This window comes from Papio anubis, chromosome 18 (genome assembly GCF_008728515.1).
Source record: "Papio anubis isolate 15944 chromosome 18, Panubis1.0, whole genome shotgun sequence".
NCBI classification, from domain to species: Eukaryota; Metazoa; Chordata; class Mammalia; order Primates; family Cercopithecidae; genus Papio; species Papio anubis.
In genome coordinates, this window is record NC_044993.1 from 9,274,749 (window position 1) to 9,418,927 (window position 144,179).

Sequence of the window (144,179 nt, forward strand, 5' to 3'; positions counted from 1 at the left end):
TAGTGATAAAGGCAAACATCATTCAGTTAAGTTTTCACTCTTCTTCATGTTTGATCATTTCCTACACTCATTATCTTAACTTGGCATTTAAAAAATCACATTATTATAGTTTTGCTATTTTCACATTATATATGCATGTAATCCTTTGAAAATCATTTAATATTTGCTTTCAATTTGTCGTAATTACAATGATTACTTAAGCCTCAACTTCAGATATTTATTTGGTATCATTGTATAACATTAATCCTAGTATGTATTCTTACTACACCTTCTCCAGTTTTACGTTAAAAGTTTAGGTTTAAAATTGTTCTCTGAAGTACCTGTTTGAGTCATGTTTTAAATGGACGATTCATATTTTGTCCCCTAAGACATGAGATATCTTCCTCCTTCTCATCTGAAGTACCACTTGGGCTATATAATTCTTGAGTTCAGAATATTTATTGCTTCAACAGGTGTTCTGGAACTTAACATTCTGAAGTTGGCCTGATTTTTGGATGGGGGACGGCTGGGGGATGAGGTGGATAATTCAATTTTTTGAAATGAAGAAACTTTGAGAAGGTAGAAATAAAGGTGATTTATTCTCAAACTCCCCTTCCCCCATCACTGAAATCTTCGTTTGACCTGCAGACTTAGGACATAGATTTCTTCTGTTATGCCTTGATTAGTATTTCTGTCCTGTTTTGATTTTTTTTCTCTTTGTTGGACTTAGATTGGGTGGATCTCTATTAACTCTCCTAGGTATCTATTCTCATTTTCCTTAGTGCTTTCTTTAAAATCTTCGTGTCCTTTTCTCCTGCTCTCTTGGACAGCTTTTCGAGTATGTTGTCTACATCGCTGGTATGGTTTCCTGCATGTTGGTTCTGTCCTTTCCTGGTTCCAGTGGGAATTTTATTCCCTTGCTTGCATTTTCTCTTTGATTCCTTTACATCCTTTCGTATATAAATGAATTGTTTTTTCATTTCAGCTTCCTTCTCAACCTGTTGGTTTCATTTCATCATGTGTCGCTTCTTCTCTCTTAAAAACAAAGGTCATATTTTCTGTAGTATTGGAAGACACACCACAAATACTATTCAAAAATATACAGCAGTACCCTTCACTGGTGTGACTGTACTGAGAACGTTTTAGTTATGATCATGTTCTTACGTTTTAAAAATTTTTATGACCATGTTGTGTGATGATGCTGCTATTACTAATTTTGTTTGTGTGAGGTCTCTGTAAGCGTAGTGTTTTCCAGCAGAGTGGACGTGAAAATTCCTGTTGGTCTCTCTCACCACATGGATGCCACAGAGTCCCCCAGTCAGACCCTTGCCCAAAATCTAGTTTGGTTTACATGGCTCTGAGCCAAACTTCTTGGTCTGACAGCCATTTCCCTTGTGTAGTTTTGCTGTGCTTGAGGGGAAAATCCTCCTGTTTTTACCGCCTTCTTTTGTGGCTCGATTATCTGAAGCAATCTAAGTCTTCTGGACTTTAAACAGCGCATGCCAAGTTGTTCCCAGAACTTGCCCTCTTTATCCTTCCCGAGGACTTCATACCCCAAGTTGTAACCATGGGGTGCCTGTGCCTTTGCGCCCCCAAGGGAGTTGTCCCAGCATGTTGAAAGGTTGCAGAAAGAAAGGTCCTCAGGGATGTGGGGTTTGAGGTACAGGGTTAGGGAATGAGCTGTTTCTGGCTGGGGATGGCTGGTCTGGTGTATGGATGGACAGGGGCTGTAGGCATGGATGTCTTCTTTCTCTGTTCTTCTTTCTTGGCCTTGCTTTTTGCTCCCAGAGACCAAGACATGTACTAGTAAACCCAAAATTTCTCAATCCAGTGCCATCGGTTGGAAAGATATCCCTTCAGCAGTCTGCAAAGTCTTTGATTGTAATCCTGGGTTCCAGAGCGATTGCAATTGTATATGTTGTGCTGGTTTGGTGGGAATGTGGGGTGGGGAATATGACTGGTGATGAGTCTGTTTCCATGTGGACCAATGAAGAATTGAAGCAGAGGGAGAAGAGGCCCTGTGGCTGGCATGGTAGGGGCTCTAGGAGAGGCCAGTGCAGGAGGCTAATCAGAAGTAATGGAAAGATGCTTCAGGACTTCAAGGAAATTGGCAGGAGTTGAGGGGAAGAGCCTGAAGCTGCAGATATGCTGCCAGCCTTGGTCAGGTTGGGCCCACTGCACACTGAGAGGTATATGTAATGTGGTCGCCAAGAGCATGGGATTTGGAGCCAAGATGTATTGGACGAAGTCTTAGCTCTCTTGTGCTTACCAAAGTCCATAACTTCTGGGTGCCTGTTTTGTCCTCTATATAAAAAATAAGAAAATAAAATTACCTACCTTGCTGGGTTATTTTGGAGAGTTAATGTATAGGGATCAAGTACAGCAGTGGCTGGCCCTTAGTCGTGCTGAATCAGTGTTAGGTGGTGGTGGTGGTATGTTATCAGCCTGCTAGTGGAAAGGCTGAGGAGGAGGGGGTGTTCTCCCTTGCTCGGAAGGCCCCTCACTGCTCCAGTCCTTCTCATCTCTACAGGCTGAGTTTGCCCTCAGTTTAAATTGTCCTTTCTTGGAGGCGCCTTCGTGACTGTTCTGTTTGAAATAGCTCCATTCCCGCTGCCATTGTTTCTCACAGCACCTTCCTCTCTGCCATCAGAGTACGAGTCATACGAGTCCTTTTTTTTTTTTTTTGAGACAGAGTCTCGCTCTGTTTCCTAGGCTGGAGTGCAGTGGTGCCATCTCGGCTCACTGTAACCTCTGCCTCCTGGGTTCAAGTGATTCTCCTGTCTCAGCTGCTGGAGTATCTGGGATTACAGGCATATGCCACCATGCCTCGCTAATTTTTGTATTATTAGTAGAGATGGGGTTTCACCATGTTGGCCAGGCTGGTCTCAAACTCCTGACCTCAGGTGATCCACCCACCTCAGTCTCCCGAAGTGCTGGGATTACGTGTGTGAGTCACCGAGCCCGGCCCAGAGTACTTTTTGTAATTTGTTACTACGTATTATGTTATGCTCCTTCTGTGTTTTCCACTATCCTGTGAGCCATGATGGCGGTCTGTGAGGTTTCTTGTTGCACACTGGTGCCTCGCGTATCAGTGATCCTTGAAGTGTTACTGCATGCATTACTTCTGTGAAGCCGTTTGCTTCCTCAGTATCCATTCCTCTTGTTGCTGTTCCAACGGTTGATGCTTTGCTTGGCCCTGCCCTGTTGTAATAGCTTCTTACTGGCAAGATGTGACTAGGAACTGAGGCTGTTGGAGTCAGATGAACTTGGGTTCAAATCTTGGTTAACCAGCTATAGACTGTGTGATCAAAGGAAACTTACCTGCCTTCTCTGAGCCTCAGTTTCCTCCCTGTCAAATGAGGAGAATGATATCCAGCTGGAAGGCTGGGCATAAGATGAAATCTAACACCTGAAAGTGATTTACACAGTTCCTGGAACTATGCATATACCAGTCAAGATGATTGTCATCATTATTAATCCTACTGAGACAGCCATCCAGGTGGCATCCTGGCACCGGTAATAATTGCATCAGCATTTCCCTGCGCCCCACCTGCAATAGAGCAGAGTCTCACATTAGCAGGGATCACGGAGAGTAAATGTTAATGAATTATTTGATTGAGCTCTGAGGAATAGTTCAGCATCTCAGATTGCTTATTTTTGAGAAAAGAAGTTGGTGGGGGTGTGTACACAGGATTTTCTAATATCATGCATTCATTCATTTGTTCATTCATTCATTCATTCATATGTGCAAATAAAGGGAAGAGAATTAATTATTGTTTCCATTTGGAAGGACTGAGCTTCAGGTGAAGCAAGTGGCCTGCCCAGGTAGAGTGGGGGTAGAGCATCAGGAGACAGAGCTGCCAGGACCAGGGGGGTGAGCTCTCTGGTTGTTTTTTTGTTTTGTTTTGTTTTTTGTTTTTTGTTTTTTTGGTGTGAGGAATTATGAGACAGTGGAGGAGGTTTTGGGGGAGCTTAAGAAGAAAGAATTTCCCAGAGAGAGAATGTTGCAATCATATGCAAGGTCAAGTCCTAAACGACTTGGGCTTTTCTTATCAACAAAACAAATTAGAATTCAGGTTCTGTTTGAGGTTCTCCTGAGAAGAGGAAAAGAGTCAGAAGCCTACACAGAGATGTATAGAAGATTAGGTCCCAAGAGATGCCAGAGATCAAAGTATGCTGGGCTATTTGGGAGCCAGCTTTCCCCTGAGTTTTTCATGGTTATTCCAGTGTTTCAGGAAAAGCAGTGTATTCTGAACCTGCAAAAACCTTGTGTTTGTTTGCTTTTTTAAATTGGGGGTGAAACAATATATATGAAAGCAGCTTTGTCAACTGAAGTTCATATGTATCAGAGTCATCCGTTCATCTTGTAGTGATCTTGTATCTTAATTCTTTCATTTTTTTCTTTATTATTATATATTTCACAGAGGGAGATACCAAGGCCAGAGAGGTTGGGTGACATGCCCAAGGTCATATGGATAGAAAGCGACAGAGCCAAATGTCTTCCTCCACATACCAGGCTATTAGAGATGGTCCTGTTAATACTGCTCATCATTGCTATTGGGTTAAGTAGAAATTGTTGACAAGCCACCCAGTAGCTTTGTGGATGGGACCAGAGGTAGAAGAACTAGCCTTGATGTCTGCCATAAAGCTACCTGTGACTCTGTGATTGAAACCTCCAGTGATTTGGAGGGAACAAACTAAGCTCCGCCTCCAGTGTGGCCCCAAATAGCCATCTAGACCCTGCACCCTTGCTAACCCTCAGCTTTTCATGCAGCCCAACTATGCATAGCCACCTTCCATACATGGAAGCACTTATCTAAGTAGGTCTACTCGCTCTTCTTCCCAGGGAGGAGTTGACTGTTTTAAGGGGTCATATTGTGAGAGGTGGAGGAACATTCTGTCTTTAGACACCACCAAGGTTTGTGGTCACAGGAAGCTATGCAAGATTACTGTGGAATGCAAACATACATAGTTGTGTATTTCCCACAACAACCCCAAGAGATAGGCACTGTTACTTCTGCCTTGCTCTATGAGTCATCTGAGGCCCAAAGAAGTTTAGTAACTTGCTCAAGAACACATGATAAGAGGCACAGCAGGGGATTTAAAACAGATTGTTTTGTTACAAAGCCCTGTTCTTAAATATTTTACTAATGCCATATTGATAAGTGTCATCTATTCATCTACCCATCCATTTATGAACCCACCTCTATCCCCACCTTTTCATCCATCCCACATCCATCCTCCATCCATCCATCCATCCATCCATCCTCCATCCATCCATCCATTCATTTATTTATACATCTAGTCACCCATACATCCCACCTTCCATCTATCCATTTATCCATTTATCAATCCATCCACCCACCCATCCATCTGTCCACCCACGCACTCATCCATTGTATTGACTATTTGTCTAACATGGTCCTCCACTTCATCCTGGGGAAGAAATTTCTCCATCCCGGGAAGTGAGCATATATTTTCTAGAGCTGGAGGCCTCCATGAGGATACACCACATCCCTTAGCTCCCAGGAAATATCTGGGTTCTGCTGCTGTTCCTAGGTTGGTGTCCTCACAAATGCTGCTGTTTCAGGCCGTGCCGGATTGCTTACTCTCTTTCCTCCCTCAGTAAACCTGTAGAGAGTTTCTTCCTACAGTGGTCACAAAATGAGCAAAGCTGCAGACTCTTCCAGAAATCCTTGGCATTCTGAAGCATTATTACAAAGGAATACTCAGTAACCCCATTCCTTAACCCGAAGGTTGGATATTGGATTAGTTAGGCATGATTTTACTTTTTAAAAAATGTTACAGAGTTTGTGTATTATATCTAAAAATTATCTAATAAATCTAAAAGACATGTTCACAGGCATTTAATAAGGAAACAAATGTTGATAGCAGATTTGGATGGAGATAAATCAATTAAGGAAGCAATTTAAATTGTCTATGAAGAGGCAGTATTATAAAGAGGCAGTATAGTCTAGTTATTTGCATATTTATTAAGTGCAAAGCAAAGAAAGTGGTTTAATTACTTTGCATAGTCTCTGTTGTACAAAAGCCATTGATGAGACGATCCCACTTTTCAAAGTTTTTTTCTTTTTAGGATTAAAATTCTAAACATACTAAAATTCAAACACGTAAACATAAACAGCCATATAAATTACCCCGTGTATTCATTACCCATCTTCAACAATTATCAACTATGACTGTACTCATCTTTGCTCACCTGTTTTATTTTTCTTTTTGTAAGTTTCAGAGGCTTATTCCTCACTTGACTTAATTTTATTGGGTCAAAATTCCATTCTAGAAAAGCATATTATATTGACATTGAAGTAGAATAAAGTTTTGAATATAACTGCCTACTTTTTTCATTGAAATTTAGCGTTTGGGGTGTATAACATTGGGAATTTTCCACCTTCTTTTAATTGAAAAAGTTTCAAATCTACAGCAAAGTTGAAAGAATACTAAATGAACCCTCACATAACCTTCACTTAAATCCAACAGTTATTAGCATCAGGACTGGCATTTTCCAAGTGTATTTTTCCATGGGATTACATAAAGACAGGGGAGGTTTTCTTGCCTTTGAAGACATGTAGACAGTAGCTTATGGCTTTGGAGCCTGACATATGAAGGTTCAAATCCCACCAGTATCGCCTCTGAGCTGTGCATGGTAGGCGAGTTGCCTTACACACAATATCTTCATCTATCAAATGGAAAAATGATAGTGGTGTACAGCCATGGGGACACATGAGGTGCATAGTAGGTACTCAACAAATGTTACCTATCTCTTTGCCTCCTAGCTGCGCCTCTGTGTTGCAGCTGGGGGAGCTGTGTGGGGAGAACTGGACGTTTTCAATTCAAGTCCTTTTTGGTCACTATGGAAGATTTTTGCAATTAAGGGAGTTAGTGTGGCCTAGTAAGAAGTGAGAGTGGTTCAAACCCCAGTTCTGCCCTTACTATTCTGGAACTTGGTTAAGTTACTTGGTCTCCCTGAGCCCTCATTCTTTGTAAATTGAGGATAGAAAAATACCTCATTGAGTTGTTGTCCAGGAGAAAATGAGATGGGAGAGTCTATGCCCAGCATTTAGTGTAGTGTCTGCCTCATAAGCACCCAATGAATGTTACTGATCATCGGTATTATTATAAGTGAGGATAAGTTGGCATAGTACCTCCCATATAATTGCTCAATAAATATTACTTCTTATAAATTAGGATGAAGAACTCACACCAAATTGGTCTTTAATAGCCTGCGTCTACTTTGGTGCAATGAAAAGAATAAAGATCTTTTGTGAAAACTTGCAATGCAATTTCAAATAAAAGTAAGCCTGGATGGACATGTGGCTACCACCAGCTGGGCGTGGCATCTAGAGTGGTCATGGGAAATGACTGCATGTGCCTTGGGTTCCATACAGTGATGTCATAAAATAAACCAGCCTTCTTGAACCCTCCTGCCAGTGTTGGCTTCTGGCATTGAACAGCTTGTGGCTCACCCCCTGGCTAGGGTAGATGCCTCTATCCCAAAGGCTTTATGCTGTTCTTGATGCCTGGAACTGACTTCATTCCTCCCCCTCTCTCTGTTTTCTGACCCTCTCGTCTTGTATCGCAGGTTGAAAGGATTGTAGACAAGAGGAAGAACAAGAAAGGAAAATGGGAGTATCTTATCCGATGGAAAGGCTACGGGAGCACAGAGGACACGTGGGAGCCGGAGCACCACCTCTTGCACTGTGAGGAGTTTATTGATGAATTCAATGGGCTGCACGTGTCCAAGGACAAGAGGATCAAGTCAGGGAAGCAGTCCAGCACCTCCAAGCTCCTGCGTGACGGTCGAGGCCCATCTGTTGAGAAACTCTCCCACAGACCTTCGGATCCTGGAAAGAGCAAGGGGACCTCCCATAAACGGAAGCGAATTAACCCTCCTCTGGCCAAGCCAAAAAAGGGGTATTCAGGCAAGCCCCCTGCAGGAGGCGACAGGGCTGCCAAGACGGTGTCTTACAGGACTACCCCCAGTGGTTTGCAAATAATGCCCCTGAAAAAGGCTCAGAACGGGATGGAAAACGGGGACGCCGGCTCTGAGAAGGATGAGAGGCACTTTGGAAACGGGTCCCATCAGCCTGGCTTGGATTTGAATGATCACGTTGGAGAGCAAGATGTGGGCGATTGCGACATGAACCACGCCACGCTGGTGGAGAACGGGCTCGGTTTGTAGCTTTTCTTTCTCTTGGGTTTGGCTCTGGCCATGGCGAAAGGGGAGCTCTGCCTGCAGCCTAGGGACATACATAAGACCCCCCCACCTCCATCCCCACCTCTTAGCTCACCAGTGATTCCCCCTTCATCTGTCTCACCTAGAGCTTTGTAGACTCGGTCATAGGCCCGTGTTGGTTACAGACAGACCCTCATGCATGTGGAGAGGCTAAGCCTCTGATGTTCCAGCCAAGGTCTGGAATGGGTCCAAAGTTCCAGACTGTACTTCAAGACACCCAAGGCCATGGTGACCCCTCTAGATCCACTTCTCTGAGGGCAGCTCAGGTCCTCACCCCCAGGACCCAAGACGTGTGTCCTCAGCGGGCCAGTGCCTCTCAGGTCACGGTGCAGAGCCCTTGCTTGCAGCCTCATCATGCCCCCAGCCGTGTAGCCCAGAGAGGTGGGGTCTGGGTTGGGGTCCACGCCGTCTTCTCACATGCAGTGTGGACTTGGAGTTCACCACGCCAGCGCCTATGCTGGAACCTCTTGCCCTTCTGCTGTCTCTAGGTTGGATGATTGGCCTATATTAGGTCCTGTCTTAGTCTGTTCCGGCTGCTGTCACAAAACACCTTAGAGTGGGTCATTTATGAAAGTTAGAAATCCAGTTTCTCACAATTCTGGAGGCTAGAAGTCCATGATGAAGGCACCAGCAGATGCTGCATCAGGCGAGGGCCTGTGCCTCTTACCTGGCACCTTCTGTGTCCTCACATGATAGAAGGGGCAAGGCAGCACCCTTCAGCCTCTTTTATAAGGGCACTAATCCCGTTCACAAGAACGGAGCTCTTATGAGTTAATTACCTCCTATAGGCCCCACCTCTTAATGTTGTGATTGCATTTTGTGTTAGGTTTCTTCATATGAAATTTGGGGGAACATAACCTTCAGACTATAGTGGGTCCTAAATGCTGTCTTGACCTCATCCTGCACTAATTCTTTCAGTTTGTACCCTCTTACTCTAACATAGCCTGCGTATGTTGTGTTAGGTTATGGAATTCCTCCTTTTTCCAAAGTCTCTATAGGCAAAATTAAGGAAACAGGAGGTAATGACCCATGTAGTTCATGCTCCCAAACCTGAGATTTCCTGTGTAGTCACATTGCTCCTTACCTAAGTCCTTCATGGCATCAGTCTTTCAGGTTAGCTGCTTGTGCCAGTTATCAGTTATGTGCAGTCCCTTACTTCTCAGACACCTGTGTGTCTACCTGGTGGCATTTGTCTCTTTGGCTGCTGGAGACCCAAGCCTTGGAATGTCCAGAAATCTTACAGGAGTGTGGGCAACCATTGCCAAACAGGGCAGGGCCATCAGATTCCCCAATGAAACCAGGGTGCATGTGGGGACAGGGATGCTGGGGTGCAGGGGGAATGGTTAGAAGGGCTCACAGAAGGTTGGGGTGATGAGGCCAACACACCTCAGTGTGACGATGGTAGATTTAGAGTCCAGAATGTGCAGAACGGGCTCCCCTGCGAGAGTTTGCTGTCTTTAGGGAGTCTTGCTGAGAAATCTGAGCAATCCGCGTTGAGGCGCCTGTTTCTCCAGAGAGAGGAATTTCACCCAAACAGGATTTACTTAGCATCTTTGCCCCAGACTGACTCATGTTTCCGTCTGGGGATCCCTGATGCTGACGTGACTGTGCCTGTGAACATATGTAAAAGCTGTTTGTTTTAGAAATTCATCTCTCGAGAAGAAGTGGGCTCGTGTAAATGGGGCTTGGCATAAACACCCGTGTTTGATGTTGCTGTGACGGCTGCTGGCGGTGGCGGAGTTCCCTGTCTCAGGAAGGGTGGCGAGGGGAGCTTTTGTGGCCCCTTGGGTGCAGGGGCAAGGCTCTGGCAGGGTTCCCTGCATTCCAGCTGTTAGCAGCCCCCTGCCCTGCTCATATGGGGCAACCCAAGAGTAAAGCATGAGGGAGGAAGATTTGCTGACTGTAGCTGACAGTGCAGTGTGGAGGAGAGAAGCCAGACTCGCAGAGGTCTACATGAGGGTGTGCCTCTTGTGCTGTGCAACCTTCTGCAGTGAGGCAGATCTGCCAGCTCTGTGCTCTTCACCCTTCGGCTTTGCTGATACCCCCTGGTCCATGATCTGGTGATAAGGCATGGTACCCCACAAGCAGGGGAAACGGGAGAGCCAACCTGTTGAGATCCATTGATAGTCCTATTAGCTCCAAAATGCTATTCTAGACCTTTCTTGTCTCTGATCTCTTATCTTCCTCATGTTTGCCTGACCTTGTATGTTCTCTACTCCTACTTGAACTATGCCGGCCTCTATTTTGTTCTGTTTTGTCTGTTTCAAAAGGACTCTTGCTTAATCACATCCCATAGCATTGGTGCCCGTGAGATCCTGCTGTAAAGTTAAGGCACTGGCTCTCAGATTCTGCATGTATTAGATTACCTGGCAACTGGTGAGAGATGCAGATCCCATGGAGTCTGATTTCCTTAGTCTGGGGTGGAGCCCAGGAGATGGACTTGTAACAAGCTTCCTGGGTGACTGTACTGCATTTTGAGACGACCTTTGTGGCCAAATTTGTGGGGGGGGGGCCTTGAAGTTTCACATCAGGTGTCAATTTAATTCAATTCAATACTGATTTTTTGATCACTTCCTAAGAGTTATTCACCATGCTGGGTGCTTGAAGTAGAGTAATAAAGAGATAGGTATGGACTTTTCCCTCTGAAACTTGCCAGGAAGTTGGAATGCTGGCCTCTGGCCTCATGCTGAGAAGGTGCCTGAGGCTGGCTCCATGCAAGGAGTAACACATGTTACGTACATGTGCATGGCTTCACCATACCCGCAATGACATCTTCTGTGGTCACTGGTGTGATAATTGTCCCAGCCATCAGCCTTTCACATTCTAATCAGAACTAACTTGTTAGCCAGGTTTGGGGGAACTGGGAAGACAAAAAGACTGAGAATCCTTGTCTGAGAGAGAAGGAGAATGTTGAAGAGAGTGGTTTGAGGTTCTTGGACAAGACTCAAGAGAGAGGGGATGCTGTGGTTCCAGAACTTTACAGCAACAGGCCAGAGGTGTAGTCCAGCAAAACGTGTTTCCATGTGTGTTTTCAGCCAGAGGGAAGCTTTGCTGAAGCCGGTGTTCATGCCCACGTGGCCCTGAATGTCCTCCTTCTACCCTCTTTCCTAACCTCACCTTCCCTGATCTGGACTGAAGGATCCAGTCTCCAGGGGCCCAAGGGTGAGCCCTGGGGGGTTGCAGCACAAAGGAGGGCTCATCTTAGCCCAGCAGAAGGGGATGGGGGATCCTGGCTACAGTTGCACAGCATTTGTTTTGGGGGTGGGCTGGTGCTTTTTATATGGTTTTAACTTCTCTTTGGTGAGTTAAGGTTCTGCATACAGAACAGCAACTTATGTAACATGTTACTCATTTACTGCTGACTTCCCTGATCTGCTGTGGAACAAATGCTAAATTGGGGCTCTGGCGGGTGGTGTTTTGGTTTCAGACTGCGTTTTTTCCCCAGCAGTGTTTGTGGGGCGTGTGCAGCCATTCTACACTGCTCTTGATTCTGAGTCTTCGGTAATGAGTACTGGCTTTGTGATCCGGGGCCCATCTGCCTCAGTATCCCTTGGGGAGCTTGTTAAAATGGGCTCTATCCCAGTTGAGTGAATCAGGATCTCGGGGGGTTGGGGGTGGATTTTGCACGTTCATGCTGAATTGTAGCAGTCACAGGTATATACGGGAGCTCCAGCAGATGTGTTTGGTTGTAAGAGATGGTTCATAGATCTGTTTGTTGGTAGATCCATCTTTCCTCCCTGGATGAGAAGCTTGTGAGAAGGAATGTGATCTGGTCCTTCAAAGTTTTATAACCTGACAGTTTCTCTGCCTTGCTTACACTTTCTACTAGACATCTCTCTCTCTCTCTCTCTCTCTCTCTCTTTTTTTCTAAAGCTGCACTGGTTTCATCAGTATGGAAAAGCTGGTGGGTTTGCTAACCCTTGCTGTGGTTCTGGCGTGGTGAACTGCTTAGCACTCTTGTCTAAACAGGCCAAAGCATCGGTGTTTTATGGATTCACATGGGCCTTTAACCTGTGAAACATCCCTAACTAGGAGCCATCGTTTCTCTTTGAGCCCTAGAATAGCATGAAGACTTGCAGCGTTCTCCAAATTACCAGGAAGGTGATGAGCATCACTGTTGATGCCAGGCTTGTGGCCCCACGTCCACATTTCTGAAAGGATGTTTGAGATCCTTTTCCTTGCGTCTTGATGACTGTTGTCTGCTGCACAGACGTTGCATCTCACACATTGCATGATTCAGTGTTTGCAGAATTATCTCTACCATTGAACGAGTCATCCCACACAACACACGCAACATTTGCCATTTTCTCTCCATTGATCTTTTAAAATGATCTCAGCTTTCACTTCTAGAACGTTTGTTTATCTCTTCCTACTCACTTTTTTAATATGATTATCATTTTTCCCTTTATTGAGCATAATAGAGAACCGTGTTTTAAAAGCACTTGGGAAATAAGTGCAAGCATAGGAAGTGCCCTATGGCTTTTGAGAATCTAGGGGCTCCCAAACTTGGATCCAGCATCAGAGTCCCCGGGAGGGCATGTTGAAACACAGACTGTTCAGTCTACCTTCAGCATTCTGATTTAGTAGGTGTAGCGTGAAGCCTGAGAATCTGCACCTCCAGCAGAAGTTCCTAGATGCTGCTGTTGGTCCAGTGAGCCCAGTTTCAGAACTCCTGCTCTAGACTAATAAGCCCTAAGATGGTGGGGATGAAAATGCAGATGGTGTTGTGCCTGCCAGGTGGTGGGATTGAGGAAACTTGAAGTGCTTATGCTCTGCACCTGGAGTTGGCATTCATAAGACTTTGTAAATGGAAAGTTTGTGAAATGAAAAGCCGTAAGGTTGAAAGTTTTAGAGTATAAGTACTTCCCTGAGATGAGGTCTTGGAGTTTCCGGAGTACCTTGTGTGATCCTCATGGCAGTCCTGAGAGGTGGTTGTTCTACCCATTTTACAGAGGTAGAGACCAAGGTTACAAGAGCCCAAACTGGTATTAGGAGAGAAACTCAGGCAATTTGACTACAAACTTAACTATAGAACTGGCCTCTATACCATGACCCAGCTGGATTCCAGGCAGTAAAATTTTCCTAAACCCTGATTGCTGACAAAAACATGTTGTGACTGGGGGAGGGTCAGGAGTGCTTGGTGGCACTGCTTGGTGGCACAGGATGTACTTCTTTGACACCCTCTTTGTTTGTTTGTTTGTTTATTGAGACGGAGTCTTGCTCTGTCACCCAGGCTGGAGTGCAGTGGTGTGATCTCGGCTCACTGCAAGCTCTGCCTCCTGGGTTCATGCCATTCTCCTGCCTCAGTCTCCTGAGTAGCTGGGATTACAGGCACCTGCCACCATGCCCAGCTAATTTTTTTGTATTTTTAGTAGAGATGGGGTTTCACCGTGTTGGCCAGGATGGTGTCGATCTCCTGACCTCGTGATCTGCCCGCCTCGGCCTCCCAAAGTGCTGGGATTACAGGTGTGAGCCACTGCGCGTGGCCGACACCCTCCGTATTTACTGATAGATGGGTATGGTCTTTCTGAGCCGGAAATGCTGTAAATAACTCCATGCCACTCAATTTGAAAACCTAGATAAAATAATCACTTCCATAGAGAAATACAACTGAACAAAACAGCCTAAAGGAGGGCTAGAAAGCCTGAAGAGAGAAATAACTATTAAAGAAATTGGGCCAGGAGCGGTGGTTCACGCCTGTAATCCCAGCACTTTGGGAGGCTGAGCGGGTGGATAGCTTGAGCTCAGGAGTTCAAGACCAGCCTGGGCAACATGACGAAATGGCGAAACCCTGTCTCTCCAAAAAAATACAAAACTTAGCCAGGTGTGATGGTGCATGCCTGTAGTCCCAGCTACCTAGGGAGCTGAGGTGGGAGGATCACTTGAGCCCAGGAGTTCGAGGCTGCAGTGAGCTGTGATTGCGCCACTGTACTCCGGCCTGGGCAACAGAGCGAGACTCTGTCTCAAAAAAAAAAAAAAGAGAAAAAAAGAAATTGAATTGATTGTTAAAAAGTCCTCAGAAGAAGCAAGAAAGGAGGAACACAAGGCCCAGAGGGTTTTGCAGGCAAATCTAAACATTCTAGAATAGTTCATCTGACCACACATTCTGGAGCAGATAACCCCTCCCTTATCCAAATGGTTACGGAGAACAGGAAAAAGAGAAAATACTCCCAGCTCCTGTGATGAGGTCAGTATGACCTGGATTTCCAAACCAGACAAAGAGAGTAGGAGAAAGGCAAATTATAAGTCAATCTCACTTCAGAATGTAGTAGCGAAAGTCCTGAATAACCTTCTGGGTTTATTACAGTTCCCTTGATACTTCCTCAAAATTATGACTGTTTGAGAAACACCTCACTCCTTGCCTTGAGCTAAAGGTAATGACCCCAGTTCATTACCTTTAGAATCACCACTGCTTCTCTAGGTGCCGAGCTTGTCTCAGAAGAGGCCCAGGGAAACTGGCTCAGGAAGGCTCTGAGTGTCATGGACATTGGCCCCACACTATCTGGTGAATCACTGAGAGGTCAGGAAGGGTGCCCCTGGGGCAGCCTCTTGTCAGCTCGGGTATCCCTGTATCCACTTCGCTGAGCCCAGCTGTTCTTCCTGACACACTTCAAGTACCCACCCCAAGGCCAATACACTTTCACTAACCTTTTTGATTTTTACAAGCAGATGATTTTTCCAAATCAGGAACAACAAAAACTTGAGGGTTTTTTAATCTTTTGTCTTTCGAAGTGTGGCAAGTAAGGAACTTGTGCTAATGAACTAACTTAAGACCCTTTGACGTGGTGGTGTTAAGACCTTGTCCAACTTGGCCACTGCCCTGTGCGCGCAGAAAGTGCCAGACTGTGATGGGAAATCTGGCTCTTTAACCAGGAGCAGCTTGACCTGTGGCAGATCCAAGGGGAGAATCGATTCTCCCCACTTGGTTCCTGAATTCTGGATTTGATTTTGGTGCCCAGAAGAGGATGATGGAGTCTTGACCACTGTCAAGTTTTAGAAATCAACTAATTGCTTTTCCTATCTGCTCAGCTGTCATTTTCCTCCCTCAATGTCCTTAGGAAGGTCTTAGGCACTGTTTGCTCATGGCTATCCATCAGGGGACTTCCAAGAAGGGTGCAGTGGGGGAGTAGAAGCAATCCCCCATCAGGAGCAAGCAGTAAACGGGTACAGTGTCTGTAGAGGGTTCCAAAACAGTAATAAAAATTCAACTACTAATGTCGGCGAAAAGCCAGTCTCCCCGCATTTAGGTGGACCCCAGGGCCCTCCTCCACCCTGACTACTCACACAAAGCAGCCAGTCTTCATGAATGATGATGGTAATGGTGGCAGCGGTGGTGCTGGTGGTGATGGTAGCAATGGTAGCTAACATTTCTTGAGTTCCTACTGAAGGCAAAGCCTAGCTCTTTGTATTTGATCTACTAAATGTGATTTAATTTCCTCAGTGGTTCTCTGATATAGCAGTTTAACAACATAGCAACATAACAAGGTTACCTGGGATTAACCTTGTTTATAGATGGGGAAACTGAGGCTCAGCAAGTGTAAGACACAGCACTGAGGGAAGGAATTAGGGTGTGATGCTGGGTCTGGTGATGCTGAAGCTGTTGCAGGTCTGTGACCAGTTTTGTAAATGAAGAAAGGTACTTTAAGGGTTCAGGTGGAAGCCAACAGACCTTTCCCAGGTGGCAAGGGCATTGTTCTGGCCAACAGCCCTGGGCCTGCCTTCGAGGCATCTTCAGTAGTATCAGAGATGCTGACTTGGCATTCCAGGGAGGTGGAACCTCTGGTCCTGGTGATTTTCCTTAGTACCTTCGATTAAAAGACACACACGCATGCATGTACACATACATGCACATATTCACATCACACACTCATGCACACATCATATATATGCACACACCTGCACATCTATTTATTGTAAAGGGAACTCCCTCAGTTGTCAAAGTTTACTTCAATGCTAGAAGAAATTGCAAAAAAAGGACAAAGATCTTCACCAACTGATGAGTGGATAAACAAAATATAGTCTTTCCATATGATGGATGTTATTCAGTCATAAAGAGCAATCAAGAGTGGACACACACGGCAACGTGGATGAACCTCAAAACCACATATGATGTGATTCCATTTATATCAAACGTCCAGAGTAGGTGAATCTGTAGAGACAGAAAGTAGCTGAGTGGTTGCCAGGAGCTGAGGGGAAGAGGGAGTGGGGGGTGACCACTAATGGGTACGGCATTTCATTTGGGGCAATGAAACTGTTCTGGAATTAGATTATGGGGACAGTTGCACAACTCTGCAAGTCACACTAAAAGTCACTGAATTGTGCACTTTATATGGGTGAATTTTATAGTATGTAAAATAAATCTCAGTAAAGCTGTTTTTGTTTAAAAAAAAAAAAAGGAGAAGAAAAAGAAGCTAGCTAAGTAGGATGCAAAATAATAGCTACCGTTTCCCTACTGCTTGCCATGTGCAAGGGAGCCTTCTAAATGCTCTCCAAGAACGTGTGCGTTGAATTTCCTCGACAGCCCCCTTTTCTACACTGGAAAATTGATACTTAAAGAAGACACGTGCATTGCTTGAGGTGGTCCAAGTGTCACAGAAGGTGGAGCTGGAATGGAACCACAGTGCCCACTCGTGAGCCCAGGCTCCCATCTGGGAAATGGAAGTGCTCTTAGTGAACCAAGGGACACTGTATTAGTTCCCTATGGCTGCTGTAACAAATTCCTACCAACTTGGTGGCTTAAAGCAACACCACCTCTTCTTCCCTTACAGTTCTGGAGTCAGAAATCTAAAATGCATTGGCAGGACTGTGCTCCTTCTCGAGGCCCTGCGGGAGAATCCGTTTCCTTGCCTTTTCCAGCTTCCAGAGGCTGCACATACTCCTTGGCTCATGGTCCCTCATCTCTCTAACCTTTGCATCCATCCTCACATCTCCTTTTCTTGACTCCAAGCGCCCTGCCTCCCTCTTCCAAGGAGTGTGATTACACTAAACCAACCAAGACAATCCAGGATAATCTCCCATCTCAAAATCCATAACTTTATCACATTCACAAAGTCCATTTTGCCATGTCAGGCACCACATTCCCAGGTCCCAGGGATTAGGATATGATATCTTTAAGAATTTGCTATTCATCCCACCACAGGCATTTAGGAGAATGTGAGGGGAAGAAAGGGTATGCATATTGGTTTGTATTCTTGAATGGGCAAGAAATGAGCTGGTAACGAGGAAATGTTAATTTTGTCATCTAGATTATTAAAATTATTTCATTTAAGCCCACATGCACATCTATGAATTATAAAGGAAACTACCTTAGTTGTCAAAGTTTATTTCAATGCTAGAAGAAATAGCAAAAGCTACATCAAGTAGATTATTTCATTCAAGCGAAATAATTATTTTGTTTAAACAAAATAATCTACTTGGTGTGGACTTCGATATAACTGGCAAGTGTTGAAGTTGACTTAAATTCCCTTGTTTATTTTTTTAAGATTATTTATTTTTGAGACAGAGTCTTGCTCTGTCACCTAGGCTGGAGTGCAATGGCATGATCTCGGCTCACTGCAACCTCCACCTCCCGGGTCCAAACGATTCTCCTGGCTCAGCCTCCTGAATAGCTGGGATTACAGGTGCATGCCACCATGCCCAGCTAATTTTTTTGTACTTTTAGTAGAAACGGGGTTTCACCATGTTGGTCAGGCTGATCTTGAACTCCTGACCTCAAGTGACCCACCCACCTCAGCCTCCCAAAGTGCTGGGATTACAGGCATGAGCCACCATGCCCAGCCTCCCTTGTTGATTTTAGAGATGGGAGGCAAGTGCTCCTACAAGACACAAAACATTTATCTAATCCTAGGATACATTTCTATACACTTACTGCATGACAGTGTTTTATTCAAGCTAACGTGAGTCTTCCTAGTGCCCAATGAGCTGCTGTTAATAATGACAATAGCAGCAATGGCACCAACAACAGATATTTATTAAGCCCTTGCTATGAGTCAGGTGTTGGTGGGCTAAGGATGTTACATTTAGCAGCTCTGTTAATCCTGACAATTCTATGAAGTAGGTTGTCTTTTTATCCCTGGTTTACACATAAAGATATGGAGGCTTTATGAAGTTAGTTAGGCAACTGGCCTGCAGCCTCCAGATAGTAACAAGGTAGAGCCAGAATTGTGATCCTCTTTCTTCCTTTCCTTTTCCTTTTCCTTTCCCTTTCTTTCCCTTTCTTTTCCTTTCCTTTTCCTTATCCTTATCCTTTCCTTTTTCCTTTTCCTTTCCTTTGCTTCTTTCCTTCTTTCTTTTCTTTCTTACTTACTTACTTTCTTTTCCTGGGCATTTTAAAATGGCTTTCTTACATCACCTTATCCTGTGATATCTGACTTTATCATTAGATCTTAATCACACAGAGGGAAAAGCCTGTTCTGCTCATCTCTGTGTATGTGTGTGTCTCTCTGTGTGTGTAGAACATTTTGTATGAACCCACTTGCATTTTGATTTTTCTTCTCAATGTAACATATGTCTGTTACCATCTATTTCCATATTGGGCAACTCTTCATATTGGAATTTTAGTAGTGCCATTTATATGTTTTCAGAAGGATATACAGGTTGAATACCCCCAAGTGCAAAATCTGAAATGCTCCAAAATCCAGAACTTTCTGAACATCAAAATTATGCTTAAAGGAGGTGCTCATTGGAGCATTCAGTGATCAGATTAGGGATGCTTAACTGGTAAGTATAATACAAATATTCCAAAATCTGAAAAAATCAGAAATCCAAAACACTTCTGATCCCACACGTTTTGGATAAGGGATACCTAACCTGTGCAATATTTGACTTACGTAGCCAGTCTCTTGTTGTTGGACATTTAGGTTAGGTCTAAACTTCTTTGGTTTTCTTTCATTTTTTTCCGGATTATTTTTCTAGACTAGATTCCCAGAGGCAGGATTATACTGCGAATTTTGCCGTATCCTCCTAACCCCATCAAAAAAAGAATAACGATGACCAGTAAGGTATAATTTTCTAGTTTTGTGATTGCCTTGCCAGACGTGTGTGTTTAAGGGGAACAAGAGGAGCCTCAATATCGTTTATTTGCATTTCTTTAGTTTCCACTGAAGCTGAGCTTTTTCTCTGCATGCTCAAGTACTCTTTGTAACTTCCTCTTTGTGGTTGGTTCACTCCTGTCTTTTGAGGTTGGAGAGAATTCAGATACACAGGGAAGAGGTCTGGTATGGCAAAGGAGGAGAGCCCAGAACATGTTTGCTGGTTGGTAAGGAGATGCATTTAGGGCGGGGGCTGGTGTGCTTAGGGAAAGACTTGGTCGACAGCTGAGAGGCAGGCTGGGGCCAGGTGCAGGAGGGGCCTGGGTGCCAAGGAACCCCCTGTTGTACTTGTGGCAGCCACTGTAATGCAGGTCATCCGTGGAAGAACTGGTCCTAAATTTTTGATGAATTGGCAGAAATATCAAAATCTGGTTCTGACCTCTACGTCAGTCACTCTGGCCTTCCTCTGGCTTGTCCCTAACTCTGTCCCACCCCCTTTAAACCCACTGGGCAGCTCAGCTGATAGACATTCTCCATTAAGGGCTGCCCCAGACAGCCTCTACTACCTATACCCACCTGTCCGCTCCCTGGAGAGCTATTAATAAGGAGCCCAGGATGTGGGTGACTCCAGGGAAACATCAAAGAAAAGAGATTTGGTAGGGGCTGGGGCAGGAGAGAGAAGCCTCCACTGGGGTCAGGGATTCCATAGAGAAAAGTCAGAACCCTGGACTGGTTAGAAGAGGAGAACCTAGGAGACGAAACCCTGAGGCAGCCTTCTTTAGATATTCATGTTATTCCAAGGGGTGGAATAACAGCTGGTGAGGCAAGCCCCTGTGTATAAAGCTCCTTTTATCTTCCTCGTGTGCAACCTGACTAGGGTGCAGTGTTCCTGGGAGCGCCAGCCTCGAGGCCTCGATTTGCACCTTTTATATTGCAACATGGCTTCTCCTTGACTTCTTTCATCCTGTCCCAGAAAGAAAATCGAGACCCTGGGGCAAAATGAGCCTGGAAATAGGTTCGTGTGCCTCATGTCAGTAAGACGTTGCCATCCACGGAGCCCTGGGGTTCCCTGAAGGCCTCCTGGTGAGAAGCCGGGTGGGTGGACTCCAGCACTCCCTTCTCCATGTCAGCCACAGTAGCTGCTTGTATTGGTCCATTCTCACACTGCTAATAAAGACACACCCGAGACTGGGAAATTTATAAAGGAAAGAGGTTTAATTGACTCACGGTTCCACAGGGCTGTGGAGGCCTCAGGAAACTTACAGTCATGGCGGAAAGGGAAGCAAACACATACTTCCTGTGGTGGCAGCAAGAAGTGCTGAGCAAACGGGGGAAAGCCCCTTCTAAAACCATCAGCTCTCATGAGAACTGACTTCAGTATCACAAGAACAGCATGAGAGTAACCACCACCATGAGCTAGTCGCCTCCTGCTGCATCCCTCCCACCACACATGAGGCTTACGGGAGCTACGATTCAAGATGAGATTTGGGTGGGGACACAGGCGAACTGTATTACTCCTGTTTTGTTTGTTTCATGTGAAGGTTTGTCATAGGCTTTTGTTGAGGGAAAAGGAGGCAAGAAATGAGAAGACTAAAAACATATTTCTGAATACTCCAGTTTAATAAATCTGCCCCCCAGTGGCTGGAGCTGCTTGATGAGGTTGTTGTGTTCCGTGTCACGGGTTGTTGGGGTGGGCTTAGGCAGACTTAGGCAGAGGGATTCCTGCATGGAGATGGATGAGATCAGGTGGTCTCCCAGGACCAAGTTAGCTCCTCAGAGCGTGTGTCTGGCTGGGCAGGGTCGTGGCCAGTCTGCAGTCACGCCCCTCATGGTGTGCACTCACCCTCATGGCTGAGCCATGCGTCACCACAGTCCATGTGTGCAGAAATATTCAGCTCATTTCTGGAGGCTCCTTGTCCAAATTCAGACAGGTGCACAGGGAGCTTTTGCAGCGACTATTCAGGGAGGGAGAACGCAGGCTCTGTTTTCGGCGGGGGCACCTGCCCGAGGCCTCAAACCATGCCAGAGGATAAGACTTAGCTGTCTTGCCCACCGACCGTTCTGCTTGGCCTCTCCCGATGTCCTAGCTCCCAATTCTGGCATCCCCCGACTGAGTGAGACCCGGGTACTGACCTCTGATTGGCTTTGATGGCTCCACCCATGCACCTGTCTGTTCTCTGCTGCCCCAGATCTGTGCCACCACCTCCCACCATCTGCTTGACCCAGCTCCTTGTCCCCACAAGACAGCAGTGAGGTGGAGGGGGGACGTCTAAAGGGCCACTTCCGACTTGGTTCTGGGGACCATTGTCCTGAGTCTTACAGTGAGGGCAGAAGCACTTTCCATGATCCATGGGGCCTCTGCATCCTGGGCTGTGGGTCCCTGGGGGTCGGTGTATCATCGTATCTGCTTCCTCTTCTTGGCACTTTGCTGGATGCTTCCTCTACCCAGCCAGGCTGGTCACCTTGGCCTGTCCCCTGCCCATTATCTTCCAATGTGCAGAAATGTGGCACCCACTGTTGACTCTTCTCCTTTATTTTTGCTTGTGTTAATACTTAAAAATAATCTTTTATTGCCATTTTAGAGTGGTTTCGAGAAAGAGGAGACAAATTTGTCAGTGTGGTATATCTAGGTCCTTAAAATGTTCTTCTTTTTTTCATTTTCTTCTCCTTTCCTCTCTTTTCTTTATTTTCTAAAGTTACAAATACACGAGTTGTAAAAAATTCAAACAATATGGAAAATATAAGCATTTTATTTTTATTTTTAAATTATTATTATTATTTGAGATGGCATCTCACTCTGTCGCCCAGGTTGGAGTGCAGCGGGGCGATCTCGGCTCACTGAAGCCTCTGCTCCATGGGTTCAAGTGATTCTCCCGCCTCAGCCTCCTGAGTAGCTGAGATTACAGGCACCCACCACTGTGCCTGGCTAATTTTTGTATTTTTAGTAGAGATGGAGTTTTGCCATATTGGCCAGGCTGGTCTCAAACTCCTGACCTCAAGTGAAATGCCTGCCTTGGCCTCCTGAAGTGCTGAGGAAAATATAAGCATTTTAAAAGTTAAAGTCTCCATATTCTCCCTTGTCAAATCCTATTTAGAGGTGACTTCTGTTAATGTTTGGTTATGGGTCTTTTGGGACTATTCTCTAAGTTTATATGTTTGTATATGTATTTATATAGTTAAATCTATGTTATTTATTACATACCATGTATTATATATGTGATATATATTACATATTTACTTAAATACTTGTTTGTTGAGTGATGAACAGGAATTATCCGATTTATTTCTCTCTCCATGTATATATGTATTGATATGTATATATCTGTCTATCATCTGCCGTCTATTCATTTATCCATTATTTATCTGTTAGCCAAGGCCTCACCAAGTTGACATCTGAGTAAAGACTGAAGGTGGTGAGAACACCTTGTCCTGCAGTTTCTTTTTCGACTTAAAACTTGTCTTGGAACTCTTTCTGAGTCAGGACGTGTGGAACGGCCTCCCTGTTTTTGGCTGCTGGATTTATGGCGTGCAGGGACTTAACTGTTCCCCTGAGATGGCCATCTGGGCTGCCTACAAAGGGACCTGCTCCTGCCAAACCTGGCTAGGGCCAGTCTTTGTAATGCGTTTCCAGGCCCTGTTGTTTTAATTTTAGTTTCTAAATGAGGGTGAGCGTCTTCTCATGTTCCTGCCACTCGTGTCTCTCCCTGAGCATTGCCCGGGTGCCGTCCTGCTGCGGAAACAGTGGTGGCGAGTCAGGGGCATTCAGCCACGTGACCTCGAACAAATGACCCAGCCTCTCTGGGCCAGATTCTTCATTTATAAGATGCAGTTATTCATACCTCATGGGTTGGGGGTAAAGAATAAGTGAATTCGTTTATAGGAAGTGCTTAACATTATTAGCTGGCTTGTGGTGGACATTTGATAAATATTAACTGTTATTTCAATTTTTTCCCCCTTTTTCCAACGAAGTCTTTATATTTCCCGATTTGTTTTTTAAATCACTTTACATACGTACACATATATGAATCCTTTCCTATGTATGCTAACCAGTACTCAGTAATGGCTGCCATATACCAGGAACTGTTTAGACAGATAACTGCAATACCTCATGCTGTGATGGAGACATGGAGAAGATATTGTGGGGCCATAGGTGAGGGCACCAAAGCCTACTTAGGGGAAGGAATTATTGAGGGCTTCTTGGAGGAGGCGATGCATAAGCGGAATCTGATAAAATGAGCCGGAATGACTGAGGAAAAAGACAGGGATGCCAGGAGGTGGTGACAGCATGTACAAGGGCATAGAGCTGAGGGACAGCCTCTGGGTACCTGTTGACACATCACAAAGAATACAGCAGTCCAGCCAATTCTAGAGCAGCCTGCACAGGAGGCTGAACTCCAGGGAATTCCTCGGGTGGTCAGGCTTGTCTTAAGAACCAGATAGATGAAAGCCTTCCCCATCTCTCTGTGTTCTGCATGTGTGTCTCCCTCTGCCTGAATGCCTGCCGCCGTGAACCCTCATGTGAATAGTAACCTCTGCCCATCCTGCAGGTCTGGCTCAAGCAGCAGTTCCCCCATGGAAACCTTTGCTGGCTGCCAGCGTAGCTCAGTTTCCGGTTTTATTTGCACACATGGAGTGGTGTTTCTTGGTTGACAGCACTGACCTCGGTTTGTAGTGGTCACGCTGATTCTTCGCATAATCTTTGCCTCTTTCACTAGATCAGAAGTTCCACGAGGGAAGGGATGGTCTCTGTTTTTGCTCACAGCTGTATCTCCAACACGTAACAATGCTGGGCACTTAGCAGGTGCTTAAGAAATGAATGAGTGGGTGAATGAATAGGTGAAAGAGAGGACTGCAAACCCTTCTGACATCTGTCACAGCTGCTCATCCCCTGGCCCAGTCTCTCCCTCTCTCCTTGAGTTGTCCTGGGTGCTGGCTTCACAGCCCCTGCTCGTGGTAACATGTGCTGGAGAGCTCATATTTTGTCAGGGCTCTTCACAGCAACAACAGGATTCCCTTCCCATTGGCTCGTCTGGTGATTGTTGTTGACATCTGCCACGATGGCCCTACTTGCTATGCTCCCCTTCCCTTCATATTCATGAAGTCACAGTGGACTCTTAATAAAGCGTCAGGCACCTTCCCCCATCAAGGGCATTGTGAGTTCTTTTCAGCAGGGTGCATCTCATTTGGGCTGCAGCCTCCGTATTTTGCGCAGTTCTTCGCTTTGCCTTGATGGTAACATAGAACATGAAGTTGGTGGACTTGTTAATAGAAGCCCCAGTTATGGAAGGATTGTAAGATTTCACCTTTAAAATTGCTCTCACTTTGCAGGTAGCATAGAGGGGAAGAAACTGGTAAGAGCAGGCACAGGCTTTGGAGATAGAAGCTCCATGTGTTCAAATACAAACACTGCCTCTTAACATCTCCAAGCAGGTCTTACCAGCTTTTGAGCCTCACTTTTCACCTCTGTAGTACGGGAATAGCAAGCCTGCCGGAAAGGATGAAGCGGTAGGTCCTGGCACCTCATGAGTCTACATTTCTCTTCTTTGTCTGACTCCGCTTTGGGTGGAGCTTCCTACTTTGCTCAAGAATGTGCTTTTCTACCCCATCCTCAGCCTGCCCTGTCACTTTTGCATTGATCCCAGGATATTATATTTTATTCTGTTGCGTAAGCCTGCAAGGCGAATTCAAGAGGGACAGCCTCTGGGTGCCTGTTGCCACATCACCAAGAATGGGTTGCAGGACAAGGGACTCTGTTACTTTTGTGACTTCTCCATGGAAGTTAGAGTCTTGAGTTTTCCACTTGCCATCTTTGCGACAGTGCCACTGAGTTGGAGGTTCTGCCTCCCAGTTTGTTCTTTCTTCTTCTGTTCCACTGAAGCCGAAGCTTCTCCCACCTCAGCTCCTTTCCCGATTCCCTCCCACTTCACCACCCTGGCAGAAAGAGGGTCTGTCCTGAGTTTCTGGAGGTTTAACAAGACATCTCCATGTCTGGCCTGGCATCCACCGGCGACTCTGCGTATTATCATGTTGGTGCAAAAGTAACTGCGGTCTTTGCTTTTTTTTTTTTTTTTTTCTTAATGGCAGAAACCTCAGTTACTTTTTCACCAACCTAATACTTGGTGGCGGTGAGTGACAAACAACTGGCCACAAGACCTGTGGAGCCCTCATGTGTGCCAGGCATGGCATTGGGTGCTGAGGATACAGCCCAGCTCATAGTCCTGTGGGAAGAACTGAGGAAAGAGCCGAATATCCCAGTGAACTGTGAGCAGATATGGGAGAGCCCTGCATGAACGTGGATACCACCGCAACAAGGAGATTATAGACACAGCTTCCACCTGAGGGACACATAGAGGTTGGTCAGGCAAAGAGGAGCGGGGAGAATGTTCTGGACAGTAGGAACTATATTTTAATTAAGAAGATGTGTAGAAAATACGTAACATCTATTTCGAGCATCATTAATGCCATTTATGATTTCTTCATGAAATATTTATTAAATGACTGCTGTGAGCTAGCATTGTATACCTAGAAGCAGGTCTCAGCGTGCCTCATTCTGGGGATATGATGAATAAGACAAGACACAGTTTAGGGAAGAAAACAAATATATGGGGAAATGACAAATACAGTGAGAATCTCCATACCACGTCAAAATAGCCAACATTTACTGAGCCCTTGCTAAGTAAGCCAAGCCCTCTTGCTAGCACTGGCAGTAGCTCAGTTAATCCTAGCAGGGAGGGTCCTCACCCTTCCCATTTCACAGATATGGAAACTGAGGCATATGCAGGTGAAATAGCTTGCCTACAGTCTATTAGTCGCTAGGTGACTGTTCCAGGATTCAGATCTCGTTGACCTGGCTTGAGACCTAGATTCCTAAATGCTACTTTTCTGCTTCTTGAGGGACAGGGCTATCTGGGAGGCCAGAAGAGAGCTTCGTCATATTTGGAAAACTGTTTAGAATTTTTAGCCTTTTGAGATCATTTTCTCCCCCCTACAATTCAGTTAAAGAGGCATTTGCTTTCCACTCGCTATATGGTGGGGACTAAGGCTGTAGAGATGACCACAGCCGTGTCTTCCAAAGAACTCAAAGCTTATTAAGCTGATTAAGCGATCAGCTGGTCCCCAGTGACCTGCTGCAAAGCTGAGCCTGTGAACTCAGGAAGGCCCAGGACACCGGAGCCCTGGGGATGGGCTGTTCCCGGCGCTTGGGGAGGAAGAGACAGCTGTCTGGAAGAGAAGCATTTCAAGTGGCCCTGGAGGATTAGATGTGTGAAGGTGGACGGAAATGACATTCCTGGCCAAGGGAACAGCGGAAGTAATGGCTCAGAGGGTGGAAAAGTCAGTTTCAGAGAACCTCAGACTGTCCTGGAAGTTAAGGTGTTTAAGGGGGAAGAGTGGGAGTTAAGGCCAGAAAACAGGATGAGGCCAGACAGTGGAGGCGTGTGAGCTTTTGAGCGGAGAGTTGTAAGAAAAGGTGATAAAAATGAATTTGAAAGGAAATCACTTTATACTTTGATACCCTACAGAATAGTTTGCCACATACCAGGATCCTGGTATAATAGAGCTTTTGGAGTCAGCATGGCCTTGGAGGGTTTTAATTCAGGAGACATGATTTGATCTGTAGAAAAAGTTCCTTTTAATCAGGTTAGTTTTGCATTTTGAATTCATGCTTTACACTGCCGTTTAAAACGTTTAGGCAGGGCGCGGTGGCTCATGCCTGTAATCCCAGCACTTTGGGAGGCTGAGGCAGGCGGATCACAAGGTCAGGAGATCGAGACCATCCTGGCTAAAACAGTGAAACCCTGTCTCTACTAAAAATACAAAAAAAATTAGCCGGGCATGGTGGCATGCACCTGTAGTCCCAGCTGCTGGAGAGGCTGAGGCAGGAGAATGGCGTGAACCCGGGAGGCGGAGCTTGCAGTGAGCCGAGATTGCGCCACTGCACTCCAGCCTGGGCGACAGAGTGAGACTCCATCTCAAAAAAAAAAAAAAAAAAAAATTAGACATTTGACAATGAACATCATAAGATCATCTAATCACTACATCGAGCACCTCTGAGTAATCTGAGAACCCAAGCTTTCTTAAAATTCAAAGTGTATGGATTTTGTCGGGCATAATTTTAACATGCCAGATGGCAGCTAACTGTGGCTAAGTTTTTTTTTTTTCTTGAATGCACCTGTGAATTTGAGCTCCGCTATTGCATTCAGGTCCTGAGAGCAAGGATTCTGTACATGGGACTAGGAGCTGAGACAGTGACTGGCCATGAGATTACAATGTACCTGCAGAATTCAGGGTGCACATTGGGCCCTCTGGCCTCACATCTCTAAGCACAAGTGGGAGGAGTGATCGGCGGGGTTTTCCAACTCCAGCCCTTCTCCTCCCCCTCTTTAAAGATTCTAACCTCCCTGCCTCACTGTTTGTTTTTTTTTTTTCTTTTTTGAGGTGGAGTCTTACTCTGACACCCAGGCTGGAGTGCAGTGGCGTGATCTCAGCTCACTACAACCTCTGCCTCCCGGGTTCAAGTGATTCTCCTGCCTTAGCCTCCCAAGTAGCTGGGATTACAGGCATGCACCACCCATCTGGCTAATTTTTGTGTTTTTAGTGGAGACTGGGTTTCACCATGTTGGTCAGGCTGGTCTGGAACTCCTGACCTCAAGTGATCTGCCTGCCTCAACCTCCCAAAGTGCTGGGATTACAGGCATGAGCCACCACACTCGGCCCCCACCCCCGCCCCACTCTTACTGAACCTAAGTGCTGTCCCGAACTGCTGCCTCTGATGGCAACGCATTATTTCTTTCTGATGTGTTGCCACACAACCAGATCTCGACACTTTAACTTTGTGCCATTGTCCTGCTCTCCTCACACACCCAGAACACTCCCCAACATTTGACAGATCTTTTGCGAGTCAACCACAGCCCAGGAAACAGGGCTTGTGCATTAGAACTATCACTTTCTCTTCTTAGAACTGCAGCTGGAAAACCCTCACCCTGCAGTCCGCCTTTGGTTCCACTCAAGTGTGGAAGTGATGAGTCTTCTCTTTTATTTAACTCTTCCCTCCACCCCACCTGCCGACACCATTGACGATGGGAAGTGCTCAAGCTTGAACTGCCCCTGGGTTGGTCTGTTCTCTCTGTTAATTGTGTCTGCTTCCCAGGATGCTAAGAGTGATTGGAACACTGGGGAGATTGGACTGGAAGGAAAGTGCTTTGCACTTGTGTCTTTTAGGGGACTAGAAGGAGACCCAACACCGCAATTTTTTTTATCCTACTTTCCAACCTCTTACTTTTTTTTCCCCTATGTCTTTTGATCAAGAGGTAAGAACTTCTGTAGGCCCTCCCTTGTAAGTCTAGTGTTTATTCATTTATTCACTCATTCATTTATTCAACAAAGAATGACTTGTGTCCTTCTTTGTGCTGGGCCTCCACTGGTTCTGAAGGTGTACAAATAACTAAAATAGCCCTGCTTTTAAGAATCTGTCTGGGGGTGAGGAGGGATGGGGGTGAGGAGGGAGCCAGACATTTAAGAAAAGCCTTGTCAGGATATGGAAGGTATCCATGATGATTTTCCTACAGTGTGATTCCCTTCACTGTCCGTACGGTAGCCACCAACCACAGGTGGTTAGAGTTATATTTCAATTAGTTAAAATTAAACAAAAAATTAAAATTTCAATAGCCATATGTGGATTCCACCTATTGTATTAGACAATGCAGATATTGAACATTTTCATCATTGCAGGATGTTCTGAATCAGACTGTAAGCTCCTTGAAGGCAGGACCATGTCTGGTTCTGCCCATCAGTATACCCCAGGTGCTAAGCATCTGGTGAACACTCACTAAGTATGTACTGAGTGAACATGGGAGAGGATAATAAGGAGTGCAAAAGAAAGATGTACAAACAACCAGAAGAGAGATGCACTGCTCTGGAAGAATGTGCAGAAGAGATATCCCTGGAGCTGCATCAAAAAGTAGGAGACTTTTAGCAGGTGGGGAAGGGAGGAAGGGTGCTTGCTCCGGGAGGGAGAATGACTCTGGTCTCACTAACTTCCTTCTGTATTCTGATGTCTCAAGCCACACAAGGTGTTACTATTTTCTTTGCAATGGAAGGAAAATTCATAGCACTCACGCTGTGTTCTCTCCTTGGGCATCTTTGAGAGGTGAGATCTCACTCAGAGCGCCAGATGTGATATAAATACGAGTTAGTCATCTACGTGTGAGATCAACTGGATTGCAGAAAACAAGTGTTTTCATGCATGAGGCCAATACAAACCTTTGTAAGCAGGTTTGAAACAGAGGCTTCAGGATCTGTGAGTGAGGTGAATATGGAAGGCACCATTAGGAACATTATTAAGAATTCGGCGTGGGGTATGTTGTGATTGCTGCAGTGAGTTCCCCCGCCTGATTGCTCATCCAGTCATTGGATGAACACTGGGTAAAGCATGTGCTGTCTTCTAGGCACTGCACTCTGTGCTGCAGACACCAAGGTGAATACATCTCAGGCTTATCCCTTAAGAGGCCACAGTCTGGTAGGGTCTTCAGGCAGGTGTATGGATGATGATAACATAGAGCATCACATGACACAGGAATCAGGTGTAGCATCCACATTTCCTTTCCTCCTTTGTTCAGCAAAGACTAGGCTCTGAAAAAGAAAAACAGAACATCCATCAGAGCCAACACCATGAGGAGGGCCTGAGACCAGGACTAGTTTCAGTGTCTTGATGCTCAAATCCAGCATCAAGCTTGATCAAGATGCTGGAGTTTGACCCTCATGCTGGCACTTCCCAGTGGCATGGCCTTGGGCTTTGGTTTTCTCATCCATAAAATGGGGATGGGGATACAAACACTGTCCTACAGGGTAGTGATGAGGATGGAATGAGACAACCTAAGTGAATCCCATAGTAGGCACTCAGCAACTTGTGAGTATTGCATGGTTGAGAGAAAGGACTCTGGGGAAGATGCCAAAGTGATACTTGGAGTCTCCATTTCAGACTGTTCTGGGGGCAGGTGTAGATCACTTCTACTCCAGCTGCCCATAATAATCAAGGAACCGCCCTGTTTTCTAAAGACGGCTGTGGTAAGTGAGGAACCAGAATGGATAATGCATCCCTCAACTGGGGATAGCATCCTTTGGTGATCTGTCTAAACTTTTCCTCCCTTCCTCCCTGCCTGAAGGGAATGTGGTGCTCTTCTGTACCTGGGGTTTGAGATGTTCTTGGTGGAGAACTTGGACATGGTTCCTGTGCCCTGCCAGGAGTGGCTGTGTTTTGTGAAAGCTGATTTGCATGGTGGAAGTGCCCTGCAGTCTGTCCCTGTCTGTCTTATGCTCTGTGACCTTATCCCAACCCCAGCTCTCCACTTCTGCCCTCTCAGACAAGCTTACCCCTAGGCCAGGGGCAGCTGCCCCTGTATCTGTCGATGACAAGTTTCTATCTTTCCTTCTGTATTTTGCAAACTGCAGTGAATTCCCTGACACCTTTTGTTGCTGCATGTAGACCACTGTGCACCATTTCTTGATGCCCCTGGGATCCTTCTGGCATTTCTCTATTGATTGGGCAGTTTTTCTTCCCCTCTTAGCTGAGTTGAGATCCCTCTTTCTGTCTCAGAGTTTCTCCTCAGGAAATCTTACATACACCTTCATTATTTTATCCAGTGTGATTATCTCTAGCTTTTAATATGAGTTTACTGTGTTCACAGAATAATGTAATTATTGAGATATTTGGATTATTTCTCCTATTTTAGGTAGCATTTTCTTTTTACCCATTCTTTTTCTCCATTCCCTCTCTCATTCCTGTTTTCTAACATTTTAATGCCTTTCACTGGATTAATACATTTTATACATTCCTTCTCCTTGGGCTGACTCAGAAGCTAGCTGTAGATTGTATTTTCAAACTGTAGTGTACATACTAAAGTATGATCTTTTTCTAACAAATATGATGTCCTCTTACTGAATATAGCAAGATGCCTCCCTATGCTTGGCTTTCAGTTGTCATTGAACGTGTCTTTTCCACATCTTACTATTATTTTATACACCCAACATTATTAAACACAATTGATTATTATTTTCACAGGCAGTAATTACATTTACTAAACTTTAAAAAATCTACTTTTTTTTTTTTAACCCATGTCTTCCTCTGAATTAAATTTTTGATTTGCTAAGTTTCTCTTAATTTTTTTTTAGAGTCTGTGGTAGATAAATTTTCTTAATGTTAGAGTACCTGAAAATGCCTATTTATGTGGTCGTTTAAATGCTGCTTTAGCTGGGTATAAAATTGGTTGACAGTTATTTTCTCTCAGCATTTTGATGAGTAGTAGCTCATTTTTTTCAAGCCTCTGTTATTGCTGTTTTCAGTCTGCCATTCCTTTTTGACAGTATGATTTTTCTGTCTATGCTGTATTTTAAGAACTCTTTACCCATGGAATTCTGCAGTTTATCATTAATATTATTTGTCTGTGTATCCTGCTTGGTACTTAGAGCACTCTTTCAAACTGAGAACTTTTTCTTTTTGAATTCAAAAAATGTTCAACTATTCAGCTATTATATCTTTGAGCCTTCTTTTCTTAGAGTTATCCCTTATATAGAACTTTGATTCTTATTTGCAGGATATTTATGTTTAAAATATATTAACTTTTTATTTTGAAATAATTTTAAACTTACAGAAAACTATGCAGGACCCGTTTTCTGATTAACCAGTTTTTAAACTTTTTTCTCTCTTTTATTCTGTGTGTGTCTGTATATGTACATGTATATGTATATAGACACACGTATTTATAACATAGACACATTATTATATAAACTGTATACAAATTATACTTTTTCTGAACCATCTGAGTGTAGACTATACATTATGCCTTTTTACCCCTTAATATCTAGTGTGGATATTTTATAAAATGATTTTCTTATAAGTAAACACAATGTAGTTAAGAAATTCAAGAAATTTTGCTTTGATGCAATACTTTTATCTAATTTTAGTCCATATTCAGTTTTTTTTTTTTGCTATTAGTGCAACAATGTCTTTTAGATATTTATTTCTTCTAACATAGAATCCAGTCCAGAATCCCATGATGCCTTTAGTGGCCATGTCTCTGTAGTCTCCTTTAATCTGGAACAGTTATTCAGTCTGCCATTGTTTTTAATGACACTGGCATTTTGAAGAATTCAAGCCAGTTATTTAACTGAGTTTGTCTAATGTTTCTTCAAGATTAGATTTAAATTATGCACTGAACTACTTGATATGATGCTCTTCCTTCTTTCTTACCCATCTCATCTATCTGTTCATCCATCCAGCCATCCCTCTGTCCATGCATCCATCCATCCATCCATCCATCCATCCCCTCTATCATGAGTACAAATTCAAGGATTCTTATTTTATATGACAGTTTGTAATCCATTACTGCCATTATTTATTTTACTATTGAAAACATCCAAGATTTGGCCAGTGGGAGCCCCTTCAAGCTGCCTTATATGCCCTTTTGTAATGCCTGGCTATTCTTTTGATCACTTCCTACTTCTAGGTACAGTAAGATTTTCTAGCCCAACATACACCTTACCTGCCCAAGCCCTAGAAGCAGCCATTTCTCTGGGAGTCCTGGTTTATTTTAGTGGAATTGTTATTGAGAAACTAACATGTGAGATCCATATAGCTCATTGCTGTTTGGGTTTCATTTCTTCTAAGCCTTTTCAGCTGACAGAGCTAGGAAATATATATGTAATTTTTTAAATTATGAATTCTTACCAATACCTGTGATCCGTTTTAACCTCACTGGATTCTTCCTTGCCTCTCTGCATCCCATATTTGTATGTCTTCTTCCATAGAGAGAATCCCTTTTCTCCACAATATCATGTATTTCCTCATTTTCTAAATCCTGCACTACTCATAAAATAACCCTAGAATTGCTCCATTCTTACCCCAGTGAAAAGCAAACCCGCTAAGAAGAGTTCCAGATTTATCTGTTATATATTCATAATATTATATCCAAAAGTTATGTGTATTTGTTCTTCCCCTCTCCCCTTTTAATGTGGTTATGTTATTCCTTTGAAAGATGATTAGGTTTATTTCTTTCTCTTTTCATTTAGTTTATTTCCACCCCCCATCTTTGCTGATTTTATTTTATATCTTAACATGTTTTAACATGCTCCCAAAAATTAAAACAAAAAGATATCCTCAAAGAAGGGTCACCTCTTCCCCATCCCTTTTACCCAGTTTTCCTTGCCAGCCACTTGTGATAATCAATTTCATTGTTTTCTGGTTTATTCTTCTTGTGATTTTTTGTTTGTTTGTTTGTTTCTTTTTTTGGAAAAACAAACAAATTTATGTTATTTTCCCATCTTTTTTTACATTAAAGGTAAAGTACTTTTGTACCTTTCTTCTCTTTATTGGAATGTATATTGTGGAAATCACTCCATATTCATAGAGATAGCTCTTTCTTTTTTAGAGCAGCATAGTATTCTATTGTGTGGGTGCAGCATAGTTTATTTCACCAGTCTATGCCTGCACATTTAGGCAGTTTCCAATATTTTGCAGTTCTAAATAAGGCTACAGTAATCTTATGCATATATATTTTTGTACCATTGGAGGTACAGTTTTCCTACTAAATTTCTAGAAGTGGGATTACTGGGTTTTGTGAGAGTAAGTGCATAAACAGTGTTGTCAGATACTGCCAAATTCCCTTCTGTCACAGTTGTACCTTTCTTTATCTCACCTACAATGAAGAGAATGCCTGACTCCTCACATTCTCTGTGGCAGAGTATATTGTCGAGGTCTTGAATTTTTGCTGAGCATAAGATGCATAAGAAATGGTATTTCAGTGTAGTTTTAATTTTCTTTGTTATGAGTTTTAATGTGCACTATTCTCTTGGGTGGATTTGGAGCCATTTCTTCTATTTAAGGTCCATTTTTATGTAATGCTTGTAGATTGTTTGTTCTGTCTTTTGTTCATTTTCTTCTTGAAGGAATTTTTGGTCTTCTTATCTTCAGTGTTTAAAAGTTCTTTACAATTGGGGATATTAACCTTTTATCTGTGATACACAACTGTTTTTCCCAATTTGTCATTTGCTGTTTAATTAGTTCTTTATCCTATTCCCTGTCTTTGTTTCCTTTCTGTCTGCTTTTGTTTCAACATTTCTTGTTTATTTAAAATGAATGTTTTTCTGGCATCTGAGCATTTGAAGTGTTCTATTTTAAAGTCCTTGTCAGATTGTTTCATGGTATTTATTTAATTTTATTTGGAGTAATTCAGGTTTTGAGTATTGATTTTGCCGGCTTGTTTTCTAAGTGTGAGCTGTCTGTAAGTTTTGGAATTTTGGTGTGCAGGCTCATTTCAAGAGGGAAGTTTCTGTTTTGTTTTGTTTTCCTTTCTTGCTCCTTCTCTCTCTATAATAGTTTTGTGTTCACCTCCACCTGGTCCTGAGATCCTAATAAAGCCTTAGCCGTGGATATCACATCCCTTGGTTACTGTTTTACTGCCTTCATGGGGGGACAGCTCACTCCATCCCCTGGCTTCCAGCTCAGAGCCTGGGCTCCCGCTCCCATCTTGCAGGGAAGACTTAGTCCTTGTTGCCTTTGAAGAGCCCACATCTTCCCTCCCATCGCCTGCCCCACTGACTGCTTTGTGTCAATGTTCTGCGTCTCATACATAGAGATGATTATCTTGTTTGTGAGCCCAGCTTCATCTTATTGACTTTCTCCTTTTGTATTTTATCTGTCGCTTCTGTGTGTTTGGAACAGGGGCACAGTGTCAGCGCGTGAGTTTATGGAGCTTCTTAATGGGAAATACTGCTTTGTACTCTAAAGGAGGGAATGTTAGAAGTCTTGAGGGGAACAGAAGGAAGGAAACTAGCATGATGGGGGTTTTCCTATTTTCCAGAAATGTAGTATGCACCATTTCCTTTACTTCTCAGCTACCCTCCCATTTCACATGCAGGACAGTGGGGGCACAGAACAGGTGAGCAAGTTGCCCAGCCCTGCATCCTGTGAGGGGGGTATGGGATCTGAATGCAGGCAGTGCCCCCAACTGGGCGTCACCCTGGCTTTTGGGCTCAGCAGGGCGGTTATTCCCTTCTGTGCCTGGAATGCCTAATCTTTGGCCTAGGCCTGGGTGTGGGGTTGGGAGTAGGAGAGGCATGCTTAGGAACACTCACTGATTAGTTCCTCCTTTTTGAATGCTTTGGTGTCCTCCAGCTGACATTGGAGAAGTGCCTGGAGTATGCTGGGCACTTTGTTGACCCAGGTCCATTCTTTAATTGACTGAGTTCAAAACAGCCCTGAAAAGTAGGTACTTTTAGCTCCTACCTTTTAAAATACTAAGTAAGATTGAATCTCATTTCTCATATTTTGTGGGAACAAGGAGACCAGTACTCGAAAGCTCATGTGGCTTCCTTGCTTCTCCCGTTAGCAGATGTAGGGGTTTCTACGTCCTCTGGCTGCAGAGCCCTAAGCTTCCACAGTTACAGCATGTTCTGTTTCTCACAGTGTCCTGCCTGCCGGCTTGTTGCAGTCACTCGGGAGGCATGATGCCCCTGAAGAAGAGGGGTCTCGAGGACTGCTTGGTGAGAGGGCAGAGTCTGAGAGGCTCTAGAGGCACCATTCCCTTGAATCTCCTGCAGGGAGGGCCCGTTTCAGCCACCCACATCCAGAACTGCACACAGTATGAATCCAGTACTCAAGGAGGCTCTGATCCCTGCTTGGCTTGGAGGTGTTGTGTCTTTCTCAGTTTATCGGAGAGGCGAGCCCAGTGTCCTGGCAGACGGTAGGAGGGTGTCTTTGCCTCTGATAGTTTCATGGCTTATTTGGTGAGATGGTCCCAGGACCCTTGTCTCTTCGGGTGCTGCTCCACCCTGTGTGCTAATGGAAAGGCCATGAGATGTGAATTCACGAACACCTCCCCTCCCTGCATCACTCTTGATCACATCACCCTATTGTTTTCTAATCTGTCATTTTTTTTCGGTATTAGTACTTGTCAGCTTTTCATCTCCCCCACCCAAAGCAAGCTCCATGAGGGCATAGACCCTATTTCTCTACTTTCTTTTGGATCCCCATCACCTGGTAGATACCTAGCCTGTAGGAGGTGGCACGCAACTAGATTCTGAATGAATGAATAAAATGAGGAGATGGCTGGCTCCAATCCTGGCTCTTCCATTTAAAATCTCTGTGACTTCCAGCAAGGTACTCACTTTTCCTTATCTGTAAAATGGACTAACTGGAATGGTAAATTTATAAGACTGTTCAGTAATTGACACCCAGCCTTAGAGCTGCTCGGAAAAGATAACCCTTGAATCCTTCTTGTGACAGCTGTTCATAAGGACTTTGACTCGGTTAGGAGGCAGGAGGGTTTTAGTCCACCCTGGCCTGGCCCCCTTAGGGATGGATGTCCCCAGGCTCTGGCCATCTGGTGGGAGCCTGCGCCTGCCGAGAGCCTCCACCAACGGGACCGTGGCCTGGATCTGCCTGGGCCGCTGCAGAAACCGCAGCCAGCTCTGTCTGATTGGGAAGGCCTTCTGAGTGCCTGAGGGTTTGAGATTAACCCTGAAGAAACAACTCCCTCTACACAAGCCTCTTAATTGACACTCGTGTTTACTTCCCGAAGTTCACTGAATCATTTTACCTGGTGTCAGGAGCTGCATCTTGATGTCTGACAAAGCCTGATTACTTTGGGTAAGGGAGTAATACAAAACTAGGGCTTCACAGAAGCCGTGGGTGGCACAGGCCCACCTCCGTGCAGGGCAGCTCTGATGTCTGGAACGTTGCCTTGCATGTAGGAGGGTTCGGTGGAGCGTTTTCTGGCCCCTGCCTTAGGCCTGGTCCTTGAGATTCCAAGACTCCCAATGCCAGTTATGAGCCTGAGCCCAACAGAGGTGGACCCAGGGCCCTGTATGCGGAGGGGCAATTCCTGTGGGCTTCTAGGTGCCACGGGTGTTATGCAGCGCCGGGCTATGAGTGTGCCAGTGGCCTTGCCTTCAGACAGTATGTTATTAGAGAGACAGGACACACACAGCAAATATTACCAGAATGATGTCGTGCTAAGCTGGGCATGATGATTATAAAGCAAATAAGAGCCACCATTTATTCCTAGTTTACTGTGTGCTGGTTCTTTAAATGTTATCTTACTTGATCCTCATATCCTGCTCGCCGAGGATTAGAACACGGAGCCTGTCCAGGCTGTGTACACACAGTAATCTTCCTTAGGAGGGGCATGGGGCAGGTTGGCCTCCGGGGCCTGGCTCCTGGTTGGGTTCTGGAGTCTCAGTCTCTGCCGTGACTTTTTCCCATTGCAGCCCAGCAGAGCGCTGAACACATAGGTGCCTGTCCTGTCTGTGTCTCCCTGCACCCTTCTTCCCCAAATCACCGCGGCTGAGCAGAGTCATTGTGAGATGCGGCTCCATCCTGCACAGGGTGGTCACTCACCCCATTGGCAGAAACGGTGAGAGTCCAGGAGGTTTTCCGACTTCCATCGGCATGCAAGCATGGGGCAGCCCCGTGCATGAGGAAGACGGCTCACACTCGACACCACAGTGGTGCCTGGGGATCGAGGAATTCCTGGGTTGTCTGGATCCTGTCTCTCAAAGCCTGGACGCTGGAGCAGGCTGATTTTTCACAGTCCTCCTGTGATCCCGACGTACACGCAGGTGTAAGAACCATGGGTCGAAGTTCTCAAGACTGCCTGCGTGTCTGAATCACCTCGGAAGCGTTATCGTTGTTTTTAATGAACTCAATTTCTAAAACATATTCTTTAAAATAATAGCTTGAAGAGTGTAATTGGATTGTTTGTAACTCAAAGAGTACGTGCTTGAGGAGTTGTAGACCCCACTCTCCATGATGTGCTTATTTCATGTTGCATGCCCATTATCAGGATGTCTCAGGTACTCCATAAATATATACACCTACTATGTACTCACAAAAATTAAAAAAATAAAAGGAAGTCAAATAAGAAATTATAATACTCTTTAAAATAAATTTCACTTTTTTTTTTGTTTGCATTTTGAGACGGAGTTTCGCTCTTGTTGCCCAGGCTGGAGTGCAATGGCACAATCTCAGCACACTGCAACCTCCACCTCCTGGGTTCAAGCGATTCTCCTGCCTCAGACTTCCAAGTTTCTGGGATTGCAGGCATGCACCACCACGCCTGGCTAATTTTGTATTTTTAGTAGAGACGGAATTTCTCCATATTGGTCAGGCTGGTCTCAAACTCCAGACCTCAGGTGATCCACCCACCTTGACCTCCCAAAGTGCCAGGATTACAGGTGTGAGCCACCACAGCCAGCCAAATTTCATGTTTTGAACAGTTTTAGGTTCACAGAAAAATTGGAACACGAATATAGCAAGTTTCTATATAGCCCACACCTAGTTTCTCCTATTAATATTAACATCTTACATTAGTATGATTTTTTTTTTTTTTGTTAAAACTGGTGAACAGGTATTCAAGTATTATTATGAACTAAAGTTCATACTTTATTTAGGTTTTCCTAGTTTTTACCTAGTGTCTGTTCCAGCATCCCATTCAGGGAATATTCAGGGAATGTTACGTTTAATCACCACATCTCCTTAGCCCCTCTGGGCTGACCTTTTCTCAGGCTTTTCTTTTTTTTGATGGTCATAAAAATAGTTTTGAGGAGAGCTGCTCAGTATTTTGTAGACTGTCCCTCAGTTGGGATTTGTTTGATGTTTTTGTCATGATTAGAGTGGGGTTGTGAGTTTTTGGGAGGAGGGACCCCAGAAGGTAAGTGCCATTCTCATCGCATCCTATCAGGTCCATAGTTCATAAAGACTATGAATGTGACCTATCACTGTTGATGTTGACTGTGATCACCTGGCTGAGGTATGCATGTCAGGTTTCTCCACTGTCCTTCGCCTCCCCCTCTACACACTATGCTCTTGGGATGGCAGTCACTGTGTATGGCCCTCACTCAGGAATGGGAAGTTACACTCCATTGCCTTGAGGTTGGAATATTTACACAAACAGTCAGGAATTCTTCTGCATGGAAGATTTGTCTCTTCTGCATTTATTTATTCAATCATTTATTTAAAGAAGTACGGACTCATGGATAGTGATTTTATTCATATTTTCAGATATAATCCAGTACTACTATATTTTGTTGCTCAAATTATCCATCTTTGGCCATTAACAGCTCTTTTAGGTGGCTCATGTGCCCTTTTGACATACTCCCATCAGTGTGGCGGAATTTTTGTTGTTGTTGCTTTGCTTTGTTTGAGCGCTGCCTTCTGTTCTGGCATTTACAGAGTCAGCCATTGCTCCAGAGTTTCCTGGGGCCTTTTATTGAGAATCGTATTAGAAACTAGTATCTGTGCCCCAGGTATGTTCTTTGTTATTGGGATGCCATTGATTCTGGGCCCTGAGAGAGCATGGGAATATACATGGGTATACTAACCTGTGTGCATACCCTTATCTATAGATATTTCTGTATGCAACCATCTTTATCTGCATCAAACTAAAAATGAGTTCATACTGGTGTTTGCAACTCTAACCAGTGGTCACATGGATTGTTCTAGCCTTCTCCCTTTGCTTATCTGTAAACTCCAACTCCCACAGTAAAAACCTAAGTCCCACCATCTGCAATCCATTTACTTAATCATTCAATTCCAGTATACAAGTATAACAGTATCAGAATTGTTAGCCCCCACCACCATGGGAATCAACTTTATCAGCTGGAGTACAGTGCCGTGTAGAGTTTATTTTGCCTTTAGTTTCACGAACTCCCCTCATTTCTAAAGTTGTTTATGTGAGCACCGTGTTCCCCTAACCCCTTCAGTAAGGTTGCTTTATACATATGTAATTCAGATGGATTCTTCTGTCACATTCTGCATTCTACCTTGGGATCCCCTGCTCTCCTACATGATGTTTTAAAATTGGTATGCTTTAAAATTTGCTCTCTGTGCTGTAATTTCTTTGGTATTTGACAAGCGTTTAATGTCTAGTATTCTCCATTGTGGTATCATACAGAGCAGTTTTAACTGCCCTAAAAAATCTCCTATGCTTCACCTATTTGACCCTCTCCTTATTCCACTGGAACCTCTAGCAGCCACTGATCTTTTTACCTTTTCATACTTTTGCTTTTACTAAACTGTTTTATAGTTGGAATCATATATAGATTTTGATTTTATAGTTGGAATCATATATAGATTTTTCAGACTGGCTTCCTTAACTTAGTAATACACATTTACTATTCATTCTTTCTTTGTGACTTGATAGCTAACTTTAAAAAAATATTTTAGTTTTTGTGGCTACATAGTAGGTATATAAATATATGGGGTACATGGGATGTTTTGATACAGGGATGCAATGCGTAATAATCACATCATGGAAAATGGGGTATCCACCCTCTCAACTGTTTATTCTTTGTGTTACAAAGAACCCAGTTACACTCTTTTAGTTATTTTAAAGTGTAAGTTAATTATTGACCAGAGTCACCCTGTTGTGCTATCGTATACTAGGTCTTATTCATTCTTTCTATTTTTTTGTCTCCTTAACCATTTCACCTCCCCCACCTCCCACCCTAACTGTCCTATTCTGTATGAGCTCAATTGTTTTGGTTTTTAGATCCCACAAATAAGTGAGAACAGGTAATGTCTGTCTTTTTGTGCCTGGCTTCTTTCAGTTAGCATAATGACCTCCAGTTCCATCCATGTTGTTGCAGATGACAGGATCTCGTTTTTTTATGGCTGAATAGTACTCCATTGTGTATAAGTACTACATTTTCTTTATCAATTTGTCTGTCGACAGATGCTTAGGTTGCTTCCAAATCTTGGCCATTATGAACAGAGCTACAACAAACATTGAGAGTGCAGATACCTCTTCAATATACTGATTTCCTTTCTTTTGGGCACATACTCAGCAGTGGGATTGCTGGATCACATGGTTATTCTATTTTTAGTTTTTTGGGGAACCATCCAACTGTTCTGCATAGTGGTTGTACTAATTTACGTTCCCACCAACAGTGTGTGAGAGTTCCCTTTTCTCCACATCCTCTCCTGCATTTGTTACTGCCTGTCTTGTGGGTATAAACCATGTTACGTAAAATGTGGTGAGATGATATCTCATTGTAGTTTTGATTTGCATTTCTCTCATGATCAGTGATGTTGAGCACCTTTTCGTATCCCTGTTTGCCATTTGTATGTCCTCTTTTGAGAAATGTCTAAATCTTTTGCCTATTTATTAATTGGATTAGATTTTTTTCCTATAGAGTTGTTTGAGCTCCTTATATATTCTGGTTATTAATCCCTTGTCAGATGGATAGTTTGTACATGTTTTCTCCCATTCTGTGGGTTATCTCTTCCTTTGTTGATTGTTTCCTTTGCTGTGTAGAAGCTTTTTAACTTACTTTGATCCCATTTGTCCTTTTTTGCTTTGGTTACCTGTGCTTGTAGGGTATTGCCCGGGAAATTTTTGCCCAGACCAATGTCCTGGGGATTGTCCCCAATGTTTTCTTTTAGTAGATTCATAATTTGAAGTCTTAGATTTAAATCTTTTCAATTTTGATTTGATATTTGTGTATGGCAGGAGATAGGATAGGGGCCTAGTTTCATTCTTCTGAATATGGATTTTCAGTTTTCCTAGCACCATTTATTGAAGAAACTGTCTTTTCCCCAGTGTATGTTCTTGACACTTTTGTCTAAAATTGGTTCACTGTAGGTGTGTGGATTTGTTTCTGGGTTCTCTATTCTGTTCCTTTGATTTCTGTGACTGTTTTTATGCCAGTACCATGCTGTTTTGGTTACTGTAGCTCTGTAGTGTAATTTGAAGTCAGGTAATGTGACTCCTGCAGTTTTGTTCTTTTTGCTTAGGATAGCTTTGGCTATCCTGGGTCTTTCACAGTTCCATATAAATTTTGTTTTTTTCTGTTTCTGTGAAGAATATTGTTGGTATTTTGAGAGGGATCACATTGAATCTGTAGGTTACTTTCGGTAGTATGACCATTTTAGTGATATTGATTCTTTAAATCCATGAACATGGAATATCTTTCCAGTTTTTGGTGTCCTCTTCAATTTCCTTCGTCAGTGTTTTATAGTTTTTATTGTAGAGATGTTTGACTTCTTTGGTTAACTTAATTCCTAGTTTTTTAATTTTATTTGTGGCTATTGTAAATGGGATAACTTTTTTTTTTTTTCTTTTTGAGATAGAGTTTTGCTCTTGTTGCCCAGGCTAGAGTGCAATGGCACCATCTCTGCTCATTACAACCTCCGCATCCAGGTTCAAGCAATTCTCCTGCCTCAGCCTCCCAAGTAGCTGGGATTACAGGCATGCACCACCATGTCTGGCTAATTTTTTTGTATTTTTAGTAGAGATGAGGTTTTACCATGGCCAGGCTGGTCTTGAATTCCTGGCCTCAGGTGATCCACCCACCTTGGACTCCCAGAGTGCTGGGATTACAGGCGCGAACCACCGTGCCTGGCCTGGGATAACTTTTTTTATTTCTTTTTCAGATTGTTTACTGTTGGCATATAGAAATGCTGTTGATTTTTGTATGTTAGTCTTGCATCCTGCAACTTTATTGAATTTATTGGTTCTAATAGTTTTTTGGTGTGGAGTCCTTAGTTTTCCCAATATAAGATTATATCATCTGCAACCAAGAATAATTTGCCTTCTTCCTTTCCACTTTGGAAGTCCTTTGTTTCTTTCACTTGTCTAATTACTCCAGCTAGAACTTTCAGTACTATGTTGAATAACGGTGGTAAAAGTGGATATCCTTGCGCTCTGGATCTTAGATGAAAGGCTTTCAGTTTTTCGCCATTCAGCAGGATACTAGCTGTGGGTCTGTCATATGTAGCTTTTGTTATGTTGAGGTATATTCCTTCTATGCCAGTTTTTGAGGGTTTTATCATGAAGCGGTGTTGAATTATATCAAATGTGTTCTCAGCATCAATTGAAATAATCATACGGTTTTTGTCCATCATTCTGTTTATATGATGTATCACATTGATTGATTTGTGTATGTTGAACTGTGCTTGTATCCCAGGGATAAATCCCACTTGGTCATGATCTTTCTGATGTAATGTCGAATTCAGTTTGCTAGTATTTTGTTGAGGATTTTTGCATCAATATTCATAAGAGATACTGGCCAGTAGTTTTCTTTTTTTGATTTTTTTTTTCTTTCTGATTTTGGTATCAGAGTAATACTGGCCTTGTAGAATGAGTTTGGAAGTATTTCCTCCTTCTCTACTTTTAAGAATAGTTTGGTATCAGTTCATTAAATGTTTGGTAGAATTCAGCAGTGAAGACGTTGGGTCCCAGACTTTTCTGTACTGGGAGACTTTTTATTATGGCTGTGATATCACTACTTGTTTATTCATCTGTTCAGGTTTTGGATTTCTTCCTGGTTCAGTCTTAGTAGGTTGTATGTGTCTAGGAATTTGTCTCTGTCCTGTAGATTTTCCACTTTATTGCATGTAATTGCTCATGGTAGCCACTGATGATCCTTTGAATTTCTGCAGTATCAGTTAAAAGGTCTCCATTTTCATCTCTGATTTTATTAATTTGAATCTTCTCTCTTTTTTTCTTAGTCTTGCTAAATGTGTATCAATTTTGTTTAGCTTATAGAAAAAACAACTTTTTGATTCATTCATCTTTTGTATTGTTTTCTTCTTTTCAATTTTATTAATTTCTGCTCTGATCTTTATTATTTTTTTCTTCTAATTTTGGTTTGATTTGCTCTTGCTTTTCTAGTTCTTTAAGATGCATTGTTAGGTTGTTTATTTGAAGTTTTTCTTCTTTTTTGATGTAAGTACTTAAAGCGGTAAAATTCCCTCTTAGTACTGCTTTAGCTGTATCCTATAGGTTTTGGTATGTTTTCTTTCCACTATCATTTGTTTCAAGAAATTTTTCAATTTCCTTCTTAATTCCTTCATTTAGGAGCAGAAGAGAATTCTGCAGCCATTGGATGAAATGTTTTATAAATATTAGGGCCATTTGGCCTATAGTGCAGATGAAGTCCAATATTTCTTTGTTGATTTTTTTGTCTGGAAGATCTGTCCAATACTGAAAATGGAGTCTTCAGGTCTTCAGCTCTTACTGTATTGGGGTCTGTTTCTTTAGCTTTAATAATATTTACTTTACATATCTGGGTGATCCAGTGTTGGGTGCATATATATATATACACACACATTTAAAATTGTTATATCTTCTTGCTGAATTGACACCTTTATCAGTATATAAGACCCTCTTTATCTTTTCTTATAGTTTTTGTCATGAAGTATATTTTGTCTGACATCAGTATAGCTACTGATGCCCTTTGTTGGTATATCCATTGGCAAGGAATATGTTTTTCCATCCTTTTTTTTTTTTTTTTTTTTTAAAGTCTATTTGCCTTTAAAGGTGAAATATGTTTCTTATAGGCAGCAGATCATTGGGTCTTTTTGGAGGGGGGTGGTGTTTTGTTTTGTTTGTTTGTTTGTTTGTTTTGAGACAGAGTCTTGCTCTGTCACCAGGCTGGAGTGCCATGGCGTAATCTCGGCTCGCTGCAACCTCCGACTCCCTGTTTCAAGCAATTCTCCTGCCTCAGCCTCCCAAGTAGCTGGGATTACAGGCACACGCCACTGTGCCCAGCTAATTTTTGTATTTTTAGTAGAGACAGGGTTTCACCATGTTGGCCAAGATGGTCTTGGTCACCTGACCTCGTGATCCCCCTGCCTTGGCCTCCCAAAGTGCTGGGATTACAGGTGTGAGCCACCACACCCAGCCTGGGTCTTGTTTTTTAATTCAGCCACTCTGTCTTTTGATTGAAGAGTTTAGTACATTCACATTCAATGTTATTATTGATAAGTAAATACTTACTCCTGCCATTTTGTTTTTTGTTTTCTGGGTATTTTGTACCCTTCTTTTCCTTTTTTCTTTTGTTCCTGTCTTCCTTATAGTGAAGGTGATTTTTGTCTGGTTATGTGATTTAGTTTGTTATTTTTTGTGTACTTATTATATATTTTTTGGCTTGAGTGATATAGTTTGGCTCTGTGTCCCCACCCAAATCTCATCTTGAATTGCACTCCCATAATTCCCTTGTATTGTGGGAGGGACCTGGTGGAAGATAATTTGAATCATGGGGGTGGTTTCCCCCATACTGTTCTCATGGTAGTGAATAAGTATCATGAGATTTGATGGTTTTATCAGGGGTTTCTGCCTTTTCATCTTCCTCATTTTCTCTTGCTACTGCCACGTAAGACGTGCCTTTCACCTCCCACCATGATTCTGAGGCCTCCTCAGTCACGTGGAACTGTTAAATCCAATTAAACCTCTTTTGTTCCCCAGTCTATCCAGTGTCTTTATCAGCAGCGTGAAATTGGTACAAGTAGAGTGGGACATTGCCGAAAAGATACCCAAAAATGTGAAAGTGATTTCGGAACTGGCAGAAGTTGGAACAGTTTGGAGGGCTCAGAAGAAGACAGGAAAATGTGGGAAAGTTTGGAACTTCCTGGAGAGTTGTTGAATGTCTTTGACCAAAAGCCTGATAGTGATATGGACAATAAGGTCCAGGCTTAGGTAGTCTCAGATGGAGATGAGGAACTTGTTGGGAACTGGAGCAAAGGTGACCCTTGTTATGTTTTAACAAAGCGACTGGTGGCATTTTGCTCCTGTGTTAGAAATTTGTGGAACTTTGAACTTGAGAGAGATGATTTAGGGTGTCCGGTGGAAGAAATTTCTAAGCAGCAAAGCATTCTAGAGGTGACGTTGGTGCTGCTAAAAGCATTCAGTTTTAAAAGGGAAACAGAGCATGAAACTTTGGAAAATTTGTGGCCTGACAATGTGATAGACAAGAAAACCCATTTTTTTTTTTTAGGAGAAAGTCAAGCCAAGTGCAGAAATTTGCATAAGTAATGAGGAGCTGAATGTTAATCCCCAAGACAGTGGGGAAGATGTCTCCAGGGTATGCCAGAGGTCTTCACAGCAGCCCCTCCCATCACAGGCCCGGAGGCCTAGGGGAAAATGGTTTTGTGAGCTGGGCCCAGGGTCTTATTGCTGTGTGCAGCCTTGGGACTGACTTGGTGCCCTGTGTCCCAGCTGCTCCAGCCATGGCTGAAAGGGGCCAACATACAGCTTGGGCCATGGCTTCAGAGGGTGCAAGCCCCAAGCCTTGGCAGCTTCCATGTGGTGTTGAGCCTGTAAGTGCACAGAAGTCAAGAACTGGAGTTTGGGAACCTCCACCTAGATTTCAGAAGATGTATGGAAATCCGTGGATGCCCACACAGAAGTTTGCTGCAGAGGCAGGGCTCTTGTGGAGAACCTCTGCTGGGGTGTGTAGAAGGGAAATATGGGCTCAGAGCCCCCACACAAGTCCCTGTGGGGGCACCGCCTAAGGAGTTGTGAGAAAAGGGCCACCATCCTCCAGACCCCAGAATGGTAGATCCACTGACAGCTTGTGCTGGGCACCTGGAAAAGTCGCAGACACTCAATGCCAACCCAGAAAGTAGCCAGGAGGGAGGCTGAAAGCCACAGGGATGGAGCTGCCCAAGGCTATGGGAACCCACCTTTTGAATCAACATGACCTGGACGTGAGACCTGGGGTCAAAGGAGATCATTTTAGAGCTTTAAAATTTGACTGCCCCGCTGGATTTTGGACTTGTACGGGCCCTGTAACCCCTTTGTTTTGGCCAATTTCTCCCATTTGGAATAGCCGTATTTACCCAATACCTGTACCCCCATTGTATCTAGGAAGTAACTAGCTTGCTTTTGATTTTACAGGCTCATAGGTAGAAGGGATTTGCCTTGTCTCAGATGAGATTTTGCACTGTGGACTTTTGGGTTAATGCTGAAATGAGTTAAGACTTTGGGGGACTGCTCGGAAGGCATGGTTGGTTTTGAAATATGAGGACATGAGATCTGGAGGGGCCGGGGGTAGAATAATATGGTTTGGCTCCGTGTCCTGACTTAAATCTCATCTTGAATTATACTCCCATAATTCCCATAATTGTGGGAGGAACTCGGTGGGAGATAATTGACTCATGGGGGCAGTTTCCCCCATACTGTTCTCATGGTAGTGAATAAGTCTCATGAGATCTGATGGTTTTATCAGGGGTTTCCACTTTTGCATCTTCCTCATTTTCTCTTGCCACTGCCATGTAAGAAGTGCCTTTCACCTCCTGCCATGATTCTGAGGCTTCCCCAGCCATGTGGAACTGTAAGTCCAATTAAACCTCTTTTTCTTCCTAGTCCACCCAATGTCTTTATCAGCAGCATGAAAATGGAGTAATACAATGAGGTTTGCAAATAATACCTTTTATCTCATTATTTTAAGCTTATAACAACACTATTCGCATAAAGAAACAAACAAATAATAAGAAACTGATAAATATATAATTTTTTTTAGATGGGGTCTCGCTCTGTTGCCCAGGCTAGAATGCAGTGGTGAGATCTTGGCTCACTGCAACTTCCGCTTCCTGGGTCAAGCCATTTTCCCACCTCAGCCTCCCAAGTAGCTGGGATTACAGGGGCATGCCACCACGCCCAGCTAATTTTTGCATTTTTAGTAGAGACTGGGTTTCACCATATTGGCCAGTCTGGTCACGAACTCCTGACTTCAAGTGATCCACCCACCTCGACCTCCCAAAGTGCTGGGATTATAAGCATGAGCCACTGCACCTAGCCACTAATAAATATTTTATACCTTAACTTCATCCCCCTGCTTTTTAACTTGCATTTCTATTTATATCTTATTGTACTATGTCTTGAAAAGTTGTCGTAGTTATTATTTGGACTAGTTCATTGTTTAGTCTTTCTATTTGATAAGAGTAGTTTACATCCCACAGTTACAGTGTCACAGTATTCTATTTTATCTGGGAACTTACTATTGCCAGTGGGTTTGATACCTTCAGATGATTTCTTATTGCTCATTAACATCCTTTTCTTTCTGATTGAAGTGCTTCCTTTAGGCATTTCTTGTAGGAGAGATCTGGTGTTGAGAAAATTTCTCAGCTTTTGTTTGTCTGGGAAAGTCTTTATTCCCTCTTCATGTTTGAAGGATATTTTTACCAAGTATACTATCCTAGGGTAAAAGGTTTTTGTTTGTTTGTTTGTTTGTTGTTTCCTTTCAGCACTTTAAATATGTCATGCCACTCTCTCCTGGCCTGTAAGGTTTCCACTGAAAAGTTTGCCGCCAGATGTATTAAAACGCAATTGTATGTTATTTGTTTCTTTTTTTCTTGCTGCTTTCAGAATCTTTCTTTATCCTCGAGCTTTTGGAGGAGTTTGATTATTAAATGCCTTGAGATAGCCTTATTTGGGTTAAATCTGCTTGGTCTTCTGTAACCTTCTTGTACTTGAATATTGATATCTTTCTCTAGGCTTGGGAAGTTCTCTGTTATTACCCCTTTGAATAAACTTGCCACCCCCATCTTTTTCCCTACCTCCTCTTTAAGGCCAGTAACTCTTTAGATTTGCCCTTTTGAGGCCATTTTCTAGATCCTGTAGGCATGCTTCACTGTTTTTTATTCGTTTTTCTTTTGTCTCCTCTGACTGTATACTTTCAAATAGCCTGTCTTCAAACTCACTAATTCTTTCTTACGCTTGTTCAATTCTGCTGTTCAGAGTCTGGTGCATTTTTCAGTATGCCAGTTACATTTTTTAGCTACACAATTTCTGCCTGATTCTTTTTAATTATTTCAATCTCTTTGTTAAATTTATCTGATAGAAGTCTGAATTGCTTCTCTGTGTTATTGTGAATTTCTTTGCGTTTCCTGCAAACAGCTACTTTGAATTCTCTGCCTCAAAGGTCACATATCTCCTTTGCTCCAGGATCAGTCCCTGGTGCCTTATTTAGTTCATTTGGTGAGGTTGTGTTTTCCTGGATGGTCTTGATTCTTGTAGATGCTTGTGTCTGGGAATTGAAGAGTTAGGTATTTATGTCTCCCCATAGCTGCCACAGATGGGAATGTGCTGAGTCTCACCTGAAGCCACCAAGTCTCAGAGTCTTACCCAAGGCCCTCTACGTGGTACCTGTATATTGCTGCTGGTTATTCAGGGCTCTTCAGTTAGCAGGTGATGAATCCTTCTAAGATGGGGTCCCTTCCCTTAAAGGCAGCAGGTTCCCTCTGGCCCAGACTGTGTTCAGAAATATCATCTGGGAACTAGGCCTAGAAAGAGGGCCTCATGACTCTGACTAGTGCCCTATCCTGCTGTGACTGAGCTGTTAACCAAAATGCAAGACAAGGTCCTCCCCACTCTTCTCTCTCCTCTCCTCAAGTGGAAAGGAGGGGATCTCTTTTGGACACTTGAAGTGTGCAGTCTGGTGTTAGGAGAGCAGTGATACCAGCACTCCCTTAGCCACCCCAGCTGGTATCTCAGTGAGTTGTGTGCCCCCTGAGTCTCCTGGCTCTGGGTCCAGTTCAGGACTAGGATTGGCCTTGGAGTTCTAGCCCTTGTGGCCTAGACTGCCTTTCAAGTTTATTTAGAGCCCCAGAGCACTTTGTCCCGTGGTGGCAAGGCTTGCAGGAACTCAAGTTCTGACCACTGGGATATCAGTGATTCTCCTCTGGCTAGGACTGGTCTAAATGCTCCCTCCATGAGTAGACATCAGCTGAGTTTGGTATGGTTTTGCTTTCTGCTGTAACAGGATAACGGTGAGTTCAGTGCCTCACAATTGCTACACTCTCCCTTTCCACAGTGCACAAACATGCTTTCCATACCACACTACTGCTGCAAGAGAAAGGGAGAGGGGTGGCGTTTGTGATTCAAGGCTGCTTTTCTGACCTCTTCGGTGCTTCTTTCAGCAATATAAAGTTAAAACCAGGTACTGTCTGTGAGTGCCCACCTGATTTTTTGTTCTTACGAAGGTCGTGTTTGTTGTGTAGATAGTTGTTAACTTGATGTTCTTGTAGAGGAGAGGGGACGATCCATGGAGCCTTGTATTCTGCCATCTTGCTCCATTCCCTCATAACTCATTTTTTGTTGCCGAATAATATTCCATATTATGGATGTGCCACAGTTTATTTATCCCTTCACTTATTAAAAGACATAATGGTTGCTTCCAGCTTTTGGTGCTTTGAATGAAGCTGCAGTTTTTTTGTGTTTTGGTTTTGTTTTGTGACTCTAAGATTTCAAATCATTAGGGTGAATACCTAGGAATGGTGGTTGCTGGTTGATACAGTAAGACTATGTTTAGCTTTTTAAGAAAAGACAAAACTGTCTTACAAAGTAGCTGTGCCGTCTTATATGCCCACCAGCAGTGAATGAGCATTCCTGTCACTCAGCATCCTCTCCAGCTATTGGTGGTGTCAGGTGTTTGGATGTTAGCTAATCTAATGTGTATATAGTGGTACCTCCTGGCTTTAATTTCCTTGCTCTAGTTCCCTAATGAAAAATGATGGTGAATGTCATTTCCTAATGCTTATTTGTCGTCTGTATAACTTCTTTGCTGAGGTGTCTCTTCAGATCTTTTGCCCATTTTAAAATTATTGAAATTATTTTGTTTAAATTATGTTCTTTGTAATGTCCAAGTTAACAATTTTTTATTTCATGGATCATGTTTTTAGTGTCGTATCGAAAAACTCATTGCAAACCCAAGTTCCCTAGGGTTTCTCCTATATTATCCTCTAGGAGCTTTATAATTTTGCATTTTACATTTAAGTCTATGATTCCTATTGAGTTAATTTTTTTTTTTTTGAAAAGTAAAAGGTTTGTGTCTAGGTTCTTTTTTCCCTTTTTTCAAATGGATATCCATTTGTTCCAGTACCATTTGTTGAGAAAGACTATCCTCTCTCCATTGAATTGTCTTTATTTCTTTGCCAAAGATCACCTCAGTATATTGCTGTGAATCTATTTCTGGGTCGTCTGTTATATACCCCTGATGCATGTATCTATTCTTTCACCAACACCACGCTGTCTTGATTACTTTAGCTTTGTAGTAAGTTTTGGAATTGGGTAGTGTGAGTCCTCTAACTGGATTCTTACTCATCAGTATTACCTAGGTCTTTTGCCTTCCCAAATAAAGTTTAGAATCAGTTTGCCAATATCTACAAAATAGCTTGCTGGGATTTGAATTGGGATTACATTTAGTCTATAGATCAAGTTGGGAAGAACTGACATATGAAAAATATTGAGTCTTGGCCAAGTGTGGTGGCGCACACCTGTGATCCCAGCACTTTGGGAGCCTGAGGCGGGAGGATTTCTTGGGGTTGGGAATTTGAGACCAGCCTAGGCAACATAGTGAGACCCTGTCTCTGCGAAAAATAATAAAATAGCTGGGTGTATTACCGCATGCCTGTAGTCCCAGCTACCTGGGAGGCTGAGGAGGGAATATAGTTTGAGGCTGGGAGGTTGATGCTGCAGTGAACTCTGGTAGCACCACTGCACTCCAGCCTGGGTGACAGAGCGAGACCTTGTCTCAAGAAAAAAAAAAAAAAATTGAGTCTTTCAATTCATGAACACAGACTATTTCTCCATTTACTTAGATTTTCTTTGTTTCATCAGAATTTTACAATTTTTCACTTATGGATCCTATACATATTTTGTTAGATTTATATCTAAGTATTTCATGTTTTGGATGCTGTCATAAACTATTTTTTAAAGTTTCTAAATTTACGTATAATAGTTTTACATGTTTTTGGAATACATATGATACTTAGATACCTGCATACGATGTGTAATGATCACATCAGGGTAATTGAGATATCCGTCACTTCAAACATTTGTCTTGCCTTTGTTTTGGGAACATTCCAGTTCTTCTAGCTACTTTGAAATATACAATAAATTATTGTTAAGTATAATCTCTCTATTTCACTAAATACTAGAACTTAATATATTTTTAAAAAAACATCAAGTTCCAGTTGCTCATTGCTGGTATATGAAAAAGTAACTGTCTTTTGTCTGTTAACCTTGTATTCTGTGACCTTACTGTATTTGCTTATTAGTTCAGGATTAATTGTTTTTCTTTTTATCTTTTTTCCTTAATCCAGTTCTTTCGTAGTTTCTATGTAGACAGTCTTGTCATCTGTGGACAAAAATCGTTTTATTTATTTCTTCCCAAACTCTATACACTTGTATTTCCCTTAAAATTTTTTTCTGCAATAGCTAGGACTCTCAGTGTGATACTGAAGAAGAGAGAGAACATCTTTTTCTTATTTCAGATCTTAAGGGCAAAGCATCCAGTTTTTCACCACTAAGTATGACATTATCTGTAGGTATTTTGTAGATGTTCTTTGCCAAGTTGAAGAAGTCCCTTTCTTTTTCTTTTCTTTCTTTTTTTTAAGTTTGTGCTTTTTAGTAACTAAAGGGTTTTTTAAATATACTTTAAGTTCTGGGATACATGTGCAGAATGTGCAGGTTTGTTACATAAGTACACACGTGCCATGGTGGTTTACTGCATCCATCAACCCGTCATCGACATTAGGTATTTCTTCTAATGCTATTCCTCCCCTAGCCCTCCACCCCCAGACAGGCCCCAGTGTGTGATGTTCCTCTCCCTGTATCCATGTGTTCTCACTGTTCACCTCCCTCTTATGAGTGACAATATGCAGTGTTTGGTTTTTCTGTTCATGTGTTAATTTGCCGCGAATGATGGTTTTCAGGTTCATCCATGTCTCTGCAAAGGACATGAACTCATCCTTTTTTATGACTGCATAGTATTCCATGGTGTATATGTGCCACATTTTCTTAACCCAGTCTGTCATTGATGGGCATTGGGGTTGGTTCCAAGTTTTTGCTGTTGTGAACAATGCTGCAGTAAACATATGTGTGCATGCATTTGTCTTTATAGTAGAATGATTTATAATCCTTTGGGTATATACCCAGTAATGGGATTGCTGGGTCAAACGGTATTTCTGATTCTAGATCCTTGAGGAATCGCCACACTGTCTTCCACAATGGTTGAAGTAATTTACACTCCCATCAAAAGTGTAAAAGCTTCCTATTTCTCCACATCCTCTCCAGCCCTGACTTACTAATGATCGCCATTCTAACTGGCGTGAGATGGTATCTCATTGTGGTTTTGATTTGCTTTTCTGTAATGACCAGTGATGATGAGCTTTTATTCATACAATTGTTGGCTGCATAAATTTCTCCTTTTGAGAAATGTCTGTTCATATCCTTTGCCCACTTTTTGATGGGGTTGTTTGGGTTTTTTCTTGTAAATTTGTTGAAGTTCCTTGTAGATTCTGGATATTAGCCCTGTGTCAGATGAATAGATTGCAAAAATTTTCTCCCATTCTGTAGGTTGCCTGTTCACTCTGATGATAGTTTCTTTTGCTATACAGATACTCTTTAGTTTAATTAGATCCCATTTGTCAATTTTGGCTTTTCTTACCATTGCTTTTAGTGTTTTAATTGTGAAGTCTTTGCCCATGCCTATGTTCTGAATGGTATTGCCTAGGTTTTCTTCTAGGGTTTTTATGGCTTTAGGTCTTACATTTAAGTCTAATCCATCTTGAGTTAATTTTTGTATAGGCATAAAGAAGAGGTCCAGTTTCAGTTTTCGGCATATGGGTAGCCAGTTTTCCCAACACCGTTTATTAAATAGGGAATCCTTTCCCCATTGCTTGTTTTTGTCAGATTTGTCAAAGATCAGATGGTTGTAGATGTGTGGTGTTATTTCTGAGGCCTCTGTTCTGTTGCATTGGTCTATAAGTCTGTTTTGGTACCAGTACCATGCTGTTTTGATTACTGTAGCTTTGTAGTATAGTTTGAAGTCAGGTAGCATGATGCCTCCAGCTTTGTTCTTTTTGCTTTGGGTTGTCTTGGCTATAAAGGCTTCTTTGTGGCTCCATATGAAATTTAAAGTAGTTTTTTCTAATTCTGTGAAGAAAGTCAGTGGTAGCTTGATAGGGATAGCATGGAATCTTTAAATTACTTTGGGCAGTATGGCCATTTTCACAATATTGATTCTTCCTATCCATGAGCATAGAATGTGTTTCCATTTGTTTGTGTCCTCTCTTATTTCCTTGAGCAGTGGTGTGTGGTTCTCCTTGAAGAGGTCCTTCACATCCCTTTTAAGTTGTATTCCTAGGTATTTTATTCTCTTTGTACCAGTTGTGAATGGGAGTTCACTCATGATTTGGCTCCCTATTATTGGTGTAAAGGAATGCTTGTGATTTTTGCACATTGATTTTGTATCCTGAGAGTTTGCTGAAGTTGTTTATCAGCTTGAGGAGATTTGGGACGGAGATGATAGGGTTTTCTAAATATACAATCATGTCATCTGCTAACAGAGACAATTGGATGAGGAAGTCCCTTTCTGTTGGATTTTGTGAGATGCTTTCTCTACATCAATTGATATGATCATATGGTTTTTCTTCTTTTAGCCTATTGATATGGTGGATCACATTGATTGATTTCCAAATATTGAACCAGCTTCTTATACCTGATTGTGGCATATACTTCTCTTTATACAATGATGTGCTAATACTTTGCTGAAGATTATTTTTCCATCTGTGTTCATGAGAGATATCAGTCTACTACTTTGTGTTCTTGTAATGTCTTTATCTGGCTTTGGTATTAGGGTAACGCAAGCTTCATGGAATGAATTAGGAAGTGTTCCTCTGAACCTGTTTTCTGGAACAGCTTGTGGAGAATTGGTATTATTTCCTCCAGAAATGTTTGGTATAATTCTTTGTGCTTGATGCTGTCTTTGTTAGATTATTAATTATTGATTCAATTTCTTTAGTAGAAATTCCTTCAATTTCTTTTTTTATAGGCCTATTCAGATGAGATGATGTATTTCTCCTTGTGTATATTTTGGAAGTTTGTGTCTTTAAAGAAATTTCATCTAAGTTATCAAATACATGAGCAGAGCAGTTTTTCTTAGTATTCCTTTATTATCCTTTTATTTTTATTTACTTTTTAATTATTTTTATTATACTTTAAGTCCTAGGGTACATGTGCACGACGTGCAGGTTTTTTACATATGTATACATGTGCCATTTTGGTTTGCTGCACCCATTAACTCGTCATTTACATTAGGTAGTTCTCCTAATGCTATCCCTCCCCCTTCCCCCCACCTCACGACAGGCCCCAGTGTGTGATGTTCCCTGCCCTGTGTCCAAGTGATCTCATTGTTCAATTCCCACCTATGAGTGAGAACATGCAGTGTTTGATTTTTCTGTCCTTGCAATAGTTTGCTCAGAATGATGGTTTCCAACTTCATCCATGTCACTACAAAGGACATGAACTCATACTTTTTTACGGCTGCATAGTATTCCATGGTGTGTATGTGCCACATTTTCTTAATGCAGTCTATCATCGATGGACATTTGGGTTGGTTCCAAGTCTTTTCTTCTGTGAATAGTGCCACAGTAAACATACGTGTGCATGTGTCTTTATGGTAGCATGATTTATAACATCAATAGTGATGCCCCCTCTTTCATTTCTGATATTGGTAATTTGTGTCTTCCTTCCCTCTCTCTCTCTCTCTCTCTCTCTCTCTCTCTCTCTCTCTCTCTCTCTCTTTGGATGGAGGTATTTGGGAAATGTTTTCAAAATACACATTTGAGCCTCTTCCTGTACCTGCTTCCAATGGAGGTTTGGAGGTATTGGCTTGGCCTTGCTTTCTTTAGAACACCCCAGAGCTCCTGATGTATCCTGTGTGAGGCCGGAGACTGGGAACCGTTATATATCTGGATCGTTCTGTTTTTAGTTTTCAAACTTTTTCAGCAGGGCGCTTTCAGGCCATTTGTGAATGTTAATATGTGAAAGAGAAAAATGCAAAGCCATTGTAATTGATTTGCGAGAGGAGGAGAGAGACCTAAGGACCCTGCCTGCTTGGTACTCACCCCTGTCATCTCAAGGCAGCCCCCAAGGAAGTACTGGGGGGTCCCAGAGCCCCATCTCTGATTCTCATATTAAATAAGATCATGCCCGTGATGTGTTTGAGGATGGTGCTTGGCACATAATACAGGTTGGATAAAGGTTAGCTGCTGGTCTTGCCCTTATTGATAATTTCCTGTCATTCATGGGCATCCACCAGTGGAGAGGGCTGCCTCTCATGGTGGTCAGTGGATTCCCTGTGGCCAAGGAATCTGAGCAGAAGCTGATGTATGGGAGAAGAGAATAGAGGACTGCACAGGGCCATCACAAAGAGCCCTCTAGGTCCTCTTCTGAATTTGGAGATGCAGGAATTCAGCCTGTCTCTTCATCTTCCCTCTTCCTAGAACAGAGGGTGGCACAGGGGAGGAGGTGGTGTGTCCCAGCCACATCCAAGCCTTTCCATTGGAAATCCCAACGTCCTCTGATCACGTCCTTCTAGGATTGTGGCCCATTTCGGTTTCTTACATTGTTTATCTGGTTTTGGAAGGCTCTGCTCTGACCAACGGGGGATTGAACCTGCATAGTCCAGTGAAGAGGAAGCTGGAAGCGGAGAAGGACTACGTCTTTGACAAGAGGCTCAGGTACAGTGTCCGCCAGAATGAAAGCAACTGTCGGTTTCGAGACATCGTCGTGCGGAAGGAAGAAGGGTTCACGCACATCCTGCTGTCCAGTCAGACCTCGGATAACAATGCCCTGACACCTGAGGTAAGGGGTGGCAGCCAGAGGGACGGGCAGGCTGGGCTGTGGCTCCTTCTCACTCAGAATGGGACATTGGCCTTTTGCTTCCTTCCACCAGGATGCTGAGGATGGTAACCAGCATGCATAAAAATTTGACTGCAAGGCACAATTTGCTGATCATTTTCCATACATTATCCCATTTGATTTTTATGACCATGTAATAATACCATCTCATCTTAATAGATGAAGACCATGGGGAGAGGGACTCACTGAACTGATGGTGGACATAGACTTAGCCAAGGGGCAGACTCAGAATCCAAATGTCACATCTTGGGCTTTTGCAGCTAAACTTTGTTGTCATCAGCATGTCATATTTGTTTGCTGCAGGCATCATTCACTCAGTTCATGTATCTCACTCAGTTTATAATACATATAATATATGTTACTACATATTATATATGTAGTTGAGACAGATCGATTTCACATACCGTAAATTTCACCCTTTTAAAATGTACGATTCAGTGATTTTTCGTATTTTCACAAGGTTGTGCCAGCATCACCACTATTGAATTCCACAACGTCTTCATCACCCCAAGGAGAAACCTCGCCCACATGGAATAGTAATTTCCGTCCATTCTCCTTTCCCCACACCCTGGAAACCACTCATTTACTTTCTGTCTCTATAGATTTGCCTTTTCCGGACAGTTTGTATCAATGGAAACGTGCAGTATGTAGCCTTTTGTGTCTGGCTTCTTTCACTTAGCATGTTTTCATGTTTTATCCGTGTTGTAGTGTGTATCCACACTTCATTCCTTTCTATGGCTAAATAATATTCCATTGTGTGAATAGACTGTATTTTATCTATCAACTTTTCTATTTGTGGGACATTTGTGTTGTTTCTACTTTTGACTTTTATGGATGATATTTCCACAAATGTTATATACAGGTTTTTATGTGAACCTATATTTATGTATTTTCAGGTTTCTTGGATATGTTTCTAATTTCTAATAGAATTTTCTTGGATCTTTTCCAGCTGTTAGAATTGCTGGGTCATATTGCTTACTGTATTTTTCGAGGACCTGCAAAAATTGTTTTCCACAGTGGCTCCCCCATTTTACAGTCTGACCAGTAGTATGTGAGGGTTCTGGTTTCTCTGTATCCTCGCTAACACTTGTTATGTCTGTCTTTTTTATTATAGCAATGCTAGTGCGTGTGAGGTGGTGTCTCATTGTGGCTTTGGTTTGCATTTCACTGATGGCTAGTCATGTTGAGCATCTTTTCATGGGTGCATTGGCCATTTATCTCTCTTTCTTCTTTCTCTTCACATCCTTTGGCTATTTTTAAAATTAGGTCACTTTTCTTTCTATTGTTGACTTTTAAGCATTCTTCATATACTCTAGATAGTAAGCCCTTATCAGATATATGAATTGAAAATATATTCTACCATTCTGAGAGTTGATTTTTTACTCTTTTGATAGTGCCCTATGACAAACAAATTTTTAAATTTTGATGAAGTCTATTTTACTGCTTTTTTACATTACTTTTTAAATATTAATCATACTTATGTCTTAGGTGAATAAAATAGGGAACCAATGAATACTTAATGCAGCGAGGCTGACAACATCATTCAAAATACAGGGTACATGGCGGGAGAAGGGAAGAGATTCTTGACGGCACAAAGGTGGGAAGATACTCCACTGAGCAGCCTTTTCCTACAAGGTGCCTGGGGTAGGGCAGTACAGTGGTAAATGGCGATAACAGTGACGACGGCCAGTGAGCAGGGGCTCTTTGTTCCTTGTATTTGCTGTTTATCTTGTGTCATCTCATCACCTCCCTTCTGATGTAGGATTGTTATGATCCACATTGTACAGAGGAGAAAATTTAGGCTTAAACAACCCAACTGAGCTAGGGTCTCACAGCTTAACCAAGTAGGTGCCAGGAGGGCAGGGGTTCTGTTCTTGCCCACCCTTTTGTCTCTTCGTTCATCCCAGTGCCAGGCCCACTGAAGACATTTAACTCCGAGACCCCTTTTCTGTCCTTGAAATATCCCGGACTCTGTTTTTCATACTAGCAATGGGAGGTTAATGAGAAGGGTGTGTTTTGGGGGACGCAGTCAAGGGATGACCACTCACTCACATTGGGATACTAGAATGGCCTGGCGTTGCCCAGTGTACCCCGTACCTTGAGGGAGGCACAGGAAGTGGGGTGGGTGGAAGGGAGCTGCTGTGCTCTTCAGCTTCTGATTGTGTTATTATTATGGTTGAAATAGACCCTGGTTCTTTTACAGGGTTGTGTGCGTGGCCATCTGGAATGATTGACACATGGTGAGGGAAGCACTGTGGCTAAAGCCTTGGGGTTGTGGGGTGCTAGTCGTGTGCTGCCCCTTCTCTGAGCTGGTGTTTTGGGGGCTTCTCCTTCCTCCACCTGTAACAGAAGCATCCCTCGGGTTCTCTGCTGTGTAGACCTCTGTGTAGAATTCAAAGAAGCCCAGAGCGTGCAGTCCACCCCAAAAGCAGCTCTTCATATGTTTATGCACCTGGAAACCTCCTTATTTTAAGCTCATCATGACATCTGCACAGACCAATTTTTCCCAGATTCTTTCTACTTCACTACTTTCTAAAAGCATGTTGGAAAAAGGCACAGCGTTTTCTTTCAACAAACTGAACACATGTGAAGTCTCCAGCTCCTTCCCTCTGTGGAGCAGCCCTGGGTGGTGGTAACTGTTGCTCACTCATCGTGGAAAACATGTTGTGCTCGACTGATTTGAGGTGCACAGGTTCTCACCTCCTGAGCTGCGGGCTTGGTTAATTGAGGTTCCTTTCCTAATCAGCGTCGGTCGGTTACAGAACAGGAGGAAAACAGTCCAAGTTAATGATCTGGTGTTTTCAGCTGTCTCAGCAACGGAAGGGGATTGAGTATGTGGGTGAGCCAGCTGACTGGGTAAAGCAGCCCCTAATGAAGGTCCTACTGAAATGAAGAGGCTGCGTGAGAGGAGGAATACAGGTTTTAGTCTAGCAGACCTGGGTTCCAATCCTGCCTTCAACTTACCATGCTGTTGCCTCGAGAATTTACTTTGCTGCTCTGAGCTTCCTCCTTTATAGAAATTTTACAGTATTTTGCTGGCGAGATTAGAGATAATGTATGCACAGGGGCCCACAAAGTACCTGGCATACAGGAGGTATCTAATAAATGCTCCTATCACTGATAACATGAAGCAGAGGCCATTTAAAGTCCAGCAGCAGACCTTGCCTTGCTTGTGAATGGAGGAACCAGAAGGCGACCACTTTCGTGGTTATAATTAAACTACTTTTTCTAGTTGTATAGGTGACATTGGTTGGATTGGCCTCAAGGCCAGAAATTCATACATTACCGTGTGCATTAAATAGATTCTGAAGCCAGTGGATTTATTGTCATATTTCTCCTGTCTGGGATACAGCAGAGAACCAGGAGATGAACAGAAATGCCCCTTATGGAGAGAGTCAGTGAAACAGGTTACACAAAGTTCTCCTTGATTGAAAGCTTATCCACTTCCCCACTGGGAGAAGACTCCAGGTCTTCCTTCAGTGCCCTCGGCCTCAGCCCACAATCCTACCACCACTCCCAGGAACACGGCAGACAGGCAGGAGCCCCTTCACACCCCTCCTGTCATGGCCCCATGTCCAAACCTGTCTCCAGGCCGGTTCACCTTTATTCTCGTATAGCTCTTTCATATGTTTACTTCTATTTCCACCGTGACCATTACGGTCCACTACTAGGCTATTTTGTCTGGACACTGTAATTAGCCTTCTCATAAGTCTGCCTGCTTTCACGCTTCCTGCCGTGTAATACATTCTGCATAAGGCAGGCAGAATGATCTTCCAGAAATGCAGCTGTGGCCAAGTCAACCCTTTATACGCACACCCCTCCCCAACCAAATGTGTCGATGGCTCCTGATGACCCTGGCTGACAGTCAGCACCCTCAGTGTGGTGCAGTCCCGCCTCATCATGCAGCCTGCCTCACATACTTCTTCTCCTATACCCCAGTCACCTGGCTGGCTTTCGTGCCCACACCTGCCCCAGGGCCTTTATATGTGTCCCTCTGACTGGAATAGGCCTTTCTTCCTCCTTGCTTCCCTCACTCTTGCTGTTCCTTCAGGTCTCAGCTCGGCCATCACTTCGGCAAGTCTTATCACAGTTGTTAGTCTACATATATTTGTGGGGTAACTTGTTAAATGTCTGATATCCTCCCCCTCCTCCATTAGACTGTAAACTTCTTGGGAGGTAAAGACTGGCATTCTCTTAATTCAATAAACATTTGTTGAATTCTTTTATATGAAAGGGTCTGGACTAGGTGCTACAAGGGATACAAAGAGTGTAAGTATACTATTTTAGCTCTTAAAGCATTGTATTAGTTATCTATAACTGTGTAGCCGATTGTTCTCAACTTAGCATTTTAAAACAGCATACACTTGTTGTCTCATGATTGCTGTGGGTCAGGAATCTGGGCATGGCTCAGCCGGATGCTTCCAGCTCAAGATCTCTTACAAGGCTGCTGTCAAGTGGAGGCTGGGGCTGCAGTCTCACACGAAGGCTCGACTGGAGGAGAATTCACTTCCAAGCTCACCCATGTGGTTGTTGGGTGCATCTGTTTCCTGCCATGTGGGCCTCTTGTGAGGGCTACTCATGACAAAGCAGCTTTCTTCCCTCAGAGCAAGAAGTCCCAGAAAGATAGCAAGAGAGGATGGTCCTTTTGTCACCTAATCTCCTCCTGAAGGTGACATGCCATCATTTTGGCATCTTCTGTTGAAGCCAGTCACTAGGTCCAATCTTCTCTTGAGGGTGGGGGTTACAGAAGGGTGTGAATACCAGGGGTTTAAATCACATAGAAGGCAAGATACAGTAAGGAAGTGCACATTCTACAAGGGAGTTTGTCAGAAGAATCACAACAGGGATTTAAAGTATTCAGGGTTTTGGGAGAAAGGAGAGTGCGCATCTAGTCTTGGGTATGGGGAAATCTCCTTTGAAGGTGGTTGCATTTAAGATGGGCCTGGTGTGACTGGATTTCAGCAGGTTCTGATGAAGCATACAGAGAGGAACCCTGGTTGATTCCTCTTTTACATCCTATTCTAATGAATTTGGTTGTCTGGCTGTAAACACATGCCGAATCCAAAGCTAGAAGTCATAGAGGGGGAGTCTGTTCTCTCCAGCAGACAACTAATAGCAGGCGCAAGTGGCAGCTAGGAAGTGCATAATGAGAGCAATGAATTTACAGGACATATTTAGGACTTCAAAATGCATAGCAGTTCAGGACTATTTGTTATAGAATCACATCCCAGAAGCCTCTAAGAGGAATGTTCTGTTATAGGCCAGCAGGTGACCATTGAGAAGTAGTTGTATGCATACAGTATATTCTGTTTAAGAAGGCAAGAGAATGTGGACTAATTTTAGAACATTTTACTTTAAATGAACCAGTTACATTATAAAATTTGGGGTCTTTCAAGAAGGTAGAATCTTAGCCATCTGTCCAAATTGAATTACCAACACCAAAAAGGAAAGAAAAGAGATATAAACTAGATATAACTTTTTTAAAAATGAAAAACAGTATAGTATGTACTTCTTTTGTATCAATAAAATGCAAATTTATTTTCAAATTAATTCATAAATGAGATGGCTGTTTTGTTTGGTCTCTTATTTTTTTCTTAACAAATTGACAAGTAGGTAAGTATGGCCTTAGCCAGAGAGGCTACTCTCTGAGTCATCTATAGAATTTCAGTTCACCTCTTTACAGCAGGGTTTCTTTTTTTTATTTGCCTCTCAGAGAAATAGAGTTCATGTATAGGTAAGAGTGTATCTATTTCTGGAGGCAGATGGATGAAAGGACCCACAAGATAGTGGCCTGTGTTTTTGATGTTCAAAATGAATATCTGTTGCTTATACCCAAATGGGCTGGAATGTGCTTATTCTATCCTTCCAGCAGGGCACAGGCCTGGAGATTCTCAATTCAGATTGACATCTAGTGCTGTTTTTTCTACTAAAATCCTATCCATTTAAAAAATCACCCAGCAATATGAAGTAGGAGAAAGTAAAGAGTTGTTAGCATGAGATTTAAATCACGGTCCTGCCTCTTACTGCTGGTATGACCTTGGACATCTTACTGTACCTCTCTGAGTCTTCATGGTGTCACTTGCAAGGTTGAAATACCATCTGCTACCTTACCAGATTTTTGTTTGGAATAAAATATTACGTGGAAATTACCTGGTGCAGTTCCTGGCACTACTAGGTGCTTAAGAAATGGGAATTCTTTAAAAAATTTAACCTTAAAAAACAATATTTTTCCAGTATTCCCCCTAACTTCCATATGCTGTGGTGATGCCTCTGGAGTGTTTAATAATGATCCTTTGGAAGTTTACTCACTTACTGTCTTCTCTGTTAGACTCTAAGCTTCACCCAGGCACTCGCCATGCCTTGTTTTCTATCACTGTATACTTTCTGCTCTTGTTTCAACGATTCAGTGATTGGGTGTTCTTTATTTTATCCTCCCCCCCATTCGTTGTAATTCATGTATTTTTAAGAAGTTATCCCTAAATTATATACACATAGCAAAGGCTAAGTGTAATTACCTCCACCACTTCTGAATATAACCTTGACATGCTCTAACTCTACTCATTCCTCCTTTTATCCTCTACAATATTATTGCCTGCTACTACAGTTCTACGCCATACCAACCTCTGCCCTCAAATTAATATCAGTATTATGATTTTTATAGTCAGTTCTTATATTAACAACACATTCACCAATTTCTTTCCTTTTTTTTTTTTTTTTTGAGACGGGATATCATTCTGTCACCGAAGTTGGAGTACAGTGGCACGATCTCGGTTCACTGCAACCTCTGCCTCCCATCCTCCTACTGAATAGCTGGTACCACTGGCATGCACCACCATGCCTGGCTAATTTTTTCTTTTTCTTTTCTTTGTATTTTTAGGAGAGTTGGGGTTTCATCATGTTGCCCAGGCTGGCCTCGAACTTCTGAGCTCAGGCAATCTGCCTGCCTCAGCCTCCCAAAGTGCCAGAATTACAGGCTTGAGCCACCAGTTTCTTTGCTGGTTATTATTCCTTGCATGTCAATTTTTCTTTCTGAATATAGTTTCTTTTTCTTGCAGTACATTCCTTTTTAGTTCTTTTAGTGAAGGTCTAAAAATGGTAAACATTCTCTTACTGAAAATGCCTAATTTTTACCCTTCCTTTTAAGTGAATTTAGCTGAGTGAAGAATTTGTTGACAGTTGTTTTCCTCAGCACCTTGACAATTGTATTCTACTACCTTCTGGAATTTATTTCTGCTATGTAGAATTTGCCTCCAGTCAAATATTTGCCCTCTGTAGGTAAGCTTTCTTTTTCCTCTGGATGTATTTAAGATTTTGCTTTGTCTTTGATGTTCTGAAGTTTAAATATGATATGTCTGTGCATGCATGTACTGTTATTTCTATTGCTTAGCTTTTTGTTTCAGTTCTTAAATTTTAGGATTCAAGTCTGTGGTAGATAGAAGCCCTCTCCCCAAGATATTCATGTCCAAATCCCCAGAATCTATGACTATGCTAGGTTCCATGGCTAGGGGGAATTAAGGTTTCAGATATGCATTTAAGGCTGCCAGTTAACTGACCTTAAAATCAAGAGTATTCTAGACTACCTGGATGGGCTCAATGTAATCACAAGGGTCTTTAAATGTAGTTGAGAGAAGCAGAAGAATCTGTCAGAGTGACACAAACTGAGAAAGTTAGGAAGACCCAGCTGGGCATTATTGCCTTTGATGATGGAGGAAGGGGCCATGAACCAAAGAATGTGGGTGGCCTCTATAAGCTGGAAAAGGCAAGAAAATGATTCTCCCTTAGAGCCTCCACAAAGGAATGCAGCCTTGCTGACAACTTGATTTCAGCCCAGTAAACCTGCATCAGACATCTGACCTACAGGACTATAAGATAATAAGTTTATGTTATTTTAAGCTACCAAATGTATAGTAATTTTTTATAGCAGCCTTAGGAAACTAGTGGATCTTTCATCAATTCTGTTAAATTCTCATCCTTTATCTCTTTCGATATTGACTTTCTCCTCTTCTCTGTGATCTCCTGATAGAATCCGTACAGCACCTATTTTAAATCTTAGCATTCTTGTCTTTAATCTCTCCGTTATATTTTCTATCTCTGTTTTTCTGTGCTACATTTTGGTCAATTACTTCAGGTCTTTCAGTTAATTTATGCTCCCTTTAGCACCACCTAATCTGCTGTTGATCTCAGCAGACGTCCATGACTTGTTTTTCATTTTCAGAAGTTTCTTTCTCCTCAAATCTATTTTTTCCCCATATTCTCCTGTTCTTTTCTTATTGTTCATGTCTCTCTTCCTCTCTGTGATTATTTTAAACACCCCTATTTTACAGTCTCTTTTGGATTCTTCTATTACTTGAAGTCATGTTAGGTAATCCTCTCATTTGCTGAGTGTGCCAGCTTGTATTTTCTCAAGTGTTTTGTGATTTTTGATTGTGAGCTCATCTTCAGCTAGGATTTTTTTTCCTGTATAATTCCCATGCAGTCTGGGTTGCAGTTTCTCCCCAGAGTACTTTTACATTCATTTCCATCAGACACCTCAGGGATATTACTAGCCTGTGTCCAATTTCTGTGTCAAATTTTATCTGTGGATTATTCCCCATGTGGATGTGGTAACTCAGAACTTCAAATCCACATACAAGGCAGGCTTGGAGTTTTAGCTTCTCATGGGAGAGTTTTCCTGCAGCAAAAATAAATTATTTGCTGGAGTGGCTTGTCCTGACTATGGTATGGCAAACAGGTAGCAGAAGGACTAGAAGGGCCGAGCCTGTTTCTGGTAAAGCCAATTCCATCGTAGGCTTCTTGTCTCCAAAGCCTGCACATTTTCAGCCTGGCCAGACTGCCATGAGTCCTTTTGAATACCAGGCACCCAAGAGCCATTGTATAGTCAAGATGTGCAGTGTTGCTGCAAGGTTATGATTGGAAGGAGTTGGGGAGTGTGCAGGGCTGTAACGGGGTTGATTCAGCTAGTACATAGACTTGGAGGGTCTGAATGATGCTTGGGCCTCAGAACGCAGCATGTGGCAGGAGATCAGCTTCAGACCCTGGCTCCATCCTAAAATCCACAGTCTGGGAGGGGAGAAGGGTCTGCTTTCCCCTGAGCACCACAGAGCTCATTCCCTGCTGCTCCCATAGCCAGACTGCCATCATGTGGACGTCTTCAGATGAAAAGCCCTGGTACTTTGAGAGGCAGCCTAGCCTGCAGTGAAGGACATGGGCCCCAAAGCCTACTTCCCAAGTCCTACTCTAGCTCCACCCCATACTTGTAAACTTCTCAGAGTCACTTACTTTGGTTTTGTCATTCATAAAATGGGGCTTGAACAAGTGACTCCCTCATAAGGCTAAGTGAGTTCACATCGTAAAGCAGCGCTTCTCAAACAGTAACATGCACATGAATTCCCTGCAGGTCCCATGAACATGCAGAGACTCATCCTGTTGGTCTGGGCTGGGGCCCAAGACTGCATTTCTGGCCAGCTCTTGGGAATGTGAAGCTGCTGGTCTAAGGACCATACTTTGAATAGTGAGGTTTGAAAGCGCTTGGAGCAGAGCCCGACCTGTTCTGTAGGGTCAGTATATAAAAGGGGACATCTTGCAGGATATGCGCCATGCACCGCACTAAGCAGTCTACTTGCATCTTCTTTGTTGGTTAATCTGAGGTAGCTCTGAATTTTACAGGTAGAGAGACCAGGAGAGGCTAATGATTTCACTCCAGATTACCCAAGATGTTGTGGGGTAGAAGTGGAGCTTGTGCCCAGCCATAGACCCAGAGGCCCATGTTGACCTTCTGGAACCCCTTGTAAGTCTGGGCTGGGGCCTTAGGCTCTGCATTTCTGGCCACCTCCTGCGGGGTGTGATGCTGCTGTTCTAAGGACCACACTTTGAGCAGTGAAGTTGGAAAGTGCTTGGGGCAGAAAGAGCCTGAACCATCTCAGCAGGAAACTTTGAGCCGGCCAGTCCGTTAGCGCGGGCTCTGCCACTTCCTGACACGTTGCCTTGAGAAAGTCATGTTTCTGTCTGAGCCTCAGTTTCCTTTTCTGTAAAATGGAGCTAATAATAATGCCCACCTCACAAGGGGTTGGGGGTGTAAGTACTCATGGGCAAGTGATCTGTAACCTTCAGGCTCATCCAAAATAGTTCCTCGTGGGATGAGGAGCTGAACAGCCTGGCTGCATGCCTTTGAAGAGCAGAAACACAGTTAGCCTTCATGGGGTGCACACTGTTTGGTGGCAAAGTCTTCAGTCTTTTAAATGATTTTCGCAGGCCTTGAGTTGGCCTTGTAAAAGCTTCTAGGTGGGTAAGCAAGCAGCCTGCCTAGTTTCCTTCTGAAGTTGAGGAAAGGAGCTAATGAGGGTGATTAAACAAGCAGATCTCGAGTGTCCACCATACCGCAGGCACTGTGCTAGGCTCTGAGTATACAGTGGGGAATAAGAGAGATGCCATTCCTTTCTTTATTAAAATAACAGTTGAGCAAGTGTGGACACATAAAAGGCAGGAAACAAATAAGTAGTAGGTAAGACAGGTAAATGTATGATAAAGGAAGGAAACAAATGGGGGTGCTGGGCAAGGGAGAATAGGGGGAGGAGAATAGGGTGGGTCATAGAAGGACTTTCAGAATCAAGGAGCCTGGGCAATCCCACAAGGAGTGGGGAGATTGGCACGTGCAAAGGTGATTAGGTGAATATGCGCTTGGCCCAGGCAAGACGTTCAAAGAAGGCTGCAGGGTGGTAACTGGGAGCTCTGGGCTCTCCTAGCTGCCCCACCCCTGCCTGTCCCTCCCTGGGCTGGCTGCTTGCTCTGGGGCTGACTGCCCTCCTTCTCCATGAATGAAAGGCGATGGCCAGACAGTGGGAATCTGCAGTGTCAACGTGCATAGACTAGGCATTGTGTGAGCCAGGCCAGGGCTCAAATCCACCTCTAACACTTACCAACTGTGTGGCCGTGGACTAGTGTCACGACCTCTCTAGCATCTGTTCCCTGGTCTGGAAGTAAGAATAGTGCCTACTCACTGGTGCTGGGGAGGCTGGAGCCCATGTAGCAGGGTACCTGGCCTGCAGTACATGTTCACTGCTAAGGTAGCACTTGTTGGTCTGACCACTTACCGAGGGCACCTGTGTCTATCTCCCAAATTCTGTCCTGCCCTCCACCTGCCCAAGACAAGGTCATAGAGTCCTAAAAATCCTAGGGCATACATGCAGGAGACACATGCAGGAGATAAGGGGAACTTGTCCGATGATGGCAGGGTGGCCGGCACAGTTCTTCCATGTCAGATGGCACCTTAACTGGCATGCAGAGGAGGAACAAAATGCCTTTTATCCAGAGTTCATCATTACCTCCCAGGAATGTGAATCTGCAGGTGGCCATAGCATAACCGTTCCTTTCACTTATTCTTCGCTGGAGACCTTGAGAGTGGGTCCACCCACTTACAGATGGGGACACTGAGGATGAATAACCAGCATGGCTCAGGTCCCACGGCTAGTAAGTTGCAGAGCCAGAATTTGGACCAGGGGCTTGGAACTCCTGTGGGACATTAAACCCAGGTCTGGATCTGATGCCAAAGCCCAGTTGCCATGTGGCACCTGCAAACCATGTGGGGTATTAGCTGGATGAAAGATGAGCAAGGGTGTATAATAATCAAATTGAGTCATCTAGAGATGGCTTACATCCCTTACTTGGGCTGTGCACGGATTTTTTCCACGTCTTGTAAAGGGCTAAATAAGCAAATGCCAGAACAAGATTTGCAGAGATTTACCAGGGATTGAGCAACTCCAGGCCAGGCTTCCAGATCCGCAGCCGGTGACCACACTGCCTCCTTATTAGCACTCTTCTGCCTGCTCTGGGGATGGTGCTGGAGGGCTTTGGCTGTGATAAGTGTTTTTCTCCTTGCTCTGGACTCATGCTTGCACTCAGGGGAGGCTCCCTGCACAGGCAGAAGCAGATTCCCTGGCCTCTCCCCTCAGGGGGTCAGGCCTCTGGCTGTCTTGCTGTCTGAAAGCCTCAGGCTTACAGGACAGTCACTTATCCCTGCAAATTCATCTCTGCCGGCAGATCATGAAAGAAGTCCGGCGAGCGCTCTGCAACGCAGCCACAGACGACAGCAAACTGCTGCTCCTCAGCGCAGTGGGTAGCGTGTTCTGCAGCGGCCTGGATTATTCCTACCTAATTGGCCGGTTGTCCAGCGACCGGCGAAAGGAGAGCACTCGGATTGCAGAAGCCATCAGGTGAGCTGTGCTCCTGTTCCCACACCTTGGGATCCTGCCTAGGATTGCCAAGCGAAAATACAGGCTGCTCAGTTACATTTGAATTTCAAACAACCGGGAATTTTAATTTTAGCATAAGTACATGCTGTGCAATATTTGAGACCTGCTTACATTTTAGAAATGTTGGTTGTTTATCTGAAATTCAAATTTTAATTGGGCATCCTATATTTTTATCTATAACCATAGTCCTGCCAAAATTAGGGCTGCTTTGCCCTCTAGGTTAGATCCCACTTTCATTCTTTTGATCAGAAAGATTTTTTATTTGCTATCGAGGCCTGAGTCTGGTCATGGCCATGTGTTATCCACACTACTCCCGCCCCTTGCCTGATGGGGAGAGTGTCTGGTTGTCTGGTTGTTTGTGTGTCCCAGCACTGTCGTAACGCAGCAGTGGGGAGGTTGATGGAGGGGTTCCCTGGGCACCTGTGTGTTTGCAGACCCAACGGGATACAGGGTATTCCCCCCTTTCTAATTGCCCCTGGGCGAAAGTCCTGGGGGTGACTCAACAACGAGAACCTTTTTGGGACACTGAAGGGTAGTTATTTCTCCATTCTTTATTAGTATATCAAAAGCAAGTGAGTGTCATTTCTAGACACTACGGCTGTTTAGCTGGTTTACAGCTGTCAACCAGTGTTCACCTGGGAGGGACTGCTGTATCTTGCTTAGGAATCAGACAAGTCACATTTCAGGAATGCCCCTGGTCACATGAGAAGGAACATTTATTCCACATGGTGTCACAGAGCCTCAGGCCGTAAGTCAGGGATTTTCTGGGGCCTCCAGTCTCCATAGTTCTGTGGAAGAGCCACACACAGGGAGGCCGATTCCCACGTGGCTATAGGGGGCTTTGAGGGGTTGTGTTGTCTCCAAGAGGTGATGCTGGGATGCACTCGTGTGTGGAATTCTGAGTCCCTCTTCAGGGTGAAGCAGCCATTGGAGCCCCTACTCCAAAATACCCATGTCTGCTGTTGCAGAATTCTTGCCAGAAGAGACATAATGAGCCTGGGCACTGTTATGTGAAAGGTGTTGTGGTTATGGAGGCACAGGCTTCCTGGCTGTGCCCAAGTGGTTTGCGCTTTGCCTGGTCCCAGCTATGCCCTCTCGCTACTGCCTTTCCATGTGTCGAAGGGGGACCGCAGCATTTCCAGCGTGCTTCTCTCATGCATGAGACCACCACAGCCCACCCAGAGAACCGAGTGCCCGTTTTTGTGACCTGTGGAGCCTCAGTCATGGTCTTTATCTGGTTTACAAATTTCAGTGGAGGCCTTAGCTGGATTTCCAGAAGCCCCGGGAAACCTGACTGACACAGCCCCTGGTTTTCACTCCATGCATGCGCAGCTCATTAGCATCCAGACCCCTTGTAGTGAGTTGAAGCGTGGCCCCCAAAAGATATGTCCATGTACCAATCCTTGGAACCTGTGGAGGTGACCATATTTGGAAAAAGGCTCTTTGCAGATGTAATTAAGTTCAGAGTCCCGAGATGAGATCATCCTGGGTTGGAGTGGGCGCCAGACGCAGAGAGAACTTACTTCGTAAGAGGGGACAGAGACAGAGGAGAAGGTGATATGACAGAAAAGGGAGAGCTTAGAGTCATGCAGCCTCAAGCCAAGGAATTCCAAGGATGACCAGCAGCCACTGGAAACTGGGAGCGAGGCCTGACACAGCTTCTCCCTTAGAACCTCCAGAAGGAACCAGCCCTGCCGACACCTTGAGTTTGGAGTTCTGGTCTCCAGAACTATGAGAGAATACCTTTTGATTGTTTTAGGCCCCCAGGTTTGTGGTGACTATTCCCTGGGAAACTAATAGAGCCTGGAAGGAAATCATTAGCAGCTCAAAGAGCCTCATCTTTTCAGGCTCTCCTCTCAGGCAAGGGCCCATCCTGACCTCGCCCAGCATCCTCAATGGCTGCTCCTTCTGGTGGGCAGCTGTTCACCTTTGATGATGGGTCTATTTACAGATTCTCCCAGACAGCTGCAGGCAAGGTGGGACTCCCAGGCCAGCCCTGAGTTGACAGTGATGAGGCTTGTCCCAGCGTAGGGTGGGCGAGGGGGTCATTCCTGCATGCAGGAATAAGGTGTTGCAGCTGGGTCACTGAAGGGATGGAAGCTGAACAGAAACAGGGTATCGAGGGGGTCAGGTCTCAGATGGATTTCCCCAGAACCCCCACCGAATGGTTCCTTCCTCTGGCTTTGCACGCCCAGTCTCTCTGGTGAGGGTGGCATCTCTCTGGCCTGTCCCTGCATTTGTGTCTTGGATGTATCAAAGCTGAGGGGCAAAACCTTCCCTCCTGTCCCCATAGCCTCTACCCATTGGGGTCTGCAGCGTGATATCTACGCATCTCTGGACTCTTGAGAACCAAATTCATGGAGAAAGAGATGTCAGAGGCAGATGGGGTTGAAAACATCAACTGTAGGAGAACGTGGCTGGGGCCGCGGCCCAAACTGGCTCCTGACTTTCCCAGCTGAGTAGTTCTGGGGAAACACGGCCAGTGGAATTCAGACATTTGCCATCTCAGCGGGCAAGTGAGCTCCCCTTAGGCAGCGTACAGGGCAGGATGGCGGAGGCAGGAGGAATTCTTCTTGATGCTTCAAAGGGAGCAGAAGTTGGTAGTTCGTAAGCTAGCAAGGATGAGGGCATGGGAAAGGAGATGTCCCCTGGACCACTGGTCCCCAGCCCTGACAGCACAGGGAGACCCAAGGGAGCATTCCCAAGACCTAGATGCTTGGCAACACCCGCAGGGGACTCTGGGTTATTTAGGCTGAGGTGGGGCCAGCACATCTTTTGATGTGAATCGTCCTTGGTGGTTCTCAGCGGCAGCCAGGGTTGAGAGCACCTGCCCTGTGCTAACCAGATTTCTGCACCACTGATTGAAAGCACTCAGAGAAACCTAAGATTCTTATTTTTATGCAAGAGAGAAAAGGTGATTATTAAGGGGATGAGGGTGAAGAAGGAGGTGATACAGGCATGAGAACGGTGAGAGCCACAAGCAAAGATGGATGGAGGTGCAGAAGATGTGGCCGTGTAGAGACAGATGCTCCTGGGGTTAAAAAGAGACCGTGGCTCGCCCATCAGCACCAAACTCTTTCAGGGCATCTCCAGCTCTCCCAGCTTGGGAGTGCTGCCTCGGAGGCCACACTCTGGAGTTGGGGACACAAGGTGGCCGCGAAGCATTCTGCAGATAATGTTTTGTGGATTTCCAGAGGGGTGTCCTGAAGGAAGTGCACTGTCTTTGAAACGAGCTTGATTCATGCTGCAAGTTCTGCGCCCGCTCCTGTCAATTTTCTAGGTGATACTTACAAGAAATCTCTTGTGAAAGAACTTCCTTCAAAATCTAGCAGGGCCAAAATGTTTTTTTGGACATCGAACTGCCCCCATCTCTTCTCTTGGGACACGCTCCTAATAGGGCTGACCAGGCATGCCGCATGGCCTTGGCACCCCGTGAGTGGTACTCTCACCCCCTCCTCATCCTTGCCTAAAGAAAACTTGCATACGCGTGACCAGGACTGGTGACTGGGACTCATCACTCTGCAAATGTTTGATGAATGAACTAGCAGATTTGGGGAGAGCTCAGGTGGTTTGTTCAGAAGCCTCTTTCCCGGATCCATCCCCAAAAAGAGGCTGCCTCCTCTGAACTTGTGGGGGAAGACTCTGGGGTCCTGCAGAGGAAAGCTCTGGTGACGAGGTGGCTTGTTCAAACAAGGTATTCAGGAAAGCAGTGTTGGCTAGCAGCTGCCCATGTGGCACCTGGAAGCAGGCTGCCTGAGCTCAAAGCTACCTCTGCATTTGCTGGTGGTGGAGCCTTGGGTGTGTCACAGATCTCTCTGAGCCTATTAGCTCATCCAGAAAATGGGAACAATCAAAATGATGGTACTGGCCTCACCGGTGGGTTGCTAGGATGGAGAATAAAAAGATACTCTATGAGAAACACTTGGGCTATTCCTGGCACTAATACGTACTTGGACTTATTATTACAGTTGTTGTCACTACTGCTGGTACTTCCAGCCATGACTTCTAGCTAAGCTGAGTCTAAGACCAGGGAGTGGGCCCCTGGACTAAGGGGTGGGTTGTAGACTAAGGAGTGGCCTGCTGGGGACCTCTCTGGGGGCCCCAGGATGGTGGTCACTGTTTGGTTCTGTACTGGCTGACTTGGCTCTGAGCCTTGGCTGGGGGAGGGTTCTCCTCCATGGCCCTGGTTAAAGGGAGTGGGTAACTGGGTCACAAGAGAAATGCCGATTGCTCCAGGGGAAATTGAGACACTCCTGTGAGCAGAGTTTTGCTTCTGGGTCACCTGTAGCCTAAGAGAATGGATCACAGACCAATCTGAGAATTGAATGAGGACTCTGTCCACCCTCCCCAGCAGATGCGTTCCCCATAATAATAGCAGCAGGGATGGCGTGCTCCCCGCATGTCCGCACTGGGCTGACACCCTGCATGGAACGTCTCCTTTGATTCTTATTCAACTCCCCATCTGGGGCAACATCGTTGATTTTCCCATTTTGCAGAGGGAGAAAATGAGGCTCCAGAGACCAGGCACCCTGTCCAAGGTCTCACCATTAGTTAGGGGCAGAACTGAGACTTCACTCTGAGTCTTTCAGATGCTGAAGTTCTTGCTCCTTCTGCCACATCAGTGCAGCCCAGCAGCTTTGTCAGGCAGAAGCCACAGGGCTCCGGTAGAGCAAAGGAAGCTGTGCGGGTCACGTCAGCCTGATGGCCTTGGATGTAGGGGAAGGCGGGGTACAATCTTCCCCACGCAGCCCCGCCATCACAGCAGGATCAGATATCTGAGCTGCAGGGCCCGTAATGCAATATCCTGTTTGCTGCTTGGCTCCCAGTGATAGAGATCTACTGCCCGAGGTGAGAGAAAGAGGATGGGGGGTGGCCTTCATTAAACATCAGGTGACATTTTCATATCAAGGAAATGAAGTGTGGGGCGGGTTGGATGACACAGGAGGGGCTGGGATAGAGGGTCAGAGCTCTGCATGCCTGCTCCCCTTTCCCTTGCTTCCCTGATTCCCTTGCTTTGATCTCAGGTTGGAAACCACAGAGTGAGAGGCTCTGGGGTCCTGCAGAAGAAAGCTCTGGAAAGTCACAAGGGCTGCAGTCCATTCCTGAAGGATGTCATGTGGTTGATGGAGCTAAGGTGGCAACAGTATCAGAGAGACCCACGGCAGGGAGGCCGTCCTGACAGGCGTGGACCCTCTTTTATTAAAAACATCCAACAGAGGCGGAGTGATGCATCCTTGGGATGTTATGGAGGGAATTCTGCCCCAAGTGGAAGATATGGCTCCATGAGTCCTAAAGTCCTTCCCACCTCTGAGATCTAAGACTCTGGAATTGTATGAGGTCACTCAGGAATGGGATGTTTGACAAAAATCATCCAAACCCCCAGGGATTCTACAAAAATGTCCATATCCCCTGCAGACCCCAAATTGCTTTCAGTGAAACGCACTTGCAAAAACCAGTGACCTAACCTAAAACCTCACCACAGGTTAGGAAGTAAATGATGCCGGGAATTGGGCCACTGGGACACCGAGCATCAGAAGTCGTGGAACCAGGACTCCCTCTCTGAAGTACTACCTTTTGGGGACCAGCAGGGACTGAGGGCTAACTCCACTATCGCAGGCAGTGTGATGCCTCAAGCCTGAGTCAGAGGCGCATACTTTCGTGACGACTTACATAGATTGTAAGATACCTCCTACCCCGGCAGAACATTAAGTAGGCTTTCTCGCAGTTGAATCTGATCCCAGTATGTCATTATGATATCCACAACTTTCTATAAGAGTTGGGGAAAGGAACATTATTGATTGAGAAGAGATAAATCAGCTCGACTTTTTTTTTGTTTTTGAGACAGAGTGTCACTTTATTTCCCAGGCTGGAGTGCAATGGCCTGATCTTGACTCACTACAACCTCCGCCTTCTGGGTTCAAGCGATTCTCCTGCCTCAGCCTCCCAAGTAGCTGGGACTACAGGCATCCTCCACCGTGCCCGGCTAATTTTTGTATTTTTAGTATAGACGGGGTTTCACCATATTGGCCAGGCTGGTCTCGAACTCCTGACCTTGTGATCCTCCCACCTCGGCCTCCCAAAGTGCTGGGATTACAGGCATGAGCCACCGTGCCCGGCCTCAACTTTTGTATTAGTTAAGTATTAGCTGATGTAACAAGTAAACCTCATATATAGAAATGTACTTCTCAGATACATAAGCCTAAAATACATGTCACCATCAGCCTATGACTCAAGAACCTAGACTTCTTCCATCCTGCTCAGCAAATGTCTTCCAGGACTGTTGTGCTCACCAAGATGAGTGGGCTTGGAGGACGCCATGGTGGGAGGTTTGATGTGTACCTGGAAGTGGTATGGGTGGGTTTTTGCTCACATCCTGTTTGGCCAGCACTTGGTGACTTGGTCATAGCCACATGCAGTCGGAGATGGGAAATGTGGCCGGCCAGTAGCCCCGGGAAGAAGAGGGAAAACAGGTTTGGTGAAGAGCTGGTTCACCATTGCCACACCTCTGCAGTCTTTGCTCTTGTTCTGGGAGACTCATATATTTGCTCAACAGCTATTTACTGAGTGGTAATTCCAATATTGATGGAAGCTGAGCAGTGCCCCAGGCAGACGTCTGGGTGTCCTTAAGGAGCTAAAGGGGAGGAAGAATCCCAAAACAAGCAAATAATTAGTTAGGGTGATTGCAAATTTTGATAATGGTGTTTTCTAAGAACTCTCAGAGGCCTGTGAGGCTCATGCATAGTGAGCGGGGGCAAGAGTGACGTGAAGGAAACCTGGAGAGGTAAGCTGAGGCAGGCCAAGGTCAGATCAAGGTCATGGGCATTTGGATTTTATTCTTGTGAATTCTTATGGTTTCTAATATCTCTGAGAGTAATGAAGGATGCACACTTTACTACACATCTCGTGTCTTTCCTCCATGTCCAGATGAATATTAAAATTTTATAGATCATACATAGCAACCAGGAAAAAGCAAAAAGCCTTCTGAGGCAAAGGAAATAGAGGTCACTGCTGATGGCTCTGTGTAATTGGTAAAGGTACATGCATTGCTCAGTGCAGAAGGGCAGGGAGAAAAAATATTGCCCCGTCTTGTAGCCGTGATTGTAGCTCCTGCCTACAGATTTTAGTCAGAGCCATCCTAACATATAGACTGTATTCAGCATTTTAGAACCACCCTTGATGACTCTGGCATCCCTGCAGGTAATTCAGAATCTGACCATCCTAGGTCTGATTTTTTAAAGAAATCTTAAATGTCATCATTCCCAACATGTACCCACCATCGGAAGCTTGAAGTCCCCCTACAACATCACCCAGCATAATCATTGAGCTAAAATGCAAATACCTCCAGGAATCCCACAAAGCCACTCCATTCACCTTTGGCCAGAGATGTTAGAACATTCTTTCTCTCTTTGAGTTGAAATATGCCTCCCTATTACACCTTCCCTTTGGTTCTGGTTCTGCACCTTAACATTGGGGTTGACTTCCTTAGGATATATACAAATTCTGTCAATATCTAGGGTGCCCATATAACTTACTGTCTGAGCCATGGCTTTTGAGAATGGAAGGAGATGGTAACTGGGTTCTGTGCTAGGACACGGGGCATGAACCGGGGCAATCTGAGCACACCAGGACATGCAGTGACCCCATCAGTATACCTCAGAAAATCTGACAGCTGGTGGTTCCATGTCCAGGCAATGAGGCCCTTGCCTGGTACCTCACCCCTGACGACGTGAGGGTGCGTCACAGCACCTGGGAGAGTCAAGGGTTCCAGTGGGGCTTGGCAAGCTGTAGTCACCTGTTCAAGAGCGTCTTCTCTCTCTCCCAGGGACTTTGTGAAGGCCTTTATCCAGTTTAAGAAGCCTATTGTGGTGGCCATCAATGGGCCAGCCCTGGGCCTGGGCGCCTCCATCCTGCCCCTCTGTGACATCGTGTGGGCCAGTGAGAAGGCCTGGTTCCAGACGCCCTACGCCACCATCCGCCTCACGCCTGCTGGCTGCTCCTCCTACACCTTCCCCCAGATCCTGGGCGTCGCACTGGTAAGCCTCCTGTGATACCTGGATTCGGATCCCAGCAGGATCCTTCCTCTCCCTTGGGTTTAGGGGTTCTTCATGGGGCTAGAAACCTGAGGGTGTTGTCAGCCTGAGGACTGGCTGGGCTGCCTCGGATCTTCCACGCCATCAGTGCCGGATGGAGTAGCCTGGCCTGAGAAGATGGCGATGATGTCAGTGTATGGCCCATGCACTCTGCAGGGTGTCTCAATTACTCCTCACTCCAGCCCCCTGAGGGCATGTCTTAGGATTGGCTGGGTGCTGTAACAAGCAGCCCATGGTCTCGGTGGCTTGAACAACAAAACTTTCCTTCTTATTCTTGTGTGGTCCAGCATAGATGTAGGAGTCACCCACACTATTTGGGGACCCAGGTGTCTCCCATCCAGTAGATGTGCTCTCACTTCCAGCCAATGGGAGAGAAGAGAGAGCCAGAAGCATCGCCCTGTAGGGCTTCACGGGCCAGGCCTGCAGGGGCATCTTCACCTCCACTCATGTGCCATCGACCATGACTCAGCCTCCGGCCACATGCGCCTGCAAGGGAGGCTGGGAGATGTAGCCCAGTGCATGTCCAGCAAGAAGAGGGAAAGGATTCAGTGAACACAAAGCGGTCTCCACCCCGTGTGGAAATGGTTGCGATTTCCATCTTACAGATGGAACGTTAAGCTCAGAGAAGTTAGCTGTGTCACCAGGTGGCGCAGACAGCCACTGTCCAATGGAGGTGGCAGAGTCCACTGTAAGCTGTGGTCAGATTCTACACCAACATCCAGAAGCAAGTCTGGACAGGGGAGAGCAGTGATGACAGCTGGCACGTAGGAAGCACTTGCTGTGTGCTGGGCTGGGCTGTCAATGCAGTCCACACCCCTGGCAGGACAGCTGTGATCCCCATTTTGCAGATGTGGAGACTGAGGCTAGAGAGGTTTAGTGCGTTGTCTAAAGGCATGCAGTGGTAATGCCAGTTGTGGGATTTGAGCACGGACTGGCTGGTTCCACTGTATGTGCTCCAAACCCAGCCTGTTATTAAATAGGTCCCTCAATTCATCCCTCAGATGAGGGGTGAATCTGAATTGGCTGTCAGGACCAGGGAGGGGTTCCGAACGCGTAGCTTGTCCGAGTAAGCGTTGGAGGTGCCATGCCCCTGCATCTGGGCTTCCTTTGACGGCTCCTCCCCTGTGGACTCTCAGGCAGCCTCTGCTATTCAGAGCAGCCACGAACTCTGAACTCAGCTCCGATGGGCTAATACTTATTTCATAAGCACAGGTCCCAGCTGGATCTCACAAGGTTCTCAGGGAGTCCCCTCCTTCCAGCCCCCTCTAGCCAGTCCGCTCCCTTTTTCTCTCCCTTTCTTCAAATGCTACAAATCCACTGAGTGCCCAGCTCGCCATACCCACCAGGAGTCCAGGAGTGAACAAAAACCCTGTTCTTCAGACCTTCTATTCCCCAGCTCAGTGTCTTGAAAGGAGGTCCCACCTTGTTCAGAGAGGACCCCTTTGAGCAGGTGACATTTGAACAGAGGCAAGAATTCCAGGCAGAGGATGCATGAAGGGAAGGACGGAGAAGGGAGTGGGCCTGGCGGGCCCTGGGTTGAGTGTGGTCAGGTCAGTGTGGCTGGGTCCTGGTGAGGATGGTGGGGAGAGGGGAGGGACGAGGCCATGGCAGTGGCGTGGGGTGGCCCCTGCGAGCCTGGCACGCCAGGGAGGGTGCTGGGCCTTCTGTGTTGTGCCTGCCTCAGCAAGGTCTGCCCGGGGTCCACTGGGGGCATCTGCCAGCAGATGCCATAGGTCACAGGAGACCGCACAAAACTGCCAGAGAAGCACCCCTTAGGTGACAGGGCCCAGCCCTGAAACCCCAGAGAAAAGGCCGAGTGTTGCCTCCCCAGCCCTGCAAAGTGTGCTGGGAGCTTGGTGCTGTCATGATGCCTCTTGGACAGCAGAGAAGATTGTGGCTTTGCGACGTTGTGACTTGCCCAGAGTCACGCATCAGTAACTAAACTGTTTATGTTCTTGTTTTCTTAGCTGTAGAGTGGATTGTTTGTAAATGTTATGGGTCTTCACCAGGGACACCCTACTTCCACTCAAGAATCCCCTTTCTCTCTCAATCCTTAGGCTTGTGGATGATACCCTTAAGTTCTCTCTTCAGAGAGGGCACTGCAGGGTGTGGTGTCTGAGGGGTGGCCAGGAGCCCTTCCCTATGAATGGAGGCCTCGCCTTGTACCTCGCACCTGCCAGGGAGTAGCTTCCGGTGGATCTGAATCCAGGTTCATGGGAGCAGATATGGCCATTTGCAAACTTCTACTGAGTTCATTGGACTGAGGTGTTTTTCAGAAAGCATCAAGGCCTCCATTTGTGTTCAGATCTTGAACCAAGCAAGCATATGCTAAGACTTATTATCGACATAAAAGATTGCCCTCTACTCTGGCGTGAAAGATTGTCCTCTGGGTCATCGTGAACCATCGGTGACAACCAGAACCAAGTAGGGGAACTTACGCTTAGCTCTGGAGGCCTGAGAGTGCCTGGCATTTTAACACCAGCCCAAGAGGAGCTAGCACATAGAGGCAGGAGAGAAGAGCAGGTGGGGAAGGCGTTGCCGGCCGTGCGGACTCTATCACATGGATTTGACCATTACGCCCTAATTATCAGTCACTGTCTGTAAGTTGCAGCTTATTACTATCACGTTCTCTGTCTGTGCCTGGGACCTTATCTGTGTAACTTCTCCCAGACCTTGTATGACAGCTGCAAATTTCAAAGCAAAAGGAAATTCTGTGGGGAGTGTGGTACAGAGATATCCCAGGTCACCAGAGCCCAGGGAAGGTTGCTCTCTGCCCTTCATGACTGGGCAGTGCCCTTGCCCAGCCCTGAGCCACTAGGAGAGATGCATATCTCTGCCTTGGTATTGTGGTGTTATTCAGGACCTTTTTGGTGGCCAGTGATGGAAGCGCTTTAACCAGTTCAATTTTTTAAAAAGGAGCTTAATGGTTCTCCCAGCTGGAAAGTCCAGAAGTGGCAGTTCCCTTGGGGAGACAGGGCTTGGGAATTCAAGTAACAACAGGTCTCTCTCTCTTTCCCTTAATCTTTCTCTCTCTCACTCTCTTCTCCTGTTTCTCCTTTCCTTGTGGCCCCAGCTCTCCACAGGCAGGGACACAGCCATGGATGGTCCTTGGGGCTCACTGATGTTGGCCTGCAGTCAGAGAGGAAGAAAGACTCTTCCACCACACCTGCAGCTACAAACCCTACTTGAGCTTTATTATCTAGAAGGGAGCGTCTCTTTATCCCTGGGCTGTTGTGAGCTGAGTACATTTCAGTGCCAATGACGTCATCACGGCTGGGTCATCGGCTCTGAAATGTACCCAACCCACAATCCATGCCCATGTGTGTGCCGCCAGAAATGGGGACGGGCATGGGGCATACAGAGACACAGCAAATACTCAGCTCCTTTGGGGAATTTCATGAAAGATGTGAACCTTCTGCTCGTGGACACAAACATTCCCATGCAATTCCCAAAGCTTATCTGACCCCAAAAGAAGATAAGGATCTGGAAGGTGAGATGCCTTCCAGAACTGGGATGGTTGCAGGTGGCAAGCCCTGGACCAGCTGAGGGAGATGGGTGGACCTCCAGGCCCTCAGTCTTCGCCTGCTTTTGCTTTTTCAGGCCAATGAGATGCTGTTCTGTGGGCGGAAGCTCACCGCCCAGGAGGCCTGCAGCAGGGGGCTGGTGTCGCAGGTCTTCTGGCCCACCACGTTCAGCCAGGAGGTCATGCTGCGGGTCAAGGAGATGGCATCCTGCAGTGCTGTGGTGAGTTCCTGCGCCTCCTGCGTGCTTGTCCTTATGATAGACCCATTTTACAGATGAGGACAGCAAGGCTCAGAGGGCTTCGTTGACTTGCCAGAGGTCACACAGGGAATAAGCAAAAGACCCAACTTAACAAATGCCTCTTCTCAGTATTGACAGCTTCAATCAGAGGGAGACAGTCAGCATTGTTACAAATTCTCCATCATCTCCAGGCAGAGAAACCTCACAGGAGAAATGGATACTCTAGGGTAGCGTCACTGCTTTCAAAGAAAGTCCTAAACACATGCAGAAGCACAAAACATCTATAGCTTTCAAAGAAACGAGAAGCAAAGGCAAATAAGGACAAAAAGTACTGAACCCGTCCGGAGATGACTAGAGAAAGCTGTACACACCGTGCCTCTATTTCATTTCTTTCCTCCACCGACTGCTCGGCACATTTAAATGTCACTGTTTGAAGATGCACTGAAAAATACATAAACAAATAACACCTCCGCAGAGGCAGTGGTTTTTAATTAAGCGTTGATTTTATCTGATCACAGTCACTCAGAGCACAGCAGGGGAATATCCTGTGAGAAGGTGGAGGCAAGGCCACTCCTGCAGCCCCAGGGCCGGTTCCGGAGCTGAGAGAGGCGTTTTGGGAGATTGAGGCTCTAGGACTTGCTCTGTGCTTGAGAAACGGGGAGCTGCTGGGTGCATTTTTGGGGCCAGACCCTTGCCCCTCCCTTCTTTGTCTCCCTCTGCCTGTGTTCTCACCCGGCTGTCATGCTTCTCCTGCCGGGCCTCATCCCTGTCTATTGGCACCTACTGTGTTTAAGCCCTGCCCCCTGCAGGCTGAACACATGGTGCCCTCAGGGTGAGGGTGTTGGTGGGGGGTGGCAGTCTCCACGTTGTTAGTGAACACTCACGTGGGCCACAGGCATTGCTGATCTCTTCACTCTCTTCACGTGGATTCTCTTTTAATCTTACTAATGACTAGGGTGACCAGTTTGCCCCATCTTGTCTGGGACTGTCCTGGTTTGAGGACTGAAAATCCTGCATCCCAGGAAACCCCATTGTTCTCACGCTGCTGATAAAGACATACCTGAGACTGGGTAATTTATAAAGAAAAGGAGGTTTAATAGACTCACAGTTCCACATGGCTGAGGGAGGCCTCACAATCATGGCGAAGGCCAAAGGCACGTCTTACATGGCGGCAGACAAGACAGAAGTGACAGCCAAGCGAAAGGGGGAACCCCTTATAAAATCAGCAGCTGTCTTGAGACTTACTCACTACCAGGAGAACAGTGTGGGGGAAACCACCCCCATCATTCAGTTATCTCCCACTGGGTCCCTCCTACAACATGTGGGAATTATGGGAGCTACAATTCAAGATGAGATTTGGGTGGGGACACAGCCAAACCATATGCTCCTTAGTCCTGGGCAAACAGGGGTGGTTGATCACCCTGGGGTCATCTTCATGGAAAGACAGGTAGAAATTCTAAGCAGAGGAAGCAGCGAGAGTGAGGGCACTAAAAACAGGAAATCACAGGGAGTGTAGGCAGCGGCATGCGGTTGGGTGGCAGGGGAATGCCAGGAAACGTGCGACTGAAAAGGACGGTGGGAGACTGGCCTGGAAGCTGCAGGGAGGAGTTTGACCTGTTCTGTGGCAGGGAAGAGGCCCTCAGGTGAATCCAACTGTTGAAGGACACCTGAGGGGGCAGGCTTTTAGAACAAGGAATGCTGCAAGGAGGTCTCTGCTGCCAACAGCTGTGAATTCAGGAGTGTTAGGGGTGTTTCCTGAGAAAGGAACTACTCCAGCAGAGTGAGGCCCATGGCCTCGGGAGATGGTGCTCTTCGAGGTCATTCCACGGGGAAAGAGCCAGCTGGGTCTAGCAGCTCATCCCACCATCTTCAGCCTCCAGACCAGGCAGGGGAGTGAGACTGCAGCCTCTTCCAGCCTGCTGGAGCTCGGGAGCTGCCATCTTACTTCTTGCTGTTTGAAGGCATTTCAGGAGAGGCTGGTGGAGGCCAGCAAAATGTGCACAAAGGCCTCACTTCTGGCCGTACCTCTGCCAGAGGGCAGCAGCTGCGTGGCTGCTGGAATCAGCCAGACCTGGTTTTCCTACTCCTTCACCCCTCAGTAGTCAGGCAACCCTGGGCCACTTTACATCATGGAGCTTTGGGTTCTGCATCTGTAACATGGGAATCAAAAGACTACTTACTTGCAGGGTTATCATGAGAAGTAAATGAAAGAATTCAGGAAAAGTACTTCTCTTAGATCCTGTTTGTTAATGGTGATCATAGTGGCATTATTATAGTTATTACAAATATTACTACAATCATTACTCATTGCAATGATTAGTATTACTATTACTGCTCTGATTTTTACTCACTACTATGATTGTTACTATTGTTACTATGATTATTGCTCATTGCTCACTATGACTATTACTATGATTAGCACTCATTACTGATTATTACTACTGTTAGTATGATTATTACTCATTACTATGATTATTACTATTGTTACTATGATTATTGCTTTTTGCTGTGACTTATTGCTATGATTATTGCTCATTACTATGATTACTCATTACTATGATGATAGATTACTACCATCATGGTAGTAATAATCATAGTAATAACACTGTAGGAGTAATGCTATATATACCTAATATGTATATATTGTATATAATATATAATACATATACATAATTATATATTATAATATACATAATATAATATGTATATATTATAGTGCATATACACATATATGTGTTTACATATATACATGTGTTTACATGTGTATATAATGTATATAATACATAATATGTGTATATATGCAATAGTTTAGTAATGAATAATCATAGATCATTTATGATCATTTATCATAGCTGTTGGCAGCAGCTACTACCTTTATAACCATAATTACCATGATTATTATTCCTCCTTACTACAGTTATTACTATAGGTGTGATGATTGTTATTCATTCCTATGATTTTTACTCCTTACTATAATTATTATGAAGGTGATAGCTTTGAGTGTTATTGCTTGTTACTACCATAATTACTAACATTGTAGCCTGAACATGGAGCATTGCTCTTGGGTTGGGTTGTATGGATACTGTGACAACCATTTGTTCATGTCATCGTCTCACTCTGTGTTCTCAGTGATCCTTGAGTTACTGCCAACAGATCATGAAAATGAATCACGGTAGTAGTGTCTCCCACACTTCTTCATTACACCTATAGAAAAGGACTCTGTGTTTGTGTCACCCTTGGGTAACAGGGAAGCCTCTAGTGATCTGGGGTGACATGGGCCCCGCTGAGCCATCCCAGGGCCTCAGGGCTCCATGCCTTGACACATATGGGATCCGTTCATGACCGTGCCGGATACATGGGACTAGGAAGGCCCAGGCTGGAGGAGGCAGCCTTCTATGGCTGTGAGTATGGGAAGTTGGCCAGTGCCCCATGGGCCAGGTACCTAGTTCTGGAGCAGAGTCGCCGGTGTCCAGCTAATCAGGCCTGTCTGTTTCCCTCCAGGTGTTAGAGGAGTCCAAATGCCTCGTGCGGAGCTTCCTGAAATCGGTGCTGGAAGACGTGAATGAGAAGGAATGCCTCATGCTCAAGCAGCTCTGGAGCTCCTCCAAAGGCCTGGACTCCCTCTTCAGCTACCTGCAGGACAAAATTTATGAAGTCTGAGGGGCCCCAGCTCACGGGCCCCCAACTTCTAGCTCTGCCCTGTGTTTTGGAAACCAAAGCACAGTGTCTGCCCCGGCCAAGGAGTTTGTCAAGGTGTCTCTTTATACCTAGGGTTGTGTCCATTTCCTCGTGTCCTTTGGTTGCTCCTCATTGGTTTGATTTTGTGTAATGGATGGAAAATGCAGCATACTTGGCCTCCCCCCACTCCCTGCCCTACCTGGCCAGAGAGCTCTCCGGGGCTGTATCTTCCCAGGGCTCCGCCAAGCGCCGCTGTCCTTTCCCCACTTGCTGAAATGCACCATCACGGTCCAGGAAGGGGAAGACCACTTTCCCATTCTTCTGACTCAGGCTGTGTCTACACAGTGCCTCTGACTTGGAGACTTGGCCATCATGGCTCTCTCCAGTTGTATTTAGATCAGGTGTCAGAGGACGACCAATCTTAGGGAATTTCCAGACCAATGAGCAAAATGATTGTGCACACCTGGCTTCAGTCTCCTCTCCGATGCAAATCTGTGTGACTATTTGGGCTTGGTCTTAAAACCCAATTGAGTGATTTACACACCCAGATATTGTACATTTAGAAATGTTTTGTTAAATATATATTTTTAAAACAATGTAAGTGGAAATTCTGATAATTTATGTGTATTATATGTAAAGCTAGTTTTGCAAACACAAACTACTAGGGAAATGTTTTTTCTTTCCTTGGACTTATTTTATTTATTTATTTTTGTTTATATATTGCGATGTCTGTTGTTCACACAGATACTATTTTCATACTGCCCTGGACCAAATCCCACACAAGGTTCATGCCGTTTGGTGCATTCTAGCAATGAACTATGTAGAAGTAAAGTTTAGAGAGATGAAAACAGAAGGATTTCTTTGGACAAAAGGAATAGCGCTGCACCTCTGTGTAAAACGGTTCTCAGCTGTAATAATAGAATACTAGTTCCTTAGGTTTGTCCGTAGAAGACATCTTGGGAGAGTTTTCTCTTCCCTGTGCTGTCTTTAAGGAGATAAAGGGCCCTCTCAGCCTGAACGATCCTGAAACAGAACGAGTCCCAAATTGTGTGATGTTGGGCAGGGGTGGGGATAGGCCCTACCTAGCGTATTGTCTAGAGTAAGACTTTTTTCTCTGGGGCAAATGACTGAACTTGGATTCTGCAGTCTCTTGCTTCCATGTGATCAGTGATTTCTGGTATTGGCCTTCCAGGGGGTTGGGGAAGAGTTCCCACTCTGCTAAGCTGTCTGGAGGTCTGAATTTTTCCCCCCAGAAGCTGAAATGACCCATCTTTTTTTTAGTTTTTTTATGCACATAGGGAGCAATGACTAGGGATGAGATCTCCTTGCCCCAGTGCCCCCTGGGCTGCAGGGGGGCTCCAACAGCTGTGTTAGACCATGAGACTCAAGTCCCTGGATTAACTACAGAGAAGGAGGCGTTGGGAGTTGTGGTTTTGAGTGGTGAGGAGAAAGGTATAAACCTCAAGTTGAGAGCAGACAAATGGAAGAGGTGTGTTCTAAGGTTTAAACCATGGGTCAAGCACCCAGAGAAAGCTAGATTCTCAGATTCTCAGGATGGAGAGATTTTTTTCATTTCCATCACAGCCCCTGAGTGTTCCTGAAAGCCCTTGGCCCTCCCCTTCTTCCCCTTTCCTGTTGGGCACCAGCCTTTCTTGGCCCTTCTTTGAAGAGAGTGGAATAAGGCAGCAAGAGGTGAGCACAGCTGGTGGAGGTGAGGCAGGCTCAGAAGAGAGTCCTGGTGACAGTTCTGTAACTCTGTGTGGTCCTTTGTCTTCTGCAGGCAACCAGGTGCCCTGGGCAGGACAGGTGGAATGTATTCGTGGCCCTGAGCTTTGAGTTTCAAAGAACAGTTTGATTGTCTAGACCAGATCTAGAGACATGGTCCTTTAAGCAGTGACCCTCAAGTTTTATCTGGACTACTGGTCCTTCTGATGACCTTGGTTCCCTCCCTGGAAAGCCTGTCTTCTTTAAGAGTTCATGAGGGTCAGGAAGGAGGGGAAACCTCTCCTTCAGCCAGAGGAGGATGGAATTGAAGTCCTGTACACCCTCCCCTTTGTCCATGTAGGATCCTGTAAGGACAGTAGACCTGTCCTACAGGGAGTTACCGTAGGGAGACACCTACTTTTCTCCAAATGCCTGTCGTCATAACTCTACCTGGATCTTATCGCCTCGTTTGAGAAAGCAAATGTGAACTTTCCAAAACCCTTAAATGACCCTGGTTCTTATATATTGTGGCAGACAGTGTCTTCACTACTGCTAAATTCTCATTAGAAAGAGCCCCTTCTTTTCTGTTGAGCTTCTGATTGGGCACGGTTATATTCAGCATCTGTCGAAGTGGGGTCAGGATTCTCCTTGGACAAGAAAGGGGATGTTTAGAAATTCTTTTAGATCGGAGTCCACCTTCATTCCCTGCTTGAAAGAAGTAGAAATGCTTCAGCTTTGGATGTACTGTCAAATCCAAACTTCGAAACATTTCAAGGATCTCTGATGATTAAGGTAGGAATGTGAAACCATTTCTAAGGTGGAATTCTTGCTGTTAATTCACAGGTCCTGGGTGTAACGGGAGTGGTGAAAGTCTGTATTTTGGTTGTTTGCATGCAGTCAGTTCCACCGATTGGGTGAAAGCAGGTGAAATCTGTTTGCTGCAGGGTGGACTGGATTTTTCACTTTCTGGGTAGTTGTTTTGATAATGTGTGGGTGAATTCCAAGTAACTTACAGCAAATCGATCTGAGATGGAAAATACGAGACCTCTGGTTGTGTCAGGGTTTATCATAATAGCTTTCCGGAGATAGGGCTCAGACTTTCATTTTTGATCTTCCACCACAGGGCCACCTCTCTATGTGTGGGATCCTTTCTCCCCTCTCTCTACCATTTTCCCCTACCTTCCCCCATAAGTCACTCCCAAGAGCCTGGGCAGGTCTTTGAGGAATTGTGGCTCGTTTTGGCAGCCCTGTCCTGCAGTTTACCTTTGGGTTTGGAAGAATAGCTGTGGGTGGGCAATTGAGGGCACCTCTTTAGTCAGGGACCTTTCTGGCAATCCACTCCCTCCCATCCTGTTAGCCATACAGTGGAACTCTCCTTCCCTCTCTGCCCTAACCCCGGTGATGGCTCACTCTCAGCGTCTTATGGGACCATCTGAGTTCACAACCCTATTCCGAGAGGACTTTGTGCAGAACTTTTGTTAAGGTGGTCAGACCTCCTCACCATTTGGAAGACACAGCCTAATGCTGATGTACTTACGTGCCCCTTCCAGCATAGAAATAATGTCTGTGGGTAACAGCCTTCAAAATCACTAAGAATGACATGGGGATAGCTATGAGAAAGTAGTAGAGAATTGATTTCAACTCTCATTCTTGTTTGGTATAGATTAAACTAGGAAATGTTCTCTCTGAAGCATGAAAATGTTTTTCCCATGTGAAGTTTAGTATAAGGATGGAAAAATAATAATCACAATAGACTTTGAACAATGCAACTGTATCTCTGAATATCCACATTTTAAAATAGCCTTCACTGAATGCTGAATTGCATTTCCCATTAAATGTTGGTTTTAAAAATTTTGTAAACTTTTTTTTTAATTTGGAATTTAGTCACATCCATGAAATTTTCCAATCTAGTTTCTGTGGAAATTTTTTAACAGAGAGAAACAAATGTAAACATCTTCAAATCTTCCTAAGTGAATATTTAAAATGCAGAATTGCTTATCTTCTGTTTTTCTGTATTCAGATACTTAGATCTGTTGTATATATTAGTCTAGACACTCTCACTAATATACACAGTATTTAAGACTCTAAATGAGATTTCTTAAGTATTTTATTTTATTCTCTGTAAATGGTTTTGTATAATCTTTAAAAATCTACACTTTGCCTTTGTAGATATTTAAGGGAAACCATTTGGGGTTGTCTTGCATGTATATTTTTGTTGTAGATAAGTGTTGCTTAGTTATTTCTGCAAATTTTGGTTGAAATGCTTACAGACTTTAATACAGTATATATTTTCAAAATATAAACTTTTATATTTCTGTGATAAGTTAGGATATGCGTTTTAGGCAATATTTTTCATTAATATCACTTGTTCTTTCGAAAAATAGCATACTGGTTTGGTGCCAATTTTTTTCATTAGAATATAATGCTCTTATATTGTTGGAGAGCAGGTTAATCTTTTTTCGAAGTAATTGCGTTTGAAGTATAATTTCAAAATGTATTGAATTTGTGAATAAGCCTTACCATTAGGATCAGTAAATTTTTCAACTTTGCAACTACATAAGTAGTTTAAGATCTCCCCATAAATTCTCACTGTGTGGCAGTTGATGGAGTTTGTGAACAGAGCCTTAAGCTTGTTGCAAAAAAATTTAAAAAGGGTAATACGGGTTGTTTCCTCCATGCAATGTAAGCCGTGCTGATGGACTGAATACAGTCTGTTCATTCATGGCTAGTCTGAAGAGTTTGATTGAGTTGATGGCGGCAGGGACCAGATAGACACGTTGGTGATTGTCTTTGGCCATAAGAATGGACCAAGGACAGGTTTTCCAGAGTCACCTTCATACTGTAAACATGGTCTAGACACGGTCATAGGGAAGGCTGCTGGTCCATCATTTGTTCTGAACAAATGGCATTTCCTGCTCCTGACCCTGGCAGTTGACCCCAGATTTCCTTGTAGATAACTTGGAAACGTCCATTCTGGGTAAGCTCAGCACTGCTTGAGAGATGTTAACAAAGTTTACCTATGAGTCTTACTGTGTAGACAATCTGAAGTCAATTTTAGTTACACAATCAGCATTCCCATGTGTCCTCAGTGTCTTATCAATGAACTATATGTATCAAGCCATACTAAACTGGAGTTTAGCAGGACAAAGGCAAACTAGATGTAGAACATAACGTATCAGCTGAATATGTCTATCCAGGACTGGTTTTCTAGAGCATAAATCATGGAACTCCTTGGCAGTGTATCCACGATGTTTGGGGTTTAATAAAACCAACTAGAATTTGGACTTAGAAAGAAATTATTATTCCTTTTGGTTGTCCGCATAAGGTAATCCAGGGCTATCATATGGCTAAAATCAAGTTATTTGGTTCATCTCTGGTGCATATTTATAAAGTCAACTTATCGGCCATTAAGATGGAGATTTGCTTTAAATTTTTGCAGTGTGTGTGGCAGTCAGAAAAACCCATATCTAGTTTTCAACTTCAACTCTGGCATTTTTATGGCTTAACCTTATCTCATTGATCCAACATCTAGCCTGATCTGGATCTCTTATGTCTAGCCTGATGCTGGAGCTCTTGAAGCTGACTCTTAGAAGTTTGGAATGTGTAGAGTTTCCCGTCTAGTATTTAATTTGTCCCTGTGCCCTTAGTCCCAGCTTGAAGTCATTTGCCAATGTCGATGTTGACAGGATTGTGACAATATTGCCTTTCATAAAACCGAGGACCAAAGAATTCCATTATTCTAACAAAGCCTGAGTTTCATAGATTGTGGGCACATCTAGACAGGTATGTGCATGCTTAATGGTGCAGAGAAACTGCTCACTTCCACCAACCTCATGCTCCCCCTGGCTGGCCATACAGAGGGATTCGTTGTCATATTGAAAAGGCTCTGAAAGATGAGTTTCTAACTGAAGCTCACTATCTCAGGTTGGTGTTTCTGCTGTGTAGTCCCAAGCCTGTATCCATAGCATAAAAGTGGAGGCCTGGTATTCCTCCAGGTTATCTGGCCAGTGTAGACTCCTCCATCTGAATATGAACCTCCAGGGTAAGAATTTTTCAGACATGTCTATACTGAACAGTAGGATCCTGCACTTGCCAAATGTCTGCCTCCTTTTGTTCTTCATTGACCCATTCTAATTCCTGTTAGGTGTGAGAAGAATTGTCTTCAGTTCTCTCTCCATTCTCATTCGTGATGAAATCATTGATCCATTGACCAGTTGAGAAATGATTGATGCTGAAGAAGTGGTATTCTATTGGTAAGGCTTATTACCAAACTTCTGATAATGAAGCAGGCTACCAAAAACTTATCCAACCCACCCTAGGAGTGTTTGGATTTGATCATGGATGTAGCATACACCAAAATCCACCGAGACCTTTGCAAAATTAGGCTACTTGTTTTATTTTGCCAGATTATCATGGGAGAGTCTTTAACTAGTTCTGAATATTTGTAAGTCTGAGTACTTCATAGAATTATAAAGCAGGTACAGCTGACCCCTTCTCACCATGTTGTAAATATTTACTGAGACTGGGTGCAGTACTGAGGGATAATAATCTTCTGATTTATCAAATGCTGACTGTCTAGAGCAAATTGTACACTCTCTTTGTGAATGGTCCTGTAACGTGTATGAACACATTTCTGGGTGCCTTAGAAGTTGTATTTTTCATGTGTGCTAATATGCAGTATTTATACATTGTGAGAAGCTGCTTTGAATAAAAAGGTTGAAACTTCGTCTGCATTTGCTTGTGTTCCCCCTTTTGCAGGCTGCACATAAATTTCGTGAGTAGATTCTGTGGTTTCTGAACAGGGAAGTTTTGGGGGCCTTCTAGGGGCACCTGAATTTGGTGCCTCTGCTCCCTAGAAACTACCCAAATTTGGCCAGGAGGCCTCAATTATTCAGGAAGGCAGTAACTAGGTGGGAGCAACAACTTGATGCCAGAGGACCCCAAAACTGGGGGGCACAGGAGTGATCTTTCAGGGGGTTAATATCAGCATTTACCCCTTCCCTGATGTTTCCAGAATGTTTCCTTGTACCAGGGACTGCCTCCTCAACTAGAGATAAACCTCTCTGGAGCTCGAGCTTGGACAATCCCAGCTTCCATGCATGACTAACAATGATATTTGTCACTATGGACTTAGACAAAGTTCTTTCACATACATACTGTCATTGCTTTGATCATCACAATATGACTCCTAGGAGTGGCACCCTGGTGAGGACCCCTGGTTTCTAGGGCCTGGCCTCAGAAACATTGTGAGGGTTGCCGAAAAGACTGTTAGGAAGTCTTTCAGGGATTTGTGGTGATAGGGGATTCTTGGAAAAGGATTTACACAAGGTCATCTATCCTTCCCTCCATCCATTCTATCAGTCTGTCAGTCCAGCATCCAACCATTCATTCATCCATCCGTCTGCTCATCCGTTAATCCATCTATCCTGTTTGTCCATCATCCAACCATCCATGCATCTGCCGGTTCTTCCATCCATCCATCCTATCCATCTACCTGTCCATCATCCATCCATCTGTCTATCACCCTTCTGTTCATCTTACCTGCCTGTCCATCCGACCATCTGTCCATCTGCCGTACTTGCATCCACCCATCCTATCCATGTCTATCATCCAACCATCCATCCATCCATCCATCCATCCATCCATCCATCCATCCATCCATCCATCCTATCTATTCATCTGGCTGTCCATTATCCAACCATCCTATCTGTTCATCTGTCTATCATCCAGCCATCTGTCTGCCATCCTTTTATTCATTTTACGACCCATATCCATCCGTCCGTCTACCCATCCATCTATCCACCCATCCATTCATCCATCTATCCTGTCCCTTTGTCCATTATCCAACCATTCATGCGTCTGCCATTCTTCCATCTATCCATCCATCCATTTCTAGGCATCCATCTATCCGTTATTCATCCATCATCCTTTTGTTCCTCCATCTGTCCACCCATTCTTCCATCCATCATGTCCATTCACCTGTCTATCATCCAACCATCTGTCCATCTACCATCCTTCCATCCATCCATCCTATCCATCCATCTGTCCATCATTCAACCATCCATTCACCTGTGATTCTTCTATTCATCTATTTGTCCACCCATTTATCTGTCCTATCTGTTCATCTGATAGTCCATAGTCCATTCATCTGTCATCCTTTTACTCATCCGTCCATCCATCATCCTTCCATTCATCCATCCATTATCCTTCCATCCATCATCCATCCATCTGTTTGTTCATCCATTCTTCCATTCAATAATGGCTAATGGGCCTCCTGTGTCTCAGGAGCTGCACAGGTGCTAGAGAATCATGAGATTACTCAGACCCATTCGTACAGGATCTTGGAGTCTAGTAATGTGAGAAAGGTGGGTAATCTGCCATGATTCTTGACATGTCTACAGTACAGTGCTGGAGAGAACATCTTACGCAATCATGAACACTTAGAGTCTAGAAGATGGTGCCACATTAATTGTTCATATTCCCTACACTTTTCAGTGTGTGGGGAAGCCAGAATTGGATGGAGCTCAGGATTTTCCCTCTGCTGGCCTCCCTTTCCTTTTTGCTTTCTGTTCTTGGTGTTATTGTTTTATGTGACTGTTTTCCCCTTCTCTAAAGTCCTGACTCCATCCTAAGTAGTGAAGGTCAAAGCTGAGGAGTCCTTTGCTCCTAGCTTCTTATGGCCCTTCCAATAGATTGGATGAGGTCTTTTTGATGTTTCGAAGTGTAACATCTATAAGACAAACCATCCTTATTTCAGTTATCTCTCATTTGCTAGCTTTGATATGACATGCTGAAAGAACCCCTCCCACAATAGGGGAGATGAAAGTTAAGAACAAAGAGAGCGAAGTGGGCTGAGACCCCACATCCATCAGATATATCAGCAATTAAATGATCAAGCAGTATACTGAATAAGAAGTAATGGAGTGCAATCACAAAAGCAACTTGATTTGCCTCTCACTGTCCCTTTAAGTCTGTTTAATGGGTGTAGTCCTTCCCTAACCCTGAATGAAATCTTGATGGGTTGCAGGACCTTTCTCTCATTCATAGGTAAGAGTTCCTAGTCACAAACACAGTCTCAATTCAGTAATCAAAAATGACCATTTTCCACATAAGAATCGTTGCTCCCAACTTCATTCAAAATGAAGACTTCATTCATGATCTCTGGTCCTTGCTGCCTTTTCTGCATTGGGAAAAGCAGGAAAGATCTTCTGTGACTGGTGCTGTTGACTGGTGAGGCTTTTCATTCTCTGGGCCTCATACGTGTTTATACCTGACTCTGACAAAAGGAACTTGCATGAGGTTTCAGTGACCTTCCTCAGTTGATGGTGGGCAGTCCCCTATAATTGCCAGATGAACCCTATGTCATCAGCCCCTTATTCCTTCAGCTCCTAGGAGTCTGGTTGTCCACTGTCAGCTTTTCCAGTTCATCTCTGTTGGCCCCTTTAGGGCAAGACAGTCCCCAGGCCAGTTCTTTGCCATGCCTCACCACATGTGGCTCATGGGAAACACTCATGCATCCTCTGCCCAAATTGATGCAAGGGATGCAGGCTTCTTCCAGCACAGCAGCAGCTGCCTCACTAGAGGGGTAGCAAGTCAGCCTCAATCTCTTGCTCATTAAATTTCTCAGGCATGAGTCAGACACCAATCCGCTATGTCCTCCAAGTTTTGGGAGGTATATGTAAGGCCCCATTCTTCAACCTGAGATGAAGGGGGAGACCTCTTTTCTTGCTTTCTCTCTCTCTCTCTCTGTGTGTGTGTGTGTGTGTGTGTGTGTAACAGTGGGTAGCACAGTTATCTCTAATGGAATCCTCTTAACAAACCCTTCTTAATAAATGTAAGATACACAAATGACATCTAGAAATTATCCTGGCATTAGAAAGTGGTGATTTCAATGTGGTGGCATTCTCCATGTGAGAGACACACTGTAGGGCTTTGTGAGCTGTGACAATGACTTGAGCTTTCACTGCAAATGAGATGGGAGACCCTGGAGGGTTCAGAGAGAAGTGCCTGCGCTGACTTGTGTTTTAACAAATTTCCTCCATGTAAGTAGACAAAAGCCAGTGATGGCAGGAGCAAGGTCAGTAACATGAGACTCTTGGGATTGTCCATCAGCACTTCGACAGAGGGTTGAATTTAATCAGAGGTGAGGTGGTTGAGGTGGTGAAAAGGAGCAAAAACCTGAGTCAATTTTGTTTGTTTATTTATTTATTTATATTATACTTTAGGTTCTAGGGTACATGTGCATAACGTGCAGGTTTGTTACATATGTATACTTGTGCCATGTTGGTGTGCTGCACCCATCAACTCATCAGCGCCCATCAACTCGTCATTTACATCAGGTATAACTCCCAATGCAATCCCTCCCAACTCCCCACTCCCCATAATAGGCCCAGTGTGTGATGTTCCCCTTCCTGAGTCCAAGTGATCTCATTGTTCAGTTCCCACCTATGAGTGAAAACATGCGGTGTTTGGTTTTCTGTTCTTGCGATAGTTTGCTGAGAATGATGGTTTTCAGCTGCATCCATGTCCCTACAAAGGACACAAACTCATCCTTTATTATGGCTGCATAGTATTCCATGGTGTATATGTGCCACATTTTCTTAATCCAGTCTGTCACTGATGAACATTTGGGTTGATTCCAAGTCTTTTCTTCTGTGAATAGTGCCACAGTAAACATACGTGTGCATGTGTCTTTATAGCAGCATGAATTATAATCCTTTGGGTATATACCCAGTAATGGGATCGCTGGGTCATATGGTACTTGTAGTTCTAGATCCTTGAGGAATCGCCATACTGTTTTCCATAATGGTTGAACTAGTTTACAATCCCACCAACAGTGTAAAAGTGTTCCTATTTCTCCACATCCTCTCCAGCACCTGTTGTTTCCTGACTTTTTAATGATCGCCATTCTAACTGGTGTGAGGTGGTATCTCATTGTAGTTTTGATTTGCATTTCTCTGATGGCCAGTGATGATGAGCATTTTTTCATGTGTCTGTTGGCTGTATGCATGTCTTCTTTTGAAAAATGTCTGTTCATATCCTTTGCCCACTTTTTGATGGGGTTGTTTGTTTTTTTCTTGTAAATTTGTTTGAGTTCTTTGTAGGTTCTGGATATTAGCCCTTTGTCAGATGAGTAGATTGCAAAAATTTTCTCCCATTCTGTAGGTTGCCTGTTCACTCTGATGGTAGTTTCTTTTGCTGTGCAGAAGCTCTTTAGTTTAATTAGATCTCATTTGTCAATTTTGGCTTTTGTTGCTGTTGCTTTTGGTGTTTTAGACATGAAGTCCTTGCCCATGCCTATGTCCTGAATGGTATTACCTAGGTTTTCTTCTAGGGTTTTTATGGTTTTAGGTCTAACATTTAAGTCTCTAATCCATCTTGAATTAATTTTCGTATAAGGAGTAAGGAAAGGATCCAGTTTCAGCTTTCTACTTATGGCTAGCCGATTTTCCCAGCACCATTTATTAAATAGGGAATCCTTTCCCCATTTCTTGTTTTTCTCAAGTTTGTCAAAGATCGGATGGCTATAGATGTGTGGTAGTATTTCTGAGGATTCTGTTCTGTTCCATTGGTCTATATCTCTGTTTTGGTACCAGTACCATGCTGTTTTGGTTACTGTAGCCTTGTAGTATAGTTTGAAGTCAGGTAGCGTGATGCCTCCAGCTTTGTTCTTTTGACTTAGGATTGTCTTGGCAATGTGGGTGCTTTTTTGGTTCCATATGAACTTTAAAGCAGTTTTTTTCCAATTCTGTGAAGAACCCATTGGTAGCTTGATGGGGATGGCATTTAATCTATAAATTACCTGGGGCAGTATGGCCATTTTCACGATATTGATTCTTCCTATCCATGAGCATGGTATGTTCTTCCATTTCTTTGTGTCCTCTTTTATTTCACTGAGCAGTGGTTTGTAGTTCTCCTTGAAGAGGTCCTTTACATCCCTTGTAAGTTGGATTCCTAGGTATTTTATTCTCTTTGAAGCAATTGTGAATGGAAGTTCATTCATGATTAGGCTCTCTGTCTGTTACTGGTGTATAAGAATGCTTGTGATTTTTGCACATTAATTTTGTATCCTGAGACTTTGCTGAAGTTGCTTATCAGCTTAAGGAGATTTTGGGCTGAGATGATGGGGTTTTCTAAATATACAATCATGTCATCTGCAAACAGGGAAAATTTGACTTCTTTTCCTAACTGAATACCCTTTATTTCCTTCTCTTGTCTGATTGCCCTAGCCAGAACTTCCAACAATATGTTGAATAGGAGTGGTGAGAGAGGGCATCCCTGTCTTGTGCCAGTTTTCAAAGGGAATGCTTCCAGTTTTTACCCATTCAGTATGATATTGGCTGGGGGTTTGTCATAAATAGCTCTTATTATTTTGAGATACATTCCATCAATACCGAATTTATTGAGAGTTTTTAGCATGAAGGGCTGTTGAATTTTGTCAAAGGCCTTTTCTGCATCTATTGAGATAATCATGTGGTTTTTGTCTTTGGTTCTGTTTATATGCTGGATTACGTTTATTGATTTGCATATGTTGAACCAGCCTTGCATCCCAGGGATGAAGCCCACTTGATCATGGTGGATAAGCTTTTTGATGTGCTGATGGATACGGTTTGCCAGTATTTTATTGAGGATTTTTGCATCAATGTTCATCAGGGATATTGGTCTAAAATTCTCTTTTTTTGTTGTGTCTCTGCCAGGTTTTGGTATCAGGATGATGTTGGCCTCATAAAATGAGTTAGGGAGGATTCCCTCTTTTTCTATTGATTGGAATAGTTTCAGAAGGAATGGTACCAGCTCCTCCTTGTACCTCTGGTAGAATTCAGCTGTGAATCCATCTGGTCCTGGACTTTTTTTGGTTGGTAGGCTATTAATTATTGCCTCAATTTCAGAGCCTGCTATTGGTCTATTCAGGGATTCAACTTCTTCCTGGTTTAGTCTTGGGAGAGTGTAAGTGTCCAGGAAATTATCCATTTCTTCTAGATTTTCTAGTTTATTTGCGTAGTGGTGTTTATAGTATTCTCTGATAGTAGTTTGTATTTCTGTGGGGTCGGTGGTGATATCCCCTTTATCATTTTTTATTGCATCTATTTGATTCTTCTCTCTTTTCTTCTTTATCAGTCTTGCTAGCAGTCTATCAATTTTGTTGATCTTTCCAAAAAACCAACTCCTGGATTCATTGATTTTTTGGAGGGTTTTTTGTGTCTCTATCTCCTTCAGTTCTGCTCTGATCTTAGTTATTTCTTGGCTTCTGCTAGCTTTTGAATGTGTTTGCTCTTGCTTCTCTAGTTCTTTTAATTGTGATGTTAGAGTGTCAATTTTAGATCTTTCCAGCTTTCTCTTGTGGGCATTTAGTGCTATAAATTTCCCTCTACACACTGCTTTAAATGTGTCCCAGAGATTCTGGTATGTTGTATCTTTGTTCTCATTGGTTTCAAAGAACATCTTTATTTCTGCCTTCATTTTGTGATGTACCCAGTAGTCATTCAGGAGCAGGTTGTTCAGTTTCCATGTAGTTGAGCGGTTTTGATTGAGTTTCTTAGTCCTGAGTTCTAGTTTGATTGCACTGTGGTCTGAGAGAGAGTTTGTTATAATTTCTGTTCTTGTACATTTGCTGAGGAGTGCTTTACTTCCAATTTTGGGGTCAATTTTGGAATAAGTGCGATGTGGTGCTGAGAAGAATGTATATTCTGTTGATTTGGGGTGGAGAGTTCTGTAGATGTCTATTAGGTCCGCTTGGTGCAGAGATGAGTTCAATTCCTGGATATCCTTGTTAACTTTCTATCTCGTTGATCTGTCTAATGTTGACAGTGGGGTGTTGAAGTCTCCCATTATTATTGTATGGGAGTCTAAGTCTCTTTGTAAGTCTCTAAGGACTTGCTTTATGAATCTGGGTGCTCCTGTATTTGGTGCATATATATTTAGGATAGTTAGCTTTTCCTGTTGAATTGATCCCTTTACCATTATGTAATGGCCTTCTTTGTCGCTTGATCTTTGATGGTTTAAAGTCTGTTTTGTCAGAGACTAGGATTGCAACCCCTGCTTTTTTTTTGTTCTCCATTTGCTTGGTAGATCTTCCTCCATCCCTTTATTTTGAGCCTATGTGTGTCTCTGCATGTGAGATGGGTCTCCTGAATACAGCAAAGTGATAGGTCTTGACTCTTTATCCAGTTTGCCAGTCTGTGTCTTTTAATTGGACCATTTAGTCCATTTACATTTAAGGTTAATATTGTTATGTGTGAACTTGATCCTGCCATTATGATATTAACTGGTTATTTTGCTCGTTAGTTGATGCAGTTTCTTCCTAGCATCGATGGTCTTTACATTTTGGCATGTTTTTGCAATGGCTGGTACTGGTTGTTCTTTTCCATGTTTAATGCTTCCTTCAGGGTCTCTTGTAAGGCAGGCCTGGTGGTGACAAAATCTCTAAGCATTTGCTTATCTGTAAGGGATTTTATTTCTCCTTCACTTTTGAAACTTAATTTGGCTGGATATGAAATTCTGGGTTGAAAATTATTTTCTTTAAGAATGTTGAATATTGGCCCCCACTCTCTTCTGGCTTGCAGAGTTTCTGCTGAGAGATCTGCTGTTAATCTGATGGGCTTCCCTTTGTGGGTAACCCGACCTTTCTCTCTGGCTGCCCTTAACAGTTTTTCCTTCATTTCAACTTTGGTGAATCTGACAATTATGTCTTGGAGTTGCTCATCTTGAGGAGTATCTTTGTGGCATTCTCTGTATTTCCTGAATTTGAATGTTGGCCTGCCTTACTAGGTTGAGGGAGTTCTCCTGGATGATATCCTGAAGAGTGTTTTCCAACTTGGTTCCATTTTTCCCCTCACTTTAAGGTACCCCAATCAGACGTAGATTTGGTCTTTTCACATAATCCCATACTTCTTGAAGGCTTTGTTCATTTCTTTTTCCTCTTTTTTCTTTAGACTTCTCTTCTCGCTTCATTTCATTCATTTGATCCTCAATCGCTGATACTCTTTCTTCCAGTTGATCGAGTCGGTTACTGAAGCGTATGCATTTGTCACGTATTTCTTGTGTCATGGTTTTTATCTCTATCAGTTCGTTTATAGCCTTCTCTGCATTGATTATTCTAGTTATCCATTCTTCCTCTCTTTTTTCAAGATTTTTAGTTTCTTTGCGCTGGGTACATAATTCCTCATTTAGTTCTAAGAAGTTTGATGGACTGAAGCCTTCTTCTCTCAACTCATCAAAGTCATTCTCTGTCCGGCTTTGAGCCGTTGCTGGCAATGAGCTGTGTTCCTTTGGAGGGTAGGTGCGCTCTCATTTTTTGAATTTCCAGCTTTTCTGCCCTGGTTTTTCCCCATCTTTGTGGTTTTATCTGCCTTTGGTCTTTGATGATGGTGACGTGACATGGGATTTTAGGTGGGTGTCCTCCTGTTTGTTAGTTTTCCTCCTTCTAACAGTCAGGACCCTCAGCTGTAGTGGTCTGTTGGAGATTGCTTGAGGTCCACTCAGACCTTGTTTGCTCTGTATCAGCAGCAGAGGCTGCAGAAGATAAAATATTGCAGAACAGCAAGTGTACCTGTCTGATTCTTGCTTTGGAAGCTCGTCTCAGGGCAAAATCTCCTGCCGGGCGAGGGTGTGGGTGTCGGTGTGCCCCCTAGTGGGGGATGTCTCCCAGTTAGGCTACTCAGGGGTCAGGGACCCACTTGAGCAGGCAGGCAGTCTGTCCATTCTCAGATCTCAACCCTCCATGTTGGGAGATCCACTGCTCTTCAAAGCTGTCAGACAGGGTTGTTTGCACTGCAGAGGTTTCTGATGCCTTTTTTTTTTTTTTGTTAGCTGTGCTCTGTACCCAGAGGTGGGAGCGCCCACAGACAGGCAGGCCTCCTTTGAGCTGCTGTGGACTCCACCCAGTTCGAGCTTCCCAGCCGCTTTTTACCTATTTAAGCTCTCAGTAATGATGGGAGCCTCCCTGAGCCTCGCTGCTGCCTTGCCGTTAGATTGCAGACTGCTGTGCTAGCAGTGAGGGAGGCTCTGTGGGCGTGGGACCCTCCCGGCCAGGTGTGGGATATAATCTCCTGGTGTGCGGTTTGCTAAGACCCTTGGCAAAGCGCAGTATTGGGGTGGGAGTTACCCGATTTTCCAGGCGTTATGTCTCTCAGTTCCCCTGGCTAGGAAAAGGGATTCCCTTCCCCCTTGTGCTTCCCAGGTGAGGTGATGCCTCGCCCTGCTTCAGCTCTCCCTGGTTGGGCTGCAGCAGCTGACCAGCACCAATTGTCTGGCACTCCCTAATGAGATGAACCTGGTACCTCAGTTGAAAATGCAGAAATCGGCCGGGCGCGGTGGCTCAAGCCTGTAATCCCAGCACTTTGGGAGGCCGAGACGGGCGGATCACGAGGTCAGGAGATCGAGACCATCCTGGCTAACACGGTGAAACCCCGTCTCTACTAAAAAAAATACAAAAAACGAGCCGGGCGAGGTGGCGGGCGCCTGTAGTCCCAGCTACTCGGGAGGCTGAGGCAGGAGAATGGCATAAACCCAGGAGGCGGAGCTTGCAGTGAGCTGAGATCCGGCCACTGTACTCCAGCCTGGGCGACAGAGCGAGACTCCGTCTCAAAAAAAAAAAAAAGAAAATGCAGAAATCACCCATCTTCTGTGTTGCTCACGCTGGGAGCTGGAGACTGGAGCTGTTCCTATTCGGCCATCTTGCTCCGCGCCCCCCCTCCCCGCCGCCCGGAGTCAATTTTGAAGACAAAGATTTGCAGGTGAATGGGCTGTGGAGTCAGACAGAGAGAGGGGTCAAGGGTGAGCCTGGGACTTTTGAGCCTGAGCAGCTGCAAAACTAGAATAGCCCATAACTGAGGCAGGAATGGCTCTGGGATTTGTGGGAGCAGGTCTAAGTGTGAGTGCCAGGAGCCCAGCTGAGACCTGGTGATATGATTTGACTCTGTGTCCCCACCCAAATCTCATGTCAAAGTGTAATTCCCAATGTTGGGGGAGGGACCTGGTAGGAGGTGATTTGATTGTGGGGGCAGTTTTCCCTATGCTGTTCTCGTGATAGCGAGTTCTCATGAGATCTGATGGTTTAAAAGTGTGTGGCACCTCCCCTGTTGCTCTCTCTCTCCTGCCACCATGTGAAGAAGGTGCTTGCTTCCCTTTCACCTTCCGCCATGATAGTAAATTTCTTGAGGCCTCTCAGTCATGCTTCCTGTTAAGCCTGCTGAACTGTGACTCAATTAAACCTCTTTTCTTGATGAATTACCCAGTCTCAGGTAGTTCTTTATAGCAGTGTGAGGGTGGACTAATACATCTGATTATCACAGGTACCAGGTGTCTGGCTTTGCTCAGCCTTTGAGATAACAGCTGTGCCTGCCTCTGGGGACTTTTTGAAGGGTTAATGGAGTTACACACACCTGTATATATGTCTGTGTGTCTGTATATTTGTGAAATTATGTATATATAAAGTTTATTTAAGTATATAAGTAACATTGAAATCTAAAATTATAATGTATAGTATAGAAAAGTTATTGGCCTATAGTAATTTTTAATGATTAAATGAAATTTGCATATAAGATTTATATATAAATGAGTATATATAGTATTTAGAACAGTTGCTAAAATATATTCACTGTTTAATGATTAAATGAGATTTTTACATGTGTGTATATATATTTGCAAGATCTTTTGTATGAGTCATGTAAATTAGATTACATGTCATTATTATACACAATTATTAGTATAGTTGTTGGCATATAGTCAGTATTTAATGACTTAATGTGATTTTTGTATATGTGTGTTAGGTGTCTTAGATTTACACAAATATATGAAATATATATTTAAATAAGATTATATACGTATATACATGAGATTTTTTTTTTTTTGAGACGGAGTCTTGCTCTGTCGCCCGGGCTGGAGTGCAGTGGCCGATTATATATAAAATGCTTAGAAGAATTTTGGGCACATTGTCACTCTTTAGTGATCAAATGAACTTTATACCTGTGCATGAGATTATATGTGTATTAGATTTATTTTAAAATCTGAGATTATATAAATAGATATATACATGCATACATATACAAATACACATGTGTGCATATCTTTAGGACAATTGCTAGCATGGTATTGCCACTTAACCAATAGTGACCATGTTAATACTTACGCTGGCAAATGCCATGGGCAGGGCTTAGGGCACTCCAGTCAGTGAACTCAGCACAGGTGTCTTGCTCTGAACACATGCAGGCCTGGGCACAACCGAAGTGAGGCCCAGGAGAAAGCTGGTCGTGATGTGGTAAAGCCCCTCTGGTTTCCCAGAGAAGGATCTGCAAGCAGGGTCTTTGCAGGTAGCCAAGTGGAGCATTGTCCCCCTAGAGAAACTCCCTGATTGAGGGGCCATGGCATGCCCTTTCCTCTTCTGTGGCCCTCTGTGTCCTCATCTGTATGTGGGGCTCCCACTACCTCTCTCAGGATTGGTGAGAAGATTGAATGAGTGTGTATGAGACTTGGTGTACTTTCCCCCAGGGATTCCATAAAGCAGTCCCATTGGAAGCTCTTGCATTTGGAGATTTCCAGTGATGTTTCTACTTCATCATTCACATCTGTTCCTGAAAACATGGATGTGGTGGCACTGGACCAGGAGTGTGCCTAAGCTGGGCATGAAGCCAAGTCCAGAAGTTGGCATCCAAGATCAGATGACGTGACCAGGGCACTCATCTGGAATGCCTGGCCAAGAGCCTGAATCCAGAACCCAGCAGCAGAATGAACAGTAGTAGTCTCAAGAGCCACCATGGGGAGGTTCACGATGAGGGCAGGAGCGGTGTCCTGGGCACTTGTATAGGGCAACTGCTGTCTTGCCCAAGGATGAGAAGGAGGCTGTCCTTGATACCAGATGAGTGGGAAACGCCAGTGTGTGCATGACCCATGATAATTCCTCCACCAAGATTGTCAATTGGTAACAAATCTGAGGAGATTTTGCTGAGAGAAGTGGACAAAGAGAGCAAAGGCAAGAATGTTAGAAATTCTTAGGTTTTAGTAGAAAGAGCATAGTTTGAAGCCAGATGACCTTGCATTGAAATATCTGATTTGGCTTTGATGAATGACATGGTCTTGATTACGGTCACTTTAAGTAATCTGTTTGATGGGCACAATAACACCTACAACAGGTTATTGTAAAACTTACGTGAGCCAAGTGTAGAAAATGCCCGGTAGAAGGGCTGGCTCGTAGTAGGTGACCCATAAGTGTTAATTCCCTGACATTCACCTTCTCCCTTTCCCCTTAAAAGCAATGGAAGCCTGGCTGAAGACTGGGGCAGGAGAGCTGGGAGTGAACTTGCAGGCAGAGAGAGTCTCTGAGACTCTGTCACTGGGGACTGACATCCAAGCTGGTGTAATTCAAGAAGTGCCAGGAGACCCCACCCACTCAGGAAATCCCCACCAGCCAGATGGTGACTTGTGGGCTGTAACTTAATAACCTCCTGGATTAAAGGCCTTCACAATGATTGGTGGCTGTATGATGGTTGGGGGAGTCCACAGATTTAGCCACTGTGTGCAGAGAAGCACACATAGATAGAGATCTCAGGGACAAGCTCGGCAAGCCAGGTCGAGAAGGCTGATCCTTGCAGTTTTCCTGCTGTTGTGGAGCATGGAGACCTGGGCTTTGCCAGGACAGATGGCAGGTGCACCCAGTCTCAAGGTGACAGAGGACCTGATGGGCTCCATCCTCACGGCACACTCTGTGTCCCAGCGTGCCACCTGTGCAGCCACCCTTATTTACACTTTCACTTCCAAAAAGAGACACATGAGCTGCTCTCACTACAATTTGGATGGTAACAAGCAGTTACTGGCAAAGAGGAGAAAATTCAGATGTTGTGGGCCAATCTTTGGTGGAAGAGATCTGTGGTTGATAATGTTTTTTCTTAGCTTGCGGTTGTGTCTTGAAGATTATATCTACTCTTGGCCACGTTTCCTGTTTGATTGTGGAGTCTTTTGGTCTCTCTTCTCCTCTGCCCTGTGTCTTGTGTCATTCATCATGTTGTCCTCTAGGTTACAGGCCTGGTGGAGCTGGGAGAGCTTGGCATTTGGAATCAAACAGACCCAGGTTCGAATTCTACCTCCACTACTGCGTGGAGTATTTTGATGCCATAGCCTCTTGGCTTCAGATTTCTTGTCTAGGTTTCTGTTGTTATTGTTGTTGTTTTAAGGATTATATGTAATCCCTAAATGTATTTAATAGTATGCAGACATAGTATGAAATAGTGTGCACTTATTTCAGGTTAGTTCCTTATTTATAAGGTATTTTTAATGCCCAATGTCTCTTATCTTTTTACTTTTATTTTTTTTTTGAGACAGAGTCTCGCTCTGTTGCCCAGGCTGGAGTGCAGTGGCATGATCTCAGCTTGCTGCAAGCTCCGCCTCCCGGGTTCATGCCATTCTCCTGCCTCAGCCTCCTGAGTAGCTGGGACTACAGGCACCTGCCACCACGCCTGGCTAATTTTTTTGGTATTTTTAGTAGAGATGGGGTTTCACCGTTTTAGCCAGGATAGTCTCAATCTCCTGACCTTGTGATCCTGCCTCGGTCTCCCAAAGTGCTGGGATTGCAGGTGTAAGACACCACACCTGGCTTTTTTATTATTATTATTATTATTATTATTATTATATTATACTTAAAGTTCTGGGTACATGTGCAGAACGTGCAGGTTTGTTACATAAGTATACATGTGCCATGCTGGTTTGCTGCACTCATCAACCCATCATCTACATTAGGTATTTCTCCTAATGTTATCCCTTCCCTAGCTCCCCACCCCCGACAGGCTCTGGTGTGTAATGTACCCCTCCCTGTGTCTGTGTGTTCTCATTGTTCAACTCCCACTTATGAGTGAGAACATGCAGTGTTTGTTTTCTGTTCCTGTGTTAGTTTGCTGAGAATGATGGTTTCCAGCTTCATCCATGTCCCTGCAAAGGACATGAACTCATCCTCTTTTATGGCTGCATAGTATTCCGTGGTGTATATGTGCCATGTTTTCTTTTTTTGAGACAGGGTCTTGCTCTGTTGCCCAGGTTGGAGTGCAGTGGTGTAATCTCAGCTCACTGCAACTTCTGCTTCCAAGTCTCAAGCGATCCTGCCACTTCCGCCTCCTGAGTAACTGTGACTACAGGTGCGTGCCGCCATGGTTGGCTAATTTTAAAAATTTTTTGTAGAGACGAGGTCTCACTGTTTCTCGCAGGCTCTCAGTCTCTTTTAGTGCCTCCATTTGATAGGAGAGAAAACTGGGGCTCAAAGAGATGAAGTGACTTGCCCAGGGACACAGTGGTAAACAGCAGAGCGTCAACTCTATTATTTATATTTCTGTTTGTTTTAAAAGTTTTAATTCTGAATTAATTTCAGATTTACAAAAAAGTTGCAAAAATAGTAGCAAAAATAATTCCACATACCCTTCACCCAAATCCCCTAAATGTCAACTTCTTGTGTAAGTGTGACCTAATTATAAGAATTAGAAAGTTAACATTCATAACAATATTATAATTTAATTATTCAAATGTTTCCAATTGTCCCATGAATATCCTTTTTCTGGTCCAGAATCCAGTGTAGGATCATGCATCACATTTACTTGTCACATCTTTTTATTTGCCTTTAACATGGAACAGTTCCTTCACTTTTCTGAGATGTCCTTGACCTTGACATTTTAAGGAGACTTTAACAGGCCAGTGATATTTTATAGAACGTCCCTCAATTTGGGTTTGTCTGAACTTTCCCGATTATAAAATTCAGGCTATGCACTTTTGGCAAGGACATTACAAATGCGCTGTTATGTCTTTCTTAGTGCATCATATCTGGAGGCACTGATGTCCATTTGTTCTTTTATTGGTGATGTTAACTTTAGCTTTTGGGTTTAGATTCCAAGGCTTCTACTTTTTCAACTGCACTGTGTTACCAGACACTGATCTCTGTGTACTGGACTCAAGCTGTTGGACTTGATAGTGTCATTAAAGCAATTGAAAATAATATTAAATGATATTGCGACTCAGTGTGCTGCTTTTAAACTGTGAGTTTAATTGACGGCGAAACCCAACTCTGATGGTCTGAGTAAAGCCAGAGACGGGAAGAGGGCTCAGCATGTGATGGCAACTCAAGCTATTTTACTTGGGGCTATTTTACTTGAATAGCCATTCAACCTTTGTGTTGCAGGGAAGGGGATTTAGGTGGCAGATGCTTGGGTTAGTGACATGCTGGACCCTGAGGGACTCTGAGTAATCTGAGTCCTCTAGGGTTGGTTTTCTTCAGGGGGCACTAGCGATTCTCTTCTGAGAGAGCATAGCATCCTCTTCACCAGCTGGGAGATCAGGGATGGCAATGGTGGTCAGAATGGATGAGTTCAGCAGAGTTTCACTGGGGCTTAGGGCAGGGATCAGCTTCTTCCTTAGGCCTGTGGGGCAAGAACTTAGACACGAGGGGTTTCTGGTCCCTTTGTGATGTTTCTGTTGTAATTTATCAGTGACTGTCGTCTTTGTCTCTACCAGGATTCTGGGGCTGGGCATCAATTGTCAGAATTATTTGTCATAATTAACTGTCAGAATTATTTTTTCAGGTCTGAAGATCTGTTAGCTGGCTCAGAAAGCAATTAATCCTATGTTTACTTGTTTTCTAACTAATGTATGTTACTTTTTAGAGCAGTTTTAAGTTTACAGAAAAATTGGGCAGATAGCACAGAGTTCTCATATACCCTCTTCCCCAAACCCCATACACTTTTCTCTATTATTAACATCTTGCATTAGTGTGGTGTATTTGCAACAACTGATGAAACGGTATTGGTTCATTAATATTACTAACGAAAGGCCATAGTTTACATGTTGGTTCACTCTGTGTTGTACGGTCTGTGGTTTTGACAAAGGTATAATATCATGTATCCATCATTACAGTATCATACAGAATAGTTTCACTGCCCTGAAAATGTCTCCCATGCTCTAGCCATTCATCCTTACCTCTCTCCTCTGAAACCCCTGGCAACTAATTTTTTTTCTATTTCTATAGTTTTGCCTTTTCCAGAATTTCATATAGTTGAAATCAAAGAGTATGTAGCTTTTTCGGATTGGCCTATTTCACTGAGCAATAGGCATTTAAGTTTTTCCATGTCTTCTTTGTGACTTAATGATTTCTTTTTATTGTTGAATAATATTCTATTGTATGGGAGGCCAGTTGTGGTGGTACATGCCTGCAGTCCCAGCTACTCAGGAGGCTGAGGCAGGAGGATTGCTTGAGTCCAGGAGTTGAAGGATGCAGGGAGCTATGATCACACCACTACACTCCACCCTGGGTGACAGAGTGAGGCCCTGTTGTAGAAAAAAAAAAAAAAAAAAAAAAAAAAGAAACTCTATCATATTGATTACCATAATTTTTTATCCATTCACTTATTGGAGGATATGTTGATTGCTTCCAAGTTTCAGTAATCATGAACAAAGCTGCGCATAAACATTCATGTGCAACTTTTTGCATGAACGTAAGTTTTCAACTCATTTGCTTAAATACCTTGGAGTACAACTACTGGATACTATGGCAGAACTATGTCTAGCTTTACCTTTGTAAGACTGTTAAATTATCTTCCAAAGTAGCTGTACCATTTTACGTTCCCACCAGCAATGAATGAGAATTCTTGTTGCTCCACATCCACATCAGCATTTGGTCTTGTCAGTGTTTTGGATTATCATCATGGAGGCCATTTTTAAATTTTTATTACCATAGGGGAAGCTCTCTCCCCCTTCCCATGTTCCTACTTCTGCTGTTAGTGTAGGAACCCCCACCAATAACTCAGAAGTGCTGGCAAGACAACTTGTACTTCTCTCTACTCCTTGTTCAAGTTTCTCCATGGGAGATGGGGGTGTCCCTCTGATCAGTGAGAGCCCGACATGCACTAGGCCTTGTTGACTGGGTCCCAGAGACAAAATATGTATCTCTCCCCTGGGCTGGTGTGCACCCCTGGAGGGAGGGCTTCCATTCCTTAGCTTTTCTGCCTGAATAACAGGAATAAGAAGAGGTGTCCTTGGGAACGGAAGGTAGACAAGAGGTCCCATGATATTTTCTAGTCATGCTGCGCAAGGGAGCTCAACTTGGAAGGTTGTGTGCCCATTAATCAATCCTGAGATCCCAGTTTTTACCCTTTATGTTTCCTAGCTGTGGAATGAGAGAGGTTAGTTTCCCCTTCTTCTTCAACAATACCCACATCATCACCACCAATAGCAGCAACAACAATTGTTCCTAATACAGTTATAATATTATTAACACAGTGCAAGCAACCAGCACCATTGTTGCCTATCTGTACTAAAATCAGGTCCCATAGTCAGTATACCATCTGTGCTAGATTATGATTCCTCACAATGAACCCAAGAGTTATGTATCATGGCCCCCAAGGAACTTGGCTCTTGGCTCCAAGAGGTCACACAGCCAGATAATATCAGAGTCGTGCTTGGGAACCATCTCTAACTGAATCACAAGCCCATACTAGTTCTGCTGGAGGGCCTAGCTCAAGGTGAGATGGGATGGCCCGGTGCCTCGGAAGAAGTGAGGGAGAGTGTCTTTGTCTCCCTCTTCAGCCCACTGTCCACTTTTACTCAGGACTCACTCAGAATAGTTTCCCCTGTCAGTTTCTGAATTTGGTTGTTATCAAGGGAGAGAGAGATAATCAATTGAGTACCTTCCATACCCTGGGTGCCACACACTGACTTTTGTATCTGTTGTTTTGTTTAAATTTTACAAACAACCGGTTGGTTGGGGAATATTATGATCCTCGTTTTACAGACAAGGAAACTGAATTTCAAAGAGGTTAAGTAACTTTTCCAAGTCCATTCCTAGTCTCAGCTAATAAGTGGCAACTGCTGGGAATGGAGTATGGAGTTGTCTCATTTGAAAAATCATGATCTTTACACTGGGTTTTCTCATACACTTTGGTCACAGGATCCTTTCATGCTCTTAAAAGTGATTGAACTGCAACCACTAATGAGTTATCAGATTTAAGATCACCATTCCTGTCAACTTGCCCAATCAGACATCATGTGCCTTCTCATGCTAGGACACACCACCGAGAAAGCACCCTTGCAAATATTATCTCACCTGGGTACAATCGTGCTTCTAAATTAAACTTCTAATGTCCAGGAAATACAGAGGACAGTGAAATATGTTAAGCAAAACTCCATCAATGCAATTAGTCAAATCTAGAATGTGAAAAACCACACAAAATATTTCAGCATTTGGTTTTATTACCAAATGAATTTCAAAGAAAAAATTACCAGTGGGGCGAGAGTACCTAGGAGGCATATCTACCAATTGCCTTATAAGGACTACTTTGGATCCCAATTTAAATAAAAAACTGTGTATGTGTGTGTGTGTGAGACAATCTGAAATACGAAACAATGAATATTTCATGATATTAAGGAATTATTGTTAAATTTTAGGTGTTTAATGATACTGTGGGTTTACTTTAAAAAATATTCTTATATTTAAAAAATAAATATAATTAAGGATTCATGAAAAAAAATGATTGAAGAACCCAAAGAGATTTTCTTTATATGAGTAGTATCTACTGATATCTAAGATATTAGAAGCTTAACGAAGAAATTTAAAAAACATATTGACTCACATAAATATAACAATAATAGGCCTGTTACATATTGATATGAGTAAAATTTTTTTTTTTTTTTTTTTTTTTTTTGAGACGGAGTCTCGCTCTGTCGCCCAGGCTGGAGTGCAGTGGCCGGATCTCAGCTCACTGCAATCTCCGCCTCCCATGAGTAACATTTTTATGAAAAACAACTGCACTTTCCAAAATAAAAAAAGTAGTGAGAAGAGTGGCATTCTTTTGTATTTTTAAAAATCTTTTAAATGTCTGATGTAATAGATGACAGGTGGATTTTATATCTGCTTCTGTGTTCAATCTATTGTGATATCACATATCGTGTAGCTTCTGGAATATTCAACCAGACACTCATGACAGTAAGAATGCAAAAAGCAAACAACACCTTAGTATTATTAATATGAAAATAGCTTGACTTCACAAACTCCCTGGAGGGGTCTTAGGGACCCCCAGAAGTTCCCAGAAAACACTTTGAGAACTTCTGCTCCACACCATGCGTCAACCAAGAGGGTGATGTTGGACACACCACTTTTTGGGTTGCACTGGTTAGTGCTATGATCTTAAACTGGTAGACTGGCGGTTAGGTAGTAATGGTGTGTAGATCAGGCTTTTGACTCAAAAGAAACTCACAGATATGGCTATTCCTGGTCCAAGATTCATTCACAAGGATTAAGAGAATCTGTGGAGTGCTGGTGATAAAAGACAAAGTATAAGACGTCTCAAAATCATCATCATGACTCCAAGATATTGAGCAACTGCAGAGTACTTTAGTGATCGTATTTCCCCAAAGTTTTAGATGAAGTAGAAGAACCCCAAATAAGTGATTTGCCACTGTCACACCTGTGTTGATGAAAAGAGTCAGGCTCCGTGAAGTATTTGGAGAGATTTATTCTGAGCCAAGTATGAGTGACCCATGGCCCATGACACAGCCCTCAGGAGATCCTGAGAACATGTGCCCAAGGTGGTCGGGCTATAACTTGGTTTTATACATTTCAGGAAGACATAAGACATCAATTAATGCATGTAAGCTGTACATTGGTTTGGTCCAGAATGGTGGAACAACTAGAAGTGAAAATGAGGGGGTGAGGGGATGGGGTAGGATGGTGGTGGTTGGGGGTGGGTAGTTCCATGTCATAGGTAGATCAAAGATTTTCTGATTGGCAGTTGACGGAAAGAGTTGAGTTACTGTCTAAAGACCTAGAATCAATAGAAAGGAATGTCTGAGTTAAATAAGGGATTGTGAAGATCAGGCTTTTATCACTTAGTTGAAGCCTCCAGGTAGTAGGCTTCAGAGAGAATAGATGTACATGTTTCTTATCAGACTTAAAGAGTCTTTTCTATCAGTCTTAAGGTTTGTGTTGATGTTAATACTGGTCAGCTGGGCCTGAATTCCAAAGGGAGGAGCATGTCCAACTCCCACTTCCCATCATGGCCTGCATTCGTTTTTCAGGCTAACTTTAGAATGCCCTTGGCCAAGAGGAGGGGTCCATTCAGATGGTTGAGGGGCTTAGAATTGTATTTTTAGTTTACACCTGGTACACAGCAGAGATGGGCATGAGGCAGCAGGTGGGGAAACTTTTCTGCCTAGGTACAGCTTGGCTCCATCTCTTTACAGTCTCTGCTCCAGTCTTTGTTGGTGTGAATACTCAGCAAATCATGAGATAAATGTACGAAAGTCATGGAATTGCAAGCTGTGGCTCTAGCAAGATTCAGTTTAGGGGTTTTTCTATGGCATTCCCTATAGATAATTTTGAAAAATACCCAGAAACAGCTCCACGCCTGGAAAGGAAATGCCAAAACCAGCCTGATTAAGACTGAAACTCCAGATGTCATCGAATTTCCAAACGTGCATTTCTTGGTGGGTGACAAGCAGTAGCCGGGGTGATGACTCACCAGGCTGGGATCCAAGTGGCTGGGGTTGTTTACCACAAGAATGGTTCATCAGCTGGTTGCCATTGTGCCACTGCTGTGTTGGCTCTTCTCTGGGCCAGACGGTCCTCGCCGTTTCTGAAGGTCCACACTGAGGTCCACACTTTTTCATTTGAAGCACACATAGGGCGTGCATATCTGGCTTTGGAGATCTTGGATGACAAATCAGCATCTCATCCTCTGTCCAATGGGAGCAAAACCCATGGGGTTGGGACACAGAGTTGAAGGGGTGAAGTTCTGCATTGACCTTCCATGAATCCTTTACCTTCCTATTGCTAAAGCATCATTGAATTTTAATCTTTCTCTCTGGTTCCTACATCCAGTTAATGACCAAGTCCTTTGAAACCTGCCTCCTCAGCATTGTTCTTATCTATCCCCTCCTCTCATTCCTATCATGGTAGGTTCTTTCATTTTATCTCCTGATTCTCTCTCCTAGCTGGTCACCTACCCTCCAGTCTAATCCAGCATTCCCTAAACTTTACCTTTTTGATTTTGTCCATATCTCTCTCCCGTCTATAGTATTCAACCTTGCACATATGTTTGTTTACATTGACTTCATTATATAAAGTCTAACATTGTACTGTGTATATAAATACCTGTAAAACATATACACATAAATTTTCTAAAAACTTAGCTAGTAAAATAAACCTGTGCACAACATAAAGACATAAAATACTGTGAAATATCTCCATTTGGGAAACTCGAAACCCTTTCTTTACTCTGCAGCTGGGGTGGTCTTTTTATTTATTTTAAATTTTTTTACTATTAAATGTTTTTATTTCAATAGCTTTAGGGATACAAGTGGTTTTTTGTTACGTGGATGAATTATACAGTAGTAAAGTCTGGCTTTTAGTGTACTCATCTCCTGAGTAGTGTGATGAATACGTGAGTACGCATCACACTACTACATTGTGCCCAAAAGGTGATTTTGTTTTATCCCTCACCTCCCTCCCACCCTTCCTCCTTCTGAATCTTTAATGTGATTATACCACTCTACATGCTTTTGTGTACCCATAACTTACTTCCCACTTATAAGTGAGAATATGCGGTATTTGGTTTCCCATTCCTGTGTTACTTCACTTAGGATAATGGCCTCCAGTCCCATCCAAGTTGCTGCAAAAGACATTATTTCACTCTTTTTTTTTTAATGGCTGAGTAGTTTTCCATGGTGTGTGTGTGTGTGTACACCACTTTTATATGGTATATACATACATATGTATATCTATGCCATATTTTCTTTATCTACTCATTGGTTGATGGACATTTAGGTTGATTCCCTATCTTTGCTACTGTGCACAGTGCTGTGATAAACATATGAGTGCAGGTATCTTTTTTATATAATGGTTTCTTTTCCTTTGAGTAGATACCCTGTAGTGGGATTGCTGGATCAAATAGCAGATCTACTTTTAGTTCTTTGAGAAATCCAGCAGTGGTCTTTTAAAAATGCAAATTTGAATACATTACTCTATGGATTAAAATCCGTCAAAGGCTTTGTACCAAATTCAGTTTAAACACCATCCTGTATCTGAGTACTTGCCTTGCTTTCTAGCTGGGGCAGCACTAGCAGCGTCTTGTACTGTTCCCTAGTTTTGTAGCCAGGTTGTTGAGGCAGCAGGTGGGGGAGCCAGGTAGTAGGCTTCAGAGAGAATAGATGTACGTTTCTTATCAGACTTAAAGAGTCTTTTCTGTCTGTCTTAAGGTCTGTGTTGATGTTAATGCTGGTCAGCTGGGCCTGAATTCCAAAGGGAGGAGCATGCCTGTCCTGTTGCTCCAAATCACAGTTACTGTTAGGGTCTCCTCCCGTCTTGAACCTGCATGGCCCACTTTTCTCCTGCCCAGGGGCTTCCATGTCTCCAGGTGCGAGACACTGCATGATCCACCTGGTGTTCCCACATGCCTAGTGCTTAACATCAGAAGTGCAGGAGTTAACCACCTATGGGGCAAATGTTGACCAATGCCTTACAGAAGCCTTGTATAAAGTCCCCTGTCTTCCCTCCCTTAGATGGATGTTTCAGAGATGCAGTCTTTCTCACATTCTCTGCAAAGATGCCTGGTAAAGCCAAAGAGATCACCTTGTCACCAGTCATGACCAGTTGGGTAATGACTTCCTTCTATTTGCTCCCAGTGCTTCCCGTACTTACTCCCTCTTTCCCTCACTTCTACTTCCCAGGGATTGCGCTCCCTGATAAGCTTTAGCCTCGGGCTCAGTTTCCTAGGGAACCACGGACTAAAAGAGGTTCTCATTTTGAGGTCTTCATAGACTTCATCTCTTCTCATGATGTCACTCCTTCTTCTCCCTGTACCCAATGTTCCAACTTCTACAATCTACTCTTGGTTTCCCCTACCAGCCAGCAGTCTCATTCCTTTGTCCACACTGGGTCCTTGTCTTCAAAACCTATTAATACCTATTCTACTATCAGACTTCACTCACGGATCAACCCCCTCCCCCACCGCCAGGAGCCTCCTCTGATCCTCCTCCCCTCTCCATATAGAATTGATCATTCCACTTCTTCACCCTGTTGTATTTTTCCAGAGTTCTCTGATAGCAGCTCCACTTGGTGCTTCATTGCATGTGCTTATTGATGCTCAAATATAAGTTCCATAAGAGAAGAGATTTTTTGCATTTTGTACATTTTTGTGCCCATTTTTTGAATAAATGAATATCTGACCCTTTCAGCTATGTGACTGTTTTGCACATCACAGTGTCTCCAATTGCCATCCTAGGGTCATTGTAGGGTGTACAGAGCAGAAGCTCAATACATACTTGACGAATGCATGAATGAAATTTAGTCTAAATCATTGAGCATGTATTGAACAATCATTGAGCAGAGATGAACCCCTCATGCTAACCATTTGCCTCAACAATGCACAAAGTTTCTCACAAAAAGCAGCCAGATGCTGTGGATGAGTCATTTCAAAACCAACCCGGTACTAAGAAGACAACCGCAAGCTTTGAGCTGCTGCGTGGCTGGCCAGAAGCTTGATCTTCTGAGTGTGAGTCCCAGCTGGGAAGCACAAACTATTGTGTTCACCCCAGGAGTCAGAAATGTCTGGCCCTGTCTAGAAGATGATGGGGTGGGCTCATGGAGGTTCTTTGCTCAGGGCCTTCTGGGAAGTAAACATTCTCAAGGAAGATTGAGTCCAGGCCAAAAGCTTGCTCCAAGAACAGAGGTCCATATCTGAGGAATGTACATCCCCACTGAACTCCCCCTAGAGCAAGGCAGCTATGGTAAAACCTGAGCACAGAACCAAAGAGCTGCTTCATATCAAAACTTGGCAAGGCACCGCAAGCACAGAACCATGGTGTTTTTTAACCAGGGAAACAGGATGTAGCCTGAGTGGGGATAGGTACTTTCCCACCTGGGGTGGTTGTTGGAGCCCAGGATGGCATCAAGCTAGAGGACATAGTGCCGTTCAGTGGGGCTTTGGGAACAGCAATGGATGCTCCCACAGAGAGGTGGCGCTGGAGCTGGCAAGCAGGAATATATGGCAGGCTCCATGGAATACCCAAAAGGGGCTTGTTCTTGAGCTGATGTACAATGCCCCCGGTAGCATATCATAAGGATAATGGGAAGATTAAGTCAGAGAAGGAAAGCTTTGATATTGGTATTGCTATTTTATATTTTTATTGTTGTGTCAAATGACCTTTGGTTCTGACATGTATCTTAACCATTGATAATTGATTTAATTATATAATTTATGTAAAGTCTTAACCCAATGTCTGTACATAGTAAGTGCTCAATTGCTTTTAACTATTATCATTATTGTTAATGAAGGAGATGGTACTAGTTCATCCAGGCTGCTATAACAAAATACCATAAACTGGGTAGCCTATAAGCAACTGAAATCCATTTTTCATAGTTCTAGAGGCTGGGAAGTCCAAGATCAAGGCACCAGTAGATTTTATGTCTGGTGAGAGCCTACTTTCTCAGATGGTACCTTCTCACTACGTCCTCACATGGTGGAAGGAGCAGGGAACCCTCTCAGGCCAGTTTTATAAGGGCACTGATTCCATTCCTGGGGCATTTGCCCTCATAACCTAATAATCTCCTAAAGGCCCTACCTCCTAATACCATCACCTTGGCAGTTAGGTTTCAACATAGGAATTTTAGGGGAACACAAAAATTCAGACCATAGCATCAGGGTCAGGGATAGAGAAATGCCTTTTGATTACAATTGCTCTGACCCCTGTTTTTATCTCTGGACTAATAATAGGGCCAGGGATCACATGGGTAATGTTTAAATACATGTGTTGAAATTATTATAAAAGAAAGAGAGAGAGAGACTCAGAATAGAGACTTTCAGATTCTAGTTTCCATCTTGGTTCTACCCACATGGATTGAGTGTCACCACATGCCCCTGGGCTATGAACTCTGGACTTGCCCTTGTACTTAATCCTCATGGAATTTTTCTAAGGCACACTTTTTCCCTGTGAAAGATAGGGAAACTGAGGCTTGAGGACTGGAAGGTGACTAGTAAGTCTTGCTCTCCTGTGAAATATAGGGAAACTGGCCGGGCACGGTAGCTCAAGCCTGTAATCCTAGCACTTTGGGAAGCTGGGGTGGGTGGATCACCTGAGGTCAGGAGTTCGAGACCACCCTGACCACATGGAGAAACCCCGTCTCTATTAAAAATACAAAATCAGCCAGGCATGGTGGTGCATGCCTGTAATCCTAGCTACTTGGGAGGCTGAGGTAGGAGAATCGCTTGAACCCGGGAGGCGGAGGTTGCAGTGAGCCGAGATCACGCCATTGTACTCCAGCTTGGGCAACAAGAGCGAAACTCCATCTCAAAAAAATAAATAAATAAATAAAAAGAAATATAGGGAAACTGAGGGTCGGGGACTGGAAGATACCTAGTAAGCCTTTCTCTCCTGTTGTAAGAGATGATGAAATGAAGACTCACCTGGGTAAAGTCACTTGCTCAAGGTTTTGCTCACCTTATAGTTGAAGGAACTGAGATACAGGAAGCTTAAGATGCTAGTCTGAGATCTTAGGCTGGTTAGAACCAGCAGCCAGTGTCAACATTTGAACCTTCTCTCTGACTTCATATCACTTTATACCTCACGGTCCTGTCTCAGGCATGAAAAGGGCCTGGAGTGTCCTGGCCCCTAGTGGGATGGGAACAAAAATGGAGGCAAAGTAGGTTTGGATCTGACCTCCCATCTATGTCCCTGGCTTTCAGAAGAACGTCCCAGTCTAGCCAAGGGGAAAGATGCTCGGTGAGCTGGAGAACTGGTTTGGCTGAATGTTCTAAATTTAGAAGGGGACTTGGATGTACCCTCAGTGGCTTTTGACTGGAGCCCAAAGTTGAAGCCTGTTGGTGTTTTTCCTCTTTGGTTTCCCTGTGGGGCAGGAAAGCTGCTCTCTCTCAGGTTCCTAAGGGCTCAGCCACCAGCGCCAGGTTTATAAATACCCTCTCCCTTCCCTGGCAGCTCTCACCCCAGCAGATTGTTGGTGATTTCAGGATTCCTTGTGGAGTCTCTACACTCTGATGCACCAGGGTGATAACCCTGGGAGGGCCTGGGGCAGGGATGTGCCATGACCCTGAAGAGCTCATACCCCCTCGCTGTGGCCTTGACGAGCAGTGCAAAACCGTGTGAGGGAAGTAACACACTCCTTTGTCCCACTCAGGTAAAGGGCTTTGGAGGTTAGCACTGTATGTCATTAAAGGGGAGCGAAAAGGTCATCGAGGGAGTGCTCATGGGGTGCTGTGTGTTGCGCCTGTGAAAAATGATTCAATACTCGCTGATAACGTGAGTTAATATTAACTGTGGCTGGGTGCCAGCTCCACGTGAGGTTTTTCCATGGACTACTGTACTGATGAACTCATATGCTTCCATAGATTCCCTACACTGATCCAGGGACAGAAATGGTTCTATTTTATGGGTGAGGCACTAAAGCCACAAGAAGTGGAGTTGTCCCAACCGCTTAGCTGGTGCATGCAGGCATCAACATTTTCTCTCTACCATGCCATGTTGAGAGTACTTACTGTGCCTAACTTGCAGCACACTGGGCAACTAGGCAACTTGAAAAGTTGTGAAGTCATGTAGACTGGCATTCAAATCACAGCACTGCCACTTGTTTCTAAGAACCTGGGCAAATTCTCTAAACTTATCTGAGTCTCAGTTTTCTTATTTGTCAAATGGAAATGAGGTAGAGTCAACGTGAAGACTAATTGAGATGAAGACATTAACTTGAGAAATAGTATGCCCTGAATAAATAGTAGTGAATAATAATAATAAAGCTAGTATTTATTCATTCCTTCATGTGTTAGGCTATGCTTTACATATTTTATTTAATGATCTTAGCCATCTTAGGCAAACATGCTTTTACTAATTTTATTTTTCAAAAGAGAAATCCGAGGGTCAAAGAGGGTAAGTGACTTGCCCATGGCTTTATACCTAGTAAGTGGTGGAATGTGGATTTGAATCCAGAGGGTGATTCCAAGTCCCTGTTCTTATCTCATCGATAGTGCCTTTATCATCAATACTATCATTGTTCATCATTAGCTTCCTCATTGTCTGTCATCATCACCATCACCATCATCATCACCATAACCATTGTCATTATCACCATCAACATCACCACTGTTACCTTCATCAACATCATCACCATCACTATAGTCATCACCATCTTCATCACCATCATCATCACCATCACCATCTTCATCACCATCATCATCACCATCAACATCATCACCATCATCATCATCACCATCATTATAGTCATCACCATCTTCATCACCATCATCATCACCACTATAATCATCACCATCTTCATCACCATTATCACCATCAACATCATCACCATAATCATCATCACTATCACTATAGTCATCACCATCTTCATCACCATCATCACCATCATGATAGTCATCACCATCTTATCACCATCATCACTATAGTCACCACTATCTTCATCACCACCATCATCATCACCATCATCACCATCTTTATCATTACTACCACCATCTTTATCACTATCATCACCACCACCATCACTACTGTCATTATTGTCATTATCACTGTCTTCATCATCACTGCCACCACCACCATCACTATCATCATTATCTTTGATATCATTTTATGATTATTGCTGTTCTTTAATTTGCCCTATTAGCCCAGGACCTCCTCCAGGGTAAGGATGGTGCCCACACCTGGCTTGGGCTTGGCTCAAAATAGGGTCTCAGCATATGTCTGTGGGTGGGCTGACTGACCTATGACTGACTGGAAACATGAAAGGGGGATCCTCTGTGAACTCAGCTCGTCCAAAAGGCTTCCTCACCCCTTAGCCCAGAGAAATGGAAGGCTGGTTGACCTGAAGGAATCATTGCGAAGGACATGGTTAGCAAAAAGCCCACAGACTGAGTCCTACGTTTTCCCTGCACTGTCCGATGCGGAAGCCGCTAGTTACATGTGACTTTAAATACATAATTCAATTGATTAAAACTAATAGACTGATTAAAATTAAATAAAATTGAACATTCTCTTCTGAAATTTTACTACCTGTGGCTAGCAGGCCACTACATTGGATAGTGTGAATATAGAACATTTGCATTGTCCAAAAGTTCTACGGGACAGTGCTGTTCTAGGAGGTCCTGATTTTAGTCCCCTTGTGCCTGCTGAGTGCACTCAATCTTTTCAGACCAAGAGGCTGGTCTGGGGCTTGGGACATATGCTCACTGTGGCCAACAGTCCCTAGTGGGATAGAGAAAGGAGGCAGAGAGAAGCCCCCAGTGGGCCCACCAGTCTTAGCACCATCTTGCACAGGCACACTGGGCCTGAGGTGAAGTGGTTAAAGGCATCAGCACGGAATCAGGGCCCAGAGCTGCCATTTCCCAGCTGTACAACTCTGACCACGTTAACAAACCTCCCTGGGCCTTGGTTTTCCCAGTTGTGAGATGGGTGTAATATGACTTCGCAGGGATTTCTGGGAAAATTGAATGAGCTGTATCAACAGTACCTTCACAGAACAGGTGGTGAAGAGGTGTTAATTCTCCTCCCTTCATATGGGAAGAAGCCTGGGAATCTGTGTGTGGGGGGTGATCCTAGCCCCTGCCCCACCTCCAACAGGCTCAAAGCCAGAGTGGCCCTATGAGCTGCAGTGGAATCCCCCTGCCCTCCCTGCAGCCTACTCTTTCATGTTTACAGGTTTGGTTATTTCTGTGAGACAGAGGGTCATAGGCCTTCACTAGCAAAACAAACACAGCACTTTCCCCAAAGGAGAGAGGACAAAGAGACATTGGGTGCAACGGTTCTGGCAGCTATAGGAATGGACTCCCTCCACTCCCTCCTGTCCCTCTCCCCTTCTTGCCCCCCACTGTCAGTCTCCCTTGCTTGCTCTATATGGCCCCATTTCCCTGGTAAAAATCGGCATCTCTGTGGCTGTGAATTTCAAACTCAGTAGTAGCAATCACAGTCATAGCTACTGTTCACTGAGGTCGGTGTGCTAGGCACTGTTGGAAAGCATTTACATGCAATACTGCACAAACCCTTTGGTGGGTTTATGCAGTATTCTTGGCCCATTTCACAGATAAAGAAACCAGAGAGTTTCACTAATATGCCCAAGATGTCATGACAAATAAAAACAGCACAGCAGGTCATAGAATTCAGGTCCATAGGAAGCCAAAGGCTGTGTTTTCCTGACCATTCCACATTTCCCATGGAGTCTCTAGACGGTGGTATATGTGAGAGTGACAGGCACAAAGTAAGGGCTTTATAACTGTGAGCTCTGGTCGTGCTTGGGGCCAAAAGCCAGGCTTTGGGGTCAATTCGGCTTCAAAGGCTGGCTATGTGCGGACTAACAGTGGGATCTTGAACAAGTTGCTTAACATCTTCTAGAAGCTCCTTTGCATTTCAGTGTCATTCATTATCTGTGAAGCGAAGGTGGTAATTGAGCCTCCTGATGCTGTTGTGAGGATTCAGCGATGAAGCCTTATGTTTGACAAAGTGTTTGGCCCATGGTGGGTGTTCGGAGTCCATTAGCAACTTCTGCCTTTGTAGATGTTTAGGGAGCTCCTGTCTCTAAACCAGGGCTTCTCAACTGCAGCACTGCAGATACTTTGGGCTGTACAATTCTCTATTGTGGGAGCTTATCCTGGGCGTTGCAGGGTGTTTAGCAGCATCTTTGGCCTCCACCCATTAAATGCCGGTTGGAGCAACCAAAATTGTTTGCAGACATTGCCAAACTTACCCTGAGGGCTAAAATCACCCACCCCTGTGAGAACCCCTGCCTTGGCCACACTTACTGCCAGATTCACTGAACATGGTGCATGTACTGTTCACACGCTGGATGTCCCTTCACTGAGCGGCAGACAAAGGCAGGGAGGCTCTCGTGGCTTGGGGGGCTGTAATCAGCCTGCGGTGGCCAGTGTTGTTGCCTTTGGAGGATTGGCACCCAGCTCACCATTTCAGCTGGCAATTATCTGAACAGAAGTGCTGTAATTGCCTGAAGATCGAGTTTCCTCTGGGGGTCATTTTTTTTTTCAAGTCTCCTGTTGTTGTTTATTTATACTCATCCCAATAAAAAGCACGTGCTCAGCTGCACAGAGTGTTAATGACGGGAGGGTCGCTCCAGACAGCGCCTGGGGAGGCGTCCGCAGATTCATCCACCAGAGATTTCTCCTCCGCTGGATCTGTCTGGCAGGGCCCTGGGGGGTCTGAGGTGGGGTGTGTGTGTATGTGTGTGTGTGTGTGTGCATGTGTGTGTGTATGTGTGTATACACACTGAGAAATGGGCATTTGTTGCCTCTCTAAGTTTGTACTTGTAATAACACAAGTGCCTCCTCCAAGGAAGTTTCTTTCTTCTTGTCTGGCCACCAGACTGGGTCTGTGCCAGCTTAGACTTCCTGCACCCCACGCCAGGCCCCTGTGTCTTTCAACTTGATTCTGGGGGTGCTGAGACCCAAGGCAGTCCCCGCTGCCTCTCCCCCAGCAGGGCAGCTAATACAGTTAATGAGGAAGCCACACGTGTGTAGCACTTCACGGTGAACAAGCCGCTTTCTCATCGGTCATCATCATGATCAGGATATTAAATAAGTCATCTTTATTCAACACTGACTCTGTGCCAGCTGCTATACAGGGCTACGTTCCTCCTTTCATCCATTCATGCATGCATACATTCCTTCATCCAAACTGATAAATATTGAGTGCTGCCATAGCCCAGCCATCATTCGAGTGCTGGGGGAGTGAGAAACAATGGCCCCACTCCCCCCATCAACCACACAAGGGCTTTATAACTGTGAGCACTGGTCGTGCTTGGGGCCAAAAGCCAGGCTTTGGGGTCAATTCAGCTTCGAAGGCTGGCTATGTGTGGACTAACAGTGGGATCTTGAACAAGTTGCTTAACATCTTCTAGAAGCTCCTTTGCATTTCAGTTTCATTCATTATCTGTGAAACGAAGGTGGTAATTGAGCCTCCTGATGCTGTTATGAGGATTCAGCAAAGAAATACATAAATGAATAAGATAATTTCAGTTACTGATAAATGGTAGAGATGAAATAAAGCAGGGGAATGTGATAGAGATTTGCCAAGAGGGGCTTTTTTTTTTTTTTTTTTTTTTAAAACATGCAATGTCACCAAAGAAGACCTCAGACCAAGCTCTTAAGGACAAATAACAAGAAAATTCCTGGAAGAGAAGCAGCCCAGAAAAATGCCTGGAGGTGGCAACATGGGTGAATTGCTCAAGGAACAGAAAAGCATCCAGGGTGTCTAGAGCCTAGAGTAGGGGCAAGAGGGGGACATCGAAGGGAGGGTGTACTCAGAGACCAGTAACTGGACTTCTTCAGCCATGATGAAGAGTTGGAATTTTGTTCTAAGGACAATGGAAGCCATTGGAAGGTTTTCTGTGCCAAAGCGATGTGATCTGAAAGAAGCTTTTATGAAGCCCACAGTGTCTACTGTGCAGAGAATGGAGTAACTAACAGGCCAAGAGGAACCCTAGGGAGACCAGTAAAGAGACAGAGGCAGTGAGGAGGTGGGTGAGTTTCCCATTGCTGCTGTAACAAGCTTACCACAAATCTCATGTGGCTTAAAAAAACACACACATTTATTATCCCAATGTTTTGTAGGTCAGAAATCTGACATGGGTGTCACTGGGTTAAAATCAAGGTGTCCACACGGCTGTGTTCCTTCTGGAAGCTCCAGAGGAGAATCCATTCCTTGCCTTTCCCAGCTTCTAGAAGCTGCCTGCAGATGTAGGCTGTGGCTTCTCGCCCATCTTGAAAAACAGAAATATAGCATTTTCAAATCTCCCTCCTCCTGTCTCCCTCTCTCTCTCCTACATCATCACCTCTCCACTAACTCTGACCCTCTGGCCTCCCTTTCCTAAGGACCCCTCTGATTACATTGGACTTGATACAGTTTGGATTTGTGTCCCTACCCAAATCTCATATTGAAATGTAGTCCCCAGTGTTGGAGGTGGGGCCTGATGGGAGGTGACTGGATCATAGGGGTGGATTTCTCATGAATGGGGAGAGTACCATCCCCCTTGGTACTGTCCTCTCAATAGTGAGTGAATTCTCATGAGATCAGGTCATTTAAAAATAGGGAGCATCTCCCCCTGGCTCTCTTGCTCCTGCTTTTGCCATGTGGGGTGCCTGCTCTGGATTTTCCTTCCACCATGAAGAGAAGCTTCCAGAAGCCTCCCCAGAAAGAGATGTTGCCATGCTTCCTGTACGGCCTGCAGAACTGTGAGCCGATTAAACTTCTTTTCTTATAAATGACCCAGTCTTAGGTGTTTCTTTATAGCAGTGCAAGAATGGACTACCACCGGGCTCATCTAGACAACCAGGATAATCTCGCTATCTTAAGGTCCTTAGCTTAATCACATCTCAAAAGCCCCTGTTGCCATGTGAAGTCACCCAGTCACAGGTCTTGGCGATTTGGGTAGTGGGCACCTTTGGGGCCTATTATTCTGCTGATCCCGGGAAATGAGCCATGATGGAGGCTTGGATGGTGCCAGTGGGACTGGAGAGTGGTAAGTACATTGGGGATTTATTTTGAGGCAGAACCACAAAGACTTGCTGATGGAGGATGTGGGGCTGTGAGGGAAAGACCAGAATCAAGAGGGTGCCCTTTACTGAGATGGGGAGAGAGGGCAGGCTTGAGTGGGGAAGAGAGGCCGATCAAGGGGTTTTGTGGCCATGATTATTTCGAGTTGCCCACTGGAGAGTTGAGGGGACATGTCCAGCAGGCAGCTGGGTGAATGAGCCTGGAGTCAAGGACAGAAGCTGGGCTAGTCATGTGAGTGTGGGGGTCTCCAGATCCAGAGGTGAGATGTAGCCACAGGACAGGATGAGAGCATCCATGATGTCAGGAAGAGCAGAAGGTCATGGGCTTTTAAAGATGGAACCAAAGAGGAGAAGCCAGCAAAAGCATACACTACTCCTAAAACAGAGATCTGACCTCATCACCCAAGGCCTAGACACTTCTCTCCTCTTAGCAATTAGTTTCAACATCAGCACTTGGGAATAGAGAGGGTTCTCACCATGAGTGGGTACTCACTCTATGCTAAAAATAGTGCTAAATTCCTTACATACATTATTACATTTCAGACCCCCTTTCTTCTCTTCCTCTTTCCCTATTTTGGGGGAAGGGTGGGAATGATGGAATTAGGTTGAGTGTGGAGGGTGGGAGAGGTGGGGGTGGGGTTGAGTGTGGAGGGAGAGGTGGGGTGGGGTTGAATGGGGAGAGTGGGAGTGGTGAGGATGGTGTTGAGTGTGGAGGGTGGGAGGGGTGGGGTTGAGTGGGGAGGATGGAGTGGTGGGGATGGGGTTGAGTGGGGAGGATGGAGTGGTGGGGGTGAGATTGAGTGTGGGAAGGGTGGGAGTGGTGGGGTGGGGTTGAATGTGGAGGATGGAGTGGTGGGGTGGTGTTGAGTGGGGAGGGTGGAATGGTGAGGGTGGGCTTGAGTGGGGAGAGCGGGAAACCACTTAGACTTTGTTGTTTTTTCCAGCCAAGGTAGGAACTTTGGCTTTTTATTGAGATCAAAGGGAATGCATGAGGGGCGTGGACAAGGGCTGGCGGGCTGCAGGTGGAAAGTGCATGCAGTGGGAAAGTGCAGCCGCCGGGTCCAGGGTGCATTTTAGAGAGGACAGGCTGGAGGTCATAGTGTGGTGCAGAAGAAAGCTCAGGAACTGGAATCATGGTGTTAGTGGTTTAGAAAAGTGGTCCGATGCCAGAGGCTAAGTCACTTGGCTTGGTTCACACACCAGCAAGTTCAAACCCAGTTCAGTTGTGTTGCAAAGCCAATATGCTAAGTCACCATAATTTAACAACAGGTTTCCCCTCAAGGTGTCATGACATTTTTGTTTTGGGTCTCAACCAACCAGCATTTGTCAAAGAGAGATGGAGAGAGAGAGAAGGAAAAGAAGGAAGGAAGGAAGGAAAGAAGGAAGGAAGGAAGGAAATAAGGAAGGAAGGAAGGAAATAAGGAAGGAAGGAAGGGAGGGAGGGAGGGAGGAAAGAAGGAAGGAAAGAAAAATAGAATAGAATAAAATCACAGTTTATTGCACGGAGTGAAGGGAAGGGCTGCTGCGTGCATATGTGTTTCTGTGCTGTATGCTTATCTGCAGATGCATGTACCAGGCTGTGATATGAAACCTATTTTTATGACTGGTTGTGGCTCCTCTGAGCTGCTATTGGGTTTGCCCTCCACCCCCTCTCACGCTGACTCTGGGCCCTTCAAAATGAGTCATAGAGAGTCATTACCACTACCCCCGCCTCCAACCCAGATTCTGCTGTATACCTCATGGTTTCTGATAATACAGCATTGTGAAGTCGGGGGAAGGCTGGCAGAGGGGCCCAGTCCAATCTGTGACCTGAGCTACCATGGCAGGGTCCAGGGCCAGAGGAAGGTGGTGTGAATCCCCAGTAATGCAGGTCCTTTCCAGGCCAGGCCCCTGGTCCCCAGGAGTGCGGGGCTGCCCGAGGTCTACTGCTGCCTTATCCAGAGCTGCCGCTCCCAGCGATGACTCAGAGTCCCTGTGGCCCCAGCATCATCCCTCCATCCCTGGCTGTGAGGCAGGAGCAAAGTTGCAGACCTGAGAGGCCTTTAATTTGTTTGATGTAAGACTTTGCCGCCAAAGTGCTTTGCCTATGAGGTCTGGCTTGGCCTGGCCTCTGAGAAAGAACAAACACAGTCCTCACTGGAAGGAACCTGGAGAACGGGAGAGGAGAGGCTGCTGCTGTCTGCCCTCCCAGCAGCAGGTATAAAGACAATGGGCTTCTAAGTGCCCTAGAGTCCCAGCTGTGTAATTTAAGGCGAGTTCATCTCTCAGAGCCTCAGTGTTCTCATTTGCCAGCACCTGTCTTTCTCCTTCATAGCCACTGTCACTCTTGCAATGATATCAATGCTTACATTTCAGATAGATTCCCAGCCAGGCTGAAAGGAACGTCAAGACCCTCCCTTTCTTATCACATATGTATCAACTCCCTTCTACCTTGCCTCCCTCCACTTGGAGCCAGTTCTAACTGGTGAAATGTAGCCAGAGGTTCCTGGAAAGGCTTTCCTTCTCAAGTAAAGCCTGGCTCAGAGAAAACCACTGGTCTCTTTCCTTTTCTTCCTCTAGACATGAACATGGAGCAGGAAGGAGCATGGAGAAGACAAGAACAAGACTCTCAGAAGGAAGTGGTGTGGCTGGAGCCATAAGAACTGGTCGTGGAGGAGGTGAGGAGTGTGGGAGAGGTGGGGGTGTGGTTGAGTGGGGAGGGTGGGAGTGGTGGGGTGTGGTTGAACGGGGAGGGTAGGAGAGGTGGGGGTGTGGTTGAATGGGGAGTGTGGGAGAGGTGGGGGTGTGGTTGAGTGGGCAGGGTGGGAGAGGTGGGGATGTGGTTGAGTGGGGAGGGTGGGAGAGGTGGGGATGTGGTTGAGTGGGGAGGGTGGGAGTGGTGGGGTGTGGCCTGGAGATACAGCAGCCACTTTTGGACCATGAGGATATTTGAAAGACATGAAGAACAGAATGATAGAAGCACATTTGTGACATTGTGACATACAGCAGACTTTATGCCCACCTTTTGATTTCTTACCTATTTAAACACTGAAATCTGGTCTTTTACTTGTAGGCAAATACAATTTCTGACTTACATAATGACGTACTCACAAGAAGCCTCTCCTTGAATGTAATAATTCAGCAAACAGTTATGGAGTCCTTACAATGTGCTAGTGGAACTTTGAAGATGAATCCAAATTTGGATCCCGGCCTGAAAAGGCTCAAAGTCTAATATGGGAAGTAAGAAATGTAGAATCCATATAACGACGGGGTCTCCCCGCCCCTTAAGATCTAGTTATGAGTAGCTGCAATTTCTGTGAATTCCAAGGTGGTTTTACCACCTCAAGTTCACATTTAGATCTGACTTCTGGCTTCTTTTAGGAAGTTCCCATCTCTAAATCTCATCTCTGTTCCTTTATTTCTGCCAGCCTGAATCCAAATGTGAAACTTATCTTCTTTTCTTAACCAATCAACCACCTCCTGCCAAAACAACAACAAGAACAACAACACAAAAAACAAAAACAAAACAAAACAAAACTCGGCATACACAAGACCTTTGTTTCTACAGCAGACTTGGCTAAAGGTTTGGGCATGCACACCCCCAAAATTAAAAAATGGAAAATTGAACACTTCTGTCCTTCAAAGTTATTTGGTCTCTCCTACAGGGTCTTGCCCTTATCTCCGTTCTCCCCGCACTCCCACCACCTCACTTACTCCCATGGCATGCTACATCCTTGAATAAATATGCCCAAGGCAAATGTGGTAATGAAGATTGATTGAGAATTCTGAAGGTAGACGTCCCAGACGCCAATCACACAATTTCTCTGTGGCTCACTTTTCTTATCTGTGAAAAGGGAGCTAATTACCACCAACCCCAACCCCAACAAACCCACCTCACAGAATGGGGCGAGGATTCAGTGGGCAGTCCCTGGCATAGGGGCCACAGGTTCTATGACACTGAGTATCATTCATATGCTAGTTCTGTATTCTGTGTCCCCTATTGCCCCAAGACAAGTTCATTTAAAACAAAAAAAGCTTCTATCTCAGGTAGAAAACCCATCAATCATCACTGGGTATTGTCTTCCAGTGATTCTGAGCAGAAACAACAGGGAACGTATGTCTTCATGTGACTCAGCGAGCAAAGAGATGGAGTCTTTTCCAAGAAGAAAGTGGGAGGTTTGGGACCACTGACATATTTGCCCCACTGATTCCATTCCCCTAGACCAACACATGTTCATCAAATTGAATCACTCTTATGGGGAATTCAACGAAACTCTGGTGCCCATTGCATTAGTTTTTGATGATGGAATGCTCTTTCCTTGTGACCTTGAACTTGAGGGGTCTGGCTACCCCTCTGAAATGTCTTTTTTGAGATAAAATCATATGACATAAAATTCACCCTATTAATGTGTACAATTCAGTGGTTTTTAGTATATTTACAATGTCGTGCCACCATCACCACAATCTAATTCCCAAACATTTTTATCTCCTTAAAAAGCAGCCAGCCTCCATTCCCCCATGTGCAGCCCAGGGCAATCCCTAATTTATGTTCTGTCTCTGTGGCCTCTCAGAGACTTCTGGCACCAATCTCTCCAGTCTATGAGCTGTGAACTCCCTTTTTAGCAGATCTGACCCTGACACCTGCCATCTTACCTTTGCTTCTGGACACCCAGATTGAATCTTCCCTAAAAACCAACTTTGCATTGTTTGCCCAACATTTGAACCTCCTTCCTACATTTGCATAACTGCTCAGTGTATGACTCATTGTAGGAGGAGTCAGTGGCCATCTTTCTCTATTAAGGCTCCAAAAGATAGATTCATGCTTTCCCAGACTTCCTTGCAACGAGTCCTCAGATGGGTGTGCTAGGCTGAAGCTCAGCCAATGACCATGAATCTGGAGCCAGTGGCCCGAAAAGTCAGGGGCAGTGAAGAATCTTTACTGGTAGTGTGGTGGTAGCAGTAGCAATGTCAAAGGCCTACCGGCAGCAGGGCTGTGGGCCCATGGCAGTAGGATCATGCTCAGTGGCACTAATGTCCGCACTGGGCTGGCTGTTTCTGATTTTGGTCATCTCCTAGACTCCCTTGCTCCTGGCCACTGTTTAAGCTGGTCCTCCAGCCTTCTTGGCTGTTGAGTGAGCTAGATCCTATCTTTAAAATAGATTTCCTTTCAATTAAAATCATCCAGAGGTGGTTTCCACGCCTGCAGTCAAGGACCCCATCTGGAAGAAGTATTTTATAAGTAGAGTCTTAACCAGAATGGGCCATAGGGTTTTGCCCCAGAATACCGCAATTGAGAGGGCACCATATTCTGAAGCTTGAACTTCCTTCCCCATGCTCTTCCTTATTCCTGTTGCAGTGCTGAGCTGGCCTCTTCTTCTGGGAGCAGTGCCTTAGCAGCAGGTGGACAAAGACAGAGATGGAGACTTAAGATCAAAGGCACTGAGTGTCTGACCAGGGGTCCTTCCGTGAGGGAGGAGAGCAAGCCCCTCCTCTGTTTCTCTGAATTTCCTTATTTAGAAACTGAATTTCTGGGCCAGGTGTGGTGGCTCACACCTGTAACCCTAGCACTTTGGGAAGCTGAGGTGGGTGGATCACCTGAGGTCAGGTGTTTGAGACCAGCCTGGCCAACATGGCAAAACCTCGTCTTTACTAAAAATACAAAAAGCAGCCAGGCATGGTGGTGTGCGTCTGTAATCCCAGCTACTCAGGAGGCTGAGGCAGGAGAATCACTTGAACTTGGGAGGCAGAGCTTGCATTGAGCTGAGGAGCTGAGATCGTGCCATTTCACTGCAGTCTGGGCAACAAGAACAAAACTCCATCAAAAAAGAAAGAAAGAAAGAAAGAGAGAGAGAGAGAGACAGAAAGAAAGAAAGAAAGAAAGAAAGAAAGAAAGAAAGAAAGAAAGAAAGAAAGAAAGAAAAGGAAAGAGAGAGAGAGAAAGGAGGGAGGGAGGGAAGGAAGGAAGGAAGGAAGGAAGGAAGGAAGGAAGGAAGGAGAAAGAAAGAAAGAAATTGAGTTTCTGGCTGCTTGTCATGGTTTGAATCATGTCCCCACAAAACACCTGCTGAAGTCACAGCCCCCGCCCAGTATCTGAGAATGTGATCTTCTTTGGAAATAGGGTTGGTGCAGATGTAATTAGTTAGGATGAGGTCACACTGGAGTAGGGTGGGCCCTTAATCCAGGAGGGCTGGTGTCCTAATAAGAAGGAGGATGACACAAAGACAGACACACAGGGAGAATGCCATGTGACCATAAGAGCAGAGGTTGGAGTGGTGCCGCTACAAGCCTGAGATTGCCGGTCACCACCAGATCTAGAAAGATACAAGGAGGGATTTTAGCCTCAGGAACTATGAGGAGCATTTATGTTGTTTTAAGCCACTCAGTTTGAGGTAAAACTAAAGGAAACTAAAACATCTTTTGAATCCCAATTCCTGGCCATACCTCTGCTTAACAGGACAGCCTTGGAAGCAGACAGAATGGGGTTTGAGTCTCAGCTCTGTTATTACCTGCCGCAGGGGTTTGGAGGTAAGCTGTTTACCTCCTTGGCATCTCCATTTCCTCATCTGCAAATCAAAGATGAACATAGCTCCTTCAAAGACTGTTAAACATTTAGAGGAGCGCACGGCACATAAATGGCAACTATTAATATGAAAGAACTGCTTCCTGTCAGTATCTGGCCCCAGTGGTCGCTTCCTGTTGAGGGAAACAAGTCTAAAGCCTGCTCTTAGAATACGGATCGGTGCCGTGGATTATTCAGATACAATGAATTTTCTTTTTTTAAGAAAAGAGATAATTCTGTGTTTGCTATATTTTTCCTTCCTGTTTTTTAACATCTTTCTGCACTTTTGGTTTATGGTGCAGGAAGCCCTCTTTACCAGGAAAAGTGGGTGCTAACTCCTTCACATGGGGTGCTAACTCCTTCACATGGGGTGCCTACTGTTGCCCAAGGACAGAGCCTCCAGCCAGCCAGGGTAGAATGGAGAGGGTGCAGGTGCTGCCCAGGCCAGTAATCTAGCTGCCGATCTGGGGATAGTCAAAGCAACCGGTGGCTTTAATATCCGCTCTTCACAGCTTCATCTCCACTCGAGATGGCTGTGCTGATTGTAATGCAATAAAGCTGGAGTTTTGCGGGGAGAATGCTGTCCCTGGTTATTTCATTTAGAAGCCATCGTAATACTCTTCCGGGAGAGATAAGAATGATTTAAGTAATTCAGGACTCCAGGAGTCCAGGACATTTATGGTTCCTTCTAACCCTGGGGAATTTTATGATTTGAGGCCTATGGCCACAGAGCAAAGCCAGCCTGCTGTTGATATGGGGAACAGATTTAACAGGTGTGAGCGCCTGTCGGTGCCAGGTGATTTATATACAACTGTCCACGTTTACCTCGCAACAACCTTTAGGGAACATCAGGCCAGGTTCCCTAGAAGTGGACCCTGTATAAAGATTCCTGTGGCCAGACACGGTGGCTCATGCCTGTAATCCCAGCACTTTGGGAGGCCGAGGCAGGCGGATCACCTGAAGTCAGGAGTTGGAGACCAGCCTGGCCAACATGGTGAAACCCTGTCTCTACTAAAAATACAAAAAGTAGCCAGGCATGGTGGTGGGCGTCTGTAATCCTAGCTATTTGGGAGGCTGAGACAGGAGAATTGCTTGAACCTAGGAGGCGGAGGTTGCAGTAAGCCGAGATCACGCCGCTGCATTCCAGCCCGGGCAACAGAGACAGACGCTGTCTCAAAAAAACAAAAAACAAAACAAAACAAAACAATCCTGTGCACGTGACTTATTAAGGAGGAACTCCCAGCGGAAACTGGCAGAGGAGATGGGGAGAGGGGTGAAAAGAGAAAGAAGCCCAGGATGAGTGTGATTTCAGGCCGAGACCTGTGCAGGGGAGCTTGAGTTTGCTCCTGCAGGGGAACCCTGGAGCATACCGTGCACCTGTCCTGGATGCCAGAAAGCTGGACTTCCATACCCCTGCTCCCACCAGTCACTGGCTCTGTGCCTTGAGGCTCAGCACAAATAAACTCCCAGGCACCTGTGGTTCCCATCTGTGCCTATAAAAGGCTTTAGTAACCCAAGGGCAGCAGACGAACATGGAGCAGGAATAAACAGAATACAAGGACATCTGGGTGGAAGTCACCAGTGCCTGCACATGGAACTGTGAAGATCACCATTTTTCAGATTAAGAAACTGAGGCTTACAGTGTGAAATAACACTCTCTGGAAAGGTGAGTGACCAGGTCTGGATTTGAACCTATAATTCCAGAGTGTTTGTTCTTTCCACTGAGATTGCTAGATTGCTGGTGTCTGGGGTCCGGTGGCTGAAAGCATTGACTTCTCTTATTTCTTTTTTCTGTTAAAAATATTTATGTTACAGTTTTCATGCCTAAAAAAGCAACAAATAGCAATGAGAACAAGTGATTTACTGCTCATACATAATGTGGACAAATCTTACTAGAGCTCTGATGATTGAAAGAAGCCTGACACAAAAGAGTGAGATTCTCTTTATACAAAGTCACACACACACAGAGAAAAAATTCATCTCTTGTGATAAAAGTCAGTCTCTTGGTGACTCTTGCGGTGAGCATTAGGGACCGAAAGGGAGCCCCAAATGTATCTCTTGGGAGCTGGTCATGTTTAGGGTATTTTTTGAGTGTTGGGTACACGAATAGATTCAGTTTGTTAAAATTACTCAAGCTATGAATTTAAGGGATGTGTGCTTTCCATATGCAGGTCTTGCCTCAAAACAAGCATAAATTGAAGAAAAAAGTGAAAAAGTAGAAAGGGAGAAAATAAAATTGGGTATAATCCCACTCACTCAGAAATCACTGTGATTAGCCAGGCATGATGGTGGCTGCCTGTAATCCCAGCTACTTGGGAGGCTGGGGCGGGAGAATGGCTTGAACCTGGGAGGTGGAGGTTGCAGTGAGCCGAGATTGTGCCATTAAACTCACTTCAGCCTGAGTGACAGAGCGAGACTCTGCCCACCCATCCCCCCAACCCACAAAAACAGAGAGAAATCACTATGATTAATGTTGTCTTGATGTATATCTTGTAAAATGTTCCCACATGTGCACACACGCGCACACACGCGCACACACATCCGCAAACATATGTGATGGAGTTTCTGGCTGTGTTGGGGGTGATTATCCTAACCTGGAGGGTGGACCATCTTGTCTTCCGTACTAACAGGAATAGGAAGTAAACCAGGGTCAGTGGTCTTGGAAGAGCTGGGAAGGGATAGGTCCGAGAGACCCCAGATGTCCCAAGTATCTGCAAGGTGGAGCTTCCAGTGTTGAGTGCTTTCATTTAAAACATGTGTCCCTATTTGCATCCCCACCACTGCCGGTGTGGATTGTGGCCACATTCACAATTCATTTACTGTTTTATTCAACAGACATTCGCTGAGCACAGACGAAGTGCAGATACTGAACAATGCACAGGATCTGGGGAGACGCATAATGAGACATAAGACTTAGTTTCTGACCTCAAGAGGCTTTGAGTCAAAGAGCGTGGCTCTGAGCAAGTATTGCCCTCACAGAAACCTCATTTTCCTTATCAGAAAAATGGGATTAATAAGGCCTGCCAGGCTAGGTAATTTTGAAATCAAATGAGGTGACATTCATGAATAACTAGAACAAAGCATGGACTCCATTACTCTACACCGCAGTGCACACATGCTGTAGGAACCTGGTTTGAGCCCAGGTTGTGTTCACACTGGGATCCAGGCACATCTAGCTGATGGATAAGCTGGCTCTATCAGAAATATGTTCGCATGGATGTTCAAGAAAGAACTCACCCTAAGTGAAGAGGAAGTCAAGACAAGCAGGCTTAACCCAGTAAGGCCAACTTTTCTGAGTGGAAGAACCATTCTGATTAGAGAATGAGATTTACACCTCATTAGGTAAAGGTTCTAGAATGTGAAAACTCGAAAAAGTAGAGTTCCCAAGGTGCCTAAGTAGGACTCCCTTCATCTAATTTCATCATCTAATTTCAGATGGACCTTGTAGGTGGCAATCATGCATGGGAGGACATGGTAGTGGCAGGTGAGTGGGGTCGTACTCTCTAGCTCAGTGGTTCCTGTAGGAAGTGTCTGTGATGCTCAGAACTCAGTAGTTCTGGGAGGAATGGCATTGTCCTGTGGACATGTGAGTGCCAAGAGAAGAGGGTTGGAGGAGGTGAAGGGGAAAGTCATGGAGATGCCACATGGAAAATGGCTGGACTGGCTCACTGGCAGCCTGAGGCTCCCCTGAGAACTCACAAATGCTTGGGGCGTCAAACCTGGCTGGGGAATCAGGATTCCCTACTTTGGGTGGATTTTACAGGAGTCTGCTGCTTTCTCTTTCTTTTTGTCAGGATGGGGGCATACCTTGACTTATATACAATAGTCCTTTTCTTCTCTCGGGGTTCCTGACTCTGGCTGTGGTGGCCTGGACTTGGCAGTGGAGGGACATTCATTCAGAGAAGAGGGATGGAGCCGCTGTGTTCACCCACATTCCGAATTATAGCCCCTTTCCTCCAGGGCATTTGCTGGGGGTGGGGGTGGGGGTGGGGGTGGGGGTGGGCGGGATAAAGTTCCTTGACTTGGAGTAGTGCTTCTCAAACTTTAATGGGAACGAGAAACTCCTGGGGATCTGGTTAAATGCAGATTCTGACTCAGTAGGTCTGGGGTAGGGGCTAGGATTCTGCATTTCTGACAAGCTCCCAGGTGGTGCTGGTGCTGCTGGTCCCTGACCACACTTGGAAAAGAAAGACACATGAAGTGGTAATCAGAATCCTGGGAATCTGGATTTTTAAGTACCAGGATTTTTAAGTATCATAACTTGCTATTATGATCAGGCAAGTGTAGAAAACCCTGGAATAGATCATCTTGAACAATAAATTAAGCTGAGATTTGAAAGGGTATTTTTAATTCAAGTTTTTATGAAGTATCTACCTGGTGCTGGTTAGATCTGGGAGGGGCTTGGAACACTGTCCAGGTATATTGAGACTATTCAGTAAATAAAATTTGTGAGTTTTGGTGGGAGAAAATGCAGGGAGAAGAGAGATCCTTGTTTGTAAGTGACTTGCAGATGTGAAGAGAGATGGAAACCCACGTACCTAACTGATTTTGCAGGAGGTGGCCGTGGTGGTAATTTCAGACAGCTCCAAAGAAAGAATGAAGTCGTCAGACTTGACTAGGGGAGTAAAGCTGGAAGGATCTAGGGTGGCCTGACAGTATCAAAACTTTCAAAAGGCCATCCCAGTTCTGGCTTAAACCATTGCAAGTGCAGAATTTGTATTGCTTCGTTCAGTGGTTTCCTAAGTCTGCTTGTATAGCCCTCGGGTTCCATGAGAATCTGGTGAGGATCACTGTGTGTTAAGTGTGGAGTGGCCAAGGGCAGGATGAGAGAATGGCATGGAAAAGGAGCCCCATCCTGCTTCATGGAGAGTAGCTTTGCTAGCCTTTGATCAAGGTTCTGTGTGAGCAAAGGCTACTATTTCCTAAAGCAAGATTTGAAAAACCACTTGCCTAGAGTGTACCCTCCTTTGGGGTTCCTTCTGTCCAGACAGTGCTTTCTCTCTTCTTTCCATGATAACCTCCTGTTATGCCTTTATAGTCCAGCTCAGGTGTGTCTGTCCTAATTCAACTGTCTGTAAACACCATGCACACCAGTAGTCCTTTTTCTGCATTTCCACTGTCCCTCACCCATACTTCATGTGCTGCTATTAACTTATTGTATTGAACATGTACATCTCTGCATGCCTATTTCCATTATTACAGTAGGAGCTCCTTTAGGCAGACATGACCTCACCCATCTCTGTTCATGGGCATAAAGTGTGCCTGGCTTAAAGTGATTATGGTTAAATGCTTGCAGAATGGGATGCCACCTGGTTAATGGTTCCCTGATTAAGAAGCACACCTTCTTTCCATTAGAGCCTTAGATGGAGCCAGTGTTTTTATTAATCCAAGATTTCATAAATGGTTAATAATCTCTCTTTGCCTCTTCTGGAAATTGCTAGGTTTGGCAAGAACAAGTAAACACGTCCGATAATATCCCCTTTCCTGTCCTCCTGCCCTCACTGATGGTGTTGTGTTTTAAATTTTTTTCTTGGAGAGACTAGACATTTGCTTACCTCCACTTCCCCTGAGATATGATCAAATACCCAACGCAAAGGTTCAGAGTTGGTGAACAACTAAAAGCTCATATTGAATAAAAGATCTGGCTGCTGACACCATTTGGGACATTGCAGTCTGATGATTCTTTCCCCAGAGATGTGGGACTTGCTGATACAGGCCTCCCATTTATGCTCCACAAAGGGTACAGCTGAGACAGCTGGAGCCTATTCTGAGAAGCTCGGCCTTCTGCTCTCCTGACATTGATCAGGAGGCTCCAGATATTTCCTTGAGGCTATTCAAGAAGCAGAAAGTTGTGCAGGAGCAGGTACACAAGGAGACCTGTGAGAGTCAGTGACCTGCCTTGATTCATTTTGCAATGTGAATTGAGAACTTCACGTTTTCAATCTGCTAATTAATTGGTCAGGATCCTGTCTTGAGTATTTTCAGGGGATTTAGCTAACTCTGTCTACTTCAAAGGCACTCCTTACCTTGGTGGACCTTTTTGCAACCAATCTTGTGATCCAGGGAGCAGTGTTTCTAAGGTAGGAAAATAGGATGTGGATAAACATCAATCGTTTAACCCTCAGACACTGGGCACCTGCCATGTGCTAGATTTTTCTGCCAGGTACTGGGGTAAGAATAAGGCAATGAAGAAGCTTAATGGTCTTTCAAAAGCATGACCAATTCAACTTCTCTTGATTGTTGAGTCAATGTAGTCAGTCAATGCAGACCAGAAAATCAGTCTGATGGATTGAATTGGCCAACCAGTCTAGACAAAATAGAAAAGCTGGGTGTATGTGTAGGCAGTATGGAGACAGGGGAAGAAGGAATGGTTCAAACTGGTTATAAGTATAGAGAGTGGGAGGAGGATAAAGCATATAACAAACTAGTTTTATGTGTAGACATAATGGGATAAAGTGTAGGCTTGGTGAACACACAAAACAGTAGATGTAGTCTTGATGGGAAAGTTAATCCTTTTGGCAATTCCAGATATGAGGATATTCCATGAATGGAATGGTGATGTGAAATCCTGTTGATTCAGATGGATGGTTGATTGCTGGAGATCTGAGAGGCTTTGATGAAAATATTAGGAGTAACTTATCTATCAGGTGAACCTCATCAGATATTGTTAATTGTCAAAATTATGATACTGATTGTATTTATAGTGATAACATAACTGCCATGATGGTCATCTCTCAGCACTTATTGGTTCTCCAGATAGTATTGATGATGGTGATGATGATAATAGCAATAATTGTTGAACATCTACAAAATGTCAGATGCTTTCTACAATTTTTTTTAGTCTCCTAACAATCTACAATGCAAGATTTACTGCCAGTATTTTACAGGTAAGGATTCTGAGATCAGAGATGTTAATTTCCTTGCCAAATATCTGGTGAATACACGATGCAAGGGACTGGCTACCAGTGTGTGCTGGAATCAAGTGTTGGGGTTTGGGTGCCTCTTTTGACATTTAAGAACTTGATTGACCTTGGGCAATCTGTGAAACTTCTCAGTGCCTTAGTGTTCTTATCTGTAAAATGAGAATGTTGTGAGGATTTAATGTGCCTGTCACATAGTAAATGATCAACAAATGTTAGCTGTTGCTGCCTATGTTCTTCTTGTTACTTTTATTATTGATGGCCAGGCTGTGAGCCAAAGACAGACCTGTCTGGCTACAAAGCAGTATCCTTTCTTCTGTACCTCACTGCCTTCTGGCAAAAAGGGTGAGTAGGAAGTCAGGTTATTCTATACTGTACTTTATCCCTTTTTTCTAGCATGTGTAGCTCCACCGCTCCAGACGCTCTCGGACACCTGGAGTGCTGCTTCGGAAATGCATCTGCCCAGAGTTCAGGTGGCCCATTCTTTTTCTAGCCAATGACAGAGGCAGAGGCCAGTCACCAGGTGGAAATAAAGTCCCTGCTTCCCAGTGAGAGTGACACCTCAGTGTCTCTCTGTCCCCCAGAGCTCCACCTCCTGACAGGCCCATCAGTGCCCTGTCTTCCTGGCTGGCCATATTGGAAGTGAGGGAGGGAGTGACCATGACCCCATTGCTCAGGGCCTCTGATTAGTGCTCACTTTCTGAGCTGGCTCCACTTCCTCCACTGTGTCTGATTAAAACAGCCAGGGGCGACCCAAATATAGCCCAAAATTGTTGGTTAAAATCTTTTTGGTTTCAGGCAACAGAAACCTACTCTGGCGGTGTATACAAAATAGAGAACTTATTGTAAGACCTCAGGGCTGCCACATAGAATCCAAGTGCCAAAATGCAGCTGAGGACCCAGAAAACTGCAGCGAGCCCCTGGAATGAACACTGTACCTCTCGTTCCATGTCACGATGCACAACTGCAGCATTCTTTTCTTCTTAGAACTGGCTTTCTCTGCTGCTCCCGTGTGGAACACATGGCTACCCCCAACACCTGTGTTTTCATGCATCGGTTGAACCACATGGAAATTTTCCTCTGACTGTCTTCCATATCTAAATACTAAGGAAACATCTCTGATTGGCCTCACCTGGACCACGTCTTTACCACGGACCAACCAGATGAAATTGCATTTGGATATTAAACATCAACAGGAATTCTAGTTGGGAATGTGGAAATGCTAACCAAATGACAAGGAAAGGGATTTACACAAAATTGTTCACCACAGGATCACCATTCTATAAACCTATTAATATTTACAATTAAAGATGAGAGGAGGCCACAGTGAGATGCATTAAATGGCTTGTATTGTGGTAAACTTTTATTTTGCTGCCATTGCTGTTATTAATAACAGTAATTGGCATCTATGCTGTCCTGTATAGTTCAGAATTCAAGGCCGCTGTGGGTGGACATTCTTCACATTTGTAGACAGGAAAACTGAGGTTCAAAGTTGTTGACCCTGCTAATAAGTCATAGAGTCAGATCTCAGATCTCATGTTCTCTCAACTGTATCGTATTGTTTCTCAAGTTGTAAAGTTGACCAAAGAGAGAGGATTTTAAAATTAATTCTGCATGTGGTGGGAGTGTTCCAGGCTGGTGAAATCTATAGAGGGAGCCCCGAAAGCATATGTGCTGAAGGGAAATACAGAATGGAGGTTCCCTGGGGTAAGAAGCCAGGAGGAAGTAAGAAGATTCAGTGTTATCTTCTATGGGTTCAAGGAATGGCTGGGTGCATGGCTAACCCTCTATGTCAAATCTTGCATAAGAAATGTACCAGAAAAGATTTATGAACCTTATGTAGTCCAAACTGTCAGGGAATGCCTGAGTTTCCATTATTAGAGATGTTTTTGTATTACAGGAGTCATCTAGCCCCATGATTCTCAGGATTTGAGAGACCAACTTATCTTTGTAAGTCCCTCGTTGAAGATGTTATACCTCTCTGAAAGCTGTTATGTCCCCACATATGATCCATGTTTTCCTGTCTTTTTGTTTGTTTGTTTTGTTTTGAGACAGAGTTTCGCTCTTGTTGCCCAGGCTGGAGTGCAATGGTTCACTGCAACCTCTGCCTCCTGGGTTCAAGCGATTCTCGTGCCTCAGCCTCCCGAGTAGCTGGGATTATAGGTGCCCGCCACCACACCCAGCTAATTTTTGTATTTTTAGTAGAGACGGGGTTTCACCATGTTGGCAGGGCTGGTAACTCCTGACCTCAGGTGATCCATCTGCCTCAGCCTCCCAAAGTGCTGGGATTACAGGCATGAGACACTGCGTCCGGCCTTTCTTGTCTTTCTCTTCAACAAAGAATATAAGACAAAATATTGGTTGAATGAATATCTATACGCAATTCACCTACACATGTGATAGTTTCCATTTCAAGGACATTACATTGTTTTCTAACATCAAAAGAGTGGAAATATTTTGCCCCATATCAAACACAAATTGGAGATAATTCTAATTTTTCAAAGACCAAGAGGGGAGACAAAATGTCCACCCTTACTCTGTAGTAATTCTGTCTTTAGGAGAGAATAGGTAACATATTTCAAAAGCCAGAACATACCCAGTCAGAGGGTCTGCTGGAGGCACTGCTCTGGAAACCTAGGCGGGTTCCCATCCATCCCCTACTCGGATAGTCCAGCCGTTCAGAGATGAAGATTTGGGAGCTCATAATGCTAATGATGTGTAAATTCATTTTCAGCTATTTTATTAAGCTGGTCTTTTCAGGTTCATTATCATTAATATTTGTGGTTGGAATATGTTCCTCCAGAGACTCTGCAAATAGCTCTTCTATTGTTCAGGTAAAATTTATAGCAAGTTAGACTAAGAGGGAGCACTGTATGAGCCCAGGTTTTCATTTCCCCTAGGAACTGAAAGCTTTGCTGATGGTTTTGGATGGGTGTGAATCTTCAGTCTATAGGTCCAGCCATCTTTTAGATATAGGTCATTAACTATGCTGTTATGAATCCAAGAAGGAATATCAAGTTGTAGGTGCCAGAATGGAGAGAGGTGTGGTGCAAACTTCCCGAGATCACATCCTCCTTTGTTGTAATTGGCTCTGGCAAATTCTTCCTTTTGCTGCCACAGTCTCTGCCCCAACAAAGCCTCACAGTTTCCTCTGGATGCAAAGGTACAGGCAGGACTGTAAATGCAACTACTGTGAGTTTCCTGCCCAGTGGGATGGAAGTGTCTTCCTCCCCTTAAGGCCCACATAGAGTTCTGGCACTTGCAGCCGTGCCATCTGCACCTGCCAGAGATTTCACACTGCTATGTTGCAAATAGGGCTTGAAGTTTCTGGCCGTGTCAGGAGGAAGGAAGTGGCTTTACCACTCAGCCATGCATCTGATGACAAGCTCTGGGTGGGCAGGAAACTATGGGAAGAAGACAGATTTGGGTATTAGAATCAAATGTTACCTCTGGTACACTTTAAAATGAGCTATTCTGTGCCTCCTAAAAACAATTTTTGGGGATGGTATGGAGGGATCTCACAAGGGCATGAGCCCCTGATAATGTCATAAGTGCCAGTTCGATAGGCACAGCCAGACCAATACAAGTTCACATACCTGATGTCTTAAAGACACCTGACACCAGGCTCAGGTGAAATCCCCACCTGTAAAGCCAAAGGGTCGGATAGATGATCTCTATGGTTCTTTCTAGGTGTGAAAATTTGAGACTCTAAAAAGAATGGATTCCCCTTCACTAGTGTATTTTCTTGTCATTTAGATTCTAGCAAGATCTTGTTTGTGTTGCAAACTGTTAGCAGATGCTGAAGCTGTCCAGGGCTGAGTGAGTACCATGTTACTCAGGCTTCACTAGGCTGAAGGAAGAGGTTGAGATGAAGGCAGTCACTCACCTGTGTTGAAGACCTGCTCTGCAGCTTCATTTCCTGTCATTACAGACTGTGTCTGGGCCCAATCAGAGGGGCTTGTGGGGAATGGGGGGCAGGTGGCACTGGGGTCTCTAGGGAGAGCAAATACAAATTGGATACCACCTCGAGGTTGCGAAGTGGAGAATAAGTTTCTAAGAACAGCTAAAAAATGAAAGAGACACGACAACCAAATGCAGCATGTGATCCTTGATAGGCCCTTAGATTTTTTTACAAAGCTATAAAGAACATTATTGGGACCACTGTGCCAGTTTGAATATGATTGCATATTATGTGATATTATTGCATTAATATTAAATTTCTTAAGTATGAAACTGGTGTGGTGGTTATTAAGAGGATTCTTTAATTTTGGAGAAATACCTGCTATTATAGTATATGCAGCTTTTATATGCTATGTGTGTGTGCATATATATCTATATCTATAATATGTACTTATAGAGATGAAACAAATATCATAAAATATTAACAGTTGTTGAATGTAGGTGAACCTTGTATGCTGTTCCTTGTGCTATTCTTTCTAATCTTCCATAAGTCTGAAGTCTTTTAAAATAAAAAGTGTGGGAAAGTGGCCCCAAAGTCAGCTATGTGCCATAGCGTAGCTTCCCTATCCTACAATCCTTCTGGGTTTATTCATCCCACAGGTTAAGGCGGACACACTCCTGTTATACTTTGGGCTCATTTCCTTATTTGCTCTGTTCTCTCTGCAGACAGAGTCAGCAACCTCCTTATAATTGTGTGGCTTGATGATGTGCAGAGTTGTCCCTAAAACTCATTTGTATGTGTCTTGGGCTACTCCTCCTCACTACCCAAATAAGAGCCATTTTTGAGTGGTGGCAACAATGTCGGCAAAAGCAAGTATTTGTTGAATATTCACTGTGTGCTAGGCATTGTATCTGTATCAGCTCACCTGATTCTCATAAACAAGCCTTGGTTAGGTTTTCTTATCACCCTGTTTTATAAATGAGGCGATGAGGCTCCTAATGTTGACAAGCAGCAGAGCCAGAATTTGAAGAATCTAGGGCCAATGACTCTAAAACCTTCATTCCTGACCACGACTCAGCATGTCTCAGCCTGCAGCTGCATTGCAACTACCTGGAGAACATTTGCAAAACTGACATGTGCAGGCCCTGCTCCCAGGAGTACTGAGTTATGCAGTGGGGCTCCGACATCTGTTGCATGCAAAGATTTGGCTGTTTGGCTTCAGTCCCCCTTGTCTCCCTCAGCCTTGGGTGAGTTTCATCCATGACCTGTCTCCTCTCCCATCACCACTTGGGAGAGTAAATCCCTTTAACCTTAGGGGTTTGGTGTGGCTCTTCCTTTCTGCTGATACCACCGTCTGTCAGGGTTGGCTATGATAGTCTCACAGGGTGCAAATTGGGGCCAGTGGTGTGGCTGCACTAATAAACTTACCAGGCATCATTCTCACACTTGGCTTCATGTGGAGCTGTGGCAGGAACTTAGGTGAAAGTACCTGCGGACGCTTGCGTTGGGTAACCTGTGCCTCCTGACAAGAATCTTCTGGGGAAGGAGGACAGAGGCCCAAGGAGGAGGAGCAGGCTTCAGCTGTAGCTGTAATGTTTCATTTCTTATTTTTTGGATGAATCTCAAGAGAATGATGCAGAGGGAAAAAGTCAATCCCTAAAGGTTACATATTGTATTTATTCCGCTTACTTTTTTTTTTTTTTTCCTTTAGACAGAGTCTAACTCTGTTGTAGCTCAGGCTGGAGTGAAGTGGTGCAATCTTGGCTCACTGCAACCTCCACCTCCCAGGTTCAAATAATTCTCCTGCCTCAGCCTCCCGAGTAGCTGGGATTACAGGCATGTGCCACCATGCCTGGCTAGTTTTTGTACTTTTAGTTGAGATGGGGTTTCGCCATGTTGGCCAGGCTGGTCTCGAACTCCTGACCTCAGGTGATCTGCTTGCCTCGGCCTCCCAAAATGCTGAGATTACAGGTGGGAGCCACCGTGCCTGGCCTACATAACATTTTTGATATTAAAAAATTATATCAATGGAGGACAGCTTAGTGGCTGTCAGGGGTCAAGTGTTGGAGGGAGGTGCTACCAAAGGGCATCTGAGGAATCCTGCCAGGGATGCAAATATTCTGTGTCTTGACTGAGTCACTATCAATTTCCTGGTTGTGATACTGTCCTAGGGTTTTGGAGGATGTTGCTACAGGGGGAAACTTTATAAAGGGCACACAGAATCACTATGTTATTTCTAAAAATTTCACATGAAACTTCAGTTATCTCAAAATGCAAAGTTTAGTTGGAAAAAAAAGAGGATATAAAGCAAATGTGGCAAAATGTTAACATCTCTTCTTTGTGGGTTTGGGGTGCATAGAAATCTGTTAGATTTGTTGTTATTATTTTCATGATTTTCTGAATGTTTGCAACATCCAGTAAAAATCAAACCCTCTGGAGTTACATACTCAGCCTTATATGTATGAAACCTTGCCTAAGACTCATTCCTGGCCCCCTCAGACTGGTGTGCTAGAAGCACAAGTACGAGGGATGGAGGAGCTTCTTAGGTTGGCACTGGCCCCAGTGGTAACCATGCTTCTGACTCCCTGCTGTCCTTATTTAACCTGGGAAACCATTGAATACTCTTTGAGTATTGGGACTTTCTATTCTCCGTATAGCTCCCACAGTGCTCTACTGAATCTCCTTGGTCTACCACAGAAATGGGTGAAATTCTACTTCTGTACTTGGTGACAGCTACTTCTAGACTAAAAGAATTGTCACAAGGAGCGCTGTCTTATTAGAATCCTTGGTTTTGTGTATTATAAGACAATAGAGACGTATATACCAGAATTCATTTATTGTATCACTAAAGTACAACTTCACAATATAATCAAAAGGGACTAAATGAGACATGCAGAACAGTTTAGATGTAGAAATAGAAAAGAATGTTTGAAGGGTCAGTTAGATTGAAATAGAATTTTAATAATCACGAGAGAGCCAAGTGTTTCTAACCCAGTGTCGCTTAGACAGGCTTGGCCATTGCAGGTCTATTCACACGGATTCTGAATGACGATCAGAAGATATTC

The 144,179-nt window shown here is 44.3% G+C and overlaps 2 protein-coding genes and 1 long non-coding RNA gene across 5 annotated transcripts in view; 2 read left to right on the forward strand and 1 right to left on the reverse strand.

Annotated features, from left to right (window-relative positions):
* The first annotated feature begins 6,331 nt into the window (after positions 1-6,331).
* On the forward strand, positions 6,332-90,952 carry CDYL2 (chromodomain Y like 2). The gene is made up of 6 exons (XM_009196921.4): positions 6,332-8,171; positions 56,470-56,687; positions 68,781-68,953; positions 76,815-77,025; positions 80,683-80,826; positions 84,346-90,952. Exons 1-6 carry the CDS (start codon positions 7,994-7,996, stop codon positions 84,502-84,504), a joined length of 1,083 nt encoding a protein of 360 aa, XP_009195185.1. The 5' UTR covers positions 6,332-7,993; the 3' UTR covers positions 84,505-90,952.
* A 34,315-nt stretch (positions 90,953-125,267) lies between these two features.
* On the forward strand, positions 125,268-129,289 carry LOC103880571. Its single transcript, XR_641680.4, has 3 exons — positions 125,268-125,952; positions 126,315-126,412; positions 126,808-129,289. It is a non-coding gene; the product is annotated as an uncharacterized LOC103880571 (long non-coding RNA).
* Positions 129,290-143,935: 14,646 nt separating this feature from the next.
* Positions 143,936-144,179, reverse strand: part of DYNLRB2 (dynein light chain roadblock-type 2) — a 9,864-nt gene continuing 9,620 nt past the window's right edge. For all 3 annotated transcript variants that reach the window (XM_003917216.4, XM_009196918.4, XM_021932193.2), the window contains exon 4: positions 143,936-144,179. This exon is cut by the window's right edge and continues 5 nt beyond it. In XM_003917216.4, the coding sequence (XP_003917265.1) occupies positions 144,141-144,179 (39 nt within the window). In that variant the 3' untranslated portion in view covers positions 143,936-144,140.

What these genes read in the sequence shown, in the direction of transcription:
- CDYL2 (XM_009196921.4), top strand. Translation starts at nt 7,994, where the DNA reads ATGCCCCTGAAAAAGGCTCAGAACGGGATGGAAAACGGGGACGCCGGC. An exon ending in GCTGGTGGAGAACGGGCTCG is followed by an intron (nt 8,172 to 56,469) that starts GTTTGTAGCTTT and finishes TGGTTTTGGAAG; the next exon opens with GCTCTGCTCTGACCAACGGG. An exon ending in CGGATTGCAGAAGCCATCAG is followed by an intron (nt 68,954 to 76,814) that starts GTGAGCTGTGCT and finishes TCTCTCTCCCAG; the next exon opens with GGACTTTGTGAAGGCCTTTA.